The 103,398-nt window shown below is 47.1% G+C and overlaps 3 protein-coding genes and 2 long non-coding RNA genes across 12 annotated transcripts; 3 read left to right on the forward strand and 2 right to left on the reverse strand.

Moving 5' to 3' along the window:
• Positions 1-1,369: 1,369 nt before the first annotated feature.
• Gm10570 lies at positions 1,370-17,878 on the reverse strand. The gene is made up of 4 exons (XR_868203.3): positions 17,796-17,878; positions 17,493-17,657; positions 6,884-7,007; positions 1,370-1,662 (listed from the first exon to the last, which is right to left on the reverse strand). It is a non-coding gene; the product is annotated as a predicted gene 10570 (long non-coding RNA).
• Positions 17,879-18,910: 1,032 nt separating this feature from the next.
• On the forward strand, positions 18,911-25,636 carry Fabp3 (fatty acid binding protein 3, muscle and heart). The gene is made up of 4 exons (NM_010174.2): positions 18,911-19,023; positions 22,464-22,636; positions 24,127-24,228; positions 25,345-25,636. The coding sequence occupies exons 1-4, from the start codon at positions 18,951-18,953 to the stop codon at positions 25,396-25,398; spliced, it is 402 nt and encodes a 133-aa protein (NP_034304.1). The 5' UTR covers positions 18,911-18,950; the 3' UTR covers positions 25,399-25,636.
• Positions 25,556-70,165, reverse strand: Zcchc17 (zinc finger, CCHC domain containing 17). Of its 8 annotated transcripts, XM_030253690.1 has the most exons (9): positions 70,049-70,142; positions 64,309-64,429; positions 59,438-59,495; positions 54,879-55,032; positions 48,657-48,757; positions 47,251-47,342; positions 39,747-39,847; positions 37,366-37,511; positions 26,075-26,981 (listed from the first exon to the last, which is right to left on the reverse strand). In XM_030253690.1, exons 4-9 carry the CDS (start codon positions 54,880-54,882, stop codon positions 26,820-26,822), a joined length of 606 nt encoding a protein of 201 aa, XP_030109550.1. In that variant the 5' UTR covers positions 54,883-55,032; positions 59,438-59,495; positions 64,309-64,429; positions 70,049-70,142; the 3' UTR covers positions 26,075-26,819. The 8 variants fall into 8 exon arrangements, 6 of the variants coding, with proteins under 6 accessions (NP_694800.1, NP_001342328.1, NP_001342327.1 ...); NM_153160.5 differs by lacking the exon at positions 54,879-55,032 and having other exon boundaries at positions 25,556-26,981; positions 70,049-70,165; NR_149716.1 differs by lacking the exons at positions 47,251-47,342; positions 54,879-55,032 and having other exon boundaries at positions 25,556-26,981; positions 70,049-70,165.
• On the forward strand, positions 28,302-45,044 carry Gm35074. Its single transcript, XR_003955117.1, has 3 exons — positions 28,302-28,571; positions 42,007-42,036; positions 43,354-45,044. It is a non-coding gene; the product is annotated as a predicted gene, 35074 (long non-coding RNA).
• Positions 70,166-70,304: 139 nt separating the features above from the next.
• Snrnp40 (small nuclear ribonucleoprotein 40 (U5)) lies at positions 70,305-100,206 on the forward strand. The gene is made up of 10 exons (NM_025645.2): positions 70,305-70,522; positions 72,801-72,930; positions 75,248-75,341; positions 78,362-78,527; positions 88,219-88,341; positions 93,567-93,687; positions 94,655-94,737; positions 96,127-96,188; positions 98,748-98,851; positions 99,717-100,206. The coding sequence occupies exons 1-10, from the start codon at positions 70,379-70,381 to the stop codon at positions 99,764-99,766; spliced, it is 1,077 nt and encodes a 358-aa protein (NP_079921.2). The 5' UTR covers positions 70,305-70,378; the 3' UTR covers positions 99,767-100,206.
• Positions 100,207-103,398: the final 3,192 nt, after the last annotated feature.

Raw genomic sequence — 103,398 nt, forward strand, 5'->3', positions numbered from 1 at the left:
AACATGAATGCTGGGTCTGATTTCAGGTCTCAGAAAGGAGCAAGAAGCACTCTTCGCCCCTGAGCCACCTGTTCAGTCCCTTATGTTATTCCTACTACGTGTGTTTAGTTTGAGCATGTGTGAATGTGAATGTGTGTGGGCACAAGCATCACAGTGCAAATGCAGAAGTCAGAGGACAATTTCAAAAGCTCGTCTCCCCTCCCACTGTGAGGTTTCAGGAACCAAACTCAGGTCAGTAGGCTGTGCCCAGGCACCTTAACCTGGTGAATCATCTTGCTTTCCCTTGTTTTGAATTTTGAGATACAGTTGGGCTATTTAGCCCTAGCCTGGAACTTTTTTTTTTTTAAAGATTTATTTATTTATTATATGTAAGTACACTGTAGCTGTCTTCAGATACTCCAGAAGAGGGCGTCAGATCTTGTTACAGATGGTTGTGAGCCACCATGTGGTTGCTGGAATTTGAACTCCGGACCTTCGGAAGAGCAGTCGGGTGCTCTTACCCACTGAGCCATCTCACCAGCCCAGCCTGGAACTTTTTATCAATCCTCCTGCCTCAGCCTTCCAAAGGCTGAGATCACAGTTATGCAGTGCCAATCTCAACTTCACAATATTTTAGTAGCTCTGTGACTAAACAAGAGTTTTGTTTTGTTTTGTTTTTACATTGAACCATCAGAAAGCAAAGGGATCATGCAGACATGGTAATACACACCTATCATCCCGGCACTGGGGAGACTGAGGCAAGAAGTGTGCCAGGAGCAGGGGTCCAGCCTGGGCTACATAGTGAGCACTGGATCTGAGTGCCAGAGCTACATAGCAAGTCTCTGCTTTAGACAAACAAACAAACAAATGAAGGTTTCCAGCAGAGCCTGGTGGCCAGGACCTGTGATACCAACTACTTGGAAGACTGACTTGGGAAAACCAAAAGTCAAGGTATTCCTGGGCCACAGAGCAAGTTCTAGGTCAATCTGGGCAACTTTGTGCAACATTGTCTCAAACCCAGAAAGTACAGTGAGCATGGTGACACACAGTTGCCACCCTAGCATTTGGGGACAGGAAGCTCCCCAGTTCCAAGTCATTCACAACTACACAGTGAGTTTGAGGCCAGCCTAGGATCCATGGAGACCTTGTTTCAAAAATAAACAAATAAATAAGCAAGTAAACAAAAGAGGGCTGGAGAGGTGGAGAGGCGGCTCAGTGGATAAGAGCGCCGGCTGTTCTTGCAGAGGCCATGAGTTTGAGTCTCACTATCAATATGGCGGCTTCCAACCATCTATAACTGCAGTTCCAGGAGAGCTGACATCCTTTTCTGTCCTCTGTGAGCACTGAATGCATGCGAGGGCATAGATATAGATGCAGGCAAAAACACCTATGCACATAAGTTATCTTTTTAAAAGGTGTAAGGGTGTAGACCAGGGCCAGACCATGGTCCAGCTTATACAAAGCTCTCAGGTTCTATCCCCAGCACTGGGGGGTGGGGGTGGGAATCCAGGGGCTAGAGAAGATAGCTCAGTGGCTAAGAGGATCTGCTGCCCTCTATGAGGACCAGAGTTGAGATCTCAGCACCCATGTCAGGCAGCTCACAGATGAGTGTAACTCCAGCTCCAGGGGGCCCAACACCCTCTTCAGGCTTCTGAGGACATCTTTGGAAATGCGCATACCCTCCTACAGACAGACAGACATATACATAATTAAAACAAATCAAAGTAATAATGGATATTTTTACAGAAATTAAAACCACTCATAGCTCACGGGCCAAGTAAAAGATCACTGCTTGATCTGACTTGGTTTCACAGGTCGACACAAACACTGGAAACAGCCAAAGGCCAGGAAGTGGCTGGTCTGGGAGCAAAGTGGTATCCTGCTTGAAGGGTGGCTTTTTTTTTCCTTTATTTGATTTTATGTTTTAGACTTTTAAAATTTTATGTACTCCTTTTACATCACATATCAGTCCCCTCTCCTCCCAGTGCACCCGTAGGTTTCTATGTTACACACACACGTGTTTTTCCTGCATGTATATATACACACACATCTGAATATACATATATATATACATATATATATATATGTATGAATGTATGTATGTATGTATGTATATGTATGTGTATGTGTATGTGTATGTGTGTGTGTGTGTGTGTGTGTGTGTGTGTGTGTGTGTGTGTGTGTGTATGCCTATATGTCCTGGTGCTGGGGAGGTTGGAGGAGGGCACTGGGTCTCCTGGAACTCCAGGTCAGTGCTGGGAACTGAACCTGAGTCACGTTGGCCTCAAACTCATGGAGAGCTGCCTCCCAAGTGCTGGGATTAAAGGTGTGTGCCACCCCTGTGGCTATCCCAGAAAGTATTTTTAGTAAAGCATTAACTTTTATCAATCCATGGGAAGAAGCAAGAATTATCTTCTTATTGATCCTCATTGATCTAAAGACACGTACGTTCTCACAGCAGAGCGGAGATGAGGAGGAATCTGGCCTCAATGACAATCAGTACCCAGGTGGAGGGGTAAACCCCCAGAAGGGTAGGGACACTGTCAGCCACCCAGAATATGCAGCTTATTGGTGTCAGAAGGCCCAGCTCAGAGGCCAGCTCTGCCCCTAACTCTCAGGGTGACCTTCAGAAGTCTTCTAGTCTGGTCCAAATGAGGACGAAGTGTAAGGTGCTCCTAACCTGGCTCTTTGGTGCCCCCTGGTGGACACATTGGTGCATGACGCCATCTGCTTCCAGCTCCTGACCCTAGAGAAACTCAGGTGTCCATGCAGTTCACTTCCAGGTCTCAAGAGGAAGAGAAGGATGTCTCGGTGCCAGAGAAACCCTCAGATTCGTTCCTGTCACTTACTCTAAATCTCTCTGAACCTGTTTCTGTCTCTTAGAAAGGAATGAGTGGTCTGAGCCCATAGGTTGGGGTGTGGCTCTAAGCCAAGTTCTCTAGCACGCAGGAAGTTTGGTTGGTTCTACAGCGCTGCCCAGACCCAGTATGCTGCACACCTGCAATACTGGAATGCAGAAGCGGAGGGAGGAGGACCAGAATCTCAGAGTCAAATGGAGTTCAACAAAACAAAACAGGATCAGTCCAGGGTTTATGACCTAGGTTTAACCACTCCCTGATATCATTAAAAATAATTAATAAGGCTGAAAATTGTAGGTCACACCATTGACCCCAGCTCTTGAGAGGCAGAGTCAGGTGGATATCTGTGGCTTTGAGACCAGCTTGGTCTACACCAGTGGTTCTCAACATTCCTAATGCTGCGACCCTTTAATACAGTTCCTCGTGTTGTTGGGACCCCCATCCATAAAAATTCATAACTTTATTTTTGCTGCTGTTGTGAATTATAATGTGAATATCTGTGTTTTCCAGTGGTCTTAGGCCACCTCTACAAACAGCTCTTGAAGTAGTCATGGCCCACAGGTTGAGAACCTCTGCTCTATATGGTGAGTTTCAGATCAGCCAGGGCTAGACAGTGAGACCCCCTCATCGAAGAAGAAGAAGAAGAAGAAGGAGGAGGAGGAGGAGGAGGAGGGGAGGAGGAGGAAGAGGAGGAAGAGGAGGAGAAAGAAGAAGAAGAAAGAAGAAGAAGAAAGAAGAAGAGGAAGGAAGGAAGGAAGGAAAGAAAGAAAGAAAGAAAGAAAGAAAGAAAGAAAGAAAGAAAGAAAGAAAGAAAGAAAGAAAGTCAGGTGTTGATGGTCATGTCTCTTTAATCCCAGCATTCCAAAGGCCAGTAGATCTCTGAGAGTTCAAGGCCAGCCTGGTCTACAGAGTGAGTTCCAGGATAGCCAGAGCTACACAGAGAAACTCTGTCTTGAAAATCAAAAGGAGGGCGGAAGAAATGGCACAGTGGTTAAGAGCTCTGGTCACTTCCCAGCAACCACTTGGTGGCTCACAACCATCTGTAATGGGATCTGATGCCTCTTCTGGTGTATGTGAAGACTCACATAAATAAAATAAATAAATCTTTTTTAAAAAATAAAAGAAAATAAAAAAAAATAAAAAAAGGAAGGAAAAGAGAGAGAAAGAAAGAAAGAAAGAAAGAAAGAAAGAAAGAAAGAAAGAAAGAAAGAAAGAAAGAAAGAAAGAAAGAAAGGCAGGCTTGTTGGGGTAGGTGGGAACAGAGGTACATCTGGACCTCAGAGGACACCCTCAGCTTCTGTCTTCAGGGGCATTCTGCCTTTTGATTGAGACTGTCTCTCACCAGCCTGTCTTCACATAAAGGCCAGGCTAGCCCACAGGTTTGCACAGGCTCACCTCTCACTGAGAAGATGGGACATGGTATCACTTTTTTTTTCCCTGTCTTTTTTTCGAATTTTTGAGTCAGGGTTTCTCTGTGCAGCTGCGACTGTCCTGGAACTCTCTCTGTAGAGCGCACTGGCCTTGAACTCACAGAGATCCTCCTGCCTCCACCTCCGAGTGCTGGGATTAAAGGTGTGAGCCACCATGGCCCCACTCACATTTTCCTTTTTTTTTTCCCCTAAGATTTATTTATTATATGTAAGTACACTGTAACTGTTTTCAGACACACCAGAAGAGGACATCAGATCTCATTACGGATGGTTGTGAGCCACTATGTGGTTCTGGGATTTGAACTCAGGACCTTCAGAAGAGCAGTCAGTGCTCTTACCTGCTGAGCCATCCTGCCAGCCCTACATTGTGGGGGGTTTTTTGTTTTTGTTTTTTCTGGGAACACAAGCTCAGGTCCTCGAGGCGGGCGCTTTGGCAACTAAGCAAGCCACCTCCCTAGCCCAAGGCTTGGTTTCTCATGGCATTACCAAGCTGTGCGAGCTCAGGATCCCAGGGCCCCACTGGTTCCAACATTCAGGAATTGAAGCAGGAACTAGGGCCTTAGGGAGATTAAGAGCTGTGGGAATCGGTTCCCACCGGGGTGGGGTGCCTCTTATCTATCACTCCAACACATGGAGGCTGGCATAACGCTTCATCTGAGGGCAGCATGGGCATTATCTAGTGAGCTCTAAGCCATCCAGGGCTGCAGTGTAAGATCCTGTCGCAAAAGACAAAAACAATCATCGCAGGGCAACAGAAGGCCACTTAGCATTGAACACAGGGTCTCTCCCACACCTCCTCCCTGTCTTGTTTTGGAGGTTAAACCTAGATCCATGTGTGTGCTCAGCACGCTTAACAGTGAGCCAAATTTCCAGGCCCATCTATTTTTAAAAAATAATAGTTTTTTTTTTTTTTTTTTTTGGTTTGGTTTGGTTTTCTGTTCGAAATGGGGTCTCACTGTTGCCCAGGCCGTGTTCAACGCCAGACCTTGCAGTCAGTGCTGGCCGTACAGTAAACAGCGTTCAAGACATAATCTTTACCCTTTGCAAGCTAACCAAAGGCACTTATTATTGCAAAGATGTTTACACTCTAGTCTGAACAAACCGCAACGGGAATGTGCACAAATTAAGTGTGTCACTGGGGTGAACACGGGCAGTCAATGACTATGGCGGGCCGAGTGGATCTCAGAGTAGGTTACGGAGCTGGGCCGCAGCCAAGGGCAAGGCAGGGCTGCCCAGACCTAATAATGAAAAACAAACTCACATTCTGATATGCAGGAACAAATCTATGGTGCCTCGTTGGCGGCTTGGATCATGTGGTTCCTGGATCAATTCTTGAAATAGGAAGGATTGTCTTTGGGAAGTCCAAATTACACCCCTGGCCTCAGGGCCACGCCTCCTGGGCGTGGCTAGGGGGAAACTAGGTTATCGGTAAGGCACCATAAAAGCCAGCGCTCCCTTGGTTTCCACCACTGAGAAAGTCCCTTAGACCAGGAAACATGCCACTGTGAAGTGTCTGTGACTGACCACAGGCTCCTCAGTGGAAATGCGATTGACATAAAAATACCAACCACAACCCGGGAGGTGGCGCTCGCCTTTGATCCCGGCATTTCGAGAGCAGAGGCAGTTTGATCTCTGATTTTGAGGCCAGCCTGGTGTACAGAGTCGTTACAAGCCGACAATTGTAGAAAGGGAAGCTCCCAAACGGGGTTAATGGGGGGACTTCCTGGGATCCCCACGGGGAGCTGCGTCTGTTTTCTGGGGTTGTGATGTTCCTTGGAAAGGGCCACAGAGGTGGGTAAGACACATTGCTCAGCAAGCCCCTTATGTGGGATTAAATAAGGGAGATTGGGTCCCCCCAAACTAGCTCTAGAAATTCCCTTTTATATGTGTATTGTATGTGTGTGCACGAACACACACATGCTCACCATGCGTGTGCAAGCCAGAGGTTAATGTCCGCCCACTTTCCCTTCTTGTTTTTCTCTTTATATATATATCTTATTTTATTTTATTATGTGCACTGTCTGTGCCTGATGTGAGGCCAGAAGAGGGCTTTCGAACTCCTGGAGCTGGAGATACAGATGTCTGTGAGCCACAGACAGAATGGATACTGGGAATTGAACCCAGGTCCTCGGGAAGAGGAGTCAGTGCTCCTAACCACTGAGCCATCTCTCTAGCCCCAGGCTGTTTTCCTCCATCATCAACTTTAAGTCTGGAGTCCACCATTTCACCTAAAACGGCTGCCAGCAAGCCCCTGGAATCCACCTATCTTAGCCCTTACCGCCAGCTCTGGAGTAACAGGCCCACACTGCTGTGCGGATTTGACATATGTGCTGGGGACCTAAACGCAGGCAGTCAGGCTTGTGCAGAAAGCATGTGACCCACTGAGCCGTCTCCCCAGCCCCACAGACACCCTCCTCGTCAGGTAAAAAGACAACTCTACTTTGAAAGAAATAAAATAAAGGTTATTTTTCTGAGTCAAGGATGATCAACCACGGCCGGGGAACACAGGTTCACGGGTGTCCGGAATGGGGCTCTACCACAGAGAGGCTGATCAGAATGAATGAATGCTTTCTTTGGTCTTAAAACCAAAAGAAAGTTATAAGTCGACATATTTACCAATCATCTGGGTGAGAGAGTCAGATAAGGGGGTGGGTGGACCGCAGCACACCAAGGATATCTCCTCTGAGGTTCAGACTGTTTTCTTGGTTTCTTCGCCTTAGGGCTGGTGCAGGCTGGAGGTCTACAGAGAAATTTATCTGTTAAGTCATGGGAATGTCAGGTCAGATATAAGTTAATAGGGCTCTTCAAGGAATTCAAGATGGCTGGTGGTAATTCTTTCTTTAAGAAATTAAAATAGCCTGTGGTAATTTTGTCTTAAGGGTATCAAGATATCTGCTGTAATTTTATCTTAAAGAAATTAAAATGGTTCCTGGATAATCTTATCTTAAAGAAATCTTGACAGTCCGAGGTAATTTTGCCTCTGGATTTGAACGTTCCACATCTCCACAATGTGCTCAGCCCAGCCGAGCCTGCAGTTTCTTCGGCGATTTCCAGGTCACATTCTCCACCTTAAACTCTTCACGCATGAGCAATGCTATAAAGAACGCAGTACTATCTATCACTGCGCCCTTAGCCTGGGGTTTCTGTCCTCCCTCCGGTTTCCTTATCCAGCCCTCCTGGGGTCTTGGGCGTTCCCTCTCACTTTATCAGACAAACAGGGAGAAGGCCAAGAAAGGAAAACAAGTACTAACAGGTCAGCTCAGAAGGACATGGGTGCAATGCTTCCTCTTTAACAGAAGGGGGCGCGTCGCCCACAGACACCACAAGATGCTCGGCTAGGGAGATGCTACACTACTCCGAGCCTGACTCAGCTCTGCTGCGTTTTTTGTTTGTTTGTTTGTTTTGTTGTTGTTGGTTTGATTTTTTTAAGACCAGATCTCGCTATGTAGTAGCCTCAGCTATATACCACGCTGGTCTTGAACTCCCAGAGATCAGCCTGCTTCTGCCTCCTGAGTGCTGGGATTAAAGGCATACACCTCCACACTCAGCCCCTGACCTTGTGATTTTCACATCATTTGGCCAGAGGACAAGGACAAGGACAAGCAATCCAGATTCCAGTTGGGAAGACCCAGGTCCAGAGAGGGACAGTGGTGACCCCAGACTGGAGACCTGGGGTTTCAAGATGGTCTGAGCCCCACCTCCTTTTCAAAGCAACGTTGGCTCACAATTAGCTAAGAGCCCCATCTTCTGCCTGAGGGTGCTCAAGTCTGCTGCCCCGTGAACAGGACTAGGGAAGGGACTCCAGACTGGGCTGCATCAAGCTGTGAAGTCCAAAGGATTTACCTTTTAAATTTTTTATTTATTCATATGTGTGTATGTGTGCCCCACCACCACCCCCTAGAGTACACACATATACAGGTCAGAGGACAAATTCCAAAAATTCATTTTCTCTTTCTACTGTGTGGGTCCCAGGCTTTGATCTCACGTCATCTGTTTAAAGCATGCACCTTTACCTGCTGAGTCATCTCAGAGCATAGGAATCAATTTTTTTAATTAGATTTTTTTTTTTAAATTTATATGTGAGTGTTTTGCCTGCATGTAAGTCCATGTACCATGAACATATTCTTGGTGCCCAAGGAGGTCAGAAGACGGTGTTAGATCCTCTGAACTAGAGTTGTGGGCAGTTGTGAGCCACCGTGTAGATGCTTGGAGAGGAGCAGCCAGAGCCCTTAACCACGGAGCCATCTCTCCAGTCCAGGGACTTGCTTCTTAAGCCATACACACACACACACACACACACGCACGCACGCACACACACACTAGCAAAACCAATCTTCTTCTATTCTCCCAGGTCCCCTGTGTCATGCTCAAATTATCCTCAGCCTTGGGGCTAGAGAGATGGCTCAGCGGTTAAGAGCACCGACTACTCTTCCAGAGGTCCTAAGTTCAATTTCCAGCAACCACATGGTGGCTCACAACCATCTGTAATGAGATCTGATGCCCTCTTCTGGTGTGTCTGAAGAGAGCAACAGTGTACTCATACAAAATAAATAAATTAATAAACCTTTTAAAAAAAAGATTATCCTCAGCCTCAGTTAAACTATGGATATGGTTGAAGGGTGTGTCTGCCTCACTTCCCCCTGAGAACTCAGACAACCTGTCCCAGAATTCTCCTCTTAGAAGCTGAGACCATCCTGGGCCTCTTGCGTCGTCCCAGCCTCCGAGAGGTGCTGGGTACAATAACCAGCATATGACACACATGTGCCAGCAGGAGGGGAACAGCTCAGGGAGAAGCCTCCCCCTAGCTAAAGATGGTGGACGTGGTGGCCACACACACCTCCCTTGACCACAGACTAGCGCTGTGTACTCTAGAACCAGGACTCTGGGCACTGGTGGTCTCTACCCACTGGCACTTTCCCAGGGTGCAATCTTGTTATAACACCCCTGGAGGTCAGACACGGTGCTCCCTACTCTGAGACTCTGGTACCTCACTTGAGGCATTGTGTGCCTGGTATGGTACCAGGCCCCAAGCCAACAGACAATGAGAATTGGCAGAGATGCTGTATACGCATGTGTATGTGTGCTTGTATCTGTGTGTGTGTGTGTGTGTGTGTGTGTATCTCTGTGCGCACACACACACACACACACACACACACACACACCCAGGGCTGGTGCCCAGATCAACTGACACTGTGTGAAAGGTAGGAGCTAGGGTGGAGTGTAGGTCAAACAGTCTGGGCCCCCAGCCCTCAGAGGCTGTCAGTCAAGGCAGATGGGCCCTGCCTGCATGCTGGCAGGCACTCCCGGCATTCAGACCTCAGTAACCCTCGGTGGCCAGAGAATATTTTGGGCTGGGGCTGAGCATCACCTGCTCCCTTGGCTGCACTTCTAGGGCAAAGGGGAGCCTGCCAGCCTGTCCGCCGATGAGGGCTTAAGATAGGGACACTGGAAAAAATCTGTCCTCTCTGCGCTCTGCTCTGTATTACCCTCTTCCCTACTTGGACCTCCCCGCCTGCAGCAGCAGCAGCCAGAGCTTGAAGGATTTAGGAGCGCATCTGGTCCACCCTTCCAAGGAGCTGGGAGGACAGAAAGGAAGAGACAGGCCCAAGGTCACAGCGCGAGGCAGCAAGGCAGGAGGAAGGGGCTCGGCACAGTGGCTGAGTCGTGCAACCTCAAGAGCTGAGCCGATGACTCTAGATCCTGGCTGTTTTGTGAGCACAGAGCAGGAACCATGTCTTTGTCTGTAAAGGACAGACGTGGCTGCCACACGGTTGTTAACTACCATTGTGTGGTAGGGACACCTCTACAGGGGCTCCAGGCCTGCTTGTCCCCCACTGTCCCAGGAACATGTTCCTTCCTCCTGATACCTATGTCTTTGTTGACTGTAGAGCCCCTGTAGGCTGCTTTCAGGGACCTCTGAGGAGACCAGGGCAGCCCAAGCCAGGATGCCAGCTTAGGCTCTGCATATGCTTCCTGGAACACACGTGACCCTGGACCGCTCTGAGACCAAGGGCCTCCTCTTGCTGGCCCACTCCCTCAGGAACAGAGCGATCACTCGTCCTTGGGAACCAGGCCTGGCAGCCTCCTGGAACTTCCTGGATTCTTGCGGACTCCTGAGCAGGCTGTTCTTGAACAGAGCACACTCTGAGATGGGAACACTGAGATATCCCTTGTATACAAGGAGAGCAGGGAGGGAGGCCACGGCCCAGGGGCCGGTGAAGTGTTCGGTAATTTGTTTGTTTTTGAGACAGGGTCTCACTATGTAGATCTGGCTGGCCTAGAACCCACTTTGAACTCATGGAGATCCCCTCGCCTCTGTTTCTTGAGCACTGGGATCAAAGGTATGCACCACCACGCCCAAGCCAAAAGGTGCTGTTTTATAAAGCATTCAATTTACCTTTCTCCCTCACTTCTGGGTGAACCTCTATACCATAGTGACAACGTCATACATGTATACAATGTATCTTTGCTCAAAACCAAACCTAATCCCCCTCCTACATCCTTAGAAGCCCCACACTCCTTACTTCCAACTGCATTTCTTCTTTTTCTTCTTGCCCCACTGAGTCCAGTTAGCAGTGCTGCTAAACCCCAAAGAAAAACGACTCCCCGTCCCTTAGCAGCCACTAACTGTTACTAGCTCTTCATCTCAGGGAAGAGGCTCATGTGTCCCTCTCCCATCCATGCTTGAACACTGGCTGTCCCATCTTGTATTGAAAGTTTGTGAATGCAATGGCCACACCATGTCCAGAAGACAGCGGTTCACAGCACTCTGCCCCACCCGCTGGCTCTTACCTGAACCCTCTTCTGCACTGTTCTGAGAGCCTTGGCAGGGGGGAGGGCTGATGTAAATGTCCCACTTGGGGCTGAGCACTCAATGATCATGAATTCTCTGATTGCTCACCAGTTATGAGTCTGTGTGCTGACTGCTGCAGGCTATGGTTCCTAAGCGTCTCTGACAGAGCTTAAGGGAGCCTAGGCAGAAGACAGGTTTGCCTTTCTGTTTACTTCTAGTCCAGTATCAGGGGTTTTGATTTTTGCAGAAGAAATCTTTCCATTGGAGAGCTTGGTGAAGGAAAGAGGAACCAGCACGTGTCCCGAGCCTGAGACCTGGTTTCACGACTTTCTGGCAACAGCCCTGTCCCCCAAAGAAAGCTGCCTTTCAGATCCAGACTGGCTGAGCAGCCCAGAGGACAATTGTCACCTGGGAACACGTGGGACCTGGGGATGAGGTGTGAAAGGAGGACAAGAGACAAGATCCCCTGGCAGGGGAAAGCTAAGCCAGTGTGGGAGGCACAAAAAGAGAGGACACGGAAGAAGGCCATCCAGACAGATGGCTCAGTGGACAAAAAGCCCTTTGCTGCCCCGAAAGACTGACGACATGAGTTTGGTTTCCAAACCCAGGTAAAGGTGGAAGGAGAGAACTGACTCCACAAAGCTGTCCTCTGTCCACATGTGTACTGATGCATACGTGTTCACATATACATCATGTGTGTGCACACATGTGTGCTCACATTCAGTAATGGTAATTAATAATAGCAATCATAATAATGTAAAACGACTTAGTGTCTCTGTGTGTCTGTGGGTGCATGTACCACACAGCACACGTGTGGAGGTCAGAGGACACCTTGTGGGAGTTGGTCCTTGTCCCAAGGATTCACTCAGGTCAACAGGCTGGGCAGCCAGGATCTCTAAGGGCTGAGTCACTTGGCTGGCCCCAAAAGAAAAAGAAGAAGAAGAAAGAGAAGCAGAAGATGGGGAGAAGCCAAGAGCACAGGGGTTTGCTCTGCTCTGGTCAGTTCATCAGATAGCCAAACACTTGCCAGGAAGGCCCTACGGACAGCAGGGAGGAACATAGACCCACCTAGCTGGAGAATGGCTTCCAGTGAACAGCTAAGACAGAGCCACGGAGCCCCTCAAAGCAGGATAAAGGCCATGACAGTTAAGCTGAGAAACAGGTCTTAACCAAATGAGGCAGGGGCTGGACAGGATGAGCAAGGAGGCCTACAGTGGAACAAAGCACGATACCCCCTGCAAAGCCCAGGGTTGCGGTGCTGGAGAAGGGGACCTGGGAGAACCCAAGAAGGAGGGCAGGAGCAAGGGGACTCGTGCTATACAGCTAACAGGAGAGTCTTGACGATGGTCTTTGTTCCACACTCCCCGTGGGCCATTTTTTGTCTTCTGAGTCCTCAGAGGGCCAGCTTGTTGATGATCTCGATGGCTTTTTACAGAGAAATAAACCAAGACCCAGGGAGGTCACGAGGTCCCGGAGCTGGTCCATTGCACAACAGCCTCCCTCTATGGCCCCCATAGCTAGAGTGCTATGTTGAGCTCAAGTGCCCTAAAAAGCCACACCCGTGCAGATGACGGAGCCATCAGAACCTGGTGACTGAGGAGGGTTGGAATGTTACAGACCCAGAGCTCAGAATACCTAGGGATTGTTTTTAGTCCCTAACCTCCTTGCAACTATCTGGAAAAATCTCTTGGAATGTAGTCAATCAGCTGACCACCAGCTTCCACCAGAGAATGTTATCAGACAGCACCTGAGGGCAGCCAGAGCTTCTCATCTTCGGCCACACCCCTTCGACTTGGCAACTGGCTCCTCCTTAGGTCTTTCTTTTGTTCTGTGACTATCACACTATCCCGGGTCTGTATAGGGCTAAGGAGGCGGCTCGGCGGGTAAATGCCTTTGTACTGCAAGTCTGACGGCAGAGTCCATCAGTAAATCCCAGTATAATAAGACAGAGGCAGAGACAAGAAACCAACCTGAAGCCATCAGGACCACCTCGCCTGGAGAACACAGCACAGCAATAGAGGAACTAACTCAAGAAGGTGGATGGATGGTAACATGCACACACAGAGAAAAATACATTGAAAAACATGAAAAGCCCATTATGCTATCTGGGATAAGCTGAATCCATGTTCCCAGGACCGTGGTTGGTCATAGCCAATGTAGAATAAATCACCTCTTCTTTGTTTTAGAGTGGGTGTATGTTGACAATAGCTAGATTCACTCGCTCGCTCGTTCAAGCGTTCAGCCTCTCAATATGTGAGCCCGACTTCCTGCCAGACACTCCTCTTCTATTTATTTATTTATTTATTTTGGTTTTTCGAGACAGGGTTTCTCTTTATAGCTCTGGCTGTCCTGGAACTCACTTTGCAGACCAGGCTGGCCTCGAACTCAGAAATTCGCCTGCCTCTGCCTCCCGAGTGCTGGGATTAAAGGTGTGCGCCACCACGCCCGGCTTCTTCTTCTTCTTTTTATTTTTAGTGACTTTCATTTTTATATGCACTGGTGTTTTGCCTGCATGCATGTCTGTGTGATGGTGTCAGATCACCAGGAACTGGGGTAACATACAGAGTTGCCATGTGGTTGCCAGGAATTGAACCTGGGTCCTCTGTAAGAGCAGCAAGTGCTCTCAACGGCTGAGCCATGTCTCCAGCTCCTAAACACTCTTCTTATGACAGGATTTTATTAAACTAGAAAAAGGAGGGAAGAGAGAGGGAGAGGGAGAGAGCAGGCCAATGTGTTTGGGTTTTATTATGTGAGCCACCAAGAGATGGGCTATTATTTCCTGGAAGACACAGTGTCCCTCGTCTCTGAGCTGGGTCTCCCTGAACAGGGAAAGGCACTGTCCTCTTTCTGAGCATCTGCCACTGGCTGCGGTTTCTCAGAAGCACGCACTATTGAGTACACCTGTACGCCTTTATTGTCACTTCTCTAGAACTCTTGAGGAACAGGGAAACAGATTTCCTCGTGGCAGAAGGAACATTCCCTCCGCCGTGCCCCACTGCCGATGTTCCCCTACGCTGTGTGGGCGTGCGCTCACCTCTGGTTGCTGTCTCCATTTTTCGCTTGGATCCCTGCTGAGCTCAGCTCAAGTAACGGGTTTTTTGTTTTGGTATGGTTTGGTTTTTTGAGACAGGGTTTCTCTGTATAGCCCTGGCTGTCCTGGAACTCATGTAGACCAGGCTGGCCTCGAACTCAGAAATCTGCCTGCCTCTGCCTCCCGAGTGCTGGGATTAAAGGCGTGTACCACCACGCCCGGCTCAAGTAACAGTTTTAAAAGGACTATTTAGAGGAGAGAAATGCAGAGATGAGGGAACTTAGTCACAGTATCTAAAGCCGGCTATATGGCCTCAGTGAGAAACGCTATAGATCCTTTCCTTCTGACTCAGAGTCGTAAAGTAACTTTACGACTGGACAAGAGAAATAAAGGAAATTTCTATCCACTGAATATTAATATGTTGGGATTTCTATTTATTTATGTTCATTTCCCCCACCTCCTCCAATGTAAGAATCAAACCCAGGGCCTCATTTAGGCCAGACAAATGCTCTGTCAGTGAGCTATACTCCTAGGCTCAAGCTCTGAGAATTTGAAGGCCTTCCTTTATGAGGGGAAAGGAGACTGGGGGTCAAGAGGCTTGCCTCAGTGTTCTACACAGTAAGAGGCAGGTCTGGGATGCACCAAGCAGTCCTCTTTCCAAAAGCAGACATGCCACTCACTAAGAGGGGTGGCAGAGCAGTGGAGAAAGCTCAGACTCGCTGTGGCAGGCACTAACAGACTGCCGTATACCACCAACGCCAGAAGAGCTCCCTGTTGTATGGAGTAGGGAAGTGCAGAAGGAGCATCTGCATCTCTGGGTTGGTGGAGCCCTGGCTCAGTCTCTTTGGCCTCTACCTCTAGGTTCTTCCCCAAGCTAGTGGACACTCACACATAGAGGCATCAAGATGGCAGGAAGGCCCCTCCCCCTGAAGCAGCTGGAGATGAGTTGAGTCGGGTGCTTCCTCTTCCCCCTCCCCCAGGGGCCACAGATCAGCCAGAGCTACAGCCCATCCCAGGGCTCCCTCCTGGTTACTCACCTCTCCTCTTCCTAGGCCCAGCCTGTGGTTGTCATGGAAACATAGAATCACTATAGGGGGAAGACTGGGGGAGATGCTGCTCTTGAAGGGCACGGATGCCTGCCAGATGTGATAGCCACATCTGGATCTATGAGAGGCTAGAAGGGTGAGGAAAGAGACGAGACCCACCCCCAGCTTCTGGTGTAAGGAGCATAACCGGGGCAAGTTGAATGTATTCCCTCAGAGAAGGAAGTGTGAGCCGTACACACTTGGAAGGGAGAATGAGCTGAAGCAAGTGGTGCAAGCCTGGGAAAACTGAGGCAAAGCCTACCTGGGCTATAGCGTAAGTTCAAGGCCAGCCTGGGCAACTAAGTGAGATCCTGCTCAAATTAAAACAAACAAACAAACAAACAAACAAAAATAACTGAGGGATGGGGATATAGATCTTCATGGGAAAGCATTTGCCTAGCATGCAGGAGGTCCAGTGGATAAATGTGTTTGCTGTGAGCGCCTAATGAACTGAGTTCTAGTCCCAAAACCCAGAGTAAAAGGAAAGAAGAAGCCTGAAAGTTGTCCTCTGCCCTCCACACACTCATGCCTGCAGCTCACACCCAACGGTCATGCGCACAAACAACAACAACAACAATAAACCTAGCAGAAGGAAAGAGGGTGTGGCTGAGGATCAATCCTCGTGGCCCAGGCCAGCGCTTTGCACAGGTCTATAGCTCAAGGTCTCAATTCAAGATCCTGTGCTGCTCAGCTCAGGCAGGGCTCAGCACAAGAACACAGGATAGTCAGCACCGTGTCTTACGGCCCTGAAGCCTAAGACCTGGCTGCCCTTCAAGGCTGTAGGGGTAAACATCAGCCAGATGTGACAGGTGTCTTCTGTCACTCTCCACCATTCTCTTGAGACAGGGTCTCATTAGCAGCCCTGGCTTCCTACTTCCTACTTCCTCGGGGATAGAATTAAAGAGGTTAAAGGTTTTGTTCTTTTTCTTGCCTACTTTATTTTTGAAACAGGGCTTCTCACTGAACTTAGGAGCCTGCCATTTCTGCTACATGGACTTACCAGCAAGCACCCTTACCCAGGATCCACCTGTCTGTGTGCCCTGTTCAGTGCTGAGGTTACAGCATGAACAACCATACCTGGTTTTTATGTGGGTGCTGAATGTGTGCATGGTAAGCACCTTACCCCACTGAGCTATCTTATCTCCTTTCAGTGGCTATTCTTGAAAGCAAACTGGCTAGGTGATGGTGCACGCCTTTAATCCCAGCATTTGGGAGGCAGAGGCCAGCCTGGTCTACAGAGTGAGTTCCAGGATAGCCAGGGTTGCATAGAGAGACCCAGTCTTAGGGAGAAGGAAAAGGAGGAGGAGGAGGAGGAGGAGGGGGAGGGGGAGGGGGAGGGGGAGGAGGAAGAAGAAGAAGAAGAAGGGAGAGGAGGAAGAAAAGAAAGAAGATCAGGGCCAGGTGATGGTGCATGACTTTAATCCCAGCACTCAGGAGGCAGAGGCCAGTAGATCTCTGAGTTTGAGGCTATCCTGGTCCACATAGTAAGTTCCAGGGTAGCCAGGGCTAAATAAAGAGATTCTGTCAAAAAAAAAAAAAAACAAAAACAAAAAAAACAAAACCAGAGTTTTTAATGTATTTTCTCTAATGATTTCCAAATATCTCCCATTTCAAAGATGAAACTGATTCCAAGTGACTTAAGTGAACTGCTCAAGACCACATGGCATGGCTAGTATAGCTGTGATCGGGTCTAGAACACAGATCTTTTTGCCAGCAGCTGTCCGCCAGCCCCAGATCTCCAGCACTACATTCCACACTCCATGTAAGCAGACTGCTCTGGTCCCTGGGTCTCAGGCCTCTCAGGCTTTGAGAGAAGAGGCTCCTTGCCTAAAGCCTGTGACCTTGAATCAGAAACCATCCCATGCCCTCCCTCCCTTGGCACCTGCTCTATCGCTGAGGTCACCAGGGCTCCAGGCCCAGCCCTGAGGCCCGTCCCTGTAGCTTTGGCAGAATTGGACCTCTCAGCCTTTTGGCAACTAGACTCTCCAAAGGAATCAAGACAGGGGTGAGAGGACTTTTCCTCACTGGCCTCCTTCCCAGAACAGCCCATGGGTGGGAGAAAGGAACTTCCACGGGGACAGAGGCCCAGGAAGGAGGCCTCACCACACTGCAGGTATACTGGTCAGGCTCCAGAGCTCTGGTAACCGTTCCGGAATGACTACCCTGCACAACCTTCTAGAGGCCAAAGTTCTGTGCTTACCACTCCGTCCCGTGTAGAGAGCTCAGAAATTCATTTATGTCCCTCTTCCTCTGAATCCCCAAGTCAGGACAGGTCCCTCCTAGAGTCACTCCCAGAGGGAGTACTTTAGCCTGTACCTTGATCCATGTGGACTTCTCCAAAGCAGGGCCCGCACAAACCAGGAGCTTACTTTGAGAGAGTATCTTGCCTTGGCTCAGACTGGCCCCCAACTCAGGAATCTCTTGCCTCCAGGTGCAGGTGCCGTATTAACTGTTGGCTCAAGCCAGAGCAGCGGCACACAGCTGTAACCCAGGAGACAGAGGCAGGAGAATCTTTAGTTCAAGGTCAACCCCTGCTACACATTGAGATGCTGACTTGGTAATAATTAAACAGAAACTGCTGAACTAAGGAATAGGCTCCACTGAGGTTCCCTTACTCACCTGTAAAAAGGGGATGATACCACCTACCAACGAAAAAGTTGAGTGTGACCATGCCCTGAAGTAGGCTACAACCATCAATAGTCGGGTCTTATTTAATAACGTACTTTAAGGTGACAAGCAGTCTAGTGGCAGAAGTCAGGGGAAAAAACTGACTTCAGCAGAGGGTCGCGGCTTTCCGGGAGTTAAGGTGGCCGAGGCCGGAAGAACCCTCTGAATAGACAAATTGTCTTCGCGGAGTGAAGAACGACCCTGGCACAAGCTCAGAGGTCAGTAAATAAAGCCTGAAGCGCTTTCAGGCAGCGGCGACGGGTGGGACTGCGGAGAAAGGCGCAGGCGGGAGACATTCCGCAGGGAGGGGCTAGCACGTGTGGGGCTAGCATGAGGGAAGCAAGGTCACGTTCTCCGCCAGCAGGTGAGGCGCTGGGCAGCTCAGCCATCCGCGGTGTCCAAGGCAACTCTTTTCCACTTGTCTGGTAGGAGCAAGAGGGCTCAAAGGCCACTAGACCATGCTCTCTGTCCAGGCTCCAATTCTTTTTTACTTACGGCGACCGCGTCATTCCTCTCCGAGCCTCTGAGCCTCTTCTACAAGAAGAGGACATAGGACCGTTGAGATGGGTTTTTGGGTAAAGGCCCTTGCTGTCAAGCCTTGACAACCCCAGTTTGATACGTGGGACCCACACGGTGGAAGCAGAGAAGGGACTCCCGCGAGTTACAACGAACGCCCCAGTCTCCCACCCCTTCCCCATAAGTACGCCTACACGAGCATACACAATATAAGAATAAAACCACAGCGAATTAAAAAACAAGGCGGCAGAAGGATCAAGCGGCGTTTCTCCAGCGTGGCACCAGCTCAAGGGCGAGTTTCCTTTCAGTATGGCCGGGGGATGCTCTACTTGGGTTGCGGGAAGCGCCCCGCAGCCAGGCCAGGGATGGGTTAGATGGCACCAACAGGACCGCGGGCGCCGCTGACGTAGGCGACGGGAGGGCTGTGGGGGATGGGCCCCAGCCCTTTGCGGGAGTGCAAGCCCCGGCTTCCTATTTCGGGAGCGAGGGGTGTGGGCCACTTTCATCATGTGATGCGAGGGCTATTTAAAGAGGCTGTCCAGCCGGGAGCTGCGGTTCTCAGTGCCTGCTCGCCTCCTCACTCATCGCACCATGGCGGACGCCTTTGTCGGTACCTGGAAGCTAGTGGACAGCAAGAATTTTGATGACTACATGAAGTCACTCGGTGAGCGAACGAACGGCGCAGGATCTAGGGTCAGGAGGGCCGGCAAGGCGGTCTTGGCGCTGAGCTCCCAGGGGGAGTGCCCCCATGTGCCTCCCGCAAGCTCCTAGCCAGTCCAGACAGGGAATACTGAGGTGCGGAGGGTGGCCTGGGCTGAAGCCACTCCACTCCACCCCACCCCACCCCGGCCTCCTGGGAGGGGGGTGTCGCGGTCCAAGCTTGGCGAGCCTCGTAGCTGGAGGGGAAGGGTAGAGGCAGCTGTGGCCGCAGAGGTCCGGGATGGGAGGCTTTCTAGGAAGCAGTGTAGGTGATCCGGAGGTGGAAAGGGGAGGGAAAGAAGGGCGGGAGGCTGGCCGCAGGAGAAGGCAAAGAGGAGCATGGTGGTCCAGAAATTGAATTCCGAAAGGGAATAGAGCAGATAGGAGTGTACAGAGCCTGGAGGAAGACTAAAGAAAATCAGTGAATTCCATCTGGGAAGAGGTGAAGATACAGCCAGGCAGTCAGCAACAAGCCCTACCCCTCCATGTTGGGGTAGTGAAGAGGCCTCTCTCTGGAAGATGCCCTGGTTCTCACCAGCCTGACCTTCACCTACAGTGTGTGCAGCCACCCCTGGGATCAGTCGGAGACGCTGCTGCTAGAGCAGGGCAAGACGACCACTACACATAGGCTTCCCGGCCGCACCAGTCGGCCACCGGATCAGTGCTGGGGATAGGGTGAAGAAAGCCTGGGATCGAGCAGAGGGTGTCAGAAGAAAGGTGAAGAGCTATGAAGGGAGAGTGTGGCTTGGGGCTGGGGAAATTGTGTGGTGTGGGCGGTGACACAACGCCTTTAACCAGCACTCTGGGAAGCAGAGGCAGGTGAATCTCCCGAGTTCTAGGCCTGGTCTATACAGAGAGAATTCCAGGACAGCCAGGACTACACAGAGAAACCATGTCTTGAAAAAAAAAAGAAAGGAAGAGTCCCATGATTTACTTAATAGGAAGACAGCTTGGGACACATGAGCTCATCGCCTCATAGGAAAGCCCAGGATTTCTTTTTGAAGACTGAACTAGAGCCTTGTGCATGCCCCCTACTGCTGAGTTATACTCCCCACTCACACACACACACACACACACCCTCTTTTTACTCTGTGTAACAGGTTCTCACTAACTTCCCCAGGTTGGCTTTGATCTTGTAACCTGCCATCTCGGCCTTCCAAATAGTTGAGAACCCAGAACTACCTAGAGTTCTTCCCATTTCAACAGTGGGGAATGTCACATGAACCACTTATCCAAGACGGCCCCAGCCCTTCCTTTCTTGCCTTGAGCTTAGATAAAGACCTCTACCTGCGGAGTCCCTGGCTATATCATCCTGGTCTAGGAGGCTGGGGCAGGGAAAACAGGACTGTGTCATGCCTGAGCTAGCTTCCACTCCGTCTTCCCCGGGAAGGAGGGCTGGAATCGGACATGTTGAGGGATGTGTGTAGTTGCCTCTCACCTACTTCCAGCTCTTCTCTGAAACAGGCCCACAAAGCAATTTGTCCTTTTGGTTTGGGGAATGGAACCCAAGGCCCTTTGCCCGTGCTAAGCAAGCACTGCGACTGCTGAACCACATCTCCAGACAGGGCTCCCACCGGCACCTACCCTACCCTGAGGCTCTCCAGGAAGGCAGCTGGTCTTGTCTTTTAAGACAGGGTTTTACTGTGTATCCCTGGCTCTCCTGGAACTCCCTAAGGAGACCAGGTCCTGTTGTCTCTGCCTCTCCCGCACTGGGGTTAGAGGTATGAGCCCACACCCAGCTAGTTGGCTGTCAAGTTAGGGAGTACTAGATTACCTGGGCTTAGTTCTGTTTCACTGAGCTGCCGCTGCCTTCCTAGACTTCTTTTTGCCTCAGGGCATGTTGTCTTCAGGCCATTGTTCTGTGGGTGCTGAACCCAGCTTTAGTCAGGGGACTGAAATTCTATTTAGCCTAAAAATATCGACAGGCTGAAGGCCAGTAAAGTCTAGATGCACCCCAGCTTCCAGCAGTAACTGGCTTCACTGGCACCCTACACCTACCTGTAGGTGGGTCCTGGGAAAACAGCTTGGTTCACTGCTGAAGCCCAACTCACACAGATACCAGTAGGCAAAGCCAAGCCTCTCACTTCTTGCTGTGTAGCCAAAGCTCCTGACTTATCCTATAGAACCAAAGGTTCTTAGGACAAAGCAGCCCAGCCTAGTTTAAGTGACTTCAAGCACAGATGGTGGCTTGAAGGGTAGAGTATGTTATTCCAAGAATGATATAGTGAGACTAAAAGAGAGTTTGGGAATCTATGTCACTAAACTCGGATTATTTATTTACTTAGCCTTTTTGAGACAGGGTTTCACTATAGCCCATACTCTGGAGCTACGCAGCCCAAGCTGGCCTTGAATTCTCGGCATTTCCCCTGCTCCAGTCCCCTGCCTCTTGAGTGAGATTCTAGGGGAGTCACCATGCTTGGCCCGTTTGACTTTGGCTAAGACAGCACCGTGTCTCAGCCTCGTTTGTAAATGGAAACTATAAAGCTTAGGTTTAGGGCTGTCCCAAGGATACTTGGCCACCACTTAGAGCTTGTGCAGTGTGCACAGCTTGCAGCAGATGCACAATACCATAGCCTTATATTGGGCTGCCTCCTGCCACATCGCTGAGGATGGCTCAGAGTGTGCTGGGGCCAGACGACAGGTAGTCAACCATGGAAGATTCCAGGAAAGCTACTAACCCAAAGCACCAAAGGCTTGACCCAAGGGGTCTGTGAACTTTACCTGCTTGAGGGACACCTGGGACCTTGCCTAGGACTCAGATCCAATGATTATGTCAGGAGTCTCCCCAGGGACTTCCAAGTCATGCAGTTGTCGCTACTTTTTTCAGCCCTCTACGTCTGTGGTAGACAAGACTCCTTTGTATCTCTAACCAGGAGGCTTTGAAACTGACGCTGCCATACAGACGGCAGAGAGCACTGCTGTCTCAGTTTTCTGGGTGGAAATGGGAGACGACCCTTGTCCAGGGGACTCTAGAAGGCAGTTGACGATCTCTTGGTTCTTCAGTCCTGTTCTGTGTGTTCAGGAGACTAGAAGCCAGCGGGTACCCAGCTCTGGAGCGACACAGTGCTTAGCAGCTTCCATCTGAATTGTGACCCTGTTCACATCTACAAAATCTTCCAGGGGCAGGACTGCGTGAGGGGCTGGCTATGTGGCTCACACCCCATGGTACCTTCCTTGCCGCTGTTGCCGACCCTGCCCTGCATCCACATGTCTCATATTTGACATGAGTTTAACAGCTGCCGAGCTAAGGGAAAGAGCTAAGGGAATGAGAAAATGGCCCCACACAAAGACGTGGGCCACTGAGGATCGCCTTCCCCATGCCTAGGCCACAAACTTCTCTTTGGGTCTATATAACACGTCTCTACCCTACCTAATGTGTCCTCAACTATCTGCCCCTGCCCTTAGGTGTGGGCTTTGCCACCAGGCAGGTGGCTAGCATGACCAAGCCTACTACCATCATCGAGAAGAACGGGGATACTATCACCATAAAGACACAAAGTACCTTCAAGAACACAGAGATCAACTTTCAGCTGGGAATAGAGTTCGACGAGGTGACAGCAGATGACCGGAAGGTCAAGGTGAGTCAGAGAAAGGGGATGGAGGGCACTGGATGGAACACCACAGGGTAAGAGGCTGGCCCTCTTAGCTCCTTGGCTTTTTAACCCCAAGGGGCAGGTTCATAAAGCCTGCTCAGTGCTGCGATGGCCCAGGGACTAAGTATAAGCTCTGGCCTGTTTTCTTCTCACCTTCCTGGGAAGGATCTATCAGCTGTCACTGGAGTGGGCAGCAGAGCCAAGATATTCTTCCGACCTTGTGCCTCCAGCTCCAGCTGGGTGACCTTGTACACCAAGGTACCCAGTGGCTCTGAGGACATCAGCAGCCATGGCTGTGACCTGAAGTGTTTTAGGAATGATGCCCAGAAGTCAGTGCTCTACAGCGAGGTCATCCTGGCTCTGGCAGCAGAGGAGGCAGCTGGGAACAACAAGCTGAGTTCTATCCACAGGTTTCCTGCTCTGTAGCTCCCAGGCTAGACCACTGACCGGAACAAACTGTTTCCAGTGCCACCAGTTGACAGGCACCTGCGTTTACCAACAGGAGTGCTGTTGGGTGTCCATAGTCTCTTCAAGTATTTATTTAAGGGTATGGGAGGGAGTGTCTACCTCCAGTGATGCTCAGTTATCTCATGGTGGTTATCTTCTTAGCAGCTTGCTCAAAATCTCCCAGCACTGGGCCACGCACAGAACTAAGTAACATCTGTATCTATAGGTTGTCCTTATACAGTATCCTCTACATCACAACCCTAAAATTCATCTCTTCAGCTCTTTCCTCCTCACAGTTGCCCCCAGAAAGAACAGGGTAGGTACCAACCAGTCTTGCAGTTACAGAGGCGCTAAAGCCCAGCCCAGGACCACACAGCAAGCTGGCCGTGAAGATGGGGAAGGCGCCCTGCTGCACCCTGCTCCACCACATGTCCCACCTACCTACATCTTTGAACTTGCCATCTTCCTTGAGAGACCAGATTTCACATTAAATATAACAGTGGTCCACTGGGATGTCTGGACAATGGGGAATGAAGATTCCAGAAGGTGGAATATAGACAGGAAAGAGATGAGTGACAGCCATCACCTTTCTAGACTCCTACCGACAAACCCTGCTTAGCTCTCCTTCTGACCTGCAACTCCCAAATTCCTAAAGCAGATAGATTTGGGGCAGCTGCCCAACACGAACTAGCTGAGATAGGCTGGCAGCACCAAGGACCGAATGGTCACTGGAGCTAGAGCTAGAGAACACTCCAAGGATGCCTGGGTCCTTGGTCCAAGGACCTTGCAATTGCCGCTCTTTTGCCAGTTAAGGGAGGTCACATGGTAGAAACAAAAGTCTAATTTGCCAATATATCAAGGCTGAGCTGCCTGCCATGCCCACTGCCAGAGGGCCCCGCCCCTGCAGAGCAGGAAGCTTGGGCAGCTGGGCTGGAGGTGGGCTGTCTGCTGATCCCAGCACCATCACTGGTTAGGTTCCTGGTTTGTCCTGGCTCTGGTCACAGCTTAGGCTCTGTCTCTTTCCACAGTCACTGGTGACGCTGGACGGAGGCAAACTCATCCATGTGCAGAAGTGGAACGGGCAGGAGACAACACTAACTAGGGAGCTAGTTGACGGGAAACTCATCCTGGTAAGATGGGCAGTGACGGGCCTTAAAGCAACAAGTACCACACCTTCTCCAGCCCGACTAGGACAAGAGAGGCAGGGGTGGGGTCCTGGCTGTGGATTTACACAGGTCTTGGTTCAAGCATCAGTCTAAAGGCTATCTGACAACACATAACCTTCAAGGGCCACTGAAATGGGGGCTGCTGGGAGGCCAGTGTATTCAGAGTCCAAAGCACTGGCCAAATGGGAAGAACGCAGTAGGCACCCACAAACACTTCCTCCTGCTTGCTGTTCCCTGGGAAGAGGCAGAAAGCAGGACCAGTAGATCCCAGGCTGGAGAGGAGCAGCTGCCATCCTCTCCCCTCCTGAGTAGAAATGCAGGAGTCTGCAGGACCAAGTGTGTGCCTGGTGGGCACTGCCAGGGAGCAGCCCCCTCCTTACTCACAATTTTGTCTACTGCTCCTGGCTTCCTGGAAATATCTATTGTCTAGCTAGGAGGTGATACAACCAGGCCTGCAGATCTGCTTTGGGACAAGTTTGAAAGCATCCCTGGAATAGTCCCTACATCCTCGTAGGACTGTACCTGGGCCAGGAGCATGGACCACAATGTCAGCATCACAGACCTGGGTCGCTCAGTGGAACCCACTGATTGCATATTCACATGAGACTGGGGTTCCCACTGAGTTAGAAGTGAAGGGCCTAGCTCTGGAAGGGAGGTAACAAAGAGGATCATGTTCACTAGGTAGCTAGAGTAAGGTGAGGCCATGGCTGGGCTCTACAGTGCCAGAATACTGCATGTTAGGGGAGGGAGGAAAAGTTGGCAGCTTAGCAGTTTCTCAAGGCTCTGTTCTTATCACCCGTTTGTCTGCCACATACACCAGGCACCCCCTTAGGCAGGTGCTGAAATGAACACAAAGGAGGAACAGGAATGTACTGGATCTTGACCAGTTTACCTCCTCTCTCAAGGGCCTATTTTTCCCCCAAATCTCTAAAATGCTAATTATAACATCTTAAAAGATTTGTATCAGAAAAAAAAGTAAAGTGCCTGGCACACAGTAGGTGCTCAAGTGCTGGTCAGGATGAGGGTGGGGAGCACTCCCTCCTCTGCTCTGCCCCATCTGAAACCTGTCTTTCTTTCTAGACTCTCACTCATGGCAGTGTGGTGAGCACTCGGACTTATGAGAAGGAGGCGTGACCTGGCTGCTCCGTCACTGACCGCCCGCTCCTCTGCCAACTGGCCACCCCTCAGCTCAGCACCATGCTGCCTCATGGTTTTCCCCTCTGACATTTTGTATAAACATTCTTGGGTTGGGATTTTTCTGGAGATACGGGGCATCAGCCTGGACCCAGTTCCTACTATGTATGTGGTTTATTTTTTAAAACTGTATCCAAAGGGTGCTCCAAGGTCAATAAAGCAGAACCAAGGCCACCCAGTTGTCTGTCTTTGGTCCTCCTTTCCTGTGTGTCAGGTTGAAATGAAGGCCTATAGGTCACCTGGGAAGCAGCACTGTCAAGGAGCCGAGTGGACAGGCTCAAGGCTCAGTTAGGGAACAGTAGCACCTATGTAATACCCTTACACTGACCTGCCAAGGCTCAGAGAAGCTAGCTGTCATTCTAGCATCTATGCAAGCCCTTACACTGGCCTGCCCATGGCAGAGCAGCTGGCTGTCACTGTGTGGCTATTTCACATTCATCCTGCACAGACATTCCTGGATTTGCTGTATGGTGTGCTGTGGTCACCCTCTCTCTAGAGTACAGGCTCAGGACATCAAGGTCCAGGTGTGAACAACTGTGGTGGGAGGTGACTGCTAAGAGTCGCCCACTCATGCCCAGCAAGTCCCCAGGGTTACAAATACAAGGGAAAGCGGTCATCACTATGGAAGAGAAGGTTTATGAGTAATCTCAAGAAAGCTGTGACCTGCTGGTGGCCTTGGCTTTGTGCCTCGGCTTGGCCTCTTTCCAGGGTCTTGGATAACATAGTAAGTGTTTTCTGTGAACTAATGTGTTAAGTCTGTAAGTCGCCCAGGAAGGATTATAGGAATAAAGCCTTTTTGGAAAGTTTAAAACCAAACACATTTCCATTTATGCCAGGAGTTTAAGCAGAGGCTTGAAATGGAACCAGTCACTCACACTGTGACAGACAGGAAGCAGAGCAATGACCGTGGCTGCAAATCTCTGGTTCAGCAGTCACTGGAGTACAGGCCCTGGCTGAGGGGATGGAGGCCGCAGAGTCCACCCACAGCCACCGCAGACAGCAGGCAGGTTGGGGCTGCTCTCTCTCTCACGGCCAGGCTCCCCTCCACAGCAGCACCCGGGGCTCCAGCATGGACTCCTGCAGAGGACTCCAGCTCGGGCAGTGGCAGCCGGTTGGGACTAGAACCTTCTGCTGAAATGAAGACACTGAGCGCATGAATGCAATGGCTGCAGGGGTCGCTTGCAAAGGGTCAGGAGCAACAAGGGAAAATCATGTTGGGAGGGGCCCTGTGGGGCCCCAATCTGCTTGCTGCAGGGGGAGAAGCCATCTGAGACCATGGGGACAAGTCTGGGTAGGAGGCAGGCCACACTCTCACTAGTGAGTCTTTGCAGGAGTCAGGGCTGCCGCGGCCTGTTCCATCCTCATTCCTTGTGCTTCTTCTTGTGCTTCTTCTTCTTCTTTTTCTTCTTGGTGGCCTTGCTGTCTTTTGATGAATGCCTCGCCTTCTTGCCCGTGTCACTCTCAGAGTCAGAGCTATCACAGTCAGATGACTTCCTGTCTCTATGTTTCTTTTTCTTCTTTTCCTAAAAGGGAAATGTAAAGTTTCAACATCTATGTGTGTCTCTGTAACGTGAAAGCCACAGCAGGTGATCAGCAGGCGACTACCGCTGTGTGTGGTGCAGGCCCGCAATTGCAGCGGTGGGAAAGTGGGGACAAGGACATGAAGAGTTGAAGGTCAGGCAGGACTGCACAAGCCCTTGCAAAAAGAAACCCGGGCAAAGTGGTGCAAGCCCGAAACCCCAGTGCTCCAGAGGCAGATCTGGGAGGGCGCACACTGTGAGTTCCAGCCCAGCCAGACTAAAAACGGCAGTAAAATCCCAAATGAGAGGGACCACTAAGACACGCAACACTCGTAGACTTTTATCCTATTTGAACCACAGTGAAAGTGTGCTGATGTATAAAACACAGACAGATGGACAGACAGACAGACAGACAGAGACACACACACACACACACACACACACTCATACCCTCACTTGTGCACAGTTAATGCCCTAGGACTCCCTGAGGCTGGAGTTAGTTGTGTGTGGTTGTGAGACACCCAATGTGGGTCCCAGGAACTGAACTCTGTGAACTTGAGTAACACTTTCCAGCCCAGTGGTTTGTTGTTTTAAAACAAGCATCTCGTCTTTGTCATTTGTCTGTTTTTGAGACAGGGTTTCTCTGTATAGCCCTGGCTGTCATGGAACTCACTCTGTAGACCAGGCTGGCCTGGAATTGAGAGATCTGCCTGACTCAGCAGGGGTTAGGGTGTGTGTCACCACTGTCGGGCTACTAGCTGGGCATGGTAGACCTCAGTGAGTTCTTGGCCAGCCTGGTCTATATAGTTCCAAGATAACCAGGGCTATGGAAAGAGACCCTGTCTCAAAACAAGTAAGTTTAGGTCAATCTTTTTAATGTTCAGAACATCAGGAAAAACAAGTATTTTGGGGGGAAGGAGTTTTTGAAGCAGGGTCTCATGTAGCCTAGGTTTCTCCTTGAACTCCTGATCCCCCTGCCTCAGCTTCCCCAGTGCTAGAACTGCATGAGTGCACCACCATGTCGGCTATTTGCATTCTTTGGAAGAAATATGTATGCCTCTACTGTAATTGTTATAATTTATGTGTGCGCATGTGCACTGCACTCCATAGCCCACAACTGGCAGTTAGAGGACAACTTTCAAGAGTCGCTTCTCTTCCACCTAGGGATCCAACTCAGGCCTCAACGTGGCAGCTGCGCTCACGTGCTGAGCAACACCACTGGCCCCTCTGCTATAATTTTCAATAAAAAATATCTTCATAAGCAAGCTTACTCGACAGAGCATGGCTTGGGGGGTCCAGAACCCTGGAGGGGTGAGGCACCGCCACAGAGGTTGGGGACAGTCCTGATCCCCTGGTGGCTGCCAGAATGTAGACTCTAGCCCCACTGTGATTCAAACTTGACCTTACAGTGGCCCCACTGATGTGCTGGCGATGGAACAATGGTCTCTCTTGCCCCAAAGGGCACTAAGGATCATGAGCTGCACATGGCATGAAGGAGCTTCAGGAGGGAGCATGGTCATGTGACCTTCCCTCACCCTCAAAGAAAGGGCAGGGGCTGTGAGAAGGAGCAGCATGTGCCAGAAAGTTGCAAAGGTAAACAAACATTTCGCATCACTCTTTTTTTTTCCCACAAGGGGGGGAATCCTAAAGTTAGATACACAACCACACAACCATGTCACCAGAGCTAACAGCATAAACCCACAGAGTTGGCAGGCTGGCTCCTAGGCTCCTGTGGGGCAACCTGGGGAGTTCTTCACACTGGATAAGCTGCCTCAGCAGAGTTCCTAAGAGGAGAGGGAGGGAGGGAGGGAGAGCGGAGAAGTGAGGCTCTTACCCCTGCAGGCTTTGTAGCCAGCGTCCTGCAAGCCTGTTTGCCTGGGCAGAACAGGACAGGGAGCCAGGTGTCAGGCAGACCTAGGCCTGAGCTCTACTTACTGTTCTGCAGCCTGGCCAGTCATCTCACCTCACTGAGGACTAGCCCTTCAAATGGAAAACAGATAAGAATAGCAGCCACACCACAAGCTGTGATGATTCAGTGAAACAGTATCCATGATGTGGAGAAGTTAGAAGCGCGGTCCCAGATCACAGAGGCAGGGTTGAACCCTGCATGTGGATGGTGGGACGGATGTATCTCCTGAGAGCACTGTCCGTCCTCCGTGAAGGTGACGGGGAGCCTCATAGTATGGTGGTCAGAACCGCAATCTTAGAATAAGACAGTTAAATTCCAGGTCTGTCACCTGACTCACCCTGTCGCTGGGACAGGAGACTTATTTAACAGTGTTGACTTTGAAGGAAGCTCTAAGGGTAAGCTCTAAGCCTGACACATTACAGGCACTAAGCAATACCTAACAGCCCCCCTCACTCCCAGTGCTGGGAACTGAGTCCACAACTTCATGCACACCAGGCAGGTGTTCTACCATAGACTTACTCAGTTCAGCAACTCCTAGGTCTAGCTTTTCAAATGGTCTCCTCACAGTCTCAGCAAATAAGTAGAGCCAACAAGTTAAAGATTTCTTCAAAAAAGTAGAGAGTTAAAAAAAAAAATGCCTTCCAGACCTGCGTTCCCAAGTTCTAGCAACTGTGGCTAGGGGGTACATCCATGTGACTGAAAGGTGATAAATCCATGATTTGGTTTCAATTTGGCAGCTTATCACTGATGCTGTGGGCTTGAGAGCCTGGTGAGGCTCTGTCCCTTCTTAGGCAGGGCAGTCCTGGGAAGGTAAATGAGCTGACAGCCCAACCCTCGGACAGAGGCAAACAAGAAGCACATGGCTTCTCTACCTTGTGTGAGAGTATCCCACAGGGCTTAGCTCTGCTTTTGTTTTTTCAAACAGTCTCACTATTTGCCCTGGCTAGCCTGGCACTCAAGATGTAGCTCAGGCTAGCCTCACACTTGAAGCCAGCCCCGCAGTTCCGCTGTGATTACTGGTGCACCCTCTAATGGCCAGTTCTTAGATCTCACTTCCTCCATCTATCAGCCAAGATGGGCACTCCCCATCCAGCCTCACACGCCCCGCCCCTACTAACTTACCTTCAGGTCATCTCTGGGACGCCAAGTGAATTGATACACGGATGACGTCTACATTTCTGTCTTTTACTTTAGCTTCTCCCCTGAACCCTAATGTGAATCAAATGTCTATCCCACAGTCTCCTTAGGGTGTGTAACAGGCACCTCAACTCCTTGCCCATCCCTTCTCACAGACTCAACCTCGTCCACGTCTCCTTCTCATCTTCATAGACAGCAACTCAAACTAACACCTCTCCCCAAGACAGGGTTCTTTCTCTGTGCAGCCCTGGCTGTCCTGGAATTCACTCTGGTAGAACAGGCTGGCCTCGAGTTCAGAGATTCGCCTGCTTCTGCCTCTTGGACACTAGGATCAAAGGTGTGTGCCACTCCCACCCGGCTCAAACTAAGATCTTGACAGCTTCTCTAGTGTCTCTCACCTTGGATCTTTCAGTTACAGTCCAATTTTGATGCCGTCGTTAGCAGTTCCCTCCCCTGCCATCCATCCAATCTCTCAGCAGACCCTGTCAGCTCTGCCTGCAAACCCACGCATCCTCTCTCACCCTTTCTACTGTGGTCACGCCAGCACGCTCCAGGTGCATTCACCTGGATTAAGTGTCTGTCACCAGGCCTGCAGATTCTGGCCTTACTTTCTCACTCGCACGTTTCCACACAGCAGCCAGAACAATTATCTTAAAAGGGAAGGCAGAGGCAGATGGATCTTTGTGAGTTTGAGGCCGGGCTGGTCTACACAGCAAGTTCTGGGTCAGCCAGTACTAGGCAGTGAGACTGTCAGATCATCACTGCACTGCTGAAAAGCTCTACTTGAGTGGAAAATGAAGGTCTTACAACTAGCAGCCAGGCCCTCTGTGGTCTCCAGGCCTCCTCGTCTGCCACTCACCCTATGCTACCTACACTGCCTCCGCATCTCCTGAAGTGTGCCAGCTCAGGCCCAGCACCCAGCTACTGCAGTGATGCAGATAATATTTTTATCCAAATAATAAGCCCCCCACTTTTTTTTTTTTTTTTTTTTGGCTTTTCGAGACAGGGTTTCTCTGTGGAGCCCTGGCTGTCCTAGAACTCTGTAGACCAGGCTGGCCTCGAACTCAGAAATCCGTCTGCCTCTGCCTCCCAAGTGCTGGAATTAAAGGCATGCGCCACCACTGCCTGGCTAATAATACTCTTTTTAAGACAAGGCCTTGCTATGCAGCCCAGATAGGCCTTGACCTTGACTCCCCCAGCCTCTCGTGCTGGGATTACAGGAGAGCACTCACTATTACACTGGCTTCAGATGACGGTCTCTAAGAGTAGCACCCTATGTGCAATGGCAATAAAGGGCTGGGCTGTGGCTCAGTGGCAGAGCACTGGCCTAGCATGCGCAAGGTGCTGGGTCCAATGCCACAAAACAACTCCCGAGCTCTTTCTCCGTGGCGTTTGCACTGCTTGGTCTATGAACATCACAGCGTGTTTGTTTACATCTCTTCCACTAACTCACAATGCAGAGATAGGGACTCTGGCCACTTTCTTCATTCTGTCCCTCAATGACTGGAACAGAGGGACACACAACAGAAGCTCCATCAGTGCACGGGGCTCAAGTACAGTGTGTGTGTGGAACAGAGGTACACACAACAGAAGCTCCATCAGTGCACGGGGCTCAAGTACAGTGTGTGTGTGGAACAGAGGGACACACAACAGAAGCTCCATCAGTGCACGGGGCTCAAGTACAGTGTGTGTGTGGAACAGAGGGACACACAACAGAAGCTCCATCAGTGCACGGGGCTCAAGTACAGTGTGTGTGTGGAACAGAGGTACACACAACAGAAGCTCCATCAGTGCACGGGGCTCAAGTACAGTGTGTGTGTGGAGGGAAGGGTGGGAGATGCTGCCATACCACAAAAGTGGATGTAGCGTACCTAGGTGTGATCTCAGCATCCGGTAGACGGAGACAGGAAGACCAGGCGTGTAAGGTCATCCATCCCCCACTACACATCCCCCACTACCCTCTCAGAAGTAGGAGAGGGTGGGGAGAGGCAGGAGGATGGCTCAGCAAGATAAGCACTTGCTGTACAAACCTTGTGACCCATGTTCAGTCCCTCAGAACCCAGAGAAGAGTGCAAAGAGAGAGCTGGCCTTATGAAGCTGTGCTCTGACCTCTGACACAGGTTGTGGCACGAGCACGCCATCACACACACCATAATACACTGAAATAATGAATATAGTTTTTTTAAAGCTGAGGCACTGAGGCTTCTGAACAGACTTTGCAGGGCATCTTCTGTCTCACAGGCTTTGTATTAGAACGCAGAAGGCAGACTTGAGAAGAAATGGTTCTTCTCAAGGTTAAATGGCTTCCACCAGTGACTTTCCGGCTACAGTCCTGAGCAGGCCTACACTTTGAAGGTCATGAGAGCCGGTGGCCTCTCTCCTTTCTTACTGTGCATACCTGGGCTGGTTATCTTTCTCCTTAAGCAATTGGCTGAGTGAATGATGTGACCTTACTTCATGTGAGACGCCTGCTACACACAGTCACTCCGGTTCCCATCCCTGTTGGCAGTGTGGATGGAATGACCTTCAGATCTGTACATGTTCAGTTCTGTACGTGGCCCCAGAACTATGAGTACTGGAGTAATGTCCAAGCCCACACACGGACTCCCAAAGTCCATTTCTTATGGAAAGGAAAGCCCATCCCTAAGGGAACCCAAGGTTTGGTGGGGCAGCGGTAGTGGTGCTCAGGTGAGGCAGGAGGACAGTAAATTCAAGCCAGCCTGGGATACCCCGTCTCCAAGAGGAGAAAGGGGAAAGGGAAAAGGAGATTTAGAGAGTACAGGAACAGATAAAAGGACCCACGGAACCTGGGAGACCTGAGCCTGATTTATATGATGCATAGAAATAAGTCTACATGCAACCTAGAAGATAAAGCCTCTGGGCGGGCTCAGGGTAAAGGGGCTTGGCTTGCTTCCAGCCCTGACGACCTGCACGACGGGAAGAGAACAGTCATCTCTAAGTTAGTGTCCTTGGACCTCCACAAGAGCAAGGCGATGTCATTCCTCTCCAACAAAATGAATAAATAATTCATTTTTAAATAAACTGGCTAAGCCATTTCTTTAATCTCAGCACTCAGGAGGCAGAGGCAGGTAGAGCTCTGTCTGGCCAACCACAGTTATAAAGTGAAACCCTGTCTCATAAAACAAAAAACATAACACACAAACAAAAACGGGCTGGAGGTGATCTTACTGTCTTGTTACATCAAATGTCTGACACTGTCCTGGACACATGCGAGGCAGGAGCACTGTCATTTTAAAATGTTTAAAATATGCCCTCCTCCAGGCACAGCTACAAAGCAACAGCACGCAGGAGGCCAGTCACAGGATCACCAATCCAAGGCTAGCCTGGGATGCAAGCAGTCACACACTGTCTCAGCAAAGAAGAAAAAGGAAGAGAAGGAAGAAGGAGGGGGAGGAGGAAGAGGAGGAGAAGGAGGAAAAGGAAGAAGAGGAGGAGGAGGGGATAGCCCTGGGAACTGAATGTGAGACAGAGAATAAGATAAAGCTATTATAGCGTCTCTCTTTAGGGGCAGAAACAGGAAGTATGGTATGTGTGTGTTTGGTCAGAGAGTTCATAAAAGAGATTATGTGGGGGCTGGAGACATAGCTCTCTGGTTAAGCAACTCTAGTAGAGGACCCAGGTTCAATTCCCACCATCCACATAGCAGCTCACAACAAACTCCCCATTCTGGTGTCTGCTGGCATCAGGTGTACACACAGTGCACAGACATGCATGCAGGCAAAACACCCACAAACATTAAATAATAACAAAAAACTCCAAGGGACTGGAGAGTATGGCAGCGTGTTTAAGAGTGTAGGAGTTGGGTGTTGTGGTGAAGAACCTCCAGAGGTGGAGGCAGGAGGGTCAGTTGAAGGTCAGCCTGAACTACATAAGGAGTCTGAGCTCAGTCTGAGCCGCATGAGACCATGTCTCCTAAAACTGAGATTCAATTAGGGACTAACGTGTCATCACTTTCTATTCTGAGGGGCTGGCATCACCTCAGAGGGAACACTGCCAAAGATCACAACAATCCCACTCTGCAAATCAAAGAACCGCAGTTAGTTTAAACTTACACAGCCAGCTACAAGTTCCCAAGGACTTCAAACAAGGCTTGAAAGACTCAATCCGAAGTCTGAAGTGCTAGGGAGAGCCCAGGTTAGGGACATGCAGAGAATACACAAGCCAATGATTTCCATGCTCCTTGGCTAATTCTTCTAATGGTATAATGGACCCTTTCCCTTACCTACACAATGACAACAACCCTCCATTCACGAGGGTGCCCCTGAGCAAAAAGAGAGTTTGCAAGCCTGACACAAAATGACCACTTAACAAATTTTCAAAAAGGTGAGTGCGGGGGCTCACCTGCAATCCAGCACTCAGCAGGCTGAGGCCAGAGGGCTGTTGAAAGTTAAAAGCCAGCTGGGGGCTGCAGCGTGAAAGTCAATCTTAAAAAAGAAAACACCAAAAAAGCTGGGTGTGGAGGTGCACACCTGTGATCCCAGCACTCAGGAGGCTGAGGTGAACCTCTGGGGAGTTTGAGGACAGCCTAGTCTACAAATACAGAGTTCCAAGGCTAGACCAGGACTACACAGTGAGAGGCCCTGTTCTCCCCTACCCTTCAAACAGCAACCACAATAGAACAGAACAGAACAAAACAAAACTCAATAACCAATCACAGAAATATCCTGCAAGTTAAGGAACAACTATCGGCTGACTTTCCCTTCTTCTCTGCATAGAACATTTACATCGCAGTTTCTGTCTGTACCACAACACAATCTGCTTATGAATCGCTATGTTCTAAGCAGTGAAAGGAGACAACTCCAGGAGACAGCAGTGCCTGTGCACTAACAGGAGCAGGCAAGGGTGTTTTGGTAAAAATTGAAGACAACGCTATCTAGAATCTTAAAAGCCCTTATTTAATTTATTTAGCGTGAGTGTGAGTAGCCTATGTGTGTTTATGTGCACCACAAGCATCAAACCCTCTGGAACTAGAGTTCAGAATGGTTGTGAGCCACCATGTGGGTGCTGGGAATCAAACCCAGGTCCTCTGCAAGAGCACCAAGTGCCCTTAACTACAGAGCCAGCTCTCCAACCCCAAGTGCCCTAAAGTTTTCAATATCTTTTTTGTTATTGTTTTCTTGAGTTTGTTTCTTCTCATTCTTCCTTTGAGACAGGGTCATTCTATGTATTCTAGACAGGCCCTGGCTAGCCTCCAACTCACAGATCCACCACCACTTACCCACCCCCTCCCCCCCCAAAAAAAAAAAACAGAGACTCAGTCTGCATCCTCAAAATGCTTGGAACTCACTCTGCAGCCTACGCTGCCCTGACCTCTTGGCAATCCACCGACCTCTGTCTCCTGAGTGCTGAGATGACAGGTGTGAGCAATCAGCCTGGCTCCCTTGATGCTGTAATCTTTTTAAAGATATTCTTTTTTTTTTTTTCAATTATGTTTACTGTATCTATGTATGTCTGTGATGCAGGGCACCGAGGCCAGAGGTATCAGACTTCTCTGGAGTGAGAGTTACAGGTGCCTGTAGCTGACACATGACATGGGAGCTGGAAACTGAACATGGGTGCACTAGACAGCCAGCTCTTACCCAGTGAGTCATCTCTCAGACCTCTCCCCTCTTTGGAGAAGAGTAATTTATTTTCATTTTACATGTATGGGTGTTTGGCTTGCACAGAAGCATGCTCACCACATGCATGCAGTGCCCCTGGAGGCCAGAAGAGGGTCTCAGATCTCCTGGAGTCACCTGGAGTTACAGGTGGTTGTGAACCACCATTGGGTACTGGCAACAGAAGCCACGCCCTCTGCAGGAGCAGCCAGTGCTCTTAATTACTGAGCCTCAACTCACTGAGCTTAACCCAGGAACATACACAAAGAAAGGTAAGGAGGTATACAGCCTAGAGCTGAAGTTGAAAGTTGACAGTCTAAGTATCTAATAGCAATGAATTAAATTAATGATTATACCTAAGCGCAGAGGTGCACTTGGAAGGAGGATCTAGAGTTTAAGGGCATCCTTGGCTATATAACAAGTTTGAGGCCAGTCTGAGCTACAAGAGAACCTGTCTCAAGAAATAACCCAATCAATCAATCAATCAATCAATCAATCAATGCTCACAGTCATAGCATAAAACTTTATGTGGCTCTTTTGTTTGCTTGTTTGTTTTGCTTTTTTAAAAAGATTTATTTATTTATTTTACATATGTGAGTATCCTGTAGCTGTCTTCAGACACACCAGAAAAGAGCACTGGATCCCACTATAGATGGTTGTGAGCCTCCATGTGGTTGCTGGGATTTGAACTCAGGACCTCTGGAAGAACAGTTAGTGCTCTTAACTGCTGAGCCATCAGCCCCTTTGTCTTGCTTTTTGAGACGGGATTTTTCTGTGTAGCCCTGGCTTTCCTGGAACTCACTCTGTAGATCAGGCTGGCCTGGAACTCTTGGGAATCTGCCATTACATGGCTTTTAACATCAAGCATTTTAAAAACACTTAAGAATACTTAACAAATTAGGGGCTGGAGAGATGATTTAGCAGTTAAGAGCACTGGCTGCTATTCCAAAGGTCCTGAGTTCAATTCCTAGCACCCACATGGTGACTCACAAATATCAATAGTAAGATATAATTCCCTCTTTTGGTGATCATGAAGAAAGAACACTCATATATATAAAATATAAAAATAAATAAATCTTAAAATAATAAGAAAAATGAAAAGGTAGAAACTAAACTATACCTACAATGACTATAATTTTATATTATATGTATATAATCATCTACTTATATTGTTGGCTAAAAAAAAGTTTAGAATATGCCCAAACTACCAATAAAACTCTCTCTGAGGCTGGACAGATGGCTCAGCGGTTAAGAGCACTGACTGTTCTTCCAGAGGTCTTGAATTCAATTCCCAGCAACCACATGGTGGCTCACAACCATCTGTAATGGGATCCAATGCCCTCTTCTGGTGTTTCTGAAGACAACTACAGTGTACTTACACATAAAAATAAATAAATCTAAAAAAACAAAACAAAACAAAAGAAAAACAACTGTCTCTGAAAAGATAAGGAGGGCTTGCTTTTTTTTTTCTTTTGGTTTTTTCGAGACAGGGTTTCTCTGTGTAGCCCTGGCTGTCCTGGAACTCACTTTATAGACCAGGTTGGCCTCGAACTCAGAAATCCACCTGCCTCTGCCTCCCGAGTGCTGGGCTTAAAGGCGTGCGCCACCACGCCCAGCTTGAGGGCTTGCTTTGTAAATTATTCTCTACTTCTAAATGCTTACAAGAAGCATTTGTATCTGAGGCCTACCAAACCGTGACCCATAGCAGCAAGGCAGCTCTTACCTTCTTTCTCTTCCTGGAAGAATTCTTCGTGGGATCAGGCTTCTCAAGTCCTTCTGCCTTTGCCTCCTCTTTTTCCTCTTCCTCTTCAGGGATCAGAGAATACTTGGTTCCACCTGGCTGCATGAAACAGTCCTTGGCAAAGTGGCCTGTGGGAAAGAACACACGGGTTAGAGAGGGAAGAAGCCACTCTCCTCGGCAGGTGGATGCTTCCTGGAGGCTCCCCACAGGGCCCTCCAAGTCAAAACATTACTGAGTTTATCTGGGGCGGTGTTTCTGCCACCTCAAGGTGGCAATGCTCACTCAACCAGAGCCAGGCGAGCAGCTGGTGCAGGAGCCGTGAGAGTCGCCGGTGCGGCCCTGGAAATGGCAGAAGGCACGAGCAAGCAGACTTATGCTGCCCTCCCTTAGCAATGGGGCTTATTAATTTTTAAAGATCTATTTTGGAACTCGGTCCTGACAATGAAAGGCTGCTCCAGAGAGCAGAATGCTTAACAGAGGGAACTGAACTGCAGGCCAAGGCCTAAAGGGAGAGAGCTGGCAATATGTGGTACTGACATCCAAGCCAACAGACAGAGACAGGCAGACACCCAGGGTGCCTGAGAAGTCGCAGGCTGTCAGGTCTGGCAAGGGCCACAGAGATCATGAACCCCAACCCCCTGCATCTGTATCTCAGGTCCTGAGACCTAGAGTTAAGTAGCTCAGGGCCACACGGCAGCAGAGCCAACACTCAGCTCAGGACAGATGTCTCCCTGCTTTGTGCTGCAAAGCCAACCAACCACCTTCAACTTGACCTTTGCTGACGGGGTCAAACTCTACTTGTTGTTATTCTCGCTGCTCTATGGAGCACCAGGTGGGTATGGATAAGGCGCTGGGCCTGTGGTATTACTGAGGGTCGCTTCTGTTTTTGAGGGTGAGGATTTAGGTTTTTTTAAACGCTCTATATATGCACACTTGGGGGTGGGGGGTATGTGCACATGCGTGCAGGGGCCCAAGGAGACCAGAAGAGGGCGTCCAATCCCCTGGAGCCACAAGAAGGTTCTAGATAGCTCATTTCAAGAGTAGGAAAGAAGTACACGAAGGAACTACAGAGCTAAGTGTAACGTGTTTTTATATTGAGCCCAGAAGTTAAATGAAGTCTGGAAAGAGAACACAGCACAATTTTCCAAATACCAGGGATGCTACCACACACAATCTCCTCCAGGGGACTCCTTCCCTCACATTCTCCTTCTCTCTCTTCACTAATAAAAGTAGAGGCTTATAAAACCCCACAAATTCAAGGCTGGAGAGGTGGCTCAGCAGTTGAGAGCACTGGCTACTCTTCCAGAGGACTCAGATTCTATTCCCAGCACCAACGTGGCAGCAGCTTACAACTGTCTGTAACTCCAGTTATAGGGGACCCGACATCCTCACACAGACATGCAGGCAGGTGAAGCAGCAATGCATGTAAAAACAACAACAACAACAACAAACCTCACAAATTCAACCAGGACACAGATCTGCTACCATCACTGCAGAAAGTGAACAAAGCGGCTCTGACTCGCTTCTCTCTCTGACCCCTTCTCCCTCTCTCCCCTCCCCACCCATACGTGTTCCTAGCTGGCCTCTTCTTTTTCTCCTCTCTCCCCTCTCTTCTCTGCCTCTATTCCCTTCTCAACTTCCCTTCCCATGCCCCCAAATAAACTCTATTCTATACTAAAAATAAATAAATAAGGGCTGGAGAGATGGCTCAGTGGTTAAGAGCACTGGCTGTTCTTCCAGAGGTCCTGAGTTCAATTCCCAGCAACCATATGGTGGCTGACAACATCTTTAATGGGTTCTGATGCCCACTTCTGGTGTGTCTGAAGACAGCTAGAATATAATCATATAAATAAAATAAAGTAAATAAATCTTTATAAAAAATAAGTAAAAGTGAACAAAGCATGACGGGTAGAATCTCGGGACAGGAGGTGACAAATTGAGGTCACTCTGTAATTGAGAAGACAGCAATCTCTCTCATTATAGCTCCAATAAGGGAAGCCAGGTTGAAAAGCTTTTAATATTTGAGTAAGACTAAAAGAACCCTAAGGAAATAGAGCCAAAAGCAAGTGACAGTCCTCTATCTCTATTACGAAATGGGCACTCTGTTAGGAATTTGGAACCTAATTCTGAGCTAAAAATGAAGAAGAAAGAAAGGGTCTAACTTGGATCCGTAAGGAACGCATTTCCGAGACACTTCATTTCTGCAGAACAGTAATCGTGCTAGGAGGTAAGTGTGACTCGGAGCACCGTGTGAGTGAGTGCAGCAGCAGCTGACTGAGAAACACACGGAGCTAAACTAACGGTCTCCCTCAGCCGGCAGAGCAACCTCAAGGAAAGGAGACAGAAATGGTGGCTTCCCCTACCTTTGCAGCCACACTTCTTGCAGGTCGTGTTCAGGACGGCCTCAAGGGTGATCTTCTGCCCAGTGTAATCCTGGAAGGACCGTCTGCGCCTCTCTTCTTGCCTGTAATTAAAGACATCCTGACCACTGGTGCTTTTCAGAGAAGTGGGCAGATATGTTACAGTGCACTGCTGCTTGCTGGTTTTGTTTTGGTTCTGAACAAGGAAAGGGGACGAAAGGAGACGTGGTGGGCGTGGTGAGCGAAACAATGGAGCAGCTCCTTTTTGTCTCATTTAGAGTGGGGCTTTGAACTAACAATTATGAGTGAGCCTAGGTTTCCTTTCAATAATATACAGGAAAGATACTTGAAAGTATAATTGCCAGGCAGTGGTGGTGCACATCTTTAATCCTAGCACTCAGGACGGAGAAGCAGTTGGATCTCTAAGTCCAAGGCCAGCCTGGTCTACAGAGTGAGTTCCAGGACAGCCAGGGCTACACAGAGAAACCCTGTCTCCAGAAAGAGAGAGAGAGAGAAAGAAAGACACACAGAGAGAATAATTACTCACCATGGGAAAACACTCTAAGCTCTTGTAAGTTCATTCATGGATTTAAAAAGCTTTTGCAGGCTTTCTACAAGTCAAGGCCGAGTTCCTTAGGAAACCTTGGTCTTGAGGTTTTCAGTTACTTTCTCCACTCCTTTTCCAGCCCCCTTCTTATTTTCCTAACACCAATAGCCAATTCTACTTTTCATAGGTGAGTGCCTCCCCTTAGATCCACTCTGCAACACCCAACCTCCTTCACTCCCTCCACAATGCACTCGCTACCCAGAGGTCCCGAGTCTCCCTCTTCCAAGTCTCTTCCCGGAGCTCCTGGGCCACAGGTACCTTTTGTTTACTCCTATCAGACTTTTAATGAGCATTAGCTCCTACAAAAAAGACACACTTACAGTAAGTGCACAGTGCACCTAGTTTCTTTCTAGTCTGAACTTTCCCTTTTAACCAACACAGGGACTGAGTCACAGTTCTTAGTCAGGCCTATTCTCAGAGTGTTCGCCATTCTAGCTTCTAAAAGCACAAATTCACTTTTCTTTTTACAGTAGCTGGCAGTACATCAGTTATACGGTACACCCCTATAATCCCATGACTGGGGAGGTTAGGGAAGAGTTTCACAAGGTCAAGACCAGCCTGAGCAATTTGGCAGGGAAATGTCTTAAAAATCAAAATACTAAAGTACCTGGGGTATTATGTTAACTTGGTGTTAAGAATATATGTCTAGTATACAAAAATCCCTGGTTTCAACTTTTAGTACCAAAAGGTATACATACACACATACACAGACAGAGTGGATATTTCCTGTATAATTCTGTTGTTTGTGAAACTCACCCGCATCGTTGTCTATAGTTGTGAGTCATTTATTCTCATTGGTATATGGTATTATTTTACTGTTGTCAAAGACAGGCTAACTTTGACCTCACAGAGATCCATCTGCCTCTGGGGGAACTGAAGGCATTATGTCACAATGTCAGAGAAAAATATGGTTTACTAAACATTTTTAAATGTAGCTAGTGTGACTACAGAATTATTGTCCCACCCCATCTACCCCATCCATGAACTGCTGGAGTGCATGAAGGGGCCGATCCTACAGATCCAGCACTACAGTATCTCCATGACACGGCAGCAACAGGATATCCAAGAGGAGTCCCAGGGAGGATCCAGTATTGATGGTGTAGCAGAAGGCAGAGGAGTCAGACCAATGAGTCGTTGAACATTTTCAAGCAAAGAAATGTTGACAAGGGGTTTTCTGTGGGACACTGTGACACACTACAGCTTCCAGAACAAGGTTTTGGTTTGTTTGTTTGTTTCCTTTCTCTTGAGGGGGAGGTTGCAGGAGTGGAGGTGGGTACAAGGGGTGGGGGGGCCAGTGGGACTGGTGTGCATGATGTGAAGCTCACAAAGAATCAATACAAAGTAAAATAAAACAAAACAAAACAAAGAACTAAATTCTGCGGGGCTAGAAAGGTGGCACAGAGGATAAGAGCACTCGCTGTTCTTCCAGAGGACTGAGGTTCGATTCCCAACGCCTAAATTGCTTATAGCCATCTGTAACTTTAATTCCAGGGGATAGGACATCCTCTACTAGACGCTGAGGGCACCACAATACAAGTGGTGCACAGACATATATGCAGACAAAACACCTATACCAATTAAAAAAAAAAAAAAAAGACGAGACAAAAAAACCCAAAAAGGTATTGAATCTCACTTGTTTCTACTTCTGAAACACAGGGGCTTGAGCTGGGACTTCCTCCATGCAAGGTAAGTGCTATGCTGGAGCTCCATCCCAGCCCCCTTTCCATGCTAGGCCCATGCTACACCCGAGCTTCACCCAAGCCCTCTCTTTACTTTTTATTTTGAGACAAGACGCTCACCAAGCTGCCTGGGCAGTAACCAGGGCTGCAGGGCTGCACCATCAAACCTGGTTCTGAAATTCTACTTAATTTCATTAATTTACATTTAAATAGCCCCATGTTATTCGTAGCTACCCAAGTGGACATTGCAGACAAGCATATAATGTAAGTTCTGAAAATGTCTGCACAGATGTCTGGCTTTTGCTCTGGAAGAATCTAAGTGCACAAAAGTCAATTTTCTGGTATGAGTTATAGAAATAGGCTCTTTCAAAACATACTGAAGTCTGAGTAAGAAAAACCAAGACAGGCATCTGAGCAGCCAGGTCTTCAGGTGTCCTTGTTTGAAGAGCAGAGCTTTAAGGGGTCTGATGTGTTCAAACACATCCTTCTTATAATCAACTCCAGTCCTCTGGGATTCTAACACAGTACACGCTCAATCAGACCTCCTACGTCACAGGTGTCACGAGGCCAGGTCACTTTCCATTCCCCCTGCCACTGTGCTAGTCAGCAGTATCAAAGCTCACCCAAGTAACGGCTTCCTCGAGGGTTGCCACGTCTCTCTGTTTCTTCATCCAATCCACCCAGGGCACAGATCAATCAACTAACTAGTAAGTGGTGCGCCCCAGCGTTAGTACTAGTGACAGGAGCAAATGAACAAGAGCATGTGTGTCCAGGATGCACAAGGCCTGAGGTTCAGTCCCCAGCACCACAATAAAACAAAAGACTGCGACCCACCCCACCCCATTTCTTCTTTACTCCCAGGAGCTTATAACCTAGGAGAAGGAGACACCCAAGCCATGTAAGTGGCTTCACGGTGAGTTTTAAGAGCTGTCAATTATACCTGTCTAGAAACTACCTTTAACCCCTTTCCACACAAAGAGACACCTATTAGATTAGATGATGCTGGAAGGTAAGTGCAGGACAGCACTAGGAACGCAGAGCAGGCACATCTCTGTGAGTCCTAGGCCAGCCTGGGGTACACAGTGAGTCTGAGGCCAGCCAGGCTGCAAAGAGAGAACCTGCCTCAAGAAACAAACAAACAAACAGCAGCAGCAGCAACAACAACAAAAAGGGACAAAAGAAAGGGAGGGAAGACAGGTAGACCTTGATAGAAAACGAGAGGCTAGCCCACTGGTAGCAGCTGGAAACCAGGCTGTTGAACATAAGAAAGAGATACTGAGTGCCAGAAGAAACAGCTGTAATTGATCATCTCTCCCACTCCCAGGACCCCAACTGCTATGGCTTCTCTACCTGTGCCTTTCCTAAAGTCATCACGGCTGTAACACCATCCCTTCTCCTGCTTTCTGAAAATACCATATCCATTCCTCAGGACCTAGCTCAAATGTCGCCTTCTCTCTGGACATGGGAACCTGAAATGAACTCCCCATCAGCTACACTGTCCCTGCTGCCTTGTCATGTTCGATAGAAGGACAAGAACCAATGCTGTGCTGAAAGGAATGTGACATCAGGTACTACAGGGGACGAGGAGGGTAAGACAGACCGCCGTGCTCACGAGCCACACACCGTCTTCAGGCTCAGTACCGGGAAAGCAAAGAGGCACTCAAACTAAAAACCACAAGTAGCTACACTGTGTTCATGACAGTAAAGCCATTTAGATGACTACTCGCTAATAAGACATTTCTTAAACTACTGTCGCTTTTTATTTTATTACATTTATTATGTGTGTGCACACATGCACTTGTACCATGGTACATGTGTAGAGGGCAGTTTGTAGGAGTCAGTTTTTCCTTCTACTAGGTGGGTATCTGGAGGCCTTTACCTACTGAGCCATCTCCTGGGCCCTCATTCTGTCATATTTAAGATATGTAGCATTACTTTTGTTTTATAGGGGGAAAAAAAACCTGAGGTTCACCACGACTAAGAATCTGCTCAAAGCAGGCTCTGCACCTTGCCTGGGCAGCAGGCTAGAGATGGCCCTGGTGGCTGGGGTTTTGGGTGAGCCAGCCCTGAGAGCAGGAGACCTGCAGGGCTGACCATCTCAGATGCCTCTCAGACCCAGATCCAGAGCTTTGGATTGGCCCACCCCCACATCTATCCCATCGATGAACTGGAGTATACGAAGGACCCAGGTTTATAGATTCACAACTACACGATCTCCACGACACAGGGCAAAACCAGGATGTCCAGGAGTCCCAGTAAGGATCCAGCATTGATAGAGTAGCAGAAGCCAGAGGCCTCTGCAAGCAAAGAAGTGTGGACAAAAGGGTATACTGTAGAACACACTGACACACTATAGTTACCATGAGACATTTTTTTCCTCTGTTGGGGGAGAGGTTGCAAGGGACGGGTCTGAGGGGTGAAAGGAGAGGGAAATGAGTGGAATGGATTGGGGGACATGATGTGAAAATCACAAAGAACCAAAGAAAAGTTGAAAAAAAAATCTGCTCAAAGCCAGGTGGTGGTTGTACTGGCTAGTTTTGTGTCAACTTGACACAGGCTGGAGTTATCACAGAGAAATGAGCTTCAGTTGGGGAAATGCCTCCATGAGATCCAGCTGTAAGGCATTTTCTCAATTAGTGATCAAGGGGGGAGTATATTTCTTATAAAATACCTTATGGGTATTTTATAAGAAAGCAGGCTGAGCAAGCCAGGGGAAGCAAGCCAGTAAAGAACATCCCTCCATGGCCTCTGCATCAGCTCCTGCTTCCTGACTTGCTTGAGTTCCAGTCCTGACTTCCTTGGTGATGAACAGCAGTGTGGAAGTGTAAGCCAAATAAACCCTTTCCTCCCCAACTTGCTTCTTGATCATGATGTTTGTGCAGGAATAGAAACACTGACTAAGACAGTGGTTTAAGTCTTTAATCCCAGTACTTGGGAGGCAGAGGCAGGGGAATTTCTGAATTCAAAGTCAGTCTGCTCTATAAATCGAGTTCCAGGACAGCCAGGGCTACACAGAGACACAGAGATACACTATCTCAAAATCCCAAAAAAAAAAAAAAAAAAAAAAAAAAAAAGAAAGAAAGAAAGAAAGGAAGGAAGGAAGAAAGAAAGAAAGAAAAAAGAAAGAAAGAATGAAAGAAAAGAAAACAAACCCTGCTCAGGCTCAGGGCTTGTACTAGAAACAGTCTCTATATAGAGACACGGCCTGCAAACAGAAAGTCTTTCCTTCTTATCCTTGTTTCTTTTTATAAAACTTGTTTTATAGTTTAGCATTATAAGGTTAGCTTTGAGAAATCCACAGGTTTTTGGTGAGTCTGCAGAGCTTGGGGTTCTGTGGAGAGAAGGTAGTTTTATGACAATATGATCAGTCGGTGCCAGGCTTTAGCGTTTCTACGTTGAGTTATAAAAGATTACCACCACAACTGAAGTGCTCTACAAATACATCAATATTTAGCAACTAAACTACAAAACTATGAATGGCTAAGTCACACGCAGTGGCACGCAGGACACGTGCTTTAACACCTGGTCCTATATGTAAGTGTCTGACCTGCATAATTTGCTACACAATCATGGTTACTTATCTCCAGCCACAAACTAGGAATTGGAAGCGACACAGAAGACCGGCCTTACCGTACAGGTTACTGTGAGGCCCGCCTGCCTTATGTCTGGTACATAGATCTTTTCAGTCAACACTACCTCCCTACTTCAGATAAAATTCCTTCATAGCTGAAGCAATTTTTCTCAGAATGAGAAATATGAGGGCTTCAATTTTTCTTTTGCAATAAAGATCTCATTCAAATTATATTCATTATCTTTTGTGGTTGTGTTCCAGAGCCAGGATCTCACTATGTAGCTCAGGCCAGCCTTTAATTACATATTCTCTTGCCTTAGTCTACCAAAAGCTGGGATTACAGGAATGTGCTGCCACATCTGGTTTATTTATTAATCAATAATGTCACTGTCAGACAGGAAGAACATGTTTAATATCAAAATCAACAAATAATAACATAGTCAACTTAAAGATAAGTGTGTGATTTAGTTGACTTGCTTGAAGCACTAGAAACAGTTACTAAGCCTCTCGAGGGCCGTGAGGAAATGTACAGCTTGATAGGACTGGGTCTCTCCTTCCACCTCTGCAGGGGTTGCAGGGACTGAACTCAGATCACAGCAAAGGCCTTTCCCCAGTGAGGGCTCTCAGAGACTAAGCAAATTCTGGCTAGAAAGTCAATAAAGGGTCAGACACACTGATCTCAACACCTGGGAGGCAGAGTCACGTGGATCGCTTGAGTTAAAAAGTCCATCCTGGTCGACAGAGTAAGTTTCACAACAGCCAGTGCATATGTTGAGAGACCCTTTCTTAATAATAGTAACAACAACAACAACAACAACAATACTAACAACAATAATAGCAACAACAACAATAACAAATCAATAAAGGGAATATGGTAACAGCAATTCTCCTGGAATTGAAACATTTCTTCCTGGGGTACATATAGAGAGACACTTTCAAAAAACACATATCCTCCCCCATGAGACAAAACAAAAGAATTTGCCATACAAGTCTTCTGAGCTGAGGTCTATCCCTGAAACCTGAATGGTAGCAGGAAAAGAACTGTTCCCACATATGCACCCCGCAATAAAGAAATGGATGCTTTTTAATTTTTTCTTAAAAATAAAATTCAATACAGGATTTGAGTCAGATAGCAAACTTCCTGAATCTCCAGACCCCACCCTTAGATCAAGAGACAACCTTCCATTCTGAAGTGGAAGGTGCCGTGTTCACAGATGTAGGAGCCTTTTCCTCAGAGCCAATGCAGAAAGGAGCGTCTCAGGAGAGGCCATGGCAGCACCTCAGGAGCTGCTGGCAGACAGGGTGGGGACAGGACGAGAGGAGAAAGAACAAAGCTGCTGAGAGGATTCCTGTGGGGTCCTTTCATCTTCAGCTCCACACAGCTGCATGGGGCTGCATGGGGTGTGCACCCCTGACATCCAGCATGCAGGAGTCTAAGGTAAGAGCACTGAGATTTGAGGCCATGCAGACTACACACCGAGGCCCTGCCTCGAAACACTCAAAAAGCATGGGTCCACCTATAAAAAAGCAAAGGTCACCTACGCTGCGACACTCAGTCACACCACCGCCACCAACAGCAGCAGCCCAACCTACTCTAGTTTACTGCCATCTGTATGTGTGGGATTTGAGCTCTGCAAACCCTTTACCTACTCAATGACAACGTTGTTGGGATCGAGGTCTTTCCCAGTTCCTTGGTTGACAACTTTCATGGAGAGGGACACTTTTATTCTATCATTTTTCATCTGAAAAAGACAAAAAAAGAGTCACCAAAACCCGTGTGTGTGTGTGTGTGTGTGTGTGTGTGTGTGTGTGTGTGTGTGTGTGTGTGTGTGTAGGGGAGTGTTCATGTCAGTGCACGTGTGTACAGAAGCCAAAAGTCAACCTGATTCATTCCTCTGGAACCTCTACGTTGTTCTTTGAGACCTGGAGCCCCATTCAGCCAAGGACCGGCAAGTCCCTGGAGTCCCCTATCTGCACGTCCTGAGCACTGGGATCACAAGAGTACATCACCACACCTAGCTTTCCACTCAGGTGCTAGTGTAAGCGAACTCAGTCAGGCCTTCGTGCTTGCATGGCAAGCATATACCAGCTGAGCTATGTTCCCAAGCCCCTTGAATACCTGACCACTGATCTGTGACACCTCAGAGCCCAATCTGTAAACACCAGAGCAAAGACTAACCTCCAAATGACTAAGTACTAAGCTAAGAACACGGGTGTGTGTGTGTGGGGGGGGGGTGTACAAGAAGTAAAAAGGGCAGACGTAACGGCTGAAGAGGTACAGGAAATGGTCTTCATCCATTCCTATCTTGGAGGGGCCAGTGAAATGGCTCAGTGGGTGAAGGTGCCTGCTGTCAAGCCTAACATCGTGAGTTCAATTCCCAGAATTCACATGGTGCAGGGAGAGAGGAGACTGCAGCAAGCTGTCCTCTGATCTCCACACACACTGTGGCCTGCATGAGTGGACAGGCAGACAGTAGACATACACACACTCTCCTGCCTCAGCCTCCTGGATGCTAAAGTAACAGAAGTATGACACCACATTCAGCTCTGGCTCCGTCTTACAGCTACAGAACCTAACACGTGGAAGCACTCAACAGTTTTCAGATTCCTACTAGTGTCCCTGGCTTTCTGCCTGCCATTCCCTCGTAGCCCACGGAAGGCATGCACCCCCATGCCCGAGCTGCCCATCTACTCTAGGAGAAATGGCTGCAAGTTGTGTGTCTTTTTCCTTCCGGCCTAAGATGAAGTACACGTGACAAGTGCTCTCTGAAGCTAAGCTAAAGAGTAAATCTCCATCTCTGGCTCTTTTCTATCTAAGCCTCAGGAGGAGAGTCCCATGAACACACACTCCCCCACTACACTTCTGCACTTCATGTTCTTTCTCCCAGGCCCGCAGGACAGACAACCAGAAGATTCAAACTCAAGACAGATGACTGGGACAAGATTTAAAAATAAGGACGTCAGCCATCACGAACGTTTACACACCGTTATGAACTCCAATGAAAGCCCAGCATTTTATAAGCCTTTCAACCACGCGAAGGGGCAGGACACTTTACCTCTCGGCCAATCAGCTTCACCCACACTTTGTCTCCAACATCTACTATCTCAGAAGGCTTATCCACTCGACAGGACGACATGTGAGTTCGATGGACCAGACCTGAGGTGAGAAAGAAAAACACACATTTGTACTCCAAATGCACAGGTAGGAAAGGCAGGCTATAACAGGGAATTTTTAAACTTCTAATGAACATTTTATATAGATTAAAACTACAAACTAAAACAATTTAAGATCAGCCTTTAACCCAGTCAACCAACCAACCCTGCTTAAATTTTACTTTACTTTATGTGCATGGGTGTTTTGCCTGCGTAGATGTCTGTACATCATGTGTGGCTACCACCCAAAGAGGCCAGAAGAGACCTTCTGGGACCGGAGTTACAGACAGCTGTGAGCTGTCACAGGGTGCTGGGAATCCAATCTTGGTCCTCTGAAAGCATAGCGAGTGTTCTGAACCACTGAGCTGTCTCTCCAGTGCCAGTCAACGTTGGTTCAATAACTGCTCAGATAGAGAAGAGCTCAGCAGTGGAACTGCTTTGTATGACCAGGCTGGGGATTCCATTCCTAGCACCAAGAGATAGGAGGAAAACTAAAAATATGTAACACAATGACAGCAACCACATGAAGACTGAGCTGAGTTCTGTTTTCTATGGTACCAGGGATTGAAACGGAGCCCCCTATATGCTAGGTGTCCATCCTGCGACTGAGTTTACACCTCCAGTTCCTCAAAAGATTTCTAACTATGTGTATAGTGTCTATATGCCAGGAGTGTCTGTGTGTGTGTGTCTTTATGTGCAGGTGCCTGCAGAGGCCAGGGGAGACATCAGAGCCCCAGGAGCTGGAGTTACAGGCCGTGGTGAGCAGCCAACATGGGTGCTGGGAACCAAACTCTGGTCCCCTGCAAGAGCACCAATTGCGCTTAACTGCTGAGCCGTCTTCCCAGCCCCACTCCCACAGTGTAGATAGAAATACAAGTTGGTAAATCCTTTCAAAGCAAGGGCTTCCTTCTGTAGTGCTGATCCTTTATTCTTCAGACCTGACACACGCCAGTCACATGCTTCCACCCCTGACCAAGGCCTTCAGACCTTTGCTAGAAAAATCTCTGGAATTGTTCCCAAAGAAAAAACATCAATAGAGGCAAAGCACCCAGGAGCAAAAACACTGTAGGTATTACTATCTATGAATGTTAAAAATGAAGAACTGTAGCCTCTTGCTGCTGCTAGTGATGCTGGTGGTGACGGTGGCAGCAGCCCACGCCTTTTATCCCAGAACCTAGGAGGCAGAGGAAAGGGGATTCTCTGAGTTCCAGGAGAGCCAGGACTACACAGAGAAGCCCTGTCTGGAAAACAAAATCAAAAACAAAATTAAGAATTGGGGTTGGAGAAATGGCTCAGCAGTTAAGAGCACTTATTTCCGGGACTGGAGAGATGGTTCAGTGGTTGAGAGCACTGGCTGCCCTTCCAGACCCCGGTTCAATTGCCAGCACCCACATGGCAGCTCACAATTGTCTCTAGCTTCAGTTCCAAGGGATCCAACATCCTCATACAGACATATACGCAAAACACATTCTGTGCATTCATGCAATGCACAGAAAATATAATTTAAAAAAAAAAAAAAAGAGCACTTGCTCTTGCAAAGGCAGGTTTGAGTCCCAGCACCACATGACGGCTCACAACCATCTCTAACTCCAGTCCCTAGGGGAGCCATGCTTTCTTCTGACTTCTGAAGGCACCAGATATGCACATGTTCCCCATATATGCAGGCAAAATACTCATTTGCATAAAATAATACAGTAAGTAAATTTAAGAAAGAATTGTATACAGCGGCTCATACTTGTTAGTCCAGTACTCAAAAAACTAAGACAGGAGGATCACACCTGTGAGACCACCCTGGTCTCCATAGTGAATTCAAGGCAGTCTGGGTTACAGACTGAACCCAGTTTCAAAACAAAAAGAACAGCAGAATTCCAAATCCACTTTAATAACTAATAATTGGAGAACATCTTGACAAACGATGGTAAATCAGTCAAATGGAAAAGGAAGCAACCATTTAAATTAGTTACAGAAAATAATTACAGTTGATGTTAAGTGAAAAAAATAGAAAAAGTACTTTTTTAAAAAAAGGTTCTCACTACATATGTAACCTTGGCTACAGATCTCAACTACAGGTCTGTGCCACATACCCTGGCATAGTACTATTTTCTTCTTCTTTTTTTTTTTTAAGATTTATTTCTTTATTATATGTAAGTACACTGTAGTTGTCTTCAGACACACCAGATGAGGGCGTCAGATCTCGTCACGGATGGTTGTGAGCCACCATGTGGTTGCTGGGATTTGAACTTGGGACCTTTGGAAGAGTAGTCAGTGCTCTTAACTGCTGAGCCATCTCACCAGCCCCATAGTACTATTTTCAACATTAAACTGGCAACAATGTTTAGAAAAACAATAACCAATATTGGTGAAAACAGAAAAATAAGAAACATTATTAAGTTAGAATTAACTTTTAGAAGTTACGTATCAATAACTATCAAAAATGAGAAGTCTGGGAAGGAAAGCAGCACAGGCATTTAACATGTATGTCTTCTGCAGCACCACAAAATAAATTTTAAATGTTAAATAGTTTTAACTTTGGCTGGGCATAGAGATACACAGCTCTTGGGAGGTGGGGGCAAGTGGATCTCTGTGGGTTCAAGGTCTACGTAGTGAGTTCCAGGTCAGCCTAGGTTACAGAGAGAGAGAGAGGTGTCTTAAAACACAAATCACACTGGGCAGTGGCACACTTAGGAGGCAGAGGCAGGCTGGTGAGATGGCTCAGTGGGTAAGAGCACCCGACTGCTCTTCCGAAGGTCAAGAGTTCAAATCCCAGCAACCACATGGTGGCTCACAACCATCCGTAACAAGATCTGATTCTCTCTTCTGGAGTGTCTGAGGACAGCTACAGTGTACTTACATATAATAAATAAATAAATAAATCTTAAAAAAAAAAAAAAAAAAACATGGCCAAAGGAGGCAGAGGCAGGCAGAGCTCTGAGTTCAAAGCCAGCCTGGTCTACAGATGGAGTTCCAGGACAGCCAGGGCTACAGAGTAAGACCCTGTCTCGAAAAACCAAAGCAACAACAACAACAAAACCCCCACAAAGCACAAAAACAACAATCTACATGCTCTTAACAACCAAGCCATCTCTCCGGCCCCTTAAATAATTTTAGAATGCCCCTTTCCTGCTGTTGAAGGTGAATTACTTTAGAGAACAACCTTCTTTCTATATTCCAAGGTAATTCCCTGCTGCGGGCCCAAGACAGTCTAGTCAACCAAGGAACTCCATCCTCCTGACCATAGCAATTGGCTGGTTGGGTAGAGATACAAACCACTAACTACAAAATGCTGTAAATATGCAGCCTGACCAGTAGGTGGCAGGAGTCTGCCAGGAAAAAGTAAACACAGATCAAGAGTCTGAGCTAAATCATCTGTAATCCAAGCAGGCGGGAGAGGTCAGAGCTCGAGGCTATGAATGGAGATCCCTTCTTTAAAGGCAAAACAAAACATAAATACCTGATACATCTGATACTAGCCGAGGAAGAAACTAGAAGTCCTTGGCTTGCAATATCAGCCAAAAACACGGGTCTGCCCCTTTGCACCAGTCCTGGCTGTCAGTCTCATTATAACTACACCTAGGAATCCTGCCCAAGAAAATAATCAGGCTGGATTGTGCTGTGCACCCAGCTGACCGTTAACCATGCAGACTCATCTACTTGCCTTAGTTGCTTGAGTAGCTGGGGCTACAGATGCAGGCTGCCATGCTGGCACAATGCATCATGACAGGAGAATCTAGAAGCAAACTAACACCCAACACAAGCACGGCAACTGCATTAATCCCAGGCTGGTGCCAGAAGAGCCAGCCAAACATGCCAGCGACTTATCTTATAGTGAAAATGTGTACAGTACTGTGAATATACAGCATTTCCCATGGCAAAATAAAGTACAATACAAAGTTACATAGTGTGACGACAAATGCTTAAAAGTGCATCTTTAAAATGTTAAGGAATTACTCGAAAAATGCTAACAACAGATATAGTATCTGTGCTGGCTAGTTTTCTGTCAACTTAACACCAGCTAGTCATTTGAGAAGAGGGAACCTTAACATGAAAATGTCCCCAACACACTGACATATGGATCCAGCCAGGTGGTCCTGGATGCTGTAAGAGAGAAGGCTGAGAGAGCCACAAGGAGCAAGCCAGCAAGCAGCACTCCTCCATGGCCTCTGCTTCAGTTCCTGCTACCAAGTTCCTGCCTTGAGTTCCCTCAGTGACAGAATGTGACCTGAGAGATGTAGGCTGAATAAACCCTTTCCTGGCAGGCACATGCACTTGAGAGAAAGAGGCACATGGATCTTAAGAGTCCCAGGCCAACCTAGACTACAGACTGAGTTTCAGAAAGCCAGGGCTACACAGAGAAACACTGTCTCTAAAAATAAACAAACAAACAAACTCGAACCCCCCTTTCCTCCCTAAGAGCTTTTGCTTTGTTGAAAGCAATATTACAGACACTCTTTCACTTATTTTCAGTAAGTTAAGAGACTTCTTAGTTTTGTTTTTGAGACAGGTTCTCACTATATGAGCCACGCTGGCCTCAAACTTGTGAGGCCTGACTCAGACTCTAAGTGCACTTGTGGACAAGCACTCCCTCATCTGGCTGCTGAAGAGTCTCCTCCTAACAAACTTGCTCACACACACACACACACACACACACACACACACACACACACACACGAGTATTTGTTGTACAGGCCTGAAATTCAGGTGTTTATCCCTTCTATTTGAGCTTCTATTAGAAGCTACCATTTTCTTTATCTGTGGCCAATGGGTCTCTTACATCTAAGACAGATGATTCTATGGATTGGCATTTCTTCTCCAAAATGCTTACTGCGTACATATGTCCATACAATGTAGATATAAGCTATGTTTTTAATTAGGTCACATATAATCTCCAAACTGGGTATAATCATGCATCCAGGGCTTTTGTATTTTTTGAGACTGGGTTTCTCTGTAGCCCTGGCTGTCCTGGAACTCACTCTGTAGACCAGGCTGGACTCAAACTCAGAAATCCGCCTGCCTCTGCCTCTCAAGTGCTGAGGTTAAAGGCGTGCGCTGAGCAGCTTGTCGGTCTACTCTAGCAGATTCTCCACACGCAGACACATAAACGTCTTACTTTCCTCTGAAGACTGAATCCTGAGGTGAGCACTGTTCCACCCAGCTTTACTCTCGGCTCCTGGGCCTGCATTCCTGACGTGAAGCCACAAATGCCCAAAGGGCATCAAATCCATCATCATGTTCAATAAACTCAACATGACACTTAAACAGAGTGAGTCCCAACTGAATGTCTGTCAGCACGAGGAGAAAAGAACACAGCCCTGACACTGAGAGAGAGAGAGAGAGAGAGAGAGAGAGAGAGAGAGAGCGCAAGCACACATAAGTGCTTATTACCACTGCCTAGAATGTCTCTCCACTGTTTTAGACTCAACGTTAATCTCTTTCACAGCTTCCACTGGTAAGAGAAAAAGAAGGTAAACTTGCCAATTCACAAGAGGCCAGGTACAGCCAGAGCTCGGCAGAAGGAACTCTGCCTGATCTCTGGGGTACTGCTCGAGTCTCCAGTGAATGGCGTGTGACAATTACACTTGCAGAGAAGTTAGTGTTTTCACGCCCTTTCTCCCTTGGGATTAGAAACGGTCAGACATTCACTAACACGATATTGCAGGCAAAAATGGATCAAGGATGGATGGAAGACAGTTCTATTGATCAAATAACCAGAGTCTAAGATATGCACATCATCCCATTCCACAAACGAAGAAACTGAAGACTCAAAACCAAGTGATTTTCCCAAGTCAAGAAACTGGTAAATGCCTGAGCTGGGACTTGAACTCATGTGTTTACGAAATAAGACTCACTGATGTCCAGTATCTCTCCGACACTGTACTAGGCCCAGAGCTATCTGAACAACTGAGGTGGATTCAGGGCAGTCTTCATTACCTTCCTCACACATGCTTTCATTTGCTCCTGTGTGTAATGGGAGAGGGCTCTACTGCGCCTATGACAGCCACAAGCAGCACTGCTATTTTACATTTCATGGGGAAAATAAAAATCAGCAGCTACAGTATTGGACTGCAGACGTGGTAAACTATAAAACATAAAGAAAGCTATGTTTGGCTGGGTAGAATGACACTTACCCATAATCTCACCACCTAGGAACCGGATGCAGAAGGATGATTGTGAATGCTAGTCCAGGATACAGTGTGAGATCTTGCCTTAAAAAAATTACAAATGGCAGCAAGCTGGCTCAGCAGCTAACTGACTGCAAGCTTGAGGACCTCAGATCAATCCCTGGAATGACACAAAGCTGAATGCAGAGGCTCACATCTGTAATTCCAGCACTCCGACGGGGGAGCTGCCCGGAAGTTTACAGGCTAACCAGCCTGAAGTATGCAACCAGGCAGCATCACTAATGTGGAAAAAGAACTGACTCCTGAAAACTGCCCTCTGACCTCCACACGTGCACCATGACACCCAAGAATGCCAACAACAATAATAAAACCTTAAAATACACATTTGTGTATGCGCGTGCGTATGTGCGTGCAGTCTCTGGCCGGGCAGTCACAGGAAGAATCCAGTCATGAGAGTAATGAGAGGACTGGAACACTTGGTCCCATCCATCCAGCTCCCACAGCCGGGAATGCAGGAGTGGGGAGCGAGCGGCCTTTAAGGACAGTCCCTGCACACATCATGGAGTATGCAGTGCTGGACAGAACAGATTCAGGAGCGCCTTCACCCCGCTCCACTCAGCCTGCCCTGTGTCCCTTCATTGTTTGTTTATTCCTGAACTGGATTTATTGTAAACCAGCAAGGGGGAATAAATGCTTTCCTGAGTTCTGTGAACTTTTACTGTGGTGTTTTGTTTGTTTGAGACAGAGTCTTACAGTGCAGCCTTGGCTGGCCTGGAACCCACAATGTAGATCAGGCTGACCTTGAACTCAGGTATCTGTCTGCCTCTGCCCACTGAATACTGGGATTAAAGGTGTGCCTCACTATGCTCTGCTCTTTCTTTTTTTTTAAACAGAGTTTCATGTAGCCCAGATTAGCCTCCAATTCATTACGTAGACAAGGCTGGCCTGCTTTCTGATCTCCCTGCCTCTGTTTCCCAAGTGCTGGAATCATAAGTGTACACAGTACCTGACCTACTCTAATTACCAAACTTAAGTAGGGGGTCACACCTCTAAGTTAGACTGGCTGATCATCTTTAGGGACATCTGAGAGGTGGTAAGTTTGTGGGACAGAACCCCTTTAACTATAGGACCCTGACATTAATTCAGGGTTGATATGTCAGAATTGAATCAAAAGGTGTTGGATATCTTGTTGGTGTCCAAAATAAGTGAAAAACCGGTTTGTGTGACACAACTAATGAGAACAAATCTGTAAGTCCCACCAGCACATAAAGTTCCATTGAGCAAAACTACAGAGGCGAGGTTAGGGCCAGGGAGAGGGTTCAATGGGTAAGGCACTTGCCACCAAGCCTGACGACCTGAATTCAAACCCGGAACCTGCAGGGTGGAAGGACAGTACCTCCAAGTTATACTCTGACCCCCACACAGAGTTATGGCGTGTCCCCAAGCCCCATTTGCATACATAAAACAAACGAATGTTAAAAAAGAAAGACTAGTTTTGATCTGAATACCAGTCTTTAACTTGATAGTAGTTAAAGGATTCTGAAAACAGACTCTGAGAAAGTAATTCAAATCAGCGTCTCCCTGAAAGATGTTACGTTCTGATCAGACCACAGTTAACTCACTGCTCAGAACTCCAAGGTGGGACCTAGTGATATCCCCCTTTAGAGAGAAGCTAGACACTGCAGGGGAGTCAACTACTCGGTTATCCACCACACCTACATAAGATGCTAGGATTAGAGCTCCCAGATTCTACCTAATTATTTGGCTTCCTGAGCCCTCGCTGTGAGTCTGCCACAGCTGTCAGCTGACAGATCCACTTGTAAGCTGTCAGCCACTATCACAGGCATTATCTGACAGGTAAAAACTACGAGCAGGTGACAACTGACTGCTGAAAGGTAGCAGGCTTTTCATCTCCACACTGTCCCCAAAGTGTCACATAAATGCCCACACGAAATTGGTACCACCAGCAGCCATAGCGCGTACACTAACAAGAAAATCTGTCTTTAGGCAGAAAGAGGTGTGAGTTCTGAGGGTGGGGTGAGCTCCACCTCCCCAAGTCCCAGCCACCATAAAACTCGGAACTTAATTACAGACTGCTGCCTGCCAGCTTGAAAACCACAGGCAAGCCACTTAGTGCAAAGATGAAATGCACCACACAGTTGTCGCCAAGGCTAATGGCACAGTGTTATAAGCTACAGATCTGTACAGCTTTCTGACAGAAAAAGTTATGAAAGACTCCAAAAAGTAAAAAATCCCTTCCTCTGTATGCCCTTTTCTCAGCAAGCCAACTCACCACAGGAGGCCACTGGGAGGAGTTTGGTCTATAGTCTCTGAACAGTCATTTAAAATACAGAGACACAGTACAGACTTTCTATAAGGGTAAGGGTACACGTACCGCATGAATGCTCTATGACTGGTTTTTAAATTCTTATTATTTTAGAGTCTTCCCATGACAGTAAACCAAGATCTGCCTTTTTTGCTTTTTTTGTGTATAGTTTACTTCATATTTTTGAGACATGGTGTACTGCCTAGTTTTGTGTCAACTGACACAGGCTGGAGTTATCACAGAGCAAGGAGCTTCAGTTGGGGAAATGCCTTCACGAGATCCAGCTGTTGGGCATTTTCTCAATTAGTGATCAAGGGTAGAGGGTCTCTTGTGGGTGGTGCCATCTCTGGGCTGGTAGTCTTGGATTCTATAAGAGAGCAACCTGAGCAAGCCAAAGGAAACAAGCCAGTAAGGAACATCCCTCCATGGCCTCTGCATCAGCTCCTGCTTCCTGACCTGCTTGAGTCCCAGTCCTGACTTCCTTTGGTGATGAACAGCAGTGTGGAAGTGTAAGCTGAATAAACCCTTCCCTCCCCAACTTGCTTCTTGGTCATGATGTCTGTGCAGGAATAGAAACCCTAAGACACATGGTCTCTTACTAGATTGCTTTGGAGGGCCAGGAAGTCACTGAGATTCCACTGCCTGTGTCTCCTGAGTGCTAAAACAAAAAGTGTATGCAACCAGGAGCTGGTGAGATGGCTCAGTGGTTAAGAGCATGGGCTGGGCCGGGCAGTGGTGGCGCATGCCTTTAATCCCAGCACTTGGGAGACAGAGGCAGGCAGATTTCTGCGTTCAAGGCCAGCCTGGGCTAGAGTGAGTATCAGGGCAGCCAGCCAGGGCTACACAGAGAAACCCTATCTCAAAAAACAAAAACAAAACCAAAAACAAAAAACTAAGAGCACAGGCTGCTCTTCTGGAGGTCATGGGTTTGAATCCCAGCAATCACATGGTGGCTCAGTCATCCATGATGAGAAACAAGTAAAAAAAGAGCCTGTTGGCCGGAGCGAAGGAGAAAAGGTGGGGAATGGGGGAGGGGAGGAAAATAAAGAAAAAAGGAAGAAAGAAAAAGTGTATGCTACCATGCCCAGCTTTTAGTTTTCACTGGCTTGCTTTTATTATCTGTTTTTACTAACTATGTGTGTCAAGGACACACACGTGGAGGTCTGAGAACTTGCAAGAGTAAATTCTCTCCTTCTACCACGCAGGGTCAGCCTTTTGAACTCAGGTCCTCTGACTTGGTGGCAGGTGCCTTTACGCACTGAGCCTGTTTTGGTTTCTGTGGCAGGGTCTCATGGCCCGAGCTGGTCTCACACTCAAGCACCATACTCCCATCATGGACCCCAGAGAGCTGGAACTAAAGGCATAAGCCATGACATGCAGCTTTGTTTCAGATCCTAAAATTCCTTCTTTCAACCACCGGGTCCTCCCCAGCTCCACGTTCAGTGCCCTGCCTTGGTCTCTCCTGTGGAATGCTCCACTGTCCACGTCCAGAGCCGCTTTCTTTCCTCATCTTATAGTCTGCGAGACCAACCTACTCTTCCAGGTGCACACGTGCATGCAGGAGCCACAGCGGGACAGCGGGTGTTTCCCTCCAGCACCCTCTGCTGCCCTGCTGTGAGGCACAGTCTCTCACTGAACAGGACAGTTGCGCTTTAGGTTGGGTTGGCTGGCCAGTGAGCTTTAGGGGTCCACTGTCTCTGCCCTCCAGTGCTGGGGTTACAAATGTATCCAGTGCTGGGTTACAATGTGTCCAGTGCTGGGGTTACAATGTATGGGTGCCTGGCTGTTTTTGTGGGTGCTGGGGATTGAGCTCAATTCCTCAAGCTCTCAGAGCCATCTCCTTAGCTCCTCTGTTGTGGTGGCTTTAAGTTTTTGAGACAGTCTCACCATGTAGTCTTTAACTGTTCAGGAACTTGGGGCATCCCTCCTTCCTCTGCTTCCTGGGTGCTGAGGTACATACAAGCCTGAGCCACCACATACTGCTAAAATGCTTCTTCAGTCTCTTTTAAAAACACACATCAATCAGTGCTCAGTTACTAGAGACCGGTAATCCTAAGATCAAGGCACGGGCACTGTGCACATACACAGGTACATGCACATAAAACTCTTCATCCCTATTGCTACACTGAGAACAAAGTAAAATAAACAAGCTACTATCTGGAAAATGTAGGTCCTAGAGGGAGGATGTGGGGCCAATGAGTGCGGTGGAAGTGCTGAATTCCCCATTAAGGGCTCCCACCTTGCTTCCGACAGCCTGGGATTTTGATAAAAGCTCCATAGTCTGTCACCATAGCAACCTATAAAGACAAAATAAAAAATCAATGTTGCACAACTGAGAATCAATCTTTTCTCTTTATTGTTTTTGACAGAGGATCTCAGGTAATGCAGGCTGGCCTCCAATTCACTGTGTAGGCAAGGCTGACCATGAAGTTAAACTATATTCTTTCCAGAGCCACCGTGAAGAAAGGGTTATAACCCTAAAATTCTACTGTCTTGAGAAACAAGCTATGGGAAAGTAAGGATAAAACAGTTTCAAAAAAACCAAAACAACAACAACAACAAAACAACCCAAAACCAGTACAATTAAGAGATCACAACAAGGTGGAGCCAGAAGGGCTTTATGAAAGATAGTAAAGGGGCCAGAGACTTTCCTTCTTTAGATAAGAGCCTGCGTTGGCCCTGAAACTTGCTCTCCTCATAATGTGAACGATGAACCCAAGGCTCAGAACTCCCTCTTGTTCTTACAGAGGACTCAGGTTCAGTTCCCAGTACCCACACAGTGGCTCATAGCCATACATAACTATGTACACCTCCAGTTCCTGGAGACTCAGTGCCCTCTTCAGGCCTCCAAGGGCACTGCACGCCTGTGGTACATAGGCACACATGCAAAGGGAAGCAACCATACACATAAAATAAGGATAAATATTTTTTTAAAAGTAAGAAAAGGCGTTAGACCAGACGTTAGCAACAAGCTGGCCCAGCCAGGCCCAGCGGTGCACACCTGCATGACCAGCATGGGGGAGGTGAGGCAGGGAAGAAGGCATGAAGCAGAAAGTGTGCCGTGAGTCCATGATTACTGGCAGAGTGGAATTCTGTCTCAAAATCAACAAAGACTTTAGCTGGTCCAACCCTCTCATCTTTTCAAATGAAACAAGTGAAGGCCAGAGATACCAAGGACTTACCCCAGCTCACAAAGTAATTTGTTCTGTGTGAAAATGGCCCCAGATGAAAAAGTATTTCCTTTTTTATTTTAAATTATGTTTATTTATTTTATGAATTAGTGTTTGCCTGCATATATGTATGTGCACTATACACATGCCTGTTGACGAGAAAGGTCAGAAAGGACACTGTATGGCCCGGAACCCGAGTTATAGATAGTTATGTGCCACCATGTGGATACCAACTGAAGAACCTGTGTCCTCTGTAAGAGCAGCAAATACTCTTAACCACTGGGTCATCTTTCCAGCCCCAAGTCCTCCCATTTTTAATAAAAACAAAAGCAAATGTCTTCCTCCTGTCTCAGCTAAAGCACTCTGACATTGCTCTCGGATTCTGAAAGACAAGTTGAGCAGCCTGACACTGGCATTATTAAGGACCACAGTTATTGGAAAAAACTTAACAGCAGCATCCAGAAGTTATGGCCCAAACCACCTTGCTGCTGTAAATTAAGACAAAATAACTTCTCAGTCCTGAGACCCCAGGGCCGCATTATCGTCTTTAGAGGTAATAACAGACCTTAATTTTGCTTCTCCCAAAGGGATAGGTTAATGAGCTTCAGAAAGAAGCGTTCGAGCCTTCAGTGAGGCAAGGCGCTCTTGCCGCCTTCCAGCACCAGGTGTCTCCACCTCTGTGTCTCCTAGGGTGTCGTCAGAGTGGAAATTAAGAGGATGGCACCTGCCGCAGATGAGCACACAGTCTTCCTGGGGTCCCAAGAATAATCACTCAAATGACTCAGGAGCACAGGTGGGGGGAGAAATTCAGTCATTATCTCAACAGACACTCGGGCCTTGGGTAAAATGACTTTCCTTCTTTAGATAAGAGCCTGCGTTGGCCCTGAAACTTGCTCTCCTCATAATGTGAATGATGAACCCGAGGCTCAGAACTCCGGGTCCTGAGTTGGAGAGCAGTGCATCCAGGCACAGAGCGTTCTTTAATCTGCCTCCAGCAGTATTTCTACCGTCACTGATCACCCTCCGGCATTTCCCTAGTCTGTGGTGAATCTAAGATAAGCCCTAGCTCCCACTGCTATCCTTACACCCCTGCCATGTTTAATAGACACTGGCAGCAAGATCTCAGAGGACAAGAAGAAAATGGATGCTGGCTTCTCATCTGCTCAGTCACTGCACACTGCCACCATCCCTGTTATGCCCGTTAAGAGATGAATCCTAGAATTCCAGCTGGACCAGTTTCTTCAAGGACAAGTCACAGCATCAGCCTGAGGGACAGCTGTATTCCATTATTTATGTAGCAGCTATGTATGCCAGATACCAAGCCAGAGAGTAGGAAATAAAAACAACTTTTAAAAAACAGATGCCTCCTGAGAAGTGATGGCTCACACCTTTAGTCTCAGCACTAATGAGGCAGAGGCAAGGAAATCTCTCTGAGATGGGAGGCCAGCCTGGTCTACAGAGCTAGCTCTAGAACAGTCAGGGCTACACACAGAATTCCTGTCTCAAAAAGGAAAAAGTAAAGCCTAAGCTGTTTGTAAAAGAATCTGGATTTCCGAGATAGAGCGTTCCAAGCAGTTAGCAAAGTCAGACTGCTACTGCGGCCAACGCTGGAGCAGAAGCATCGGTACACACTGGCCTAGCAGCCCTCTCCACTGCCGCTCACTTAAAACATCCTCTGATGTGGCTTCCGGCTCCTTCATATGTCAGTGTGCTCCTGCAGTCAATCCCAGCTAGATTTTGGAGACAGCAGACTTGGAAGATTTAGAACGCAGCCTGGTCATCTGTTAACCACTGGGTGATTACTGGGCCTGAGAAGAGCCTTCTTACCCGCTAAAAGAAGTTACCTATATGGATAATTCATAACCCTCGGTGTGAGTGTGAGTGAGTGTAGTGAGTGTGAGTGTGTCTGCCAAGCTCTCGAGCACTCACACACTAACACACTTCAGAAGCTTAATCTTTTTTTTCTTAATTTGGTTTCAAGTTTGTTTTTAGATGGGGGCTTACTGTGTAGCTCTGGCTGGCCTAAACCTCACTATGTACACCAGGCCCATCTTGCACTCAGAGATTGGACTGCCTCTACTTCCCAAAGGCAGGGATGAACACCTGGCCGTTGTTTTCAATCTTAATGTAAACTGGTCCTCCATATAAATATTAGCTGATAAACTCATTCTGTAGACCAGGCTGAACTCAAACTCACAGATCCACCTGCCTCTGCCTCCCAGGGGACTAAAGGTATAAACTTTTCTTTTAATTGGCTTGTTCAAGACAGGCCATCACTCAGTAGCCCAGGCTAGCCTAAACAGATAGGATCCCCTTGCCTGCAATTGTCAAGTTACAGACAGCAGACTGGAAGCATGCACTGACATCATGCACCAGTGTGTGTGGAGAACCTTACACCGTGTGCTGCTGAAAAAGCATCAGGACTCGGAAGTTCGTCAGCATTCTGGAGATAGTGGGAAGGAAACCACAAGTTCCAAGCTGGCCTGGACTACACAAAGACTTCTAGACTGTCTAGACTGTTGTCAACATGGCCCAAGCTAGAGTCATCTGGGAAGAAGGAACCTCAACTGAGAAAATGCCCTCACCAGACTGGCCTGTGGGACATTTTCTTGGTTAATGATTGATGTGGAGCGCCCATCCCACTATAGGTGGTGCCACACCTGGGCAGGCGGTTCTTGAGTCGTATAAGAAAGCAGTTAAGCAAGCCCAGGGGAGCACACCAAAAGCAGCCTTCTTCCCCGGCTGGCCTCTGCTTCAGTTCCTGTTTCCAGACTCCTACCTTGACTCTCTGCCCTGACTTCTTTATGGCCTGTGATGTAGATGTAAAATAAACCCTTTCCTCCCCAAGTTTCCTCTCAAAGAAAAACTTCAAGGCTGGATGTGTTGATGGTGCAGATCTTTAATCCCAGCACCCAGGAGACAGAGGCAGGTGGATCTCTGTGAGTTTGAGGCCAGTTTGGTCTAAATAGTGAGTTCTAGGCCAGCCAGGACTACAAAGTGAGACCCTACCTCAAAAAAATTTTTTGAAAAGCTGTGAAGTTCTGTCTCCCCTCAGATCATGTTTCATAATGATAACCCATAAAAACATATATTAGGCCAAGTGTAGGCATTCATGTTTGTAATTTCCAGCATGTGGAAGGCTGATACCTAAGTACTGCTGTTACTTGAGGCCAAGGCTTGACTACAGAGTAACTTTGAGACCAGACTAGGCTACAGAGTGAGGCCTGGCCTCAAAATTAAGCAAAAACAGAGCTGTCAAGTGGCTTAGCAGGCAGAGCTTGCCTCCAAGCCTGACAGCCTGAGCTGAACTCCTAATCCTCCTGCCTCCATCTCCGCAGTGCTAGGATTACAGGCTCACAGCACCACACCCTGTTTTTGTGGTGCTGGGGACAGAACCCAAGGGCCTCCCGCATGCTGGGCGGTCACTCTTCCAACTGAGCCACATTCCTAGCCATAACTTGTTTTGGAATGATATTCTGTGTACAGAGCGATGAACGGATTGGAGAGGGGCTGCAATAGAAGCAGGCAATTCCAGTCAGAGCCAAGCGAGAGATGCAGACTACGAGGTAGCAAAGGCATGAATCAGCACATAGACTGGAGGTATGATTAGGACTCTTGAGGGAGGTAAAGAAGAAAGGGCAACAGCGAATCAAAGGATGAAATCAAGTGCCATGACCAGAGTTCTAGCTTTGGCAACAAATAGATAGCGATTCCTTCTGCTAAAATGAAAAAAAGACTGGTAAAGAGACCCATTTTGTGAAAAAAAGAAAAAAAAGTTTAAAATGTAAGGTAGAGATGCTGTGAGGTGTCAAGTGAGTTCACAGAGGTCTGTGGCCTAGAGAAGGTCTGTGACAGCCTCTAGTGGAGTAACCCCAGACGCTCTCCTCCCTCAGACGCTTCCACACTCTCTAAAAGGGAAGTTTCAAAGCGCAAAACATACCTCTCCTTGAAAAATAGTATACAGTGCAGGCAAGTTCTCCATGGTCTCAGGCCTTCCTGAATTCATCCTTAACAGTCTATGGCTCCTCCATCTCTCTTCTGCTAAAGCTAATTCAAACGTCCTTTCAGAAAGAAACAACAATTAGAGAGACATCTGCATTAAAGAAGGAGGGGCTGGGGATATGGCTCAGTCATAGAGCGCCTACTGTGTAAGCATGAGTTCAGACCCATACAAATCCAGGCGCAGTGGCACAAGTCTGTAACCACAGTGGGAGGGGCAGCGACAGACAGACCCCAAGTCAGTGATGTATAGACCGGATAGCCTCGTGGGTGACTGTGTTTCAAAAGGTAAGGAGGCCAGGCCTGGTGATGCGCACCTTTAACCACAGCACTCTGAAGGCAGAGGAGGTGGATCTCTGTGGGTTCCAGGTCATCCCCATGGTAGCCCAAGACACACAGTGAGACCCAGTCTCAAACGCCACAAAGGTAAGGTGAAGAGTGATTAAGGAGGACACTGAACATCCACCTCTGGCCTCCAACATGCCCACACACGCATGTACACCCGTGCACATACATATATGAACACATATATAACACATACAAATAAGGAAATAATGACTGGGGCTGGGTATGGAGGTCATGGCAGAGGTTGCCTAGCATGCAGCATGACCCCCCAAGGTTATCCCCAGAAACGCAAAGAAAGAAATGTGCAGACAGGCCATGGGTAACCTCCAAAAAGTAATAATGTCAGGCCACACAATGTACTATCATCCCATCTCAGCATTCTAACTGTGGGACATCTGGGAACCTGGATGCCACTTCTTTGTGATTTGTTACTTACCCAATCACTAGTACTCTTAGTCTACGCAGGGGATTTGGTTATTTGGCTAGTTCGTCTGGGATGCTGCCGTTGCTTTTAATTTTACTTACATTTCTTTGTGTCTACGGTGTATGGGCATGCCTGTATATTGGTGCGCATGAGGGCACTCCATCTTTTTCCCTTGACACGGGATCTCTCACTAACCTGGAGCTAGCCAGGCAGTCAGCCAGCACTAGTGAACCCTGTTCCCTCCACCACAGCCCTGGATTCATACACACAAGTAACTACAGCTTTCTACGTGGACTCTGGGGTTTTGAACTCAGGCCCGCACACCTGCACAGCAAATATCTTTACTGGATGAACCATCTTCCTAGCCTATTTTTGTGGGGTGTTTTTGAGGCTAGAGTTTTCCTGTGTAGCTCAGGTTACCCTTGAGCTTGTGAAGATCTTCCTGCATCCGCCTCCTCAGTGCTGGGATGACAGGCATGTGCAACCATGCTTGGCTTTGTTTAGGGTCAGTTTTGTTCGTTTATGATAATAGATATCAAATCTAGAACCTGGTACATGTTAAGCAAGACTTGGTGACAGAACTGCATGACTGTTTTGACACTGTATTGCCCAGTTCTAGACCCCTGCTGAACTGAGATGAAGTGATTTTCCTACCTTACTGTCCTGAATCACTACTCCAGTGGCATCATCCCTGCGCAGTGCTCACTCCTTTTATCACTACTGCTGCTACTCACTTGTCATGCAATGACTTTGGAAAGAAAGGGTACGTGTGCCTAGATCTCAACATATCAGAAAGAGAGGTCTCAGGCCAGATGATCCACAAGCTAGCCGAGGTTATACAATGAGACCTTGTAAGAATGGTAAGAAGACAACATTTACCAAGCATTTACTATGTCCAGGTACACTGCTGTGCAGGGGACATAAAATATAGCTTCTATTCATTAGTGTATATTAATGATGAACAGCTTCTAGGAGTCAGATCACAAGGCTTAAAACCTAGCAATGAAGCTGGATGTAATGACCTCTGCCTGGATTACCAACAATCCCTGCACTTAGGAAACGGTCGTGAGTTTGAGACTAGCCTGGGGTACACAGAAAGTCTGAGGCCTATGATTGGGGATATAGCTTAGTTATAGAAAGCCTAGCATGCCTGAGTACTCAGGTTGGGGAGAAAGAACAGAAAGTTTGAAGATAGCCTGAAATGCACAGTGAGATACACACACACACACACACACACACAGAGAGAGACAGAGAGAGAGAGAGAGACAGACAGACAGAGAGAGAGAGAGAGAGACAGAGAAAGAGAGAAAGAGAGAAAGAGAGAGAGAGAGAGAGAGAGAGACCGAGACCTAGCAACAGTCGAATTTGATCCCAGAGTCTAATGCTCCTGGCCAGGCCTGAAAAACATCAACTACAGAAGTCTTAGCTGGGTACTGGTGTTGTACTCCTTTGATCTGAGCACTCAGGAGGCAGAGGCAGGCAGATCTCAGAGTTCAAGGCCAGCCTGGTCTACAGAGCAAGTTCCAGGACAGCCAGAGCTACACAGACAAACCCTATCTTGAACCCCCTCCCCCTAAAAAGTAAGGCTGAGGCAGGTAGATCTCTGAGTTTGAGACCAGCTTAGTCTACACAGTGAGTTCCTAGCCAATCAAAGTTATACAGAAAAAAAAGGAATTTCTCTTTCTTTATTTGTGTGTGTGTGTGTGTGTGTGTGTGTGTGTGTGTGTGTGTGCCACTATAAGCTAGAAGAGAGCACCAGAAGATCCCCTGGAATTGGAGCTAAAATTGGTTGTGACTACTCAATGTGGGTGCTGGGAACTGAACCCTGGTCCTTTGAAAGAGCAGCAAGAAGTCTTAATGGCTGAGTGTTTCTCCAACTTTTCTATGTGCTTTTAATTTTAAATGCACACCTTTGGGGACTGGTGAGAAGGCTCAGTCACAAAGACTTGCTTTGTATTATGAGAACTCCTTTCCATCTCCAGCACCCAAGTATAAAAGCTGGGCCCAGATGTGCAGGCTCATAATCTCAGCACTGCAGAGGCAGTGACTTGAGAATTCCTGGGACCAGGTAGTCAATAAATCTAATGGAATCAGTGAGCATCAGGTTTAGGGAGAGATACTATCTCAATAAGTAAAGTGGAGAACAACAGAAAAATACAATGTCAATCTCTCATCTCCATACATGTGCATACATGCACACCTGCACACAGGAACATGAACACAGGATAGAGGCTGATCTGCCCATTCTAGAGACATGACTGAGTGCACCCCCCCCCACCTATTTCCCAGCCATGCGGTTTCATCTCCAGACTTTCCCTTCTTTTGCCCAGCCTCACATGGCTGAACAAGTGTTATTAATTTGAACTTCATGGTTCTATTATGAGACCTTTACTAATCACTACCACACTTAAGAAGTTAATTAGCCAAGTATAGAATCTATAATAGCACTGGGACACCCAAAATGTGGGCAGACATCCCAGTTCCTCTCCACACACATTAGTCATGGAAATACACAAAGTGGCTCCTTGCAGAATTAGGCTGTTAAAGCTTCAGCAGGTTAAAGCGCCGCTCTTCCAGCAGATTCGGGTTCATTCCCAGCACCCACACGGTGGCTCATAACAGTATGTAACTCCACTCCCAGAGGATCTGATGCCTTCTTCTGGCCTCCTTCAGCACCAGGCTAATATACAGTATACATACATTCAAGCAAAGCATTCATACACATAAAATAATAATTCTAAATAAACCTAAATAAAATTATGAAGAGCAATATCTAATAACACCCCCCCATCCTCTCTCGAGACACGATTCTCTGTCTCAAGAACACTATGGAAAACACAGACTAGTTTTGAACTCACAGAGATCCACCTGCCTTTGCCTCCTGAGTGCTGGGATTAAAGTAGAGCACCACTCCACCCTGCCTTTTTTTCATTTGCTCTATCCACAGAACAGAGGCCTTAAGCAATTTTAAAATTTTTATTTGGTGGAAGAGGTCTTCTTGCAGTGCTAAGGACTGAAACCAGAGGTCACATCAGCAGGCCCTGGCTCTGTGAGCTAGAATCTCACTATGCAAGGGCTAGAGAGAGGTGGCTCAGAGATTGAGAGCACTTGTTACTTTTTGTGATGGTTTGTATATTCTTGGCCCAGGGAGTGGCCCTATTAGGAGGTGTGGCCTTGTTGGGATAGGTGTGGCCTTGCTGGAGGAAGTCACTGTGGGGGTGGGCTTTGACACTCCTCCTAGCTGCCAGAGAGATTCAATCTAGAAGATGAGGATATGGAACTCTCAGCTACTCCTGCACCATGCCTGCCCTGATACTAATGTACCAAACCTCTAAGCCTGTAAGCCAGCCCCAACTAAATGGTGGCTTTATAAGAGTTGCCTTGGACATGGTGTCTGTTCACAGCAATAAAACCCTAACTAAGACACGCTTACAAAGGACTTGGGGTTAGAGTTTCTAGCACTCAATCGTAGTTCACATGCTAGCACTGGGCATTCCTAAGGGACAAATACATACATGCACCGGGGAGGCAGAAACAGGTGGATCTGAGTTCAAGGCCAGCCTGGTCTATAGAGTGAGTTTCAGGAGCTCCAGCTACATATTGAGACCCTGTCTTAGGGGAAAAAAAAAAAGAAGATGAAACAATGTGTCACGCTAGCAGCCTGGTATGGGTTGAAAATCCCAATGTTGCCCAGGCTAGCTTTGGTTTTGTTGCTTTTGGTTTTGAGACCTCCTGTCTCAGCCTCCAGTGTTGGGACTAAGAGCATCATCCAATCTATTCTGTCCAATTTACTCCCCTGCTATCTCAAGATACTGTTAAACCTGTCTTCAGTCACAGCTCCAGCTTGGTTCTCACTGGCATTGCTGATCAGAACTACTGTTCATGCTCCCGAAATGGTCTATTTACTCCCAGTAAACCTCTTATCTTTCTCCAATCTCATCACACCATTAAGCCTGAGGGATCAAGTCCTCTTTTGCACCACATTCTGGAGGAGAGAGAAAACTATCGCTGGCTTCCTATTAATTTTAAAGTAAAAGCTTCAACTTCCTGCAAATCTTCATGACTTCCAGGTTCATCCCATACCATATTCACTTTAAGCTAGCGCTCTCGCTCTCGCTCTCTCTCTCCCCCCACACCGGCTCTTTGTGTCTCCCTCATCTTTCCGACTGATAGAACCTGCTGTTCTGTGCAGAACGTTCTCCCTTCCTCTCTTCCCCTAATTAGAACCGTCCCATCAGATAGGAACCGCTCAGATGTCTTTTCCTTTAAAAAGCCTTCAAGTTTATATTAGTAACTCACAGCAAGAGGCATCGCTTGTTTAGGTAGTCTTCCGATCAAATGGTTTTTGTTTAACATCAAATTTGTTTAACACGTTTCCCACACTCTGGGGTAGAGGACCATATTTCTTCAGAATGACCCCCAAACGCACTGCACAATAAATATCATTTGGACCACTTTCGAGAAGACCTGGCACGCAAGCATGATTGTTCGATTTCTCAACTAAACTGTGCTTCGGAAGAACCATCTGATACTTTCCTCATCACTGGCTGTCTCGGGGACATAAATTAAAGCCCTTTTAAAAAGACGGCTAAATCAGTGACAACTAAGTCCGCCGCCTCAGCCAAGTCCGGCACTGAAGCCTGGAGGCCAGGACTCGGGCCAGCACAGAGCTAGACGCAGAATTGGCATCCTGCAGAGCAGCTGTCAAGGGATAGCCGTCTGAGGGTTCGAGTCCTGGAGCCAGAGATGCCAAAGCTCCGCTCCAGCCTACCAAGGGACTTCTCTTTCCGGCGACACCTCCTGCCACCCCATGCTGCTAAGGCTGATAGCTGAAAAGGGCAGGCTCAGGCCTATCACCACCTCGCACCTTCCAGATTGGAACAGCCACCCGCCTGATTCCCCACACACTCACTCCGCGTCCGCGCCTAGCAGGACAGCCGCTTCATAGCTAGGAACGCCAAACCTGCTCCGCTCGTTCTCACCCACGATGCACTGCGCGCCCGAGGGGGCGGGGGAGAACGCCAGCTCCGCGACCCAATCCCAGAGTCGCCTTCTCGTGACGTCATCAGAATGGGACCAATCACAAGAGTGTATTCAGAGGGCTTTCCAGAAGGAAATGTTAGAAGCCAATTGGTTGCTCCTCTCCGGAAGTTCTGGAGGAAGAACTCAGTTGGAACCAATTGCGCGGCGCCTCCGGTCGGCGGCGCGGTTAGTGGCGGCGCCGAGGAGAGTGGCTGCCGCCATGATCGAGCAGCAGAAGCGTAAGGGCCCGGAGCTACCCCTGGTTCCCGTCAAGCGGCCGCGACATGAGTTGCTGTTGGGAGCGGCAGGAGCCGGCCCCGGAGCGGGGCCGCAGCAGGCGACTCCAGGGGCATTGCTGCAGGCGGTAAGTGGGGAGTCATCCCGCCTTTGGCCCTCCGCCCCTCTTCCTACGGATGATGTCGCCTCTGAGGGAACGGAAAGACAGTGAGCCTGAAGTTAAAATAGGCTTCTGTGAAGGTGCCTGGTGTTCTCTGTGTGGTTCATACGTGTTTCCCTAGTAGACGCCTGTTTTCAGCCCTTCAGTGGCATTGAATCATTTAAAACCTTGGCCTCAAAATCAAGACCCAAGCTTCCGCATCCTAAATCTTCAGGGGTTTAGCATAAAAGAAACATTCAGGAAAGTTTGCAGAGTGGACGAATGAATGAGAGGGGAGGCAATGGAAATGAATGATAGCTCGCTTTACTACCTGGTAGAACTTTTTTCTTTCTCTGCATTTATAATTGTAATTAACACTCGTTGGATGTTATCTTGGATGTTTTGCGTGTGAAATTTCCATTAACCATGGTACCTGACTGAAAGAAGCTGTTACTTTGCAAATGGGGAAGGCAAACTTTTTTGTATCCAGAAGATCCATGGCTCCAAGCCAGTGTAGGCTATTTATTATGGCAAAGTCCTGTTGAAAGAGAGAAGAGAAGAGATCTGTGTAACTATGATCTTTTTTTTTACCTTCTTGTTAAAACTGTTTTTATGTCATCTGACATCACTGCAGGTAGAGCTTAATTTAGTATTCCTGGTTTTTGTCTTTGAACCAAGGATTGGTTATTAATCCAGTAGCCAGGGGAATCATGGAAATATTAAGTCACATGGTATACTCTGCTGAAAACATTATGTTGGCTTTCTATTGTGCGTTTTTTTAAAAATCAAATTCTCTGTAATAATCCCCTCCTTACCTTGTTCATCTACCAGTTTTCTGGCATGTCACTTGGCTCAAGACACCGACTTATAATGTTCTTTCTTTCCTTGGTGCTTTTGCTGGAATGTTCTTTTAAATGCCCACATGGTCAGCTGTTTGCTCTTTCAAATCTTTGCTCAGACACCAGGTTTTCAGAGGGGCTTTCCTGACCACTGTGTTTCAAGTTGGAGTGTCCTGTAATCTGGAACCCATACTGTTTCTTCCCATGGCACTCAGCACTGGGTGGCTCTGTGTGCCTTTCTCTCACTTTCCACTAGAATGCAAGGTCTACTGTTTTACTGAGTGCTGTTTTAGGCGTGTGTGTGTGAGTGTGTGTGTGTGTGTGAGTGTGAGTGTGTGTGTGTGTGTTTCATATGTGGGGAGGGGGAACTCAGTGGCCAGAAAAGAATGTTGGATCCTCTGACCCTAAAGTTACAGCCCTTGAAAGCTGCCCATTGTGGATGCTGGGAACTGGACTTGGGTCCTTTAGAAGAGCAGTAAGTGCTCTTAACCACTGAGCCATCTCTTTAGCCAACATGTGACACTTTTTGAATAAAAATGTTGGATGAGTATGATCTTGGTACATTATTTGCATTTATGGATATATCAAAATGAAACCCATTGCTTATAGATAGTACATGATAATAAAAATAAGTAAGTCTGCCGGAATCTGCTAAAGAGATTTCAGGATTATTGGTAGTACACTTGTTCTTATTTAATGAGTAAGATTGCCTAGGTTTATTCTCCAAGATCATAATCAAATCTACTTTGCTAAGCCTGGCACAGTGATACACACTTGTTCTTAGGAGGACTGAAAATTTTAAGACCTTCCTGGGCTACATATTAAGACCCTGCTCATTCCCCCAAAATCTATTTTGCGTAATAAGCTGTACCATACAAGGTTTTTCAAAGGCTAGCTGGGTGAACTTGAGACAGGAAAATGGTGACTAAAATGAAGAATGTACCTGTACTCCCAGAGCTTCATCTCTTTGGGGAAAAAGAAAGGCAAGAAAGGGAAATTCAGGTAGTGATGGGGCTTTGACCGCCTGCCCTGGAGCTAGTGGAATACTGGTGTGGGGAGGTACCTCACTCAAAGTAGGTTAGTTTGAGTGATGAAAGACAGACTCTGAGGAGGAAATATTTAAAAGATACAAAATAAGGAAGGTCTCTTGTGAAAGACATCTTTCTATGTTAAGATTCTGAAGCATAAGTGGATTCAACATGATCAAGCAGTCAGAAGTCGTCTGTGGAACAGAGACAGCCTTAGGGAGAAAAAAGCGCATTGGGCATATGCTGGACTGTCCAAGGGATTGTCAGAGAGTTCTGTGAGCAGGGGTACTATCGCTGACCCAGGTGAGATCTGTGCTATCCCTGACCCAGATGAGATGCGCTGCCCCAGCTTTCCTTTGCCTGTGGACAATGGCTGCCTCACACTTGTCTTTGGTTTAGGGACCGCCCAGGTGTTCTTCCCTTCAAGCTCCAATCATGCTGCTCTCGGGACATGAGGGGGAAGTGTACTGCTGCAAGTTTCACCCCAATGGATCCACCCTGGCTTCTGCAGGATTTGACCGGCTAATACGTAAGGCACAATTTTGAACTGGAGTTACATACAGCTCTCTGCTAATAATGATCTCTTTAATTTTGAGTGCCATAGAAATCCTCAGACATCAGTCTAAATTGCCAAGTTAAACTATAGTCATGCTAAAGCAGGGCATGTGTAAAATAAAAGGAAGGAAATGTACTAATTGGAAAGTAGGTTGCTTCGGTTGGAGTTATATATTCTTCTTTGCTCTCTTTCTCTTCTTCCCTCCCCCTTCCTCCTCTCTTCCCCTCCCTCCCCTCCTCTACTCTCCTTCTGTCATGCTCATGTAGCCCAGGCTGACCTTAAACTGGCTATGTAGTCAGAATGAATTTCTAATCCTCCTGCCTCTGCCTCCCAAGTGTTGGAATTATAGGCCCATGCTACCAAGAGCGCATATATATAATTTTTTAAAGATGTATTTATCTTTTATTTATATGAGTACACTGCAGCTGTCTTCAGACACACACTAGAAAAGTACATCAGATCCCATTACAGATGGTTGTGAGCCACCAAGTGGTTGCTGGGAATTGATCTCAGGACCTCTGGAAGAGCAGTCAGTGCTCTTAACCGCTGAGCTATCTCTCCAGCCCTCATGGAGACAACTCCTTGAGCTGATTTAGCAAGAGCATCAGTTTGGCTTTAATGGGTGAACCTCTGAGTTCAAAACCAGCCTGGTCTACCGAGGGAGTTCCAGATCAGTCAGGTCTACAGAGAGAAACCCTGCCTCAAACAAACAAAACAAAAAACAAAAAAACAAGCTGGAGAGATGGCTCAGCAGTTAAGAGCACTGGTTGCTCTTTCAGGGGTCCCGAGTTCAATTCCCAGCATCCACATGACAGCTCACAACCATCTATAACTCCTCTTCCAGGTGATCTGACACCCTTACACAGACTTATTTGCAGTTAAATCACCAGTATACATAAAATAAAAATCAACTATTTATAAAGCAAAAGAACAACAACAACAAAAAAGACTATTTACTGCTCTTTCGGAAGACCTAAGTTCAGTTCCCAGCACCTGACATCACAACTATCTGTAATACAGTTCCAAGGCATCCAGTGTTCTGACCTCTGAGGGTGTGAATACACACACACACACACACACACACATACACATCTGATTACTACGGCTATGTTCTGACTGTCCCTCCACTTTCATATACATCAGTAAATAATAAATATTTGAAAGAATAAGTAGGGGCTGGTGAGATGGCTCAGCAGTTAAGAGCGCCGACTGCTCTTCCAAAGGTCCTGAGTTCAAATCCCGGCAACCACATGGTGGCTCACAACCATCTGTAACAAAATCTGATGCCCTCTTCTGGAGTGTCTGAAGACAGTGTACATACATATAATAAATAAATAAATAAATAAATAAATAAATAAATAAAATAATTTTTAAAAAAAAGAATAAGTAGAAATGAAGCAGAGGTACTATGCCCTAACAGCCCTCTTTTCAGACGCTTTATAGATTCAGAGCATATATATAAGAAAAGGTACCAACTTTTAAGAACTTAAAGCTTAAGGGGATGGAATACTACCTCAGCAGGTAGTGCAGATATTGCTCTTGTAGAGGGCCCAGGTTCAGTTCCCACTAGCTACATGGTGGCTCTCATTTATCTGTAACTCCAGTTCCAGGGAATCCAACTCCCTCTTTTGGCCTTCATAGTGTTCAAGCATGCATGTGGTGCATATACATACTTGCAAACAAAATACATAAAATAAAATAAGCAGATCTTGTCTAATAAGGCTGAGAAAACCCTGAGTTTAGTTTTCAGAATCCGTATAAAGCCAGGTAAGGTGGCGTGTGCTTGTACTCTCGGCTCTGGAGAGGTGGACAGGTAGATCTGGGGCCCATCAGCTAGACAGCCTAGTCTGCTTGCAAGTTCCTGACTTTGAAAGATGGTACCTATCGGCCTGGCGTGGTGGCGCACTCCTTTAATCCCAGCACTCGAGAGGCAGAGGCAGGCGAATTTCTGAGTTCGAGGCCAGCCTGGTCTACAGAGTGAGTTCCAGGAAAGCCAGGGCAACAACGGAGAAACCCTGTCTCAAAAACCCAAATAAACAAACCAACAAGAAAAAAAAGAAAGATGGTACCTTATGGACAGCACCGAAAGTTGTCCTGTCTTCTGTTCCCGTGCACTGATTTTCTTCCACACCTGTGTGCACGCGCGCACACACACAGGCTGTAGTGTCAGGAAAACAGATCTAATTGATGAACCAGTGTTGTGCCATGGGTATATAATTTCGAAAAGACTTTGGGTATTTTCCAAGTAAGGTTTTTCGGCTGCTGATGGCTTCTCATGTCTTCCTCACAGTGTTGTGGAACGTCTATGGAGACTGTGATAACTATGCGACGTTGAAGGGACACAGTGGAGCAGTGATGGAGCTGCACTATAACACAGATGGCAGGTGAGTGAGTGGCCCGCAGCTGAAGTGACAGCTGCTTCCCACAGTATTGCTTAGCAGCCTTTACACGTCAGCCCTGAGCTCTGTCGCTTGGGAGACGTTCTCAGAAACTGGTACGTGTTAGCTGGCACAGTGTTGTAATCCTGTAATGTCAGACTGAGAAAGCTGAGGCAGGAGAAGCACAGTTTTGAGGCCCACAGGGGCGATGCAGTGCATACTTAAGAGCACATCACCATTTTCTCCCACCCACCAGTGCTCAGGGCAGCCCGTTCATGAGACATAAAGCAAATGTAATTTGAAATAGCTCTTTGGGGGCTGGCGAGATGGCTCAGTGGTTAAGAGCGCCAACTGCTCTTCCGGAGGTCCCAAGTTCAAATCCCAGCAACCACATGGTGGCTCACAACCATCCGTAACGAGATCTGATGCCCTCTTCTGGAGTATCTGAAGACAGCTACAGTGTACTTACATATATAATAAATAAATAAATGAATAAATAAATCTTTAAAAAAAAAAAAAAAAAAAAAAAAGAAATAGCTCTTTACGTTTTTATTGCCTGGTATAGTGGCATATGTCGGCTCTCAGGAGGCAAAGGCAGGTGGGTCTCTGAGTTTGAGGCCGGCTTGGTCTATAGAGTTTTGGGACAACCAGAGCTACCGTTTCTGAGAGAGGGGTGCATGGATACAGGTCAGGACGGCTTTGGGGCACTAGTTTTCTTTGTTTGCCTTTGTGTGAGTTCTAGGAATCAAACTGGCAAATGCCTCCATCTGCTGAGAGATTCAGAGGGTTGAAGTTAGCTATTTTTATCATGAAAGTAATAAACAAAAAATTAAAATAAAAAAACACAAATAGGGCCCTGGTAAGGTGGCTCAGTGGGTAAGAGCATTGACTGCCCTTCCAAAGGTCCTGAGTTCAAATCCCTAGTAACCACATGGTGGCTCACAACCATCTGTAATGAGACCTGATGCCCTCTTCTGGGGTGTCTAAAGACAGCTACAGTGTACTCATATATAATAAATAAATAAATCTTTTTTTAAAAAAAAAGCAAATAAGGAAATTTTCCACATTTTACCTCTCCAAAGATAATTATACATTTTTCTGAAGTTCTTTTCTACCAAAATTGTTGAGTTTTGACATATTAGGGGTGTGTGTGTGTGTGTGTGTGTGTGTGTGTGTGTGTGGAGAGAGAGAGAGCGAGAGCGAGCGAGCAGCCAGTTTGGGGCATTGGTTCTTATTTTCTAAAACATGAGCACGGAGATCAGGCTTGGTAGTGGCTACCTTTACCTCTGAGCCATCTCACCAACCCATGATCTTATCTTTTTAATTTTTATTTTTACCTGTTCATAGCCTCGTGTTCCAAGATTAGATAGACATTATACTAATAGCATATGATGGCATTTTGGAGGTGGGGTGTGTCTGTGCCCCTACATGCGTACCTGTGTGCATTTAAGGACAAAAGGACATCAGGTGTCCTGATTTACTGTTCTGTACATTTCTTTCTCTCTCTCTCTCTCTCTCTCTCTCTCTCTCTCTCTCTCTCTCTCTCTCTCTCTCTCTGTCTCTCTTGCCCTGGCTGTCCTGGAACTCACTCCGTAAACTAGGCTGGCCTCGAACTCAGAAATCTGCCTGCCTCTGCCTCCCAAGTGCTGGGATTAAAGGCACACCTGGCTTTCTTTCTTTTTTTTTTTTTTTTTTTTTCTGGTCATTACTCTCTTGAGACCAGTTCTCTCCCTGAGTCTAGAGCTGAGTTGGTGAGCAGCAAGCCCCAGTGGTTCTCTCCTGTCTCTGCTCTGTCAGAGAGCTAGGGTTGCAGGTATGTATGGCCATACTCAGTGTTTATGTGGAGATTTGAACTCTGGTCCTCATACCGGCTAAGCCATCTCCATCTCCACGGCCCCTGTTTTTTCTCTCTGAATCAAGGTCTTGGTCATTTACTCGGTCTGATCTGGAATTTGCCATCCCTCTGCCTCGACTCCTGAATAACTGGGACTGGAAGTGTATGACACTGCACCTGGCCTGTTTCACATTTCTGATCTCAAACTTCACAATGTTGCATTATTACATTGTGAATTAAGAACACATTATAAGGAGCTGGAGGGATAGTTTAGAGGCTAAGAGCACTTGATGCTCTTGCTGAAGACTCAGGTTCAGTTCCCAGCACCCCAGCACCCACATTCTTGTCAACAACCCTAAGTAACTTCAGTTTCAGAGCATCCAGTGCCCTCTTCAGGCCTATAGACACTGCACACACGTGACAAGCAACATACCCTTTGGCATAAAATAGAAAGAAATTATTTTTTTCTTCAGCATTATAATTGTGCGTACTCCATTCCCAGGTCTTGGGTGGTGATGGGGCAGGAGCGTCTTGAGTTCAAAACCTGCCTGGGCTACATAGCATGGTCCTGTCAGAAAGAGCAGTATGAGATCAACTTTAACATAGAAATCATTCCCAGAGACAGAACAAAGAATTGGAGTTACTCACCTATTAAATCTAATTACCACAGTCAGCCTCATCGTAACCACAGCAGGTGGTACTTAAATACTTCATCTTAGAGGGCAGTGTATCCATATGTATCTCAAAAAGGGAAAAAGGTGAGTTGATAGACCTCTGTATTGTTCCTATGATGTGGATCAGCCTGCTACAGAATCTAGAGGGTGAATCGGGTGGCCAAAGGTAGGATGAGGCACACTGTGGTCATGAGCTAAAGTCACAGTGCAGCAGGCAGTGAGATGAAAGAACCTGACACATTTTGGTTGGGGGAGGGGAGAGAGAGAGAGATGACTTTTGCCCCTTTTTTTCTCTCTCTCTTTTGAGATTTATCTTCTTATGCGTTTAGGTGTTTGCCCTTCATGTATATCTGTATACCACATGCATGCAGTACTTATAGAGGCCGAAAGACAGCATCAGTTACAACCGGTTTGGGGTCGTTTTCTGTGTCCTGGGAAACCAACTCAGGTCCTCTAGAAATGCAGCCAGTGCTCTTGACTACTCTGGTCTCTTGTCTTACTTTGTGTTCTCTTTCTAGCATGCTCTTCTCAGCGTCGACAGACAAAACTGTGGCGGTGTGGGATAGTGAAACTGGGGAGAGAGTGAAAAGGCTAAAGGGGCATACTTCCTTTGTGAACTCCTGTTACCCAGCCAGGCGGGGCCCCCAACTTGTCTGTACTGGCAGTGACGATGGTACAGTTAAGGTGGGTATTGTTTTTCTGTGTCTCGCTGTCTGAGGTGGCATAATGTAATCTCTATCCTGTCTTCCTGCCAGTATTCCAAAGCACACTTAAAATTTCCTAATTAAAATACTACTCTGCAGAATTCTATAGAATATATTGCTACTTGGAATCAATGGGCTGTGTGGATCTGACTCATGGCTCAGTGATGAACTGTGTGACTTTGAGCAGCTCACTCTCCAAGCATTACTGTCTTAGTCTTTTTAGTTTGTTGGGGTTTTAATTGACTGTTTTGGGGTGTTGTTGTTGTTGTTGTTTGGTTTTGTTTGTGGTTTCTTTTGGAGAGAGGATTTCTCTGTCTACTCTGCATAGACAGGCTGTCCTGGAACTCATTCTGTAGACCAGTCTGGCCTCGTGTACCGCCACTGCCTTGCGGACTTCGTTAACCCTTTGAACTTTATTAGTAGTAATATAAGTGCTTACAAGGTTCTTGTGAAATTACAGATATCTAAAAGAGGTCAGCAAATGATCTCAGTCACCTACTTATGCAGATCATTTTGTTGGATGATTGCCAAACTGTGTGTGTTAGAATCACCTGAAGAACCTATTAAAAATAACCAGAGTAGCGCATGCCTTTAATCCCAGCACTTGGGAGGCAGAGGCAGGCGGATTTCTGAGTTCGAGGCCAGCCTGGTCTACAAAGTGAGTTGCAGGACAGCCACGGCTACACAGAGAAACCCTGTCTCGAAAAACAAAAAAAAAAAAAAAATACCCAGAGTAGAACTGGTGTGCTGGCCAACCTCAGCTACATAGTGAGACAGTCTCAAAAGACAGTTAATAACACTAACACGCCCAGAGTGGTGGGCAAAGTCAGAGTGGTCATTCTGAGCTGTCCAGCCAGACTCTGTCTCAAGAAAAAGAACTCAATAAATGAATCACAAGTAAGCAAAAATTAATCAGAACCTGGTTCAGTGAGTCTAGAATGGCCATGAAAGTATTTAAAATGTTACCCCACTGAAATTTTAGAACCCACTGATCCTATCCAGCATGCTCATTTTACAAATGAAAAAAATGGGGCCTAGAAATAGGAAGGGGGGGAAAACAACAATCGAGATCTCTCCAGGCATGATGCTTCATAATACCACCTGAATCATGCGTTTCTCTGTGCCACTCTCATGCCTGTGTCCCCTGATACCATGTCCACACCATGCACACATGCGTGCGCGCGCGCACACACACACACACCTGCTACTATTCCCCCTTCTCTGGCTGCCACGTCCTGGCCCCTTACTTTTTATTTTATTTCTTAGATACACCTATTTTATGTGTGTGGATGCTTTGTCTGCATGTTTCTATGTGGACAACATGCATGCCTCGTCCTCCATAAGAACAGTAAGTACGGGGCTTGAGAGCTGGCTTGCCAGTCAGGAGCACTTGCTGTTCTTGCACAGGGCCCAGGTTTGATTCCCACATGGTGGCTCACAGCCCTCTGTGACTCCAGTTCTAAGAGATCAGGTGCCTTCTGACCTCCGCTGGCGCTTGAGACAGAATTTCAATAAGTTGTCCAGTTCAGCCCTGAACACCTTCTGTAGCCCAGGCTAGCCTTGAACTGCAGCATTTTAAGTAGTTGAGACCATAGACCTGTCTTAGTTAAAAGTTATTATTGCTGGGATGAAATACCATGACCAAAAGTTTGCCCTTTGTCCTCATGTTTAAGTGTATAAGTTACTGTGTATGTCTGTGTGTGCCAAGTCCATGCTGTAGATCCACAGCAATCGGAAGGCATTGCACTCCCTGCAACTGGGATTACAAGTGGTTATGAACCGCCATGTGGGTGCAGGGACTCAAACCCAGGTCCTCCTCAGTAGCAAAAAGTGTTCTTAACTGCTGAGCCATCTCCTCAGCCCCAAAGTAATATTTTGTAACACGAGTAACATCTCATATCACTTAAAGATTCTGCTTTTGCATAGTTTTTTATTTTGAATTTATTTGAAGACATCAAACTTCTTCTTGTTGTGGGAATGGGTTCTTGGGATAAGGTCTTGAGATGTTAAGGAAGTCAGATCAGTGTGGCTGGGAGGAGGACCCTCCTAAGGACAACCAAAGTGAGGAAGGCAAAGAGTTGAAGGGAAAGTGGGAAATTGGCTACATGCACAGAGCCAGATCAAATATGTAAAAATATTTAGAATCGCAAGAAGATATCTCACTCTCAAGAAAATGGAGTTTTTTGGTACAAAAAAAAAGGAGAGGAAAATTAAAATGAGTCCTGTGGTACTATGTTCAAATACGATCAGTGTGAACTCTCATTTTCTTTCTATAAGTTGGTAACCTTAATTGGGTTCTTATTGAGAATAAGCATTTTTGGATAAGAGACAGTACTCCAGAGGGATCAGTGTGTGGACTCCCAGTCTGTTGGGGAGTGAGTGTAGGGCTGAGGAGATAGTGCAGGTGGTGTGGATCTTGCCCTGGGTTTGATCCCTAGCACTGCATGAATTAGGTGCAGTGCACACTTTAATCCCAGAGCGGGAGCAGTGAACACGTGAGGATCGGAATTTGAAAGTTACCATCAGCTATTTGGCAAACTTGAGGCCAGCCTAGGATGCACTGGACATTTTTTGAAAATACAAACAAAAAGGATGTAACTCTATGGGTGTGTAGGCATCTATATTCTGAAATAAACACATATTGCCAAGCTTTAGAAGAAACCTTAGGAGCAACAAGACCCTACTTGACGTAATGGTGTACTGACAATCACCCAGGGCCTCTAGCATTTGAGGATGTGCTCTGCTCTGAGCCACAGCATCCCAGCTTCATGGCCTGGTCTTTTTTGTGGGAAGCCGTTGCAGAGTGGCAGCTGCAGAGTGGCAGTTGGCTACTGCTGGCCACCACACATACATAGGCAGTGAAGGTTCTTTTGCCAAGACAAGTTAACCAATCAGATGTGAGACACGCCTCTCCTAGGCCTATGTAAGCAGCACCAGTTCTGGGCTCAGGGTCTTTTCGCCTCTACAATCGAGCTCTCCCAATAAACGTGTGCAGAAGGATCCTGTTGCAGCGTCGTTCTTCCTGGCCAGTCGAGCGCGCGCAAGAAGTGTCGAAAACCCGGGACAAGAAACATCTTCAGGCACGAGCAAAGACCCCCTGCTACAGGGAGGATTCAGAACTGCATCACGGGGAAGGAGCGGTTAATAAAGGTTCCCGTAAAACAGACTGCTGAGAAGGATCGAGCGTAGATTCAGAACTCTTCAGCTGGGGAACGGTGGTAATGAAGTGTTCCTGCAAAACAGACTGCTGAGAAGGATCCGGACTGCGTGGATTCAGAACTCTTCAGCTGAGGAACGGCGGTACCGGGTGAAAAAAATCCACTTTGGGTTCGTGAAAGATCAAGATGAATCCGAAGATGATCCTGCTCCTGATGATTGAGACCAGGATAAGTATACCTTTGTGGGCCATAAGTTCACCCTAGGTCATTTAGCAGTTACTGTCACACAGTACTGCGGTATCCAGAGACAGGCAACTTTCCTCATGCACAGACCAACCTAAGACGGGAAAGGCTGTGACATTAGAGGAACAACCTAAAACAGGAGCCATGGCGGATGGACATAATTGCACAGGCCTAGACCAGCCTCATTTTATTAAAACAAAAAGGAGGAGATGTGGGAAGCCGTTGCAGAGTGGCAGTTGCAGAGTGGCAGTTGGCTACTGCTGGCCACCACACATACATAGGCAGTGAAGGTTCTTTTGCCAAGACAAGTTAACCAATCAGATGTGAGACACGCCTCTCCTAGGCCTATGTAAGCAGCACCAGTTCTGGGCTCAGGGTCTTTTCGCCTCTACAATCAAGCTCTCCCAATAAACGTGTGCAGAAGGATCCTGTTGCAGCGTCGTTCTTCCTGGCCAGTCGAGCGCGCGCAAGACTTTTTTATTTGTTGATTTTTTTATTTTTGTTTTTCAAGACAGGGTTTCTCTATATTGCTCTAGCTGTTCTAGAACTTGCACTGTGGACCACACTGGTCTTAAACTGAGGCCTGCCTCTGCCTCCTGAATACTAGTATTAAAGATGATCGAGAAGCCGAGCAGTGGTGGCGCACACCTTTAATCCCAGCACTTAGGAGGCAGAGGCAGGCAGATTTCTGAGTTTGAGGCCAGCCTGGTCTACAGAGTGAGTTCCAGGACAGCCAGGGCTACACAGAGAAACCCTGTCTCGAAAAACCAAAAAAAAAAAAAAAAAAAAAAAGTGATTGAGAGCTTCACACACCTGGCTTGCTTATTTTTTATTCATTCATGTATTTATTTATTTTAAAGTTGTGTCTTGGTCTTTAAATACCATTTGCCAATAAACAAAACTTGGGCTCTTAGATTAGACCTAGTCAGGGAAAGTGCTTTAAGATGAGCCTAGGAGCTGGAAAGAAGACTCGGCCGTTAAAGCTAGCCCTGTCGCCTGGCGGCCGGAAATACAAGATGGGCCTAGACTGTCTTGTACAAGCATTTCTAGGCCAGGAGTGCATCTGAATGTTACTAGTAATGAGGCAGAGCTGTGGCCCGTTTGTATTAACATGATAGAGATTTCTGTGATGGCCACCAAAGAGAACAGTCTTCAGGCTCACTGAGGCAACACCAAACCAGTCAAATGCCAAGGGAGAGATTTCTGTGGGCTTCAGAAGTGCTGGGGCCACAAAAGTCAAAGAAAATCTGAGAGAGAGAAAAGCCATGGCAAATGTAACACATAACTCCAAGCTGACTTTTAGGGGGGTGGGGTGGCGGCCTTGTTAACGGTTAAGCTTGAACAGCGTTTGTCAACTTAATTTCTTCATTTTGATGGCACATTGAGGAAACATCTTTGGGACAAGCACTAGGGTGTGTTCAGGAGGATAGGGCATTAATTAGGTCAGCAACTTGCTCTAAATGATTTTAGGGGGAAAAGGGGAAAAGTTTTTACAACTTTTTAGTAAGCTTGTGATTATTTCAAGATTTTTTTAATCAAACTTTAAGTTGCTACCATACGTTTTAGGTTAAAGGCAGATTGGTGCCGGGCGTTGGGGCCACACTCCTGTAATCCCAGAGACAGGAGGCTGAGGCAAGAAAATGGTGAGTTTCAGCCTAGCCTGGGCCCCAGAGGAAATCCCTGCCACAAAGAAAGGGGAGGGAGGAATAAGGGATAAAGATTATTTTGATCTGTGTAAACATTATCTGTTGAGACAAAGATTGAAGAAAGGTTCCCCTCTCTGGGAACTGGATTCTCAAGGCCTTGGCTTCTAAGCCAAGGAGTCTGGACTTTTCTGGAGGATTATACATACAGCTACTGTCTGTAGGAAAACTAGGAAGTACTGTTTTCTATGGATTTTTTTTTTTAAGATAAACTTAAATTCACCCTGAAATCTTACACAGTAAGAGCAAGACTCGGTCTGTGACTCAGTGTAGAGACCGTGCCTGGCATGCACAGAGGTACCTAGTATTTAAATAAAGGAAATAAAAACGAAAGTGACTGATACCCAAACATTTCATCATCTCCCAAGAAACCCCTTTAAGAAGTTGCTTCTGTTTCCATCCTGTATCCAACTCCCGGCTACTGCCGTTGGATCTAACTGCCTGCTCCGGGCGTTTCCTACAACTAAAATGAGACCAAGCTACAATCTTAGTGTCGGGGAAGATCTCAAATTTGAGGCCAGCCTTGGCTGTCTTTCTGTACAGTGTGCTCTATGATGGCTGTAACAAATGACCTGTGATAGCTGAACCTTTGGATTCTAATGAGTGAGTTTATTAAATACAGAAAAAGCAAACGTAAAAGAACAAACAAGTATGTAACAAACATCCTCGAATCAGTTCATAATAGCCATCAGAGACCTGAGGTGGCCTGCCTGAGAAAGAGACAAAGGAAATCATCAAATCCAAGCTCACATGACGGCCCTGCCGCAATGGACTGGGGAAGTTGAGGCAGTCTGCTGGAGTTCATACTGGGTGTTCTCCTATGGCTGAGCTTCTGGTTCCCACGATGGGCATTTTTATACCATGGGATAATCAGTAGTGACCCCTGTTGGCATTGGTTACCTTCTCGATGTCCTCAAGGCGCAGTCAGTCCTCTTAGCTGCCTGCTATCTCTCCATCTCCCCATTACAGAGCCAGCTTTACCCAGGATGGTGATTTGGAGGAGACAACAGAAGAGTCCTCCGTTTCTGGAGTCCACTTACCCCAAGCACACTGCGGTGTACCGATGTAATTTACATGACAGCTACATGGTACCACAGACTCATCATCTTTTCCAGGCTAAGGAAACATGTTTTTTGTGCAAGCATGGTGACCAGAGCTCAGACACCCACCTCGAAGTGAGAAAGATGCTGAGCCTGGTGGCCTGCTGTAATCCCAGTGCACTGACAGCAGAGACAGGAATCCATAGGACAGGCTGGCTTGCCAGACTAGCTGAAGTGACAAGCTTCAGGCTTAGAGACCCCACCTCAGTGTGTAAGGTGGAAAGGCACAGAGTGTCAGTGTTCAGCTTCCACAAGCATGTGCATAAGTGCTCATGCACTACAAACAAACACGTATACAAAGACCTTTTTCTCAGCTGAGTGTGGTCTTCCACTTCTCTGACCATGCTGCTTGGGAATGGAGCAGGAGGAGAAGGGATTCTTGCCTTTTTGTTTAGTTTTTTGAGGCAGGGTCCTACCATGTACAGAAGCCTCACCTCAGAACCATTGTTCCTCCTGTGCCAGCCTCCTGGGTGCTGGGATTAGAGGTGTCTGTGGTGAGACTGAGTCTGCACTTTGTGACCAGGCTGACCCCCAAGTTCAGATGACTGTACTGCGTACTACAGTGCCTGGCACTTTTGGCTGTGGTTAGTTGATTGGTTTCAAGACAGACTTGCTGTGTGGTCCAGACTGGCTTGAGATTGGAAGTGCTCTGCCTCCCTCAGCCTCCGCAGTGCTGAGCTGTAAACATGCTGCACTGTCCTGTGCGTGTTTGTTTTTCCCACATAGGGCTTCTCTGTGTAGCCCTGGCTGTCCTGGAAACTCACTCAGTAGATCGGGCTAGCTTCGAACTAAGATCCGCCTGCCTCTACCCCTCAACCCTGGAGTGCTGGGATTAAAGACACCCACCGCCACTACCCAGCCCAGTCTGTTTTTATTAAAGTAGCTGTCCTGCTGGGCATGCTAGCCTGGGTTATGGGATGAGTTCCAGGTTAGCCAAAGCTACATAGTGAAACCCTGTCCCCAAAAAACTAAAATAAAAATAAAATCATGATCATAGTATCTTTTTTGTTAGGTTTTATTTGTTGCTTTTGGGTTTTGTTTGTTTTGATTTTTTTTTTTTTTTTAAAGCATGTTCTCTATGTAGCCCCAGCTGTCCTGGAACTCACTATGTAGACCAGGCTGGCCTCAACACAGGGTCCTGCCAGCCTCTGCAGTGTACTACCATGCCAGAGTAACTGTTTTTATTTGCATTTCTTTTTTAAACTATCGTGTTGAGCTCTTCATGTTCTTTTGCTGTGGGTTGGGCTTTTGTGCTGCCTAGTTTTCTGTCAGCTTGACACAGCTAGAGTCATTTGGAAAGGGGGACTTGGTTGAGCAGATGTCCTTGAGAAGTGTGCCTGCAGGCAGCCTGTGGGGTAGCTCCTTGATTGATGACGAGGCCTTGCCTCCATGTTCCCGAGCTGCTTGGGATCCTGCCCTGCTTTCCTTACTGAAGAACTACTACCAGGAAACGTAAACTGACTCGAACTTTATCACAGCAACAGAAACCCTGACTGCGGCGGTTCTTTTGTTTTGAGGCAGGGCCTCAGGTAGGCCACCCCGACCCCAGACCCCACCTTGCACTGTAATAACTTCTCTTCCTGCCTCCACCGCCTCAGGATGTGTGGGGTGCATGCCTGTGCTACACTCACACAGGTGAAAGCCACAGGTCAGCTTTCAGGGTTTTCCTCTTTTTCACCTACTCTGTGAGACGGTCTCTCGCTGACCGGGAGCTCATCGTTGAGCAACTGTAGCCAACTGCAAGCCTTGTGATCCTGCACCATCTCCCCAGCGCTGGGCACTGCCCGGTCAGCTTACTCGTGGGTCTTGGGGTCGATCTGAACCCAGGTGCTCGTGTATCTAGCAAACACTTTTTCAATCTAGCCTTTTTAAATTTTTCACCTGTGTGTGTACTGGGGGAGGTAGGGCATGCACACCATGCTGTGCGTGTGGAGGCCAGAGAACAGCTTGGAGGAGTCAGTTCTAGCCCACTGTGTGGGCCGCAGGGATCAGGCGCAGGTCCTCAGGCTTGCTGACAAGCAGCGTTAGTTAGCTTACAGCCCTTGGGGGTTGGTCTCGCTCTGGCCCTGGTGTTCTGACCTAGGATACTTACTCTCTGGTCTTGCTGGTCCATGTCCATATCTTGTTTAATCCGCATTTACCGGTACTAAAACACCATGGTACATGTGCCACAGCTGGCCCCGGAGTCTTTTGTTAAAGTGTAAATAAACAATGTGTCCCATCTGTTGATTTGCTGTTTGTATTGTGTGAGTCTTATATGTGTACATGTGTCTCAAAATTAAGGTGAAGACCAGTAGAGGGCGTGCATCCTTACACACATGTGCATTCAGACACACACACAAGCACATATGCACTTGCATTCTTTTTTCAAGCTTTGGGAGGTTTTTGAAGGGGATGGTTTTTTGCTTTGGTTTGTTGGGTTTTTTCTTTTTAATTCAGGTATTTGAACAGGCTGCTGTGTGGCCTAGAGAGCCTCAAACTCTTGAGCTTAAGCAGTTGGCTTCCTTCAGCCTTTCAGGTACACATTGTTTATTCACACTTTAACAAGAGGTCTGAGCTCAGCTGTGGCATGTGTCTTTGATACCAGCTACTTGGGGGGCTGAGACAATAGGAATCCTTGAGGCCAGGAGTTTGGGACCCTATGTAGCAAACTGTCTCCTTAGAAAGACAGAGAGTCTGAAAATATTACTAAAATGACTTGTTCCAGCAGCCTTCCATTGTGTGAGAAACTGTGATCTCACTTCATGGGCTACTCTTGTTTCATAATGAAAGCACTGGGGATGCTGAGGGATCAAAACAGTGTAGTTACAACCTTGCTAAGTCCGCATCATCTGGCGTTGCTGATGGAGTGCAGAGAACGGTTTAGAAACTTAGCTGAACACACATGGTCCTCTTTCTTGAACAACCAGGAGGTACAGTTTGGGCATCATCTAGGTCTTATTTGTTCCTGACACTTATTTATATATGGTTTGTCTTTACGTTTTACATATTGGTGTTGTTTGTTTAAGATTTATTTATATTTATATTTATGTGTATAGGTTTGTTGTCTGCATGTCTGTCTGTCTGCACCACTTGCATGACTGATGCCTTTGGAAACCAGAAGAGGGAGTCAGATCCTTTGGAATTGGCTGCTAAGTGGGTGCAGGGAATCATACGTGGGTGCTCTGGAAGAGCAGCCAGTGTTCTTAATCACTGAGCCATCTCCATCCCATGTTCTGTTTGTTTGAAAGTTTATCAGACATGTGGCCTTGGAGGCAAGCTCGGCTGTTTAGTAATTTGCTACTCTAGCTTGGGTGGGAAGGAGGTAGCGTGGTGGACTTTGGTTTCAGGTGAGGAGCAGCTGCACTGCGGAGCATTAGCAAGAGTCTAGTGTCTCCTGCTCATCTGAGGCTGAGTGGAGGATGCGCTGTGACTGCTGTGGCTGCCCTGAGAACAGTGTTACTTACAGTGCTTGCTTTCTGCTTCAGCTTTGGGACATCCGGAAGAAAGCAGCTGTCCAGACATTTCAGAACACGTACCAGGTGTTGGCTGTGACCTTCAATGACACGAGCGATCAGATTATCTCTGGTGGAATAGATAATGACATCAAGGTATATTTGTTTATCTTTCACCTATATATCAGAAGCTAGTCTTTTTTAAATGTTGAGATTGCAGGAGGTTGGCACTTAATGCCAACTAAAAGGAAGAAAGTGAAATTCACTTTCTTTCTATGCTGTTCTAATCCTAAGTAAAGGTTGCATATAATAAATAAATAAATGCACTTCTCTTGCTCTGTCCTCTTGCTCCCGCTCCCCCTCTTTCTCCATCCCCCACCCCCCACCCCCACCCACACACACATGCTCATGTCTGGCCTCTATTCCTCTGCTCTCTCTTTCTCTGCCTTTCTCTGTCTCTACTGCCCTCTCAACTCCCCTCCTCATGCCCTGAATAAACTCAATTCTATACTTTAAAAAAAAAAAATGCTACCAAGGGTCAGGTGATTAGTATGAAGTGTGAAATCCTGGGTAGAGGGAAACTGTGAAAAAGATAAGTTTTAGGCCAGGCCTGGTAAACACTCATTCCTTTAACATCAGCACTCAGGAGGCAGAGGTAAATGGATCTCTAGGAGTTCAAAGCCAGCCTGATCTATGTATTGAGTTCCCAGACAGAGTTACATAGAGAGACCCTGTCTGAGAAGAGAAGAGAAGATTCATTCCCTGACTAGACATTGTTTATTCATTTTAAATTATACTTAATTTTGTATGCAAAGGGCAGAGAACAATTTGCAGTCAGTTCCCTTCTACCCTCTGGGTCCTAGGGATTGACCTCAAACTGTCAGATGTGGTAGCAGGTGCCTTACCTGCTGAGTCATCTCATCCTGCTAAAGACATTGAAAATTGTTTTGAGCTCTCTGGTCTAATGACAAAGGGATTAGTCTGTGACTGTCTACCTTCATCCTTTCATGTGGCTCTCTTTGACACTGAGGAAAAGGAAGTTTCCTAAGCTTGTCCAAGAAAAGACAAAAGACATCAGAGAAAGGCCATGAGCGTTTGGCGGTGCAGTATCACTTGGGCTTACAAGGACTTGTCTTGGATTCTAGACCCAGTCCCACCATTTTCTAGTGTTGTGATTGCCACCTGGTCTTCAGCTCCTTTAAGCCCCAGTTTCCTGGAGTGAGCAGCTAAGGTGGCAAAGACTCAGTGTCTCCCCATGGTGTTGGGAGGTTCAGCCCTAGACATGGCAAGTGCCAGTTTACAGGCAGTTCTGGGGCTGTACTTGCTGTCTGCCTCTGCATCTGCCTATTTTGAGTCTGTGAGGAGCTCAGAGACTATCTTGCCCCAACCCCTCTCTCCATTGCTTTTACACACGCGCCCACACATGCATCTTATGTAGCCCAGGCTTCAGGTCTGAGTCAAGCTTTGTATGTAGTTGAGGATGTCCTTCCCTGCTCCTCTTAGTAGAGACAGCCATGATGAAATGCTGAGAAAAGAAATAGATGGCTGTAGCTGCAGTTCAGAGGGTAGAGTGCTTCCATGGCATGCACAAAGCCCTGAACTTTATCTCCAGCTTCAAATACAACTGGGGGGGTGAGGCCTGCCAGCAATCCAAGCAGTTGAGATAGACACAAGATCAGATCATCATCGTGTTGCTGTCACTCTGGATTACACCTTCACAACAATACATCATGAAGGAAGTTGGTGGTAGAGATGGTGATGATAACGTTATCTCTAGTATGTGAAGAGTAGACAGACAGACAGAACCCAGAGTTTGGATCCACAGTCATACCCAAATTTATAAAAAGCACTTTGAAAAGTTTTCGGTACTATTTGATTTCTTCCTTCCCTTTCATTCTTCAGTTCCTTGTCCCCTGGTTGTTTCTAATAGTGGGACCTCTGCTACTGTGGATCTATAGCTGCAGTTCTTTGAAAGGTCGCCTGTGATGGTTAGTATTGTGTCCTTGACAGGTGGGTCTAGACTCCCCTGGGAGACTAATTTCTGGGCATGCCTGTGAGGGATTGAAGGATTGGTCGCTGTAATGTAGGGTACCATTCCCTGAGTCTCGGCCTGCAGGTAAAGAGGCTAGCAAGCTGAGCACCAGCATCCTTGCTCTCTGCTTTCTGACTGCAGACACATTGCAACCAGTTGTCTCATGTCCCTCACTCCCTCACTGCGAGTACCCTCAGATCAGGAGCCAGATTAACCCTTCTGAAAATGCCTTTTGTCCTGTTAGTTTTACCAAGCAACCGGAAAGTAGCTAAGACTTGACCTGTTACCATCCCAGAGGCAAGGGATATAAGTTTAGTCCCTAGTGGCCGTGTGGTGAAAGGAGAGAGCTGACTTCTGCAAGCTGTCCTCTCGCCTCCATGAGTGGGGCACACTCTTCAAATACATGAGTAAATACATGCAATGCTAATTTGGTATGTACTTATTTTATGTTAGTGCTTGGGCTGGAGAGATTGCTCAGTGGTTAAGAACACTGGCTGCTCTTCCAGAGGTCCTGAGTTCAATTCCCAGCAACCACATGGTGGCTCATAACCAGATCTGATGCCCTCTTCTGGCCTGCAGGTGTACATGCAGGCAGAGTGCTATACACACGGTTTAAGAGATGTTAATGCTTATGTAGATAGTGGCTCACATCTGTAGTCTATAGTGCTAGCCTAGGGAGGCTAGGGCAAGAGGATCACAAGCTTGAGAGCAGCCTGGACAACATAATAAGACCTTATCTCCAAAAGAAAACAAAAAAACTGGTAAGTAACCCGAGATGGCTCAGTGACCAGCACTGGCTGTCCTTCCAGAGGACCCAGGTTGACTTCTCAGCACCCACATGGTAGCTCTCGACTGTCTATAACTCCCATTCCAGGGGATCCGACTCCCTCACACAGACATGCGTGTAGGTAAAACTATTGGATATAAAATAAAAATAAATAAACTACAGATAACCAGAGTGTAGGACAGTTTCCACCCCCAAAAAGTTTACATTGTGCCATGTCCCATCCTAACGTCTATCAGCCATTGTGTCTGTCCTGTACTTCCTTCCCATATACGGAGTGTATGAGTGTGTACCTTTGCGGTGACTGGCTTCTTTTTAGTTAAGCTACAAGAATTTGATTCTCCTATCTACACCACAAGGACAGGCAGGCAGGCAGAACCATCTCGTGTTAATGACGTCTTCTGAGTACAAACATAACTGCTGCTGCTGCTGGTCTATGAACCTTGTTTAGTATAGGTCTGAGGTCTGTCAGGTCCTTGTGTAGGAGTTTCCTATCATCTCGGAAGACAGCACGTTACACCTTCTTGTAGGGCAGGTTCTTTGCAGAGAGTAAGTCCTAGCCATTGAATGTTGATATATGCCAGTTTTGCTTTGAAATTTGAACTTATCTCAAATATGAGGAATGTACAAATATAGTCCAAGAATATTGCCTTTAAATTTAGCTCTGTATTCTAGAGTATCCTTCCTGTGTTTCTGGAAAGCATCCTGATTCTCATAGCCATGCAGTCTTATCTTTCTAAGCTAAGTCTTCTGGCTTGGGGTTCACAGTAAATCTGTACCTCTGACTGGCCTTGAACTCCTAGATAGTTCTTGGCCTCTGCTTCTTGATCCTGAGATTAAAGGTGTGCACCACCACACCCAACTTGTTTTGTTTGTCTGGGAGGTAGGTTCTGACACTTGCATCTTCCTACCCGCGCCTTCTGAGTGCTAGTGTTACAGGCATACATTTAAACACTCTCAGTGGGTTTGTGTGTGCGTGCATGTGTATATACATCCTCCGGAGGCAGAAGAGGGTGTCTGATCCCTTGGAGCTAAGTTATCTTGTGGCTTCTAGCCCCCCATTGTATATCCTGGGAAATGCATTGGGGTGCTGTGGAACAGTGCCTGCTTTTAACCGCTGCACCCTCCAGCCCCACTATTCAGATTTCTTACATCATACATGCATTACCCAACTCCTTTCTGAAAAAAAGTAACTGCCTTCATTTAGGGGATGTCGGTTATTTTATTCATTTAGAAAAATTATATGGCAGTATTAAATGAAGTTTTTTGTAATACCAATGACCTTCACAAAATTGCTCATCTTTTTTCTTGTGACATCCAGGCTATTTTTGTTAGTGTTAATGTTTATTTTTTACATATTTGCTTAATCGTCTATTATGTAAATATTTTTATATTTTGGCTTTAGAGTTATTTTTAGGAAATGCTCAATAATATTTAGAGCCTGCCATGTCCCAGGCATATTACAGGCATTCTTATTTATAATCTTTAGAATGGAAGAGCACTTGCCTAGTCTGCCTGAGCCCCTAGGTTCAATCTCTAGCACCACAAAACATATAAAAGACAGACAGACATGTACAGAAGATGTAGATGCTGTTGAGGCTGAGATGTGATTCACTGGTGGTGCACAGAACCCTGGACTTGAACCTCAGCTATAACAAACAGCAAAGGACAGGCACCTAACATATTCTGTGTCTGTCTGCAGAGGAAGCCCAGAAGGGTTCTTTGCATAAATATGCTTTTTCTTTTCTTTTCTACATGTATGTGTGCATATACACATGTGTATGCACCGCTTCTATATTCATATATGTGACATAAGATGGAAAATCTTACACAGTGTTTTCCAGTTTCTTGTTTACATTATATAATAATTTTGGGCATTGTGTTCATTTTGTCTCATTGTCAGTTTTCCTGGGTGTCCCTGGTTGGCCTGGAGCTCGCCGCAGTTCTGCCTGTTTCCCAGGGGATGCTCCTGAATACGCCACTGTGCCAGCCTTGCGCACTTTTATTAGTATGAGGTTTTTTTAATTTTGTTTTAAAACAAAAGTGCATTATATAGTTCAGAGTATCTTTTTTTTTTTTTTTGATCCTTCTGCCTCTCCCCACAAGGGATGCTCTTGACTTGGAGTGGGGGTGAAATGGTCTCATGGCCAAGTTAGTCTGGAACTCTGTGGTGTTCAAACTGACTTCAAAGTCCTCCTTCATCTGTTTCCTGAGTGCTGGAATGAGACATAAATCACTAAGCCTGCCATCTGATTTTATGTAGGTTTTTTCTCATTTCTTAGATTTTTAAATTTTAAATGATGTATATGAATGTTTTGCCTCTGTGTGTGTGCGTGTGTGTGCGCGCGCGAGCGTCAAGTACCAGAAGAGGCCACTGGATCCCCCTTGGAATGATAATTACAGACAGTGACCCGCTATGTCATTGGTGGAAACCAAACCCAGATCCTACACAAGAGCAGCAAACATCCTGACCCTCCGAGCCACCAAAGGTGTCTGCCACCATACCTGGCCTTTCTCTGCTGTTTTTCAGTTTGAATCCTGAATGAAGTTTTGCATTTTTTACAGGTCTGGGACCTACGCCAAAACAAGTTAACCTACACCATGAGAGGCCATGCAGACTCTGTAACTGGCCTGAGCTTGAGTTCTGAAGGCTCTTATCTCCTGTCCAATGCAATGGACAACACAGGTAACTTTGGACAACAGCTCTTCTGGGGCCTTTAACATTAATGGTGTGTGTTGGGAAGTGGTGCTGCTGCTCAGCTAGTTAAGCTACCGGTCATCAAACGTGATTGCTTGAGTTTGAGCCTTGCCTCTGCTCCCAAGTGCTGGGATTAAAGGCGTGCTCAACCACGTCCCGCCCAACGAGTCTTCTTAAGCACCAGGCTGGCTCTGTAGCCCCAGGCCTTTATTTTTGTTTTTGTTTTTTAACTTTTTTTTTCCCCAAGATTTATTTATTTTATGTATATGAGTATACTGTAGCTGTCTTCAGACACACCAGAACAAGGCATCGGATCCCATTGCAGATAGTTTTGAGCCATCATGTGGTTGCTGGGAATTGAACTCAGGACCTCTAGAAGAACAGTCATTGCTTTTAACCCCTAAGCCATCTCTCCAGCCCAGAACCTTTTTTTAGCTAAAAAAAATTGGTTGCCATATTTAAACTTTGATGGATATGACTAATCTGTCATATCTGAGAAATCATTTGGGAATTATTTCTTTGACATTGGGTTTTTTAAGATCCAGGCAGACCTTAAAGTCAAATTTACATTGAACATCTTGCCTCACTCCCCACCGCCCAAAAATGGTGTGTGTTTGAATGCTGTGCACGTGTGTGCGTGTATGCACACGTGTATGTGCCTGTGTCAGACAGACATCTAACTGTATTCTGCTGCAAATCCCCAACTGTTTCTCATCTGCCCCTCCTGCTTCTTCAGCTCTCCTTTGTGCCCTTAGCTTAATGAGAAGGACGGTCGTGGTGGCCCGGGCTTTAGTGTAGATTGTGCGTACTGGGAGAAGGAAAGAAGGAGCCTTCGCAGTTAGCATTGTGTCCTGTTGGGTAGGCCTCCTCCCCCAGGAAACAGTTTTGTTATTAACGTGGAAGCTGCTGGCCCTGGTTGTGTTTGCTGCTTGACTGGTTTGGATTTGCTTTGTAGTTCGTGTCTGGGATGTCCGGCCATTTGCTCCCAAAGAGAGATGTGTGAAGATATTTCAAGGAAATGTCCACAACTTTGAAAAGGTGAGTAGGGCTTGCCACGGGGGTTGGTTTTACTGTGCGTTTGATTTGAAGAAATATTTAAAGCGGTGCTCAGGATAGAGTTGTTGACTCACTAAGAATGACTTAGTTCTTCACCAAAGCTGCCCTTCCTCCTGACCAACTTCCCATGTGCTCAGATTACAGGAGCTGCCCTCAGGCCTGGCTCACCATTCTTCTTGCCAGAAGTAAAATTAGTGTGGTGTATTAAGAGAAGACAATCTCACAGATAGCCAGCGCTGGGGCCCATTCTCATTCATTCCTAGACTTCTGACTTCAGTACCTCCCTGACAGGGCATTCATTCCTGGCCTTTAATCCCTTGGGAATCTCAATCCAGGCCCCGTCACTGTTACTCAGATAGCAGCTGTTAGAGCTCAGGGTCTGTATCTGTCCCCTTACATCGCCACGGCTCGGGTTCGGGAGCGTTTTCCCCAGCCCTCAGGTGTCCCAGGCAGCTCCTTTGAAGACAGCTTCTCTGTCGAGAGCTTGTTAGAGATGTCAGTGGCTTCCCTTTGGGAGCTTACCAATACTGCTTTACTTTATAAATAAATTTTATTTCTGTGTTTGCTGGGGTTTTGTTGTTGTTTGTTTGTTTTTCTTCAAGATAAATAGCAAAGAAAAATAAAAACAAGATAAATTTTTTAAATATTTTAATAGAATCAAGGAAATGGAGCTAAGGGAGCCTTCATTTAAAGGCAGAACAAATTTTTGTCGACAGATTTGTTCTTAATAACTAGATTAAGCATCTCTACATCTAGTGTTTATGTGTTATAAAATCACAAAGCAGGCTGGAGAGTTGCCTCAGCAGTTAAAAGCACTGGCTGCCCTCGTAGAGGACCAGGGTTTGCTTCCTGGTAACCACAGAGCAGCTCACAATTGTCTGTAACTCCAGTCCCAGGGGATGTGACGTCTGTATCTGACCTCCTCAGTCACACATGTGGTGCCCAAACATACTTGCAGTCAAATCACCTAAAGTAATACACTTAGATTAATAATAAATAAGGAAAACCAGGCCATAGTGGCTCATGCTTTGATTCCCCCAGCACTCGAGAGGCAGAGGCAGGCAGATCTTTATGAGTTTGAGGCCAGCCTGGTCTACGGAGCAAATTCTAGGACAGTCAGGGATGTTGTTACACAGAAAAACCCTGTCTAGAAAAACCAATAAATAAATAAGTTTTTTTTTTTTTTTTTTTTTTTTTTTAGAAATAAGATAAATATTTAAAGACAAATAAATGAAATTACAAAGCATGCTGTTTTGAGCAGCAGTGTGAGGGCTGACGACGACAGTCTGGTAGGAAATGAAGTCAGTTGACCCTTGTGCAACAAGAAGAGTTTGGCACATTGACTGTTCATGGGGTTTCTGTTCGTTCCAGAACCTCCTGAGATGTTCCTGGTCTCCAGATGGAAGCAAGATAGCAGCTGGCTCAGCAGACAGGTAAGGATCTCGGGTGTAAGGTGGGATCAAGGTGGCTGTGTGGGCCGCACATCTAAAGCCTGGGTGTGAAGACAATGGGTACAGCTGCCCACGTGACTGAGGGCCTCTCAGAGATGAAACCATGTGAAAATAAAAGGTTATTATAACCCAAACATAGAGTTTTCTGTTTGTTTTTAGGCCTAGAGAATTGACTCTGTTTATATCTGTTGGAGACTCGTGGTCTTCCCAGTGTCTCTGCTTTCTTCGCATCATCCATACAGTAAAGGCTGTCCTCTCATGCCTCCCTCTCTGCTCTCTAGACTGTCTTCCCAGTAAACGCTCTGCTACTTCTCTGAGCTATCCATGGTGCTCTCAGTGCTCCCTCCTCCCTTCCCCCATCCCCCTTCCTCCCATGACACATTGCTCTTTGCTTCATATTTCTAACTTTTATTAGTATTTTACCTCCTTACATTTAGACAGACATGTTAGGACATCCCTGTGAATGCCTCTCACAGTCAGGCGATCTTTTGACATCCTCTGTAAACCCAGGGTACTGCTAGTAGATGGCTTGAATTCCGACTTGCTATTTCAAGGATGAATTCCTAGGTCAGAAGTGACAATCAAATTCCACCCTTGTAGCCAGGCGTGGTGGCACACGCCTTTAATCCCAGCACTTAGGAGGCAGAGGCAGGCGGATTTCTGAGTTCGAGGCCAGCCTGGTCTACAAAGTGAGTTCCAGGACAGCCAGGGCTACACAGAGAAACCCTGTCTTGAAAAAATCCACCCTTGTATCAACCCAACATTTGGTCATAGCTGCCAGTGTTAAAGATGACTCAGAGCCAGATCCAGGCTCAGTGGAAAGTGCCAACATCGCTGAGGGAAGTGGGCTCAGTAACTTCCATCTTTGCCAAGTTACTAGACTTTCCTGTGTGGCTCAAGGCGTTATGTGAACGGGAAACAGGGCAGAATTCACCTGTCAGATACAGGTTGGCTTTGGTGTCTGTGGTGCTGTGCCCTTGGGAGGAAATCAGATGCAGTAGGGATTCTGAGTGCCAAGGACAGAGGATTGTCCATGACTCCTGGAGGCTCAGTGTAGAGGCCTGTAAGCAGAGCTCTTCCCCAGCTCATAGCTTTCAGCACAGCTCAGGGTTCCCTTTGGGAACATGCTTAGAAACTCTTGGTTTTGTTTGTTTCAAGACAAGGTCTCATTATGTATTTCTGGTTGTTTTCAAACTCACTGTGTACACCGAGCTGGCCTTGAACTCAGAGCAGGAATATGCTAGCATGCCCAGTTCACATCTTCTGATTTGTAATGTCTTCTTGCTTCTCTTCCTCCATACCAATTCTTACAAAAGGACACATGGCTTGGTCAGAAGGAAAGCCTGCCTCCTTGCTGGACTTGGCTGGATTTCACAGGCCACTCTAATAGCCTGAAGTCAGCAGTCAGTTCTGTTATATAAGTAGCCTGGATTCTACCAAATGGTAACATGCCCGAGTGTGGGGAGGACAAAAAAACCCTCTCAATTTAGCGTGTAATTGGCAGCCATGAGGCACAAGCAAGGCCTTGAAGTGAGCCCTTGGAGATCTAGGCTTATGCTGGTTTCTGCGAACTTGAGAGATAGTATCCAAATCAGAGAACCACTTTCCAGCTGTGCCTGGGTCTGGTGGGTTTCCCCTTCTGTTTACAGATCACTTCCTTTTGTGCACTCTAACTTCTGCCGCCCTGTTAACAGGCACCGGCCAGGCAGGCCAAGAGAATTTAGGTCAACCACGTGACTTCATGTGGTTCTAGCTGTATAGCACATATACTCATAATATCAATCATTAATTCTATGTGCCAGACACTTTGCATATATTCTCATTTTTCTCATAAAGCTATAATCTTTTTTGGTTTTTTGAGACAGGCTCGACCAATTAGGTCTTATGTAGCCCAGGGTGGCCTCATATTCACTATGTAGCCCAGGGTGCCTTTTAAATTCCCTGTCCTGCAGCTGTTCCTACCAAGTGCTGGGTTTATAGGCATGTGCCAATATGCCCAACTATCCAAATCTACTACCCAGTTACTCTGGAGCCTACCTTGTGAGAGCATAGGATGTAATTAATAAACCCCTCTTTATTTACTGAGTATAGAGGGGTTTAGAACATCTTACAGTATGTCGTAGGCTGGCCTCTAACCCATAGTCCTCCTGGCTTCCCTCTTCCCAGTGTTGGGATTGCAGGTATGATCTTTCTGTAATTTCAGAATTCTGTAAATAGCATAATCAGTCATGGGCTGTATTAGTTTTGTTGGGGTTTGGTTGGTTGGTTGGTTGGTTGGTTTTTTGAGACAGGGTTTCTCTGTGTACCCCGGCTGTCCTGGAACAAACTCTGTAGACCAGGCTGGCCTCAGACTCACAGAGATCCTAATCCTGGGATTAAAGGAGTGCATCACTGCTGCCCAGCCTCAGGTTTCTTGGTTTGAAGTTGGTGTGGTCCTAGTTTCTAAAGCTCAGAGCATCCTGGTTCAGTAACCAAGCATTTCCATTTTGCTTCCAGCCCACGTGCTCTGACCCTCTTTGTGTTTGTTGTGGCATCTTGCAGGTTTGTGTACGTGTGGGACACCACAAGCCGAAGGGTCCTGTACAAGCTGCCTGGTCACGCTGGCTCCATCAATGAAGTGGCTTTCCACCCCGACGAGCCCATCAGTAAGTCTGCGTCTGCCCTAACTGCTCCAGATGGGAAGTGACCTCTCTCCAAGACCTTAGGGGTACAGAGGCAGGCCGGAGTCAGTTATGTAGATCCAGTGTTAACACTTGGGTTTTGACGGCTTATGGGGTGGGGGTGGGGCTGGGACAGGTGACCAAAAAGAAGGCAATTGTCAGCATAAAGGAGACACCAGTACTACAATAACTTAACAGTTGCTTTTTACATGAGTACTCAGATAGAACTAGAAGTCTTTTTAATTTTTCCAGACACAGTTTCCAGGGTGTAGCCCTGGCTTTCTTCCTGCCTCTGCTTCCCAAGTGCTGAGATTAAAGATGTGCACCACCATTGCTAAGCCAAACTGAAAGTCTTTTTCTGCAGCTGGGGTCTCACTATGTAGTCTTAGCTGATGCTCACTATCTGTCCATGCTGGCCTCACTTGAGTAATCCTCCTACCTCAGCCTCCCAAATCCTAGGCTCTTCAGATGTGAACCCAACACTTAAACCACAGGAGGGGACCTCAGGGAGAGTCAGTTTATTAAGAATGAGCCTGGGGGCTGGAGAGATGGCTCAGCGGTTAAGAGCACTGACTGCTCTCCCAGGGGTCTTAAGTTCAATTCCCAGCAACCACATGGTGGCACAACCATCTGTAATGAGATCTTTTCTGGTGCGTCTGAAGAAAAAAAAAAAAAAAAGAATGAGCCTGGAGGTTGGAGATACGGTTCAGTGATTAAAAGCCCTGGCAGCTCTTCCAGAGGTCTTCCAAAGGCCATCTCGCCAGCCCCACCATAGTCTCTTGACACAGGGCCCTAGAGCCCCGAGGATTCCCCCAGCCTTCATTGTCTCCTCTCGATCTTTCTCTCTCAGTCCTCTCAGCATCCAGTGACAAGAGGCTGTACATGGGTGAGATCCAGTGAAGATGGGGAATGGAAGGCTCCCGGCTCCCAGCCCTGAGGCTCAGACTGCGGAATTGGCCAGAGTCCGATGGTGTCTGGGCTGACCTGCCTCAGATGACCATCATTAGCAAGCAGCTGGAGGTGATGGCCGTATTCCAGCAACCACTTGTACCACACTCACCAGAACAACTGTGGCCTCTGGTACCGCCTGCCAGATTTCAGGGATTGCTTTCTTCTCTTTGAAAAATAAGATTCCTTCAGAAGGACAAACATTGGATTGATATTTCCTGTTTTTTTTTAATCTAGGCTGGAGACAGGGAATGTCAATTAAAATTTGTTAGTTGGATTTGTTTTCTGTTTTATTTTTAAATTGAATAACTGGCTTGTATGATATTTCTTTCGGTGTTTGAGTCATTTTGTATTTGTATTAAAAATCCAAACAGATAACCTTTTTACAAAAACCTTGTGACTTGGATTTATTGCTGTCTTATCTCTGAGGCGTGACTGCTGTAAGTCAGCAAGCACACATCCGGGAGATACAGTCCATTTGCACGGCAGTGGTGCGCCTTTTCGTGGAGCTCTGTTGGTAGGTTTCTTCACTCCTGTGAAAATGGTGTTCTGTAGCTGAGCAGTGGTGGAGCACACCTTTAATCCCAGCACTTGGGAGGCAGAGGCAGGCGGATTTCTGAGTTGAGGCCAGACTGGTCTACAGAGTGAGTTCCAGGACAGCCAGGACTACACAGAGAAACCCTGTCTCAAAAAACCCAAATAAAAGAAAAAAATAAAATGGCGTTTTATAATTGTCAGGAGCAAATACTTCTCTGTAACTGGAAGCAGAGCATCCCAAAGGTCCACAAGAACCTGCTGCTCGTGTGTCTGGACACATCTCTAACAAACCGGTCCTGGAGTAGACAGGAGTGTGGCAGCCCCAGTCAGTGCCCTTGGCCAGGACGCTGCTTCCTGAGCAGTGCACGGGGACGGTGTCCGATGGGCTCTAGCCGTGGCATTTTCCAGGGCTTTTTATGATCCTGCTTTCTTGTCTAACTTTCCTGCTCTAACAGATGTTGAGAAAGCTCTCATGGGTCTGCTACTAGAAACTTCTGTCTCAAAGCAGAAGTCTTCCTATCTGAGCATATTTGGCTTTAGACTTTGAGCTTATGATCTTAAATCATATTTATCCTAAGTTACAGAGAAGGTGCTACCCGGGGTTAAGAGCATAGTCAATCAACAAACACCTGTTATGTGACAGGCAAAGTCGTCACTGCTGAGGACAGAGAAAGAAAGCATCCTGTCCTTGCCACCATGAGAAGTGCACAGACCAGTAGAGAACATTGTCGGAAATAAACTGCTTTTTTTTTTTTTAAAGTGAGCACATGCCAGAGATTTATTTAACTTATTAATGAGGAAGCCAGCGGTATGGGAAGGCTCTCAGAGCAATTACGTGTAATACAGTGAATGAAGTTTGACTAAAGCACACTGGAAACACAGGAGGAAGCGATTTATTGTGCCTGCGAGAGAACGGGGAGCATCAGAGATGCTGTGGTTATGCTTGGATGGGGCAGAGGATGCAAGGAAGACTGTCTAAAAACAGACGCGATCCTGAGGGCGTGGCCGTGTAGCTCAGTGTGACTGAGACGGGGGGGGGACACAGCAAATGGAAGAAGCCACATCCCAGAGAGCATAAACGAATTTGCCTTCTGGTACTTGCTTGCTCCTGTAGATTGAGGTGTGTTCCGCATATGCAGAGTTTAAAGATCCCATTGTCAAATACATCTGGGAAAGATGGGGTTAAACAGCGTGGAACTCATCACTTTGAGCCTTTACCATACAAAGGATTGTGTGCTGGTAGATCAGGTCAGCCATGGCACATGCCTGTAATCCCAACACTTGGAGCCAGGGGTCAGGAGAGTCAAGTTCAAGGTCATGCTCTGCTACATAGTTAGTTGGAGGCCAGCCTGAGTTTGGTCCCTAGAAACTGAAGAAAAATCCAGATGTAGAGGTGCAAGATGAGAACTGGAGACAAAAAGGGGATTGTCCAAAACGCTCTTAGGCCAGCTATCCTGAAGCACCCACACAGCATGACAAGAAATCCTGCCTCAGAACTAACACCGAGGAAGAAAAGAACCATCAAGCAGAAACATAACTCAGACGTCATATTGGTGCCCCGAGCACTAATTGTGTATATGGCTATGGTGACCTCCAGGAGAAATGTGTCCCCAAAAGGCATTCAGCCTTGTCTTCATAAATCACAAGTAGCTTAAGACCCCTTTTTAAATATAATTTTTAATCTGTGTGTGCGTGTGTGTGTGTGATTCTTTGTGTGAGTGTGTATGTGTGTGTGTGATTTTTTGTGTGAGTGTGTATGTGTGTGGGTGATCTTTGTGTGAGTGTGTATGTGTGTGTGTGATTCTTTGTGTGAGTGTGTATGTGTGTGTGTGATTCTTTGTGTGAGTGTGTATGTGTGTGTGTGATTCTTTGTGTGAGTGTGTATGTGTGTGTGTGATTCTTTGTGTGAGTGTGTGTGTGTGCACTCTGTGCATTCAGTACCCACAAAGGCCAGTAGAGGACGTTGGATCCTGGGAAGCTGTAGTTGCAAGCAGTTTTGAAACACCTGATGTGTATGCTAGGATCTGAACCCAGCAAGTGCGCCCAAGTACAGAGGCATCTCCAGCCCTCTAACCCTTTTCCTACCAGGTCCACATGCCTCAGCCCAGTCCCTTCGACTCGCGTCATTGTGTGTGTTTATAAACATGGTATGTATGTGTGGCACGTGTGACGATCAGAGGGCAGCTTGGTGAAGTTGATTCTACCTTTACGTGGGCTCTCCAGGTTAGGCTTGGGTCACCAAGCTGTGTGTGGGGGTGAACGGGATACATACACGTGCGGCGGTCAGAGAGAACTTAGAGTTAGCTCTCCTACCATGTGGATCCCTGGGGTCAAACTCAAGTTGTCAGGCTTGAGAAGGCCTTTACCTACTGAGCCTTCTCACCAGCCCCTGACACTGCACTTCTAAAGGCCTGCCAGCCCCTTGAGAGTTGGCTGGAGGGTGTGAGGCCTCTGAGACTGCAGGTGTCTCCTCTAACTTCAGCCCCTTCCCAGGAGCCATTAGCAGGAAATGGCAGTACCACTTAGGATGGAAGAGAACAGAAGCCCTAGCCTGGGAATAAAGATTTAAGCATAAAACATCTCCAGGGGGTGCAAATTGTCTCCTCACTTTGGGAGAGATAGATTACTCCCGAATGAGTAATGGCATCTCTGGCTTTCAGTTAATTTCCCTTTATGACTTCAGTCTCTAGCACTTAATACCATGGGCACTTAAAGAGACAAACTTCTTTTTCACTGGGTGGCTTGTTGTGGGCTGAATTGTGCAGGAGGTGGATTTTTAAGTCACTGTTTTGAGCCACCCCAACACACACCTGCAACCCCAGTTCTATCCCTAACCCCTCCCCCGCCCCCAAACAGCTTATTTACAGATAGTTCTTGTGAGCACAGCCCTGTCTTCCCGACTTCCTCTGGTTGTACAGAGACAGTTGACCCCTTCAGGGGGGGGGGGGGGGGGAGAAGTGAATCCTTGGGAAGAGCAGTGGCCTGAGTCTGGGATGAATCCCCTAAAGAGGGAGTTCAGTCATCCTTTGTCCCATGTAATCAAATGA

Source organism: Mus musculus, chromosome 4 (genome assembly GCF_000001635.26).
Source record: "Mus musculus strain C57BL/6J chromosome 4, GRCm38.p6 C57BL/6J".
In the NCBI taxonomy this organism is placed as follows: Eukaryota; Metazoa; Chordata; class Mammalia; order Rodentia; family Muridae; genus Mus; species Mus musculus.

Excerpts from the sequence above, each read along its gene's own strand:
- Fabp3 (NM_010174.2), top strand. The coding sequence starts at position 18,951 with ATGGCGGACGCCTTTGTCGGTACCTGGAAGCTAGTGGACAGCAAGAAT. Across the intron at positions 19,024-22,463 it reads TGACTACATGAAGTCACTCG|GTGTGGGCTTTGCCACCAGG; the intron begins GTGAGCGAACGA and ends CCCTGCCCTTAG. Across the intron at positions 22,637-24,126 it reads CAGATGACCGGAAGGTCAAG|TCACTGGTGACGCTGGACGG; the intron begins GTGAGTCAGAGA and ends CTCTTTCCACAG.
- Zcchc17 (NM_153160.5), bottom strand. The coding sequence starts at position 64,374 with ATGAATTCAGGAAGGCCTGAGACCATGGAGAACTTGCCTGCACTGTAT. Across the intron at positions 47,343-48,656 it reads TGAAGCTGATTGGCCGAGAG|ATGAAAAATGATAGAATAAA; the intron begins GTAAAGTGTCCT and ends TGTCTTTTTCAG. Across the intron at positions 39,848-47,250 it reads CCCAACAACGTTGTCATTGA|GCAAGAAGAGAGGCGCAGAC; the intron begins GTAGGTAAAGGG and ends CTTTAATTACAG.
- Snrnp40 (NM_025645.2), top strand. The coding sequence starts at position 70,379 with ATGATCGAGCAGCAGAAGCGTAAGGGCCCGGAGCTACCCCTGGTTCCC. Across the intron at positions 72,931-75,247 it reads AGGATTTGACCGGCTAATAC|TGTTGTGGAACGTCTATGGA; the intron begins GTAAGGCACAAT and ends TCTTCCTCACAG. Across the intron at positions 88,342-93,566 it reads GAATAGATAATGACATCAAG|GTCTGGGACCTACGCCAAAA; the intron begins GTATATTTGTTT and ends CATTTTTTACAG.